Source organism: Argiope bruennichi, chromosome 10, assembly GCF_947563725.1.
Source record: "Argiope bruennichi chromosome 10, qqArgBrue1.1, whole genome shotgun sequence".
Lineage (NCBI taxonomy): Eukaryota > Metazoa > Arthropoda > Arachnida > Araneae > Araneidae > Argiope > Argiope bruennichi.
Genome location: NC_079160.1, coordinates 73,906,658 through 74,035,211, shown reverse-complemented (window position 1 = coordinate 74,035,211; position 128,554 = coordinate 73,906,658). Strand labels below are relative to the sequence as shown.

Sequence of the window (128,554 nt, the reverse complement as noted above, 5' to 3'; positions counted from 1 at the left end):
CTAAAGAATTCAATCAAATCATTAGAAGCCAATCAATATAAGATCCAAATATTTAATAAAAATATAAATATGTTAATGCTCAAAACAAAAAGCGGAAAGAGCTAATAAACACACAATCAAGAAAATGTATTAAATGTTTATAAATATTATAAAATAAACATTTTTATGTATTGTAAATAATCAGCTTTTTTCATATCTACATTTTAGTGAATGAATATCATATGGAAAGAGTTCTTTAAACTGTGTGGATTTATCTTTAACTTTAGAATTCATAAAAAGTCAGACGATAATTTTCAACAGCATATTAAAATTACTTACTAATTTTATTCGTTTAAATAATTTAACTGCCTTCTTTCATGAAAACTTAAATTAACGATCTTACAAATAAAATAGCAAAATTTATTTTATAAGATGTGTCTAAAATTAAAAATGATTGAATTCTTAAAATTCTTAATTATTTCCTGAATTTCGAATACCTTCAACTATTTTATTATGTACAAGGAATTGCTACATGAATAGAAAATTCATGCCAAGTTTACACTCGGCCAGTAGGCAACGCATGCGTAGAAAGGACTAATTTATGTTTGCAACAGTTTTTTTAAGATAGTATTCTATGCTTGGCTATAAATTGCCTTTTTGGAGTCGTTGAATTTTTCTTTTTCACTGCGTATCATATTAAAATGATGGTTATTTACATAAAGAAACATGGTAAAATAAAATAAAGTTAACGTATCTATATTTGTAAAATTATTGAAAATAAGAGGTCAACTAAAATGGAAAAAAACACAAACTCGGATCAGAGGAGAACTAAGAGCAAAAAATGTCGAAATTAATCTCTGATAACTGATCAATTTTTTCACGCCAAAAAATCTTCAAATTCCACAAACGCATGTGGAGGTAAGAAAAAAATGTTGTAGTCCCGTCAGGACAATTACTTGCCATCGACTGAATAGCAATTTTCAGCCTTTCTACGTGTGCGCTGCCTACTGGCCGAGTGTAAACCCGGCATAAATCTCAATTGTTTGTAAATATTCGAATAATTTTATACTTTAATTAATTTCTAAGAATAATCCTATCTGTTTCACCTCTAAAAAGTTAGACCAATTAATTTTAAATTTAAAATAATAGGTTAGGAACAAATGTGCAAAATTAATTTTTGTTATAGATTTAGAATGTTGCTCCTTAGTTATTTTCTAATATTTGAATAGTTTCATCTGCTTCATTTACAAATTAGCATATGATTTTCGATCAGCACTTTCCTGTCATAACATGACCCCAACTCCAAATATGTGAACAATGTTTTTTACATATTTGGAAGATTTCAGTACCACTTACATGTTTGAATGTTCAAATTGTCATATTAATACTATCTAGAATATTATTTCTTGATTATTTTATAATATTTGAATATTTTCATCTGCTACATTTACACATTAGCATATGATTTTCAATCAGCACTTTCCCGTGATTATATGAAACCAGCTCTAAATATGTGAACAATGTTTCTTTTTTACATATTTTGGTGATTTCAGTACCACTTATGTGTTTCAATGTTCAAATTGTCATGTTAATAACTTCCAGAAACGTGATATGTAATTATGTACATTTATTTTTATTGCATAACTCATATCTATTTAGATGATATATCTGTCGTAGCAGTATATTGTCGTCTGTATTGCTTATGCCACATAAGTGGACATTTTTAGATATTTTTCAGATGTGATATTTAGTCTGTTGTGTCTAAGACGTAGATATAATATTTACTGTTATGGGTTAAAATAGGATAATTATATATTTTTTCTCATTTTCGATTATTGCATATCTTTGGAATGATTCTATATATTTTCTCAGTAGACGGATTCTGTGATATTTAAATTTTTAAAAGTGAAAATTTAATTATTGAATTATTTGATATGTATGAAAATTTAATGATTCTGTGGTATATTTTCATTGCTATATCGGGAAATATTTGTTTCTTAATGAATTATATCTTTATGTATGCTATGTATTATTTTTAAAAAAATAAATGTACAAAAAAATTAAGAAAATAAACACTTAAAAAAGAGTTGAATTTTCTCCATATTATCAATCACACAAAGAAAAAAATTGCAATCTTAATCATTTTTTTTAATATAAGTATTTTGCATAATTTTGACTAATAAATCGAATATTTTAGTCACCTTTGGTGATCAGTTGGCTCTCCGCGTAATTTGATTCCATTTTAGATATTGTTGTTGTTGCTTGTAATGGCACTTGCCATGGACAAGCTCGTTGACGAAATCAGGGATTTTAAGCCAAGGGAGCGCCTCTTGTTTTAGAAACGCCAACTAGGGCCAGGAGTACGTCTTAGCTACTCACGCGTCATATTTGCTTGCACAAGCCCTTTTTACAAGGGGGGCACATTCACACATATCACAAATAGAACATATGAAGAACAACCATGCCCGAACCGGGACTCGAACCCAGGACGCCCAGATCACGGGGAAGACGCGCTACCCCTAGGCCAGGACTCCACCACATTTTAGATATATATTTATAGACTCATAGATGTAATAGATGATTTCGTCAAATTATTAGAAATTGAAGCCCTATTAATTAAATTGTTGTAGATATCTTCTGTTGATTGTATACATGAACCTTTCTAATGCTGATCAATCCATGAAATCATAGAACTACTGAAAATGTAAATGCTCGATTCATCTGTCTTCTAAATTTTACGGTATAGCATTTTCAGTTTTTGCTTCCTAGTATACGTATTATACAGAATAGTAAGTACAGAGTAGTATACGTATTATACAGAATAGTAAGTACAGAGTAGTATACGTATTATACAGAATAGTAAGTACAGAGTAGTATACGTATTATACAGAATAGTAAGTACAGAGTAGTATACGTATTATACAGAATAGTTAAGTACAGAGTAGTATACGTATTATACAGAATAGTAAGTACAGAGTAGTATACGTATTATACAGAATAGTAAGTACAGAGTAGTATACGTATTATACAGAATAGTAAGTACAGAGTAGTATACGTATTATTACAGTATAGTAATCGTTAAAAATTCGAACTCGAGATTTTTGTGAATTTCCACGTTTTAGACCTCCAAGAGTCCGAAAAACACATTTTTGAAAATGTCCGTTTATCTGTGATAAAGATAATTTAGAAATATTTTGAACTCGATGGATGAAATTTCGCATGTGGCATTTACACCAAATTTGTACATTTCTATCAAGTTTGGAGCAAAATATATTCAGAGGAAATATATCTGTCAGTCTGTTAGAATATAAACTAACACGATAACTAAACAACAAAAAAAGCTAGATAGATAAGATTCGGTAAGCAAATTTAATATCTATAGTGTTAAATTTTGAACCAAAACCAACAAAGCTTTGATTGTTTGCCGGTCTGTACTTTCAGAAACTTGTAAACGCGATAGTTCAAAGTTCAAAACCTCAATGATTTAAATATATCATATTAGGTAAGTCATTTTGTGGCTATAAATGCATTCAAATCTGTGTTTCAATCGATTGAGAGAAGCGTGTCTAAAATAAAAATTCGAGTTTTGGATGCTATTAACCCATGCCAGGGATTAACCATAAAAAAGCACTCTCTAAGGATGATACTATAAATTCATTAAAAACGCTAGATTCCTGCCAAAAGTAAATATTTTATATGCATGTCTGTACCCTGCAAAGCTTTCTTTGGATTAGAATTTTATTTTAAAGTATACTAGAAAAATTTGGAGCTAAACTTTAAGATTTACGAAAGTTTATTTTATCCGTCTCGTAAACTACTCAGTATTTAAGAAATTCTTCTTTAATTTTTAGCAATGGAAGAAACATAGGCTATCAGAGAGTTCATGAAACAATAAAAATGGTTCGAATTTTAGGACAATAATGTAATCTATTGTTGAAAATTAGGCAAAAAATCTTTTAATATCAAAATTCTGGAAAAATGTGTATAATTATCAAATTGATATCATTAAAAAGACAATATTTGAAATTATTAAATGGTTTAAAACTTATTTTTGCGCGATAACATTTTCTGAAGCTGTCACTTAAAAAAAATGACAAAATTCTTCATTTTTAATTGTTTAAAAATCCAGTTAAAAGGTTAAAATATCCCTATAAGGTGTACATTCCCACACTCCAAGGTATGCATGTGCGAAATTTGCTGCTTATTGGCTAAACAGTCGGTCCTGCACAGCGCTAACACTCTGTTTCTCTCTCTCTCTCGCGCTTTCTTTCTCACAAGCGCACATATTCATCTTTATGATTAGCAGAGATTAATAGCTTACATGTAAAACTACGTCTGTGTAAGGGTCCTTCAAAGCAGTTTCACTGATTATAAATGGCCATTAAATGATGACAGGGATAAAAATTTCATCATAATACAGGAGAAAATTTAAAGTTTTGTTTGCCTTCGTAATAATTGCTTAATACGACTGCCTCATGTTACACAGATAACATCCGTGGGATGGTCCATTTTATTAAAATGTGAAGTTTTCTCTATGTGTTCCTTCATTTCATTCCCTACTGCATACAAAGGACACTTTAATGTGGAGTCTGTGACATATCTGGATGAAATGAAGGAACAAGAAGTAGTTTTAAAGGATTTAAACATTCATATACAAAACATACATATAGTTGTTTCTCTCTCATTAATGGTGATGAACATGTTTCAAAGCGTCGGTTGTGAAATAGATTACCGCATATTTATTGGGCATGTGACCAAAGAAAGGCACATGGTGAAATTATTGCATAATGAAACAAAAAACATCGTGCCCTTCTGCATTCAGCCTAAAATTTTCACTCCTTCGTTGTTTGTAAGGACTCAACATATTTTTACGAATCTATGATTTTGTTTCCCTGCGAGTTAGTTTCATAATAAAGAAAGAAGATTTACAGATATTCTTAATGGATGCTGACTAGATACCCGATTGATGGCCTCGAAAAACAACAAAAACAAACTTATGATTAGGGATTGCAATATCGGACCGAAAGTTCAATACCGGTATTCGGCATTTTTTAGATCTTAATACCGGGATATCGGTTTTAATACCGGTAGTAGAAATTGCAGAAAAAGAAAGAAAACACAGGTGTTTCTTCGCTTTATTTGCCAGTTTTATTAGAGAGTGTAAATATCACAAAAAATAATTTGCAACTTATAAATTGCAACAGTATATAAAGAATCACAAAAAAGTAAAGGAACATCTTATTTATTTAAATCACAAAAAAAAGTGTAAATATCACTATTTAGTCTGTGGTACTATTACAAATTTTTGAAATGTAATCTTAAAAAACATAATGCATCCATTGTACTATCATTAAGCCTGGAACGTAATTTTGTGCAAAAATTACCAGCTGTCGAAAACGTTCTTTCGGCATCTACGCTAATTGGTTCTCCTCCTTTCATCTTTCCTCTCACCCCTATTTTGTCGAATTAAACCCACCCTAACGCTTGCGCAAAAGCGCGGAAGATTTTACAATCCGTTGTGAAACAGTATTTTATCACTTCTCTTGATTGTACGATGCAACTTTGTATTCACAGTCTAATTCATTTCGCCCGTTAGGGAGACATAAAAACAAAAACGTATACTATTTTGCTATGTTGGCGATCCCTGAACAAAGTGGAGACAATTTTAAAAATTTCTAATAAATACCGAAAAAAAGATATTTAAACTTGAGAATACCGGTATTACAAAATTGTACAAATGGCTCAAAATACAGGTATTTGGTATCCGGTATACCGGTATTGCAATCCCTACTTATGATAAATTGAATGCCTGCGATACTTGACGAGGATTGATGCTGTGATAATTGATTATTTGGAGTTAAAAACGAAGGTTCCTGAGAAGGCAAGAATTAAGTCAATGTCTTTGTTAGTAGCAAAAAACAAAAGATCTTTCTGGGAAGTTTTATAGAGACTATATAAGCAGAAACGCCCCCATGAGCTCACTTCTCTATTTGGAGTGTTGATTTCAAAGTGATCTCTCTAGTTGTTTGCCCTGAGCTCTTCTTTATCAATTAAATATCTGAAATTGCTGCTTTTAATGCACGCCATGACTGTGTTCTGCATTTTTCAGAAAATAACCAGACTTGTGGACTTCTTGCAACGTACTTCCAGCAGACGATTTTCTTAACAATATATAAGTGAATGCTTGTAAATTTTCCATGACATCATTTCCGAAGGTTCAAGCAATTTTGATGAAAGTTAGTACCCGTGCTCTTCACAGGCTGTTAAAAATTACAGAAATGTTAAATCAACTTGTTTAAAAATTGTAGCGAAACAAGTTAATCCATTTCGCGGCATCCAATTTAAAACACATTGCAATTAAATCTTCTCTCTTATGATGATAAGTACTACTAATATATGTAGAAATGTTTGTTTAGAATCACTAGTTTTTTTATATATAAAACATAGTAATAAGCATATTTTTCTTACGTTCGATTGAAAATACTGTATTGGTTTATAAACACTCACTTTGTTACCTGGATAGAATGAGTGTTAGGTAATGGAAAAAAGCTAATCAAACAAACTACTTATCTATATTTTTAAATCTAATATCTTAAAGTAAAAAAAAATGTCCCCCAAAAGATTTGACAATGTAATAGAGGTGTGTAATCTTGCAAAAATCCATCAATAAAAGAAATGCATTATTTTATTAGAATTTGGGTAATATTTTAATAATAAAATTATATTAATAATCAAATGCTATTTACATAACAAAGTTTTAAATCCTGTCATTCACAAAGTTATCATAAAAAACTGATAAGGAATCCTGGTATTTTACAAATGTTAAATAGAAAAAAAAAAGAAAAAGATTTCATTACAATATTATTTGTTTTTTGTAATAATATTCATGAAATAAATTCTAATTAAAGATTCACTTTTTGGCAGCTTAAAAGAGTGAGTAATTAAACAAATATAAATACAGCTCCAAGAAAAAGAATCATTCATTTGGTAAAAATACAGTTTCATTAAATGCAAAATATATCTTTAACACATCATACCATTAGTTTTTTTACAAATGTTTTAAATTAATAAATAACATTTTAACCTAAAAATACAGATTTCTATATACTGTTACGGATTTTCGGGTTCGTTTGGATAATGGTATTAATATGGTGTGGAGAACGCTCAATCAGCAGGCCTCAATAGAAAACAACGATGTTTATTTACACGTGAAGACAGGACTGTACACAGATGACAAATATTTACAGCAGAGACGAACTCAGTAGACAACAGGATTTGACACACATCAGTTCAGTACTCACTCCACACAACGCTGGCAATCCGCCGTCGCTTCGCTATCCTCTCGAAGACTTGTTACTTGTTGGCGACTCCGACTACTCAACACACGACTTCTCCGTAGCTTGAGAGTGCCGGTCTTTTATAGTTCCGGCAGGCGAGGCTAGAATCTTCCAGACCAATCAGGGCATATATGGGTGTATCTCGGTTCCTACTGGATGGATCGGGAAAATTCTCGAACTTTCCAGTATTATCCATTTTGTCGCCAAGCTCTGAGGTCATTGATGCGGCACCCGGTCAGCACGCACAGAAAAGATCTTGCAACGGTTTTTTTCCACGATGACACTATTCGTGCCGGGAAGCAAAATTACAGGTTTGTAACAATACATTGCTATGCATTCATATAAGAACGTGCATATTATCCATACAATCTCGCAAATCATATACGCACGCTCCTGCTGAACATTCCGCTGAATCCATATGAACGTCATAAATTCTCATCAGGCTATAATTTTGCAAATTATTCTTATTTCTATGTACCTAACTGATCAAAATTACAACATTTTTTCGTGAATATTGAACTATAGGTGAATCATACAATATATAGCAGACTTACTGAGGGAGAATCGCTGAAATGTGCAAAGTAAAAAATATCTAAATCTATAAATATAAAATCGAATAACTTCCGAATCTATAAAATTGAAAAAAAAACTGACACGTATTTTCTTTAACCTTTCGAAGAATAAATGCGCCATTGGAAAATGTTATGCCGTCTTAAAGGAACTAGAATGTTAGCAGAATGATTATACATTTCTTCGTCATAACTTCCGAACATTCCATAGCGCATCATCTTAACATTTAAAACAATTAACTTTTCAGTGACATAAACGACATTCCGATACTAATCTTAATATATATAAATTACGTGTCACGTTGTTTGTCCGCGATGGACTCCTAAACTACTTACCCGATTTTAATCAAATTTGCACACCGTGTGCAGTTTGATCTAACTTAAAAGATAGGATAGCCCTTTTTTGAATTTTTAATTAGAATTTTAATTATTAATTAAAAACTAACTTTCGTGCCAAAAAAAATTTTCATTTTCCCACCGCCAAATGAGTACGACTTCAGTTTTTTTTCCCAACAGTCATGAGGCTAGGTTTAAGATTTTTCGGCTGATTATTTGAAACGATTCTATTTATTTTTTTAATGTTTGATGCATTTGAAATTAAACATTGTTAATGAATCGATCTTTCAGATTCATTCTTAAGTACTTTTGAATTAAAATAAAACAGAATAAAGGAAATAAAAAATTTCTTATCTGCATAGCGTTACCCCAACTGGCGTAGAAAAACTCACGCATTTGCGTTACGTTTCGAATCCGAATGTTCGAATTATTTATGATTCTATCCGAAAACGTTTCTCAGGAATAAGATATCATTTTCCACAATTATTTTTTAATGCATGCAATAAATTTGATATATGCAACGGATAATATGACAAATTATCCGTTGCAACGGATAAAGTATCACGATCTTATGTTTGAATTTTGTATTACTGTGCACGGTGGCAATTCTCAGAAATAAGATATTTTATTTGAAAATGATTAATTACAAAAGTTACGGATCACTGATTAATATAACATACTAAAATTCTACTTTTTTTAATTATAAAGAAGTTTGGAAAAATACTTGGAGGTGCACATGGATAATTATTACTTTTCGTTTTGAATGAATTCCGATTCTTTATCTGACTGTTTACTAAGAAAAATGTTGTACGGCAATAACATTTGTTACCTTCATTGAATTTTCAATTAAATGATTTTATTTCTTTTGTTAAGGATATCGTAAAAAAGGTAAGAGAACGAGCCAATAATAAGTTCCTCTAATCGGATAATAAAAAAATATTAACTCATTTGTATGCTAAATGAAATCTAATCCTTTTTTATATAAATTATTGAAGATATGATAATAAAAAATGGTTACAATAATTGTTTCAATTTTTCATTTCTTTACTAATAAACTGCATGTACGTATCAAGTTATGTCAGCTATCATCAACTTAGCTATCTACTCACTTCAGCTACAATGCTTATCATTATTTAATAAATGTTTCTGAAACTGATTTCATTTTGTAAATGAATTTTGAATTATTGCAACAGACAAATGTATCAATGGCGGAATAAATCTCATGGCAACTTCATGTGTGAAATATAGAACTTTTTTTTTTTTTAATCTATCCTTTAAGTTGAGGAAGCCAGAATCTGTAACACTGAAGTTAGAGGATTTATTATACATCATAAAGGGTTTATACTAAGAAGGAACAAATTATTTGTTCATTATTTGACAGTCACAATTATCTGTTAGCTCCAAGCAATTCTAACAGATGGCGGTATCTGTTGACTGGATTGAGTAAGTATTCTAACAGATGGCGCTGTGTTAAAAGTACCAACGTTTCACATAAGCTACATTTTAATGGCATAACCACCACGTGTTGTTGAGGCTAAAGTATAAGTTAAATTTATTTCGTAGTAAACGCAATACAATGAAATTCAATTGTTCTTACTTTTTCAATTTTTGGTATTAGCATAGCCGGGAACGGTAAAATAGAACTGCAACCAAATACGCAATGCATTAAACTGCCAGACAATTTCTGCACTGTTCTTCAGGGAAAAAATGAATTGATTCAGAGTATTTTTCCGGATATTCAGAGTATTTTCTTGAATCATAACTGGCTCAGTGATCGGGCTATTTTGGCTGCCAAAAATGTTGATGTTGACGAAATTAACTTCCAAATAACAGTTGTTACCAGGCGATCTGATGTCTTTTAAATCAATCGATACTGTTGTTGATGAAAATGATAGTGTAAATTTTCCAATTGAATTTTTAAATTCACTAGATATACCTGGAATGCCACCACATAACCTTTGATTAAAGATTGGTTCTCCTATTATTCTCCTGTGTAATTTGAATACACCTCGATTATGCAACGGTACGCATTTGGTCATCAAAAAGATCACCGGAAAACCGTCAAATCTATTTGCGTTAGCTAAGGACAGGTTAACCAAAAATATTGTGCACCGATTAGTGCTAAATTAAATTGAAATTAAAAGTATTTATAATTCAAAATAATAAACATTATTGTCAAAGATTTTAAACTATCTGCCCTACCTACCTCATTTATAAGTTTAAGTGTTACGTGTTTTTTACTAACAACTTTGTAATGTTCTCATTTGTTACAAACGTGAATACAAAAAATAAAGAAATTAAAATTTTTTTTTGCATTGATTTTTGCTCAATATCAACGGTAGTAGAAAATCAATCATGGAGGTCCCCATGTTTTTTAACAAATGGCATCTGTGTAAAAAAGCATGGTGGTCCCCATGACTGGTGTTCTCCTACCGTTTCCCTTGAATAGTTTACTACTATGTAATATAAGAAAAACCTTAGCCACAGAAACGCGTGGCCGGGTCTGCTAGTATTCTTTAATTTTAATCGGATTTTATCAGCACTATTTTAAGCAAAATTTATAACAATGCATTTTTCTATTATACCTATCTTTAATATAAATTAATTATTTACCATTAGATTTAGTGTTGAGGATCTTAATACATCTACATTCTTTTAATTTATACATTGATTCTACAGCACTTAGATTAACCGCATCTCGGCAGCTGAAATCACATTTCATCACTACACTAATCCAGTATTATTCCAAATATTTCGCAATCAATTACTGGAGAACCAGTAAATTTTTAACTAATTATAGGGGTTGAACAAATTCCAAGGCAACCAATCATTCGTAAGCAATATAATAACTCAATGACTCGTAAACCACCCCGATATCAAGAAAGCCTAATAATTCTCAAGCCTGATTTAGGACAAAATCATATGCATAATTTTCCTCAATACATACTATCTTCCCCAATTGTATATGGAATGTCATATGTAATGATTCTACGACACTGTGCATCAACATATCTCGGCAATTGAAACTACGTTTCATCAGTGTACTATTATTCTAATAATTTGCAACCGGTTATAATGACATCAATATATTTGTAACTAATTATATTAGCTGAATTATTTTCAAGATAATAAACCATTCGCAAGAAATAAACCCAATGATTCGTAAAAAGAGCCAAATTCCAGGAAAATAATGATTCGTAAATCCATTAGAGAACAAAATCACAGATATAATTTTTACCAATACATCTTTGATTCTGAAATTGTATACGAGAGATCATATATAATGATTCAAGACTGAACATTAACATACGATAATTCCCTGAACGATATTTCAATGCTGCGCCATGTGATATCTAAATTCACAAAATTATTGTACAATATTGGATCCCATATTAGGTCATCTGCATTGCATATAATCTGTAAAAATCGCTGGATATGAAAATAGTGATAATAATGGCAATCACAGCGAAATAGTAATATTCAGCGTCTGGTAATCGTAGTTATCAAATCAGTATATTAAACAACACAGCAGGCCAAAACTAAAACAAAACTGGTACAAAGTTGATTTGCGAGTAATTGAAATAAATTTCTGAGATAAATAATAATTGATCTCATTTCGCGGTTTATGATCTCAAAGACATAATGAACACATGAGAGTACTAAATAAATAACTCATTTTTGCAAAATTTAATTTAATATGAAATATAATATTTAAATTTTATATTAAATAATACTTATATTTTATAAATAACTTAAATGCAAATTTAATAAATTTATTTAATTTAGTTTTTTAATTTATTTATTTACACAATTTATTAATTTAATTATTTTAAATTAAACTTATATAATAAATTATATTACATAATAATTTTATTTAATTTATAAAATATATACTTCTATTTAATTTAACTTAACAAGAATAATATTAAATATGCTAATAAAATGATTCAGTCATAAAATATTAAAATATGACTTGATTCACAAATAAGAAAGATATGATTTCTGTTTCATTTATTTACATGTTTTATAGCAAATTCGTTAATAATTTGGAACTCTAAAATAAAATGTCTAGAAAGATAAATAATTCTTATTAATACTGGATCTCGATTAATTTGTAATTTTTTATTGAAACATCTAGCTTACTTTGTATTAATGGATATGAACTATCGAAAACGTCTGTGATAGTATTCAAATATTTCTATGTTAAAATAAAAATAAAAATAAATAAAAAAAATGTATCCTTTTTCTTTTCCAAAATTCCATTCGAAATTGCGAAGCTTTGTTCGCTTGCCCTATTTGCAGTTGGCAAACAAATAGTGCTGCTCAAAAACAGTTTTAAAAAACTGTTTTATAGATTGAGGAGAATTGTTGCTGTGTCTTTAAACTGAGAAATGAAAAAACTTTTTGGGGATTTCCAAATACCATTTTTAGTTTGCAATGTATTTATATGTCCGAAGCAAACATTCTCGGATTTTTAATTAATATGCAATGTTAAATAATTCTTTTCGTATTTGGGTGGAATATTCCTTTTTTGATTAAAAAGTCTCAACATTCAAAACTTCTGAGAAGTCAAACTGAAAAACTGATCACTACTGTACTAACAAAAATTGTCTAATAAAAAATTTTTTCCACTCACCACTTAAATCAATTTGTTTTATAGATCTAGTTTGACACAAAAAAGACACAAAATTCAAAAAAATTCAAAGAAATTCTAATTAAAAATGGAACTAAATATTGAAGACTTGCTAGAAGATTGACCCATAATATAAATATGTCGGTGTACATGAATTTAAAGTTCACTGAAACATCGACGTTATAAATAATTAATTACATATTCCTTCGATATTCATTAATTTAGAAAATATCTTAAGAAATCATCTTAAATTCCATTATTTAACCCTTTCTAAGGCCGTGGAAAGTATGCTTCCCACCAAATTTATCAATCTTTGTATGAAATTATGTAGGGTGGCATAAGTTCTGAAATTTTTTTTTAGAAAGACAGAAGCTTAGATGCTTCAGTTCTTTATCTCACACAAAATGATGTGTCTTGGTTTGTCTCTTAATTATTAATTAACCAAATTAATTAATCAATCAAATTAAATTTATCTAAAAGCTAAATGAATCCCTTTTCTTAGTCTAATTTCAAGTCTAAAAATATTTTAACATAATGTGACTAGAAAAAAAATCCCTATAAAGGGTTAAGAGAGACTTATTATGTCCCAGTTTAAAATCCTCGATTCCCTGAAAACTTTCTTCATAAGTCATGATCTGTGGATAATAAACATAAGAAAAAAATCCTTTTTTGCTAAGTTATTCATGCGATAAAAAAGAATCAGCGGGAGTTATTAACCGTAACTTTTTCGTATACTCCTTAATAAATGTACTATCCCTCTCCCACCTGCATGAAAATTATGGACGTTGGGTTAGACCATGGACTCTATGAGTACGTAGATTTTTATTACCCATGAAATTGGAATTCGAAGCAAGGTGGAATGTGAGAACACAACCAGAATATCGTTCCTTTCTCCAGTTTTTTGACCTCTTAGAATTGGATTCCCGCACTTGAAGATATTTCTCTTCGTGGAATATATAAGATATACGAGTATATATTTTGAAAGTCCCGTTTTCGAGAAGAGATTTATTTGAGAACTACAATTTTTGTAACAATATCATATGCTGAATTTCATTTATATAAATCCTTAAAGATCGCGTTTACACGAATAAATGGACTAACAAATAGCCAACTTTTACCAGATTTGATTCAAACTTTGATACATATAAACTGTGTATTCTATTGATTTGTATTCGAACAGGCAGAAAAATAATCTTTTTTCAAATCGATTTCGTCCGAAATTCGATGGAAATTTATAAAATTGATCCAAAGGTAACACAGCACATTTCTTTGGTCTATCAGAAAACTATCGTGGCCATAGCTAACAGAGAGACAAATAGAAACAATTCCAAAAATGTATTCCGATATCTGAAAATGTATCTCCGATATGGAGATTCATTAAAGTCACGATTGCGAATTTTTTGACATCGTATATCTTAAAGCAATAATGATAATGATATTAATGAACTAGAAATCAAAACAAAATTTCAAAAATGTGATACGCAGAAATAAATACTAAGTTAAGAGGAACTGTATTCGAATTTATAATTTTGTGTTCACTTTGATTTTCATTTAATGAATATTTTATAATTTTTTGTTTCTTATTATATTCATTGTGTCCTTATAGATTTCAAATAGTGTGGTTTTATGATCTGACTTTTGTATTTTAAATGTAATATGTCACGGTTTTGGACAGAGGATTTTTGCTGAATGTCCTTGACGCGAGGTAGATCAAGTCTTCCCCAATCATATTCTTAAATGTTTAAATTTTACGATTTTTGAGATTTTAAGGAACCCGCTATATGGACTTTTTAGAGATCTTTGGTTTCATGGACTATACCACCTAGGATTATAAACAACAACAACGATTTGGGGTCTATTTAGTCTGGGAATAGGTTTGGATTTTATGTCTGTTATTATTTCAGACTTCAAGGATTATCTTCCTTGCACAGTTTTCACACACACACACACACACACACACACACACACACACACACACATACACACACACACACACACACATACACACACACACACACACACACGCAAGCACGCACGCACACGCACACACGCAAGCACGCAAACGCACGCACACACACACACACATATATATATATATATATATATATATATATATATATATATATATATATATATATATATATATATATATATATATATATATATATATATATATCTGAAAAATTGTGATAAAAAAATTTCGCAACTAATAGTTAATTTTTTTTTCTATGTAAAAGATTAGTCGTTTGAAGTAAATAGGTATTATCAATCATTGTAATCATTAATCCTTACTTGGTTTATAATATTACAAGATATCCAAGGTTAAAATTAGAAATTTTGTGCGGTTCCTACAAGAGAACGAGGAATTGATTTCTCCAGACCCAAGCCCAGTATAAATTTTCGTTTCATTTCTCAACCAAGCTCTTCTCCAGAATATATTAACTTCAATAGATTTCATCTGCTCATACTCCCCACCGAACACCTTCATCATTGTAATATTGTATATAGTTACTTTTTATGTGTATTGATGATATTTTATGTCTTTTTATGTGTATTTCTTTTATCTCAATAAATACTCCCACGTATATCCTTTCAACCGACAGGGAATCCTAGAGATTCCAAGTTCGGGGATATTCTGTGGCGAAAGAAAGAAAGTCGAAGATCCCGTAGCACGGATCGTCATCACTGCTGGAGAAATCGCAAGCACACCTGGCATGTTTGAGAGCGTTCGGCGGTTCTTTAGACGTCTCTTTTCTTATGTTAAAATGTCTGTGCTGTAACAACATCTGTAATATATGTTTTGCAACTTTATATTTCTTTGGAAATTCTTATCGCCTTGATGCCTACTACCAGTCCTCAGAATTTTTCGGTAGAATTTTGCAATACCTTCTGTAAGCATCGGTGCCGCTGTTTCAGTGATGTTTCCAGGCAAACATTTTAGTTTTTCTTGAATATCTTAAAACCTCCTTAGTTTTAACACTACAGACTTATATCAAATTAAAGAGAATAAAATTCCTTATGTTTTCAAGCTTTAATTTTTCTTAAAGTTTTAATATTTTTGCAGATAAGGGTTCTAAACTAATTTTTCGTTTTCAATAATTTACGACCCCCTGGTTCATCAAAGCGGCATGTTACTTACATGAAAAATAGCCTTTAAGAATGTGCTTTCATTAAAAAAAATCATAGTTGAAACACCATTTGTTATTTTTTAATTAATTTTGTGCAGTTTCCAACACTTCTCCAACTCCCTATATTTTTGTGATCTTCACCCCCTAAACGTCGTTTGGGACTCCCATGTTGTATGATGATTCCTTATTCTCTTGATGCCTACTATCACCTCTCTGAATTTATCGATCGAATTCGGCAACACCCTATATATATATATATATATATATATATATATATATATATATATATATATATATATATATATATAAAATTTAATAAATTTTCTGAATTGAAAACGCTATTACCATAATATTATTAGAGTTACAATAATACTTACAAATTTAATAGATGAATTTAATTGTTGCTTTGAGCAATAATGTTTAAATGCTGTGTGTTGCTTATTTCAATAAAACTCAACAATAGCTGAATAATATTCTATTAATGTAACAATACTGCAAAGATACAACAACGCAAATGACGATATGTTGAATTAATTATTTGTTTGCGTTTCTTGAGATACGGTGAGCTTTATTTCAATTATAAATCGACGTTTGAATTTTCAAAGTATTTGTGTTTAAAAAACTGTAATTCAAAATGACGAAGGAGATAGTAATTACTGTTTGTGTTTTGCTATCCTGGTTGTGGAGCATGTTTGAAATATTCTGCATTTTTAACTTTTGGTACTGTCTCCACCTTTTTCCATATGTGGCTTTTCTCATGATTTTGAGCAACTTAGACTCTGAACGCAAAAAGAGTCAAGATGTAGCTTTGCAAACAGGAACTGAATTTATTGAGATTATTGAGGTGAAGGATGTGTCGACTACAACGACTGATGAAACGAAACCTGTATCTGAACTTGTATTGCTTCTTGCCAAACATTTTGCAAAAAAATATTTATTCAATCTGAACATTGATAATGAAATGATTATGATGATTTTCCGGCAAATACATGTGCCATACTTGCGCTATATCTACCAAATGAACTGAAACAAAACAGCTTTCTGGACAAATAGCACAGACACCTCTGCATTTTCTTCCTCCTTTCAGTTGAACGGCAAGAACAAGATAAACTTTTTAGAACATTTTATATTTGAAACTCCATTATAAAGAGACAATTACAATTAATACCACCGAAAAATATCAGGGAACAAACTGTAACAATTTCTGCTCACTTCGTGCAATAGTTATGTCCAGAATTATCCGAATATTGAGATCTCTTCAGTACTGAAAAAAAAAAAAGAAGCCAATGGAAAATCATCTTCAAGACAATCTACTCTGGTATCGCCTCGTCGTTTTTTGAGTGTTTTGTAAATACTCCTGTAAATATTGTATATAGTGTTTATTTTTATTATTTTGCCTGTATATATATTATTACTGCGGACACTATTTTTATTATTTTGCTTATATGATCACCGCGGACTTTATTTTTATATGAAGATAATTAATTTCTTCTGATACTGTGAAGATACTTTTCCAACTATGACTGTATAAAGCCTTATGAAGGCACCTCGGACTATGACATTTAAGCCTGCACTTGAAGGCCTAACCGATTTTGACTTCTGCCTCTGTGTGGTATCCCGGACATTGACTATTTAGTAGGACTTCTGGTGGACATCGAATTTGAAGATGGAATGGATGTCCAAGACCAGCATCTGACATCTGTATTTTTCAATGAACTGACATCGTGGATTGTGGCGACATAGTTCTGAAACTTGCTTCTGGTTAAATATATAGTGGTCTGTAAGAACATATCACACTGAATCTTACTTCTCTGCATCTTCTGACATTGCGACGGCATCTCTGGTACGTGCTTCTTAGAACATCAAAGAAAAGACTCTGCATAATTACTCTTTGTTTTAAAAAAATATATAATTTGTTCTTATAATAGTCAAAATTTGCAATAGCCGGTTCACTCAAAAAATAAAATTTCGGCTTCACCCACATACATGCGCATTTGTTTTCTTTATTTTATAAGTTTCTCACATTATCTCTATTTACCGCCTCCAGAATACACATGATCAATCTATACAATTAGTAGCATTAACTAAATATTGTTAACCAACTTTAAAACTTACAAATTATTCTGTTTTTGATAGCAAATAAATAAATAATTTTTTAAAATTAAAAATAAAGGGAGCATTAAATATGTATTTTAATATTTTATCTGAATTTCTTTATAGTAACAGTGTGAAAAGGTGCCAAATGTTATGCATTTAACGATTTATATCATTTACACTCCTTTTATATTAAAGCTGCTAAAATATTCTGCAGAATGAATCGATTCAGCATGTAAAATTTAATGAATTATCTATTGAAAATATTATACACTAGCCGCCTTTGGCGACCAGCCGGTTCGCCAGTCTTAATGTTCGTTTAAATTTTAATAATTAAATAAGTTGAACCGGAGTTTAACCCCCTTCTTCACCAAGTTGCGATAACGCGCCAAAGCTGGCAATCTTTATTATGCACTATAATTGAAGATCTGCTCTTTTGCTTTTGAACATTTCGCAAGGCCGCTGTTGGCGATTTTTAAAAATTGCAAAAAGCAGGGGGTTAAACTCCGGTCGTACCATTAATTATTTTACGCAATTCCAACTTATTTTAAAACTTCAAATTTTGATAGTCATATAATTCACTCATAATATTATAAAGGCCCCCATAACGTGATATGTATCTCTCTAATTTTCTGTTACCCCTCGTAGAATTTATGCATTAAATTTAAGTGTAAATGATTAATCTGCAATTAATATAATAATATTTTTTTACTGAAACAAAGCATTTTTTTAATAATATGATTACTGATAATAGAGTCACTGAGCGTTTAAACTTTATGTGCACTAAAGAATATCCTTCTTAATTTATGTAATATCTCAAGAATTTGTCAACAAAATTTTCTCAGATTCATCATGAACAGACCGATTCATTAACAATGTTTAATTTTAAATGCATCAAACACAAAGAAAATAAAATGAATCGTTTAAAATAATCGGTCGAAAACAGGTTTAAAAAAACTACTTAAAAAACGATGTAATTAAAACTATAAGCATATACAAAAAATATATATAACTAACATAAATACAATTTAATTACAAAAGCATGCAACTAACCTAAAAATAATTTAAATCATTGAAAACAGGTTAAAAAAAACTACTTAAAAAACGATGGTCTTAAAACTATAAGCATATACAAAAAATATACAACTAACATAAATACAATTTACTTACAAAAGCATGCAACTAACCTAAAAATAATTTAAATCATCCGTTGATAATGGTTGTCATGCCAACAATAAGAACACAATGCGCATGAGTGAATTTTCTTCGCCAGTTACGGTAACGCAAATGCGTGAATTTTTCTACGCCAGTTGGGGTAACGCTATGCAGATTAGACATTTTTAATTTCCTTTATTCTGTGTTATTTTAATTCAAAAGTACTTCAGAATGAATCTGAAACATGGATTAATTAACAATGTTTAATTTTAAATGCATAAAACATTAAGAAAATAAACAGAATAGTTTGAAATAATCCGCCGAAAAATGTTAACCCTAGCCTCATTACTGTTGGGAGAAAAAAAAAGCTGAAGCCTTACTCATTTGGCGGTGGGGAAAATGGAAGATTTTTTTGGCGGGAAAGTTAGTTTTTAATTAATAATTAAAATTCTAGTTAAAATGTCAAAAAAAGGGACCCCAGGTGCACATTCCCGACCTCTAAGGTATACATGTACCAAATTTGGTAGCTGTATGTCAAATGACCTGGCCTGTAGAGCGCCAACACACACACACACATTGAGCTTTATTTATAAGTATAGATAAAGTATTTCATATCTCACTAGCCCCTTTGGTGACCAGCTAGTTCGTCAGAAATATCGGCTGAGTTTAATTTGAATCAAATATCCATAATATTGTCGACAAACAATTTTAAATGTCACTGGCATTAATACCAGGTTAATTTAATGATCTTATATACTCCGTCCATTGCATTGTATATTAATCAAGTCTCGTGATATTAAAACGCTATTAAAATAGCAACAATCCATTTCGTTTATCATCAAACCTTCGCTGTACTTGAACTTCTTTGTGTGTTTATTCCCAATGTAACCAATTCAGATACTGAACAAAATCTTTCTTTTTTATCTTGAGCAATTAACAATTTCAACGAAATATTTCATAAAGCAATGAAAACCGTTTGAATTTCTATGCAACAGCCAAATGTATTGTTGAAAACTATGCCAAAAATTCATTTTTAAAAATTGCCAAAATTCAGAAAAATGGATATTTTAAACAAAAAAAATTTAAATGGCTAAAAATTAGCTATATCGTATAATATTTTAGAAAGTTACAGAGGGAAAAGGCTAAATTTCTGTTTAATTTTTAATTAATTTCCAAATTAATTAAAAATTAATTTCCAATTTTCCGAAATATATTTGTGGCACGTGTGAGGTTTCTAGGTGTAATAATCTTTCTTACATAGCACACAACACATCTACATATTCGTTTATATTATTGTTCGTTAAAAGCAAATAATTTTAGCAGATTAAACATTATTTTCTTCTATATGCAATGAAACTTTCATGTCGCTTTAATGAGGAAAGGCATATTTAATTAAGAAATTTTATATCTTAAATAATTCTTTTCTTTCAAATAAATATAAGATGCTGTTTTTTAATGCCAATTTAAAATGTTACCAACGACCCTGAAACGTATTTTTAAAACTCATTAATTTTTTTCTACAATACTGCAGTGATTTGAGAATTAAAACTTTTATTTTAGATGGCCTTTTAAATGAATAATTAATAACCAGGTTATTGAAGTATATAGATATATTTTATTTCCAATTCTAACCAATAGATGGCAGCAGGATAATAAAACTTTTTCCCCTGCTAAACGCAAAACCTAACTTAATGCTTATTTCGAGTCTATTTTGGAATTAGAAAGTGAAGTATACTTGTGTTATTCATATTTAAGATTCCAATTATTCCTTTCATATAACTTTTTATCTAATTAAATAATTTATTCATAGCATTATGGACTTGAAATAAGGATGTGCTTGCATAGAAATTTAAATACGCACTAATATTCTGAAAAAGCTTATTTCCTTAAAAATTTAAGTTCTAAATAATGTTTGTTAAAGATTAATCTGTAAAAAATTAAACCCTCATTTATTGTTAAGAAATACCAGTATGGCCACACGCAAAATATGTGGGTATTCGGGAAATGAGATGGCATCTAGAGATCGTTTTTTATAGAACTGAGAAGATATTTACTAATAAGGTTTTTGCTCGTTTAAAACCTTACAATTTGTTTTGCAATTTTTAATCAGAACTGTTTTTTAAATTTGTTCAAATTAGGTTTCTGGCAGACAATTTAAGTAATTCAAGTAGCCCATTTAAGTAAACGTAGAAAAATTATTTCTTTTACGAAAATAAGTTCATAATTTCGTTCTAGAATTACTTTGGATTTAAATTTTTGTTACTTTTCAGTTCAATATTACAACTTGGAGAAGTTGCACCAGAAATCTGGATAAAAATAAGATAAATTTACATAGAAGAATTTCATCTTCTTCTCAAAATTTTTATATATTTTTTTCAATTCATGCGTTTTCCATTTTGTTTCTATAATTATTTCAGGTATCAAGAAACACTTAGGACCAAATGGGAAAACCACAGTATCAAAATTAAGACGATATACTAGGTTACAATTCGCCGTCTCACTTGCGTTTAATAAGGAAATGACCAGTCGAAAAATATTTCAAAATTATAATAATCCTCACTGAATCATTGTGAATAAAAGTCAAACAGCTTCATTCGAAAAAACCAAGATGTCAGATTTTATTGAACATAGATGAGGAAGATGAGACTTTTCAACGACTCATTTGTTCTTGAACATCAAGGAATACTTCTTGATGGTCGTCATGAAATATTCCTTAAATTTATAGAGAATGCAGTCTCCATAAGTCTTTTATAGTTGATTACAAAAGACCGATCCTTCTAATTAAATCAAATCTAGGGTAGGGGAGCTAGTAAATGAAAGATCAATCAAAGGAATAGCCATAACATCGAGATGAATTTGATTGCACATGTTCTTTGCATAACATATCTGAAGAAGATGATAAAATGTTAATATTTCAGAACCCAAAAAATTAAAGGTATTCAAGGTAGGGAAACCCAACCAATCCAAAGGCGATATAAGGGCAAATTACAATATTCGGGCGAAAGCCAGAATAGATAGGACAAATCAAATAGGTTCAGCAAGAATTTCATGCTAGTTAGAAAAGTATTCAGTATTTTGCTGATAAATTCACTCAGTTGTATGGAGATGCTTATTTTGAGGAATCCTATCTTCCTAAGAATGACAGAGGGAAAATCTTTTATTTCCAAAATACACATGGTAATTCTTTACTTAAAGTGCAAAATATCATGTACATAATTGATTCTCCTGATTTTGAAAGTCTGAAAAAATTTGCCTCCTCTAATGGTATTCTGAAATTCTTTTCAAATTTTGAGGTTTGCTGTTTTTAAACATTCTCCAATTTTTGCTTTCCAATTTTTTTTCTTTATGTTTCTTCACAATAAAGAGTAAATACTTATATGTAAAGTCTTTTCATAGTAAAAAATTTCGACTGACTTTAACGCAATTGACAAATGTTCCTTTTTCCTAAGACAACTTTGTCAAAACTATTTATTACTTATTTTTAATACACAAATAATATAAATTATCATGTTTCGACATAATGTAAAACTATGTTTACGATGATTTTGAAATATATATATATATATATTGTGCATTTCTATTTTACAAAGCAGTTGCAAGAAAAGAAAAAAGTAACCAAATTGTCTCACTTTACTGCATTTATTTATTCAAATATAAAATATACTTTAAATATTTAAAGAATAATTTTATTGATTTTAACTTCTTGTGAATTTGAGTTCACATTAAAATTTCAGATGCATCAGTTAAAAATTTTAATCAAACTTAAAATAATAAGATAATATTAAATGGTTCAGAAGTAATTCACATTTAAATTTAAGATTTAGGATATAGGCGAAAATCAATGGACAAAAGTAAATTATATATACATATGAATCCAATAAATGAAAATGACACAAGTTCACACATCAGTTCTTGTTGCGCACTGCTAAAAAATTCAATAATCTTGCATTATCTCCATTTTTATAATAAAATTTGTTTCATGTTGCCACTTTGCTGCCGAGAAAAATTTCATTTTTTTTTCAAAATTTTAGAGAAATTTTAGGCTCTATTTCTCTAAAAAAAATAGATGCCGAAGCATTTTTTATGGAGAAGTTGAAATTCACAGTGAGATAAAAGAAAAATTTCTTAACGCACGAGCAATTCATTAAATTTTGCAAATTCGTCAACAATTCAGATAGAAACATTACAAGAATAAATTTATTATTATAAACACAATACATAACACACTTAAAATAAACACAATGTATGAAATATTTCAAAGAAAAACAACTGGAAATTTTATTACATTATAAAGTAAAATATCGTTCGATAATTGTATTTTGTACAATAAAATAAATTCTTTCTCATTTTTTTACATTCTTTAATTGAGAAAACTGCATCAAAACTGACTTCTCACTTTCAATATGGATAGCAAAAATAAATGATTCATTTGTAATTATAAATAATTTATATTTTTATGTCAGATTTTTTATAATTTTAGATAAGGATCGAACATTTTTTAGTCCCGTAATTTAGTCTAGAATATTTAATATCGATTTTTTTTTCTTTAGAATCAATCAAATTATTTATTATTAATAATAATATTTTCATTTAAATTTTATAGACTTTTTGAAATTCATAAAATATTTAGTTAGTTTTGATTAATTTAAATAATATTTTACTTTATTATTTTTGTAAGTTGTTTGTTATATATTCGTCAATGAGGTGAAAGGCTTAAAAACAGCATAATTTTGATGTACGCATAAATACTTTTCATAGAATTTTCACTTAATATTTCCAATAACAAAATTTTTAAAAGTGTTTTTCTGCAGAAATCATCTTTCATGTTTGTATCTTTACAACCAAAAACTAAGAAGTCATTTTTTTTATTTAAAAATTTACCGCAAAATATCAAAACACAGTCATTGGATGTTAGGGTCTTGCTTACAGTACCATATAGTGCAGTATGTAGTTACGTATGTAAAGGACATGCACAATTATATTCATAAAGTTTGCAATATGATATGAATTTATTCCGTAGTTGTATAATGGCTTAACTTATACCATTTTTATTATATGCCAAATAATAAAATATGATATAAGTTAGTTTGTAAGTTCAAGGAATCTTATAATGTTCTATTGCCGACAAATTTTGGATATTAAAACAAATTAAGAATCCATTTTGTCATGACAAATTTTATAGTGATCTCAAATATGTACTTATAGAGAAAGAAGAATCGATAAACAAAGGATTTCTGATTGTTATGTCAAGAATCAGTTATTGATATAAAGACAAAAATTAACAAATTGCCCTTAATAGATAAATTTTAACAAAATAATATAATTTCGAAATCTTTCTTTTAACTTGTTCTATAATGTTAAAGAGTCTAATGAATGAATATTTATAAAAAAAATTCTATACAGCTCCTAATATAAGATTCCAGATTTTTAATGCAAAAATATATATCACTCTTCAATTTTTTTCATTGTCATAATACGAAACATGAATCATGAAGAAAATATATGTAGTGATAATGTCTTAACATGATGCTCGTTATGATGCTATGCTTTTTATTCGATCCTATTGAGCACGTATGGGAAGCTTCGTCAGGCAACTTCTATCCGACTTCCACAGCAACGACATATATTGACATTATCTGGCTGTGGTGCAGGAGTGTCTCTGACAACCACAGGAGAAGGATTGTAACCATCGAGAACTGGATTGGCATATTCGATGTCATCGTAATCCAAAGGAAGTCGTTTTCCACAGATCTTTTCTACGAAAGCAGCGACATAACTATCAGCTACAACATTCATAATTGTACGAAACCGCTCCCTGTTGAAAAAGAAAGGAGAAATTGATTACTAAAAAAAATACAATAATTGACGAAAAACTGAACACAATGACAGTTCTTATGGCAAATTTTTTGGGAAGTTCTTTATTTTTATTCTTTATTATTTTTTTCTCTGGTATATCTACTATTTAATACAAATTTTTGGAATAGAGCTTAGGACTTTCCATAAGTTTTAGAACCCATGAAATTTATCGTCAATACTTCTTATATGCCTCAGCAGGTTTGCCACTTATTATGGATCTTTGGATCATTGAGGATATTCGATGACGGATGTTATAATTTTCAACGTAGTCCCTCGACGGGAATGGCATATGATAATATATAAATTTATTTCTAAACAATAAAATATTCTATGCAAAATAGAAAACAATGAAAGTTTTTAACAGCTTTTATTTAATATTTCATTTTTATTATTTATTATTTCTTCTCCAGTAAATCTACCAGTTAATGTAAATCTTTGGAATAGAGCTTAGGATTTTTCATAAGATTATAAATCCATGAAAGCTATCATCATTACTTCTTACATCCTTTAGCGAGATTGCCATTCATAATGGATCTGTGGATCACTAGATCTATTTGAAGACCGATTTCGTAATTTACAACGCAGTCGTACTACAGAAATGGCATATAATAATGCAGTAATTTTTAAAACAAGGTCAGCGACCATACTTTACAACAATACTTTTCGTTGTTTTAGTCACTGCATTTATAAATTAGTGCAATTCCCAATATTAGATTAACAATTTAATTCGCAAATGGGGAAAAAATCTAACAAAAAATTTTCTTGGCTGCACATACTAAGTGAGTTGGATATGAATAATATATTTACAGGTTTTCAGATTTTTAAAAAATAATTCTTAAAAATTCATTTTTATTGATTTATTTTAATTATTACTCAGAAATCTCTGTATGAAGGTATGCTTACAATACTCACACTTTGGAATTTTAGATTTCCCATAAAAGTCAACGAAAACTCATTGCTTCTGAGCAACAGTAAGAAAAATAAAAAAAGTAATAAGAAAAGTAAAAGTAAAACTATATAAAAAGTTAGATATTAATTGAAATAATTAGAAACATTTTCAAAAACAACATAAAAATAGACGAATGAAGCCTAAAATATTATCATGCTAGAAGTTCTCACCTTCTTAATTTGTTTTATATTAAATCAGTAATACTCACATCTTCTTAATTTGTTTTATATTAAGTCTGTAATATATCTTCTTAATTTTTTATATTAATTCAGCAACACTCATATCTTATTAATATGTTTATATTAAGACACTAATACTGACATCTTCTTAATTAATTTGTTTTATATTAAGTCAGTAATACTCATAACTTCTTAATTTTTTTTATATTAAGTCAGTAATACTCATAACTTCTTAATTTTTTTTATATTAAGTCAGTAATACTCACATTTTATACTGTCAATAATACATAAATCTTCTTAATTTGTTTGGTATAAAGTCAGTGATACTCATATCGTCTTAATTTTTTTATATTAAGCCAGCTCTATACATGGGAACTAGTCACTTACATCAGCCATTCCATAGATAAAAAGAGAGAGATGAACTGTGGCTTGTTGATGCCTGCAGCTGCGAGCACGGTCAGCAAATAGACGGGATTTCCAGCGCTTGATGTAGCTGGACATGCGATGAATAGCAGAACAGCTGTCACACTGTGTGGCAAAAAATGTGTTAAACCATAGAATATGAAATTTTGTAGAATAATAGAATAAGAATTTTTAGAGAATAAGAATATGAACTAATATAAGAAAATAAAATAAAGAGTGATCATAAAACATTTCTCTGATTATAAAGATATTACAATGGAAGAATTAGGGAGTACTGTTTTAATAGGGAGTAGATATGTTCTTAATTTTCTTTTAGTCCTACAGATAATCAATTCATGTGGAATTAATGTTACATACAGAGTGTCCCTGAATTCATGAATCAAAAGTGTAGGTTATATATATATATATATATATATATATATATATTGTAAAACACATATTTTCAAGCAGTTTTGTGGCTGAACAGAGCGAGGACACTTAATTTTTAAACTTCGCTTTTATTCCATACCGGGAGGCATAATTTATATACAAGCAGAAGCGACGAGGCACATCAACATTGCAATACAAGAGCGAAAAGAAAAAAGAGCTAATGAAATATTTATCCCCATGATTATATACTGTGAGATTCTGTGGATTTCTTTACGCGTGTCGATTTAGGCAAGGGAATTATAGGGGCCTTTTAAAAGAATTTATTTAGATCGACAAATTTTAATCCCTTCACTCGGAGTATGGGAATTTGTCGATTTCAACAAATTGACAGAGCTTCTGTTGCATTAATTAAATAAAAAAGGTGAAATTGGGTTAGGAAATAAGAGAACATTTTAGAATGAAGTTAATATGGCCTAAATTAAGATAAAAATTAGGAAATTAATTAGAATTTAATTTAGAATTAGAGATATCATTACATATATTTATATATTAAGGAGCTTTTTTTGTATGACAATATGGGGTCGGAGATTGATAGTATAGTCGGAAAAATGAAGAAATGTAGATGAGATGAAAGAAAAAGCTTTTTATTTACAAAATATTTGTAAAGCAGACGATATACAAGTTTAGTGACGTAGATTAAATGAAGATGAATTTTCGGGAAGAAAAATATTGGTTTATTTAGTTTGTATTATCAAATCGTCTGCAAAACAATTTATTGAGTTTGAATGGCATCAAGCAAACTTTAAAAGACTCTTTGCTGTTAGAAAATATTTTTGAATGATGGAGCAATTTAAACCTTCTTAGAAAGTAAACATATATTTTATGTAAGGTCGTCAGAATTTCTTTTAATTTCTGTCTACACTTTTCATTTCTGAATCCATATTGCTATACAACAAAAATGCTTCTTTTTATATATATTTACGTATCTTTAAAGTTTAGCCCATTAATTCAGAGACACCTTGTATATTTAAGATATCTTAAAGATACGAATCAATGAAGGAAAAAGTTTAATATATTCTTTAGCTTCATTAACTGATTTTGAGCATTACTGTTCATCATCAGTTTTGGGTTTAGATAAAGGACAGAGTGTTTGCAGTTAAAATTATTGATATAACCAAGTTAAGATCACTGATGCTGTATAAATGGCATTCGAAAAAATGCACAATACATGGCAAAAATTCGAATATTACCTTGACATTCTTCGGGATAACAATGAAGCTTGTAATGAAACTTACAGACATATTATAAACTTTAAAAGCGTCTTTAGAATATTTGAAATAATCATATGCCATATTATAATAGTGTTTTAACAATAATTTCATGTATTCACTTTGTGACAACACTATACAGTTTTATATAAGGGAAACAAGAAATGAAGTGTTGGGAACATCATAATTAAAAATCGCAATTAAGAAATAAAGTGAACGCGTAAATGAAATCACGTAGACTAAACAAAAAGAAGAAAAACATTTCGTGGAGAGTTACTTCCGAGATCATATTCGAGTAGTAATTTGTTTGAGCTTTAGCAGTGAACTTAGAAGATAGTTTAATATTCTGAAAAAAATTACTTTAGACTTTGAAGATATTGGCAAAACTTTACATATCATTTTAAGTTCTATTAATCTATAGTCAGTGCTCAATTAACAAAACTTGGATACTTTAAAGCTTTTTATATTTTATGAACTGTATATACGTAAAATTTTCCCATTCAGAATTATCTGCAGAAATAACTATTTATCAGAAAATTGAAATAACCAGAAAACATTTTAATGAAAGCTCAAAAAAAGATTTAACCACACTTTAATAAGTTACGAACTTTTCTAACATAATGAGTATAAGTTTGGACTAAAAATGACCACCATTATCAACGATACTTTCAAATCGAAAAATGGTATTTTTAACAAACATTTGAAGCGAATTTCTTAAATTATTTAGGACACGGAACGAAATTATGTTCTTGAAAATCATTGTCACTAGGATTCAGCCCTGGGGATCGAGTAAGTCATATTTAAGCAGATATTGATGACCAATTATTTAAAAAAATATCTTGTGGACCCTTTCACTCAGTTGTCAATATGTGCAGAAGCAATGATACTGTTTCGACACTAAGGATACTTATTTTCAGATATAGTTATTGGAGGAAATATAATGATGCACTATAAGCCAGAATATATTTGATGTAAATGTTTGATTGTCACATAGTTACGTTATTAATGTCACTCTAACTGTTTTGTGAAACGAAGTAGAAAATAATTTTATGGATGAGAACTGCATGATTATTAGTATTCTAGTCCCCCTGTTCGTTATATTTCGAAATATTATCAGTAGGTTCAAATTACAACATTTGATATTTCATATATGCAGTGGGATGTTGAATTCCCATCAAAAATTCAGGAGAATTTATATATTTATTTTTTAACATATTTTTATTGACCACTAACTTTATACGGCATACTATTGTTAAATTTTTATGCTCCATCTTCCTTTAAATATCCTACGGTTGCCGTGTCTAATATTTCGGTGGTACAGAATTAAGCGTTTATCTCAATCTTTTAGTTCTATAATAATACATTTATATTACACGAATAGCAACGATTACAACAATGAAAAAGTGAATTTTAATTATGTAGACTTGGCATTTTCTAGCCTTTTGCAAAGATTTAATACTTAGGAATACTCAAAACTGCTTACTGAATGTAGGAATACCCAAATTAAAGAAACAAAGAAAGGACATGAATGTATTTGTTTAGACCCAGGTCCAGATGAAATAAATAAGTTTTCTTGATCGAATTACAAGTCCTAGGATGACATTTAGCCAGTTATATTTCACCTCTTCCTCAAACGTTTCATATATCTACCATCAGATTATTTCCTTGCCTCCCAATTTTTTAATAATTTTTGTTTAAAATTCGTGAATTTAAATTTTTTATTTCAGGTATTGCTGCAATATAAATTAATACACTTAATATTATAACAAAAAGAAGTTTAAAAAGTAATTTTGAAAGACAAAATGAAAAACGAAAATCACCATATGACGAGTGTCTCCGCTAATCCAAGGTTGATTCCTTCAAGCTGCGTGAGGAAGATGGCGGAGAGAGGAATGTAGAATGTGCCGCCATTCATGTGCACTACCATACCCAGGGGAAGGACGAACCGAGTAACGCATTTGTTCAAGTGATTAGATTCCTCGGCGCACCGCACTGTTGCTGGCAAAGTGGCAGCGCTGAAATAAACCACATATTGGGCATATAATTTAAATTATTTTATTACCAATTAATGCAAGTCATCATGACAAAAACGATAGCATTGAAATAATGAACCTATCTCACTTATCGTGTATAAATTGGTATTGCCATTACCAATTACTTAAAAAAAAAGAAAGAAAAAAAAGCCTTTCATCAAACATTGAAGTTCAACATACAAAAAGAGAAATTACATTATCAACAAATTATTCATATGTAACTCATCATATATTAACAAAAAAAAAGAATAGTATTATATCCTGCACTATATTGATAATATAGTACACAATATTATCAATTTATAAAGCGAAAACAGTTAGGTGGTTTTAAAAATAAATTTTATATACACACATTACTTGTCTGCAGATGCATATTTTCTGAAAAATTTGTCATGTCATTTCATGAAAAGCATCTCGTCAGTGCTAGAGCCCTTCATTTGACATTCGCTATTCTTCAAGAGTGCTTCCACAACATTCAATCAATCCTTATGAATCATTTTAACATTAACTTACTAGCACTTTGCTCAAAGTTTCTCCAAATTTGTCGCTGTTATCATGTTGGGCAACTTTATGGTCCATTTTTTTACAGTATTCTTCAACATATATCTATTTATGAACAAGGTCAACTAAACCATCCCAAGCGGCTTGGAACACTAACTGTATTATTAACGGAGTGTTCTCATGTATTCACCTGATCTTGGCATCATACAAATAAAGAAACAAGCGAAAGACAAATAATCAACCAACGTAACAACAGTTACCTTTAAAGAATTTTTTTTAATGCATTCGAACTTTTCGCTTATATGGGACGACAAAATAGAATAGCCCCATAGGGTGTTGGAAGTTGTTGTAGATGCTACATTCCAATAACGTAGACTCAATATTTGATGTTATAATAGAGTATCAATAACAGATATGCTGCTATTATCAAAAAGCGTCATTTCTTGCCTTACATAATGTCACTACCTAATTTCGAGCTTATAAGCATTACAATTATCAAACAAATCAATGGATCCTGTATGAAAGGCGAAACATCGAACAATTTTAAGATATGTCTTTCAGAATCTTATAATAAAATATCGTTCTACCAAACATACAGTTATTTGTTAGCAAAAAGTTTATCCTTAATGAACTCAATTTTAGTGATGAGAAATTTTAAGTTGGCAGGTTTCTGAATGGCTGTATATTTTCTATCTAATTGGGTAAAATATCGAAATTATTAATTTTGGAATATATTAGGAGATTCTTCCCTTTCCCCTTACAATCATTACCTATCTGCATTTTCAACCACTTCTTCCCTAATAAGGATATTTCTCTTGAAATCTTCCAAGAATGGTTCTCTCGAAATTACATCTATCCTCTGTCTACTTGCACAAACTGCAGAATGCTAAATCAATTATTACAACTTTCAAATGTGGAATTACTAGAGGACTCTTATTAATAGACACAAAGAGTTTTTACACAAATGAATTTAAGAAATTATTTCTCCCCCTGTTGACTTACCTCGAGGCTGTTCCGAATGCTGTGAGTATGGCTGGTAATAGGTTGACGTGGTATGGTATTGGGTTCTTCCTCACGATCACGACGTAGAGCAGCGGCAAAAGGATGAACTGGTGGAAAGCGATGCACCCGAAGGCAGTGGCCAAGAAGACCCCCATGTACTCCAAGAGTTGGTAGGGAGCCTCGCTCTTCAGTCCTTCGGCGAACATCCAGAAAAACATGCCCAAGGGAAGCATACTGTAAAAAATTTTGGTTCGAAACAGGTATATTTTAAATGGGGTATAAAGCACAGATTCTTTAGCTAACAGATCTATGATTTTATATCATTGGATGACACATATTATTTGGAAACTTATGATTACTTCTACCCATGTAAGAAAATTAATGTCCCAAAAGCGACTTAACCATTGACATATTTCTTTCTGTGTTAATTGTGTTTTGTTTAAATCTTCTTCGCAGACTCAAAAGCTAAGGGTGAGATCTGGTCTTCCTTAGAATTCCACCCCATGCCATTTTGTTTTTGGTTAAGGTCTTTCAATTGGTACCAATAGTTTTCAAGTCTTTTGCCGGGCAGTCAATCCACCTAAGTTTTGGCCTTTGCCTTTTTCTGGAACCAAATGATTTAGTCAAAAAGATCTTTCCAGTGACTCAATAGCCATCTGTTCTTATTAAATGTTCTCCCCATTCAATCCTTTCTGTTGCTGTGTATGACTTTAATTAGTTCTTTAAACAGTTTGTAAATTTCTGAGCTTCTTCAGAAATTATTATATTTAATTCTAAATCTTGATTCCTAAAGTCCTGATGAGTCTCTAAATCTTTGATTCCTTTTCGCTGTTCTGCATTTTCCAATTCCAATTATCGGAAGATGCGGAGCAAGAATATTCCCAATAACAAGAGTGTTTTAAGAAACATATATGTGGTATCTATCACCTGATGATATGTTATGTAATAAACTTAGTCCTGATAGTAGTTATTCGTTAATAGCAGGAATTATAACATTGTTAATGATTCTTGGAAATCTGTAAAGATCAAGCATGCATTAATCTGTCAACTTCACTGCTGATATGAATATATATATATATATATATATATATATATATATATATATATATATATATATATATATATATATATATATATATATATATATATATATATATATAGAGAGAGAGAGAGAGAGAGAGAGAGAGAGAGAGAGATGCACACAAAGTAATAAGTTATAAATGTTAACTTTAGGCTTTTCATTCGCATTGGACCACTAGAAACACTAAACCAGCATCTTGACCTAGAGGTAGCGCGTCTTCCCCGTGATCTGGGCGTCCCGGGTTCGAGTCCTGGTACGTGCTTGGTTGTTCTTTACCCCGTGTTCTATCTGTGAGGTGTGTGAAAAAGCACCCTCCCCCCGTAAAATGGAGTTGTGCAAGCAAGCGAGTGTGTGAGTGTCATCTTCATATGAGCTAGAAGTCAGACTTCTGCCCTCGGGTGCTCGGTGGTCTTTACCCTCAGAAGCTACTGCGCAGACAAGTGCATAAGTAACAACAACAAAAATACTGAATTTTTTTCTATAACAATCCATACTTTTATTTTCTAAGCTAAGTTGAGGGAATCTCTTTATATTATAAGTTAACAAAAATGTTCTTGACAATAGTGAGAATTAAATTTAAATTTCTAAAAAAATTTGTATCTAATAAACAATTAGAAAGTTTATCATTCCAATATTTTCATTTGAATGTTGCATAAACTTATATTTAAGGATATATTTATCGTGAAAGACGATATTAATCTTTACGAAACTTTATATAATTATTTATAAATCATATCACTGACTCTCCAACCCACACGAAGGCCCACGGATAATAATTAATGAATGATCATTCCGCCACAACAGCAACACTGGCGAGAACTGTGGTTAAATCCTAAGGGCCATCACCGGCCATGGTACAATCCTTCCCTAAGGAAGTACATCCCGTCGTGGATGGGAGGAGCCAGACCCCCTACCTTTTCATGAACCCTCCAGAGTAGCGAGATTCAACTACCATGTCGGAAGCCTCTCATCCTCATTTTGAGGTGCCCCCCGGGGTATATAATTATTTATAAGGTTGGCGCGCTGGCATTATTAGAGAGTGCTATATAAGTAATTTTTTAAGCATTTAACATTCGCACGCATATGTATTTTATTCACCCTCTATTAAGAATATTTTTTTTAAATAACAATAATACTAACACTTTAACAATATTATTAGAATCTTACTTCCTCAAATGTAAGATTGTAATATTGTTAAAATGTTAATATATCTATATAGAAGTATCCCATAGTACAACATCCCAGAAGCTTATATTTTTGCTTCCTACAACTTGAAATTCAGCTGCAAGAAAGCTTAAGTTGAAAGCTTCGAATTTAACAAGGAAATTTGGTGACGGATCAAATACTGAAGGAAACTTTTCGTATTTATATTTTTTGACTGAAATCATGCAGAGATGATTGGCAACAACTCACTTGAGAAAATAGTTCATGATTTTCATAACGACACAGTTCAGCTGCTCGATGACTTGATGCAGCGCTTCTCCCTTTTCGCCTAGGGTTGCTGAAGCGCATCCGAAAAGAATGCTGAAGCACAGAAGACCTAAGCAGGGATAATCAATTATTCGTTAGTACATAAAATAGCAATGCATGTATTGAAATAGCAATGCATGTATTAAAATAGCAATGCATGTATTGAAATAGCAATGCATGTATTGAAATAGCAATGCATGTATTGAAATAGCAATGCATGTATTGAAATAGCAATGCATGTATTAAAATAGCAATGCATGTATTGAAATAGCAATGCATGTATTGAAATAGCAATGCATGTATTGAAATAGCAATGCATGTATTAAAATAGCAATGCATGTATTAAAATAGCAATGCATGTATTGAAATAGCAATGCATGTATTGAAATAGCAATGCATGTATTGAAATAGCAATGCATGTATTGAAATAGCAATGCATGTATTGAAATAGCAATGCATGTATTGAAATAGCAATGCATGTATTAAAATAGCAATGCATGTATTAAAATAGCAATGCATGTATTAAAATAGCAATGCATGTATTAAAATAGCAATGCATGTATTAAAATAGCAATGCATGTATTAAAATAGCAATGCATGTATTAAAATAGCAATGCATGTATTAAAATAGCAATGCATGTATTAAAATAGCAATGCATGTATTAAAATAGCAATGCATGTATTAAAATAGCAATGCATGTATTAAAATAGCAATGCATGTATTAAAATAGCAATGCATGTATTAAAATAGCAATGCATGTATTAAAATAGCAATGCATGTATTAAAATAGCAATGCATGTATTAAAATAGCAATGCATGTATTAAAATAGCAATGCATGTATTAAAATAGCAATGCATGTATTAAAATAGCAATGCATGTATTAAAATAGCAATGCATGTATTAAAATAGCAATGCATGTATTGAAATAGCAATGCATGTATTGAAATAGCAATGCATGTATTGAAATAGCAATGCATGTATTGAAATAGCAATGCATGTATTGAAATAGCAATGCATGTATTAAAATAGCAATGCATGTATTAAAATAGCAATGCATGTATTAAAATAGCAATGCATGTATTGAAATAGCAATGCATGTATTAAAATAGCAATGCATGTATTAAAATAGCAATGCATGTATTGAAATAGCAATGCATGTATTGAAATAGCAATGCATGTATTGAAATAGCAATGCATGTATTGAAATAGCAATGCATGTATTGAAATAGCAATGCATGTATTGAAATAGCAATGCATGTATTAAAATAGCAATGCATGTATTAAAATAGCAATGCATGTATTAAAATAGCAATGCATGTATTAAAATAGCAATGCATGTATTAAAATAGCAATGCATGTATTAAAATAGCAATGCATGTATTAAAATAGCAATGCATGTATTAAAATAGCAATGCATGTATTAAAATAGCAATGCATGTATTAAAATAGCAATGCATGTATTAAAATAGCAATGCATGTATTAAAATAGCAATGCATGTATTAAAATAGCAATGCATGTATTAAAATAGCAATGCATGTATTAAAATAGCAATGCATGTATTAAAATAGCAATGCATGTATTGAAATAGCAATGCATGTATTGAAATAGCAATGCATGTATTAAAATAGCAATGCATGTATTGAAATAGCAGTGCATGTATTAAAATAGCAATGCATGTATTAAAATAGCAATGCATGTATTGAAATAGCAATGCATGTATTAAAATAGCAATGCATGTATTAAAATAGCAATGCATGTATTGAAATAGCAATGCATGTATTAAAATAGCAATGCATGTATTAAAATAGCAATGCATGTATTGAAATAGCAATGCATGTATTGAAATAGCAATGCATGTATTGAAATAGCAATGCATGTATTGAAATAGCAATGCATGTATTGAAATAGCAATGCATGTATTAAAATAGCAATGCATGTATTGAAATAGCAATGCATGTATTGAAATAGCAATGCATGTATTAAAATAGCAATGCATGTATTAAAATAGCAATGCATGTATTAAAATAGCAATGCATGTATTAAAATAGCAATGCATGTATTAAAATAGCAATGCATGTATTAAAATAGCAATGCATGTATTAAAATAGCAATGCATGTATTAAAATAGCAATGCATGTATTAAAATAGCAATGCATGTATTAAAATAGCAATGCATGTATTAAAATAGCAATGCATGTATTAAAATAGCAATGCATGTATTAAAATAGCAATGCATGTATTAAAATAGCAATGCATGTATTAAAATAGCAATGCATGTATTAAAATAGCAATGCATGTATTAAAATAGCAATGCATGTATTAAAATAGCAATGCATGTATTAAAATAGCAATGCATGTATTAAAATAGCAATGCATGTATTAAAATAGCAATGCATGTATTAAAATAGCAATGCATGTATTAAAATAGCAATGCATGTATTCAAGTTTCCAGTGGAGCATAATAAAGGGTGTCCTAAAATGAACGCAAAATTTGTATTTTTCACCATTCGTGCTGTAAAGTGTTGGCAAACCTATTCAAAAATCATTTCATGGCTAATAGTTTCGGGTTAATAAAAATGGAGCATTACGTTAACGCTCGATTTTTTTCCAGTGTTCAACAATGAAAACATGTTGTTCTACCGTGTTTTCATTGTTGAATATTTCAAAAATAATGAATGTATGACGGTCATAGTTAAAAAGTGTGAGAATTTGCCTCCTAGATCCTATGTTTTAACACCATTGGGCTTCTTTTTAGGAGGTTATTTGAAGTCAAAGGTCTATGCCAACAAGCCCACAAGCAAGCGTGCTGCATCAACGAAATTTAGCCACATTTATACAAAATAGTTATGGAAAATTTCGGCAAAAGAGTGCGTATGTGCCAGCAAAGCTGTGGAGGTCATTTGCCCTATGTGGTATTCCATACATAACCCTATCCTGTGTTTAATAAAAATATAACATCTTAACGAAAAAAGACTGCTTTTTTTATTAATTCAAATCTTGCGTTACCATGTTGCTCTGTCGTGCAACGCTTCATTTTTAGTAACCCTAAACTATCAGCTGTGAAATGGTTTTTAATAGGGTTGCCAACACTTTACTTCATGAATGGTAAGAAATTCAAATCTTCCGTTAAGTCTGGGATACCCTTTAAAAGACAACAGTAGAGAACAAAAACTTATTACAAAAAAGTATGCTCAATCAGAGTTTTTTCTCAATGCATTCGCCATGAAGATTTAGGCTTTTCTTTTATCGGTAGACTAGATTTATATTATCCTCTTCGCAAAACACAGCCACCAGTTATGAGTGATGAACTCTTGAAACTGATCATTTGTCTGGAAGCTTGGCCAAATTTTCAATAAAGGGAAGAGATGAACAGCACGGTTCATCTCTTGGATCATCATCAATTCTCGTCATTTTGGTCCTCTTCTTGCCTCTGTCTCTTCTCATGGAAACTGCTTTTTTATTCCGCATTTTCCATCAGAAGGGTCTGGGTCACAAAATTACCGCAGAAAGACTTGTAAGTAAGTTGATCAAGTCTTTCGAAAGAAACGGAGAATATTGGAATGATATATAATGATCTGGTTAATTAGAATACAAAAATTAAGAATTTGGAGGGTGAATGTTTAGGCATTGCTGTTTCATACTCTTTCCTGAAAAGCAAATTCAAAAAAATAAAAAAAAATAAAGAAAGACTGATGAGAAGATTCAAAAACACTAATTCCACCAAGGAATGAACAACCTATCAACATTTTAAAAACGTTTCTGTTAACCGAATTGAGGGTTATTTTTATCGCAATCAAATATACACTGGACATGCTGTATTTGTTGTACATCAAAGTCGTTTCTTTGACAAAAGTTCGACTTGTCAGTGCAGCACCGAAGAAGGATCTACAAATCACGTGATCAAAGTCTGTGTACTATGGCAAGAACACGGACTCAGATGGCCAAGAAATTGGATATTCTCTTGACATCGAAGAACTCATAAAAAATATCAGCCATTGAATCTTCTATTCGGGACATTTTATCATAGTTCTTGACTCTAGTTCTCACCTAAAGTAAAATGGTAACGTACATTTAATGTATTTTATGCATTTTTAATGTTTCAGAATTTAATATGTAATGTAAAATGAAATAATTTTCTTTCTATTCTTTTTTCGTACCAATATGCGTTTTCTCTAGAGAGATCTTTGTTGTTTGTAAATGTCCAATGTCATCAAATGTCGTTTGTTCCTTCATGCTAGGTGAGGATGTTCTTTGATGGCCCCATCAAGTTTCCAGCATGACCTCTGGTTAGGACGAAGTATTGCTTTCATCCCTAGTGACTACGTTCTTCGAAAAGGTGATCCGAAAACTGATTCAATGATATGACAAAGGCATACATTCTATAACGATTATATTGAAAAGAGAACATTTTGTTTGTTTCTTGTTAATGAACTCCTTTTTCTATCCATACTTTAATATTCTTCTGACCATCAGAACTTGAAAAGAAAAATGGTGCTCGCAATTTCTAAATGGTAGAGGTGGGCATATACTTTTATTGGAAAAAAGGCTTTAAAGTAAGTAAAGAAATAGATCTTTATGTGATTCGGGAAAATAAATGTAATGATGAAAAAATAAAGTCTACATTTTCCCTAATAAATCTAATAGTCAAAAATTTTCATAAAATGACCCTATCCTATTAGTCATACCTAGAAAAATTATCTGTACACACTAAAATTTTAAACAAATTCCTTATTTCTGAGATCAAAACTGTCCGAGTTTCGAAGCTATGAATATTACTATTTAAAACGATTTTACATTAGTCAAACTCCAGCATGAACTGAAGATTTGACAATCAATTCACGGCATTTTTCCTATCAGTAAGTGATTGGCCTGTAATGATTAAATTCAAAGTTTTGCAGCTAAAGTAATTTTGCGAGTAGAACTTTTTTTTTGTCTGAGATTGATTTCTCTAAAACATGGTTTAAGAAAAATTTTGATAAGTGTTCCCTTGATGTCTGGTAAGACAGCTGGAATTTTCTGGAAACGGGACGCTGAACTTTTTCTAATTTTTCCCATGTTAATATTTACCGAACTTCTTTTAATTCAAAAGTTAATGAATTCATCATGGGACATGTGTTCCTTGTGACATCATTGTAGGCTCGACTCCTTTTCAATGCTCGTTGAACTTTTGGAAAAATAGATTTTCCAAACGCTATGTAATTGACCTACAGTAAGAAAAACTTTGTATGCGCATCAAGTTATGCAAATAGTTGGTTGGTTGTTTTGTATGTTTTGGCACAAGTGCCATTTTTGACTAAACTGCGCCATCCATGTGGTAAGACAGAGATTAATAGTTAAAATACGGTGAAAACAGTAGCAAATGATTATATATTTAAAAATGAAAAAAAAATTAAAGGTTTAAATACTTGAAGAATTTAAATGCATAGTAAAAATTTAATAGCGTATAAAAATTTAAAAATGTATGGATTGTAGTTCTCTTCCAATAAATAATGAGAATTAAAGGTGATGAGTGAAAAAACTGGTAGCGATAAACATTAAAAGCAGGACACTCGATTAAAATGCGATGATCTGTGTGACATGTGTGTGAAAATCAGTGTGACATGTGGAGCACATAGGTGCTCTGTCACCGAATAGTAGGTGACAAATACGTAGGTTTTATTAAGTAAGGATGGCTTTAATTACATATGTTAGCCCTTAAGACATTCATTGTGGATTTTTTCAACAAAACGTTGTGAACTAACTTTTGGCACTTAAGATTCTCCTTTACGCCTACAGGATGTTGTTTAACCGCAAATATTGTCAAATCGGTTAAGTACCAGTGATTTGAAATATTATTGAAATATTGTTATATTTGATAACATTTTATAAAATATTTTAGTAAATAGGAAATATAAGACCAGAGACCTTAGAGATTTTGAAATTTTTCAACATTTTCTATTGATTAAATTTGGAAGTAACTAACTAAATGTTGTACTAAAATTATACTCCCAATTATCACCTGAAATATTTTTCTGTGCACAAAATTAAGTTGGAACTTATTTCAGTAATTAAACTAAGAGGGAAATAAATTCTTAGTCGGGACAGTATAACGATCACACAATCTATTTCCAAATACATAAAACTTCTTTATTTCAGTAGGCTTTGTATTATCAAAACAGAGAGGTGATGAAAAATGGAGCAGATGTTTATATTTTACTTTGCAATATATAGGAACTTCACATAGTTTCAGCTCGCAACTGAATTGTATGATTCAAAGAGAAAATGATTATCAACATCGAAATACAGGCGGTTCTCAAAATAACGGAAATACCTGTGAATAAAAGTGACATTTTTGAATGCTCTTCGTAAGCATTAAAATATAATAATATCCACCGGTTTTTTTATAAATAGCAATATATATACTCTGCTAGTATATATATACGTTGTTAGCTTTATTCGTGGATTTTTTTTCAAAAGCGTAAGATGTCGGACCTCACAGATTTTCAAAGACGCCAAATTGTAGGAACCCGTCTAGCTGGATCAAGTGTTATCGAAATATCCCAACTTTTAGGCGTTTCTAGAGGTACAGTGCATAAAGTCATGACAACATACACACAACGTAAAAAGGCAAGCTCGGCAAAATAAAATAGTGGGCAGAAAGAGAAGATCAGTGAAATGGACCGACGGGTATTAAAACGGATTGTAATGTCTGAAATGCGAACAACTGTAGCAAAAGTGACAGCAGAGCTCGTGTTCTCCAGTGTCAGTGATTGCAGTTAGAAGGCACTTCATAAATAGAACATTTATGACAGAGCAGCAATTCCCAAGCCACTTGTCACAGGTTTTAATGGGAAACGTCTTCTACAATGGTGTCACACTTACAAAACCTGGTTGATTGATAAGTGTAAGAAAGTAATATGGTCTGACGAATAGTGTTGCACACTTTTCTCAACAACATGACGGGTCCACGTTTGGAGGACAACCGCACAAGCGCATGATCGTGATTGTCTTCTTCCAACTGTCAAGCATGGAGGTGGATCTGTCATGATATGAGCAGCTATGTTGTGGTTTTCTGCTGAACCAATCGTAACCCTGAAAGGAACATCACTGTGGAGAAGTATAGTGAAATTTTAGCTAAGCAGGTTCATCCTATAATGCAAACTTTGTTTCCTGAAGAAGGTGGAATTTTCCAGGATGATAATGCACCTATCCATGCAGCGAGATTTGTTCAATCATGGTTTGATGAACACACAAGGATGAAGTTAAATATCTGCCTTGGCCCGAACATTCATCGGACCTCAATACAATTGAACTATTATGGTCTATTTTAGAGCGTTCAATACAGAATCGATATCCTCCACCAGAATCTCTCCGAGAACTTTCACAATATATCCAAGAAGAATGGTACAGTATTCCTGTAAGCACTATTTTTAATACTTGTATGAATCTATTCCTAGGCGAATCCAAGCTGTATTACATGCCAAAGGCTGTCCTACGCCATACTAATAAAGGATTCTTTATAAATCTAAGGTGTTTCCATTATTTTGATAACCACCTGTAGAATAACTGAATGAATAACGTATCATGTAAAGCACTACAGAAAAGTGTTCCTCTTATTTCGTATCACCCCTCAGATGATATGATAAAACCCCAAATCAAAACATATTGCCCTTTTTTATCTTGCTGAGTATTGTTTTCATGGCGAATGCAGAAAGCAAGAATCATTTTGTCATGGATGACGCGCGTACATTAATAGAATAATTTTACTCGATACAAAAAAAAAAACAGAATTTAAACTATTTTTCGCCATTATTCCTAACGTTATTAAAGCCATAATTCTATATGTTTACCACTTAGCCATTCTCGAAGGAAAGGAATGAAAAAAGAAATAATTATGAGAAATGAAAATAGTCTTTAAAAAAAGTGGAAATTGTGTGAAAAGTAGTTCACTATATACGTTTAAACACTTTCAACGCTACTGACGAGATATCTCGTCTTTCAGATACTTCCAATTACAGGTTTCGGTTTGTCTAAAATTTGAACTTTCTTACTTTGAACTTTAATGGTTGAACTTTATAATACATATCTGAAAAATACCTTTACTTTTATCTAAACTGGCATAAGAGACAAAATTTAGAAAGTTCAAAGTAAGAAAGTTCAAATTTTAGCCCATAGAAACCTGTAATTGGAAGTATCTGAAAGACGAGATATCTCGTTGGTAACGTTGAAAGTGTTAATGCATCTATAGAATATTCATTAGAATCTGTGAACAGTTTTTAATATCAAAGAGGGCTTACTTTCTGGGCGTATCTTGTATAATGAATTAAGAGGACCATTCAGTAGTATTAAAATGGTAGATAATTTCCTACATTAAAATATTTTAATAAAAGAAAGATTATTAAGTTTCAATTGTATATTTTAGTTTACAAATTTTCGTATTGCGTATTAATTGGATTATTAGGATTATTAGGATGCGTATTAATTGAATCAGCAGTGACTCTATTGTTTTGTGTCTGCTTCATAGTATAATAAAGAGAATTAATGACATATTGGGGCATCTTTCTTTTCATTGACTGCAACCCATGTTTGAAAAAAACGAAATAATTGTTGCTGCATTTTATGTGTGTGTGTTTAGGAAAAGAAAGGGAAAGATTCATCAAAATCTCCGATTCTATTTCATTGATTATATACTTTCTTTGTATGTATCGTTTTAGAGAAAGTAAAAAGGGAGCAACTCACCCATGAAATTAACTCCTGCTTTCTTCTGAATGCTTTTTTTATAAATGACTTGATTGAGAGTCTGTGATAAGTTGATATTTTGAGAGTCTGTGACATTGAGAATTTCTACGTGAGTATACTCCTGAAAAACACACGCACATATTAAATTATTTAGTAATAGATGTTAATTACATGCCATCTGCTTTGATGCTTTCTTTTTAATAAATTACAAAAAATTATTTCACATCAAAAAATGAATAAATTGTACTAAATTTCAATCACTCGACAATATTTTACATATTTTCTGAAACATTCTGTAGTAGTTCTCTATGGCTTAATAAGCTTTTATGTGAATTTTATTTATCATTTAAAATAGATAAATATTAGTCAAATATTCAGTCAAAGAACGTCTCAAAAGAAAAATAGTTGCAAGAGCTAACCGATATAAGGCATTGCTTTGCTCCAATGTTTGGGCTAAAATCTCGAATAAGAGTTATGTTTTTTCATGATACTGAAAAATAATTCTCATCAATTGTAATAAAAAATCTCAAAAACTTCTACAAATATGTAATTGAAATTATTATTTTGAACAACATTTGACTATGCACTCATAAAGGGAAATTTCGTTAATTTCAGAGTGCTGAATAACAAACAGGATTGTAGTGTGGGGAAGCGATTTCTCATTCGCAATAAGATAATTTTGTTGAAATTTTAATCTAATATATGCAACAAACTTCAATATAATAGTGCTGTACAAATAGTTAATAGTGCTATACAAATTTTTCAAAAAGACATAATGGACTTTCATGGTAGCATAAAAGCTATAAAATAAAAATAAAGGTATGCTACGTGATCATAAATAAATGCCAATAAACTGACATAAATATATTTCAAAAAGAGTTAAAAAAATTAATAGTATCAAACATGTTATGCAGCAAAATAAAAATTCATTAATATATCAAACATCATGAACCATAATATATTAGATAACAAAAAAAAGGTGAAATATTAATTGTCATATATTTCGAAGTTTTACAAGGGGTGTTCAAATGAAAAGGTACGAAACGTCGTAACAAATTAACCTTTAACATATTTGCCTATGCCGCTATGGGAGAACGTAGCGAGATATCTAGGGATGTGATTGGAATCTCCGGCGTAGATCAGAACATGCGCGGGCGTCCGCATGCGCAGGAGAGCAAAGACTCTCATAAAGAGCGCCATCCAATTGACGTGTCAGGTCCGCTAATTGTTGAATTCCTCGAGCACAGAAGAAACATTCACTCCGATGTGTACTGTGAGACATTCCGAAGACTACGTAGGTCCATCAAGAACAAAAGACCGGGGCTACTCATGGAGGGTGTGATTCTGCTCCATGATAACGCGCGTCCACACGTCTTCAAAGTCACACACGTGGAACTGGCCAAGTTCAAGTGGGAGCAGCTCGACCATCCACCTCACAGCCCGGACATGTCACCCTGTGATTTTCGTGTGTTTGGTCTTCTGAAAAAACATCTTGAAGGGAAGCGTTTCAACTCGGATGACGAACTCAAGGACGCTGTGCAGCACAGAGTCTCGTCACGGCCACAAGAATTCTGGGAACAAGGAATTCTTCGGCTCGTTAATCAATGGGATCGTCGTGCTCAGGCCTGTGGTGTATACTTTGAATAAAGTCTTCATTTATACCTACAGTGTCGTTTCGTACCTTTTCATTTGAACGCCCCTTGTGTATATATATATATATATATATATATATATATATATATATATATATATATAATTTAGCTTTTTCTCAATCAGTATATCAAATTAATGTTAATAATAAATTGTATTTATTTCTCAACTTTTAGTCTTTGAAAAAGCTTATATTTACAAAACGAATTCATATTCCTGTGAATTATTTTGCATTTCTATAGCGCAGAATCAAAATACTAAAAGGAATGCAAATGTCAAATCAAAATTGATGCAGGTATGAATAATAAAATATCAAGCGATTACCTTTTGAAAAGTTGCTTCAATGATGTTACCTGGAATGGCATTCCTGTAACACACAATTTTTGTCTTTTATATCATTTCACCAATAAAGAGTGATCATAAAATAAATTTTAATTGCACTATATCTTTTAAAAAAGAGTAAAATCCAAGCAATATAAATGTCTATCATAGGAAGAATATAGAGATCTAATCGAAAAGTATTGTCTATAAGTATCTTCTATATTTCAAGCTTGCCACCTGATTCTATCGAAATGCTATCATAGGCACAAATTCTGAGCCTGTTTTCTTCTGTTGATGTGTCCAGAGATGGTGGAGGAAATTTCGTTCTTATCGTCTGACCATATTGTAGGATTTCAAAGTTCGTCCCAATATACCAGCATATAAATGTTAAGCGCAGCATTTATATAACTAAATAAATCCATTTATCTAAATTAATATAAAAAGTTGAATTATATTTTTATTTTATTTTTTAAAAACTAAAAGATATTTTTAACATAGTGTTCGATAACCTGATTGCTTTACAATATAATAAGGATATTTTATCTATAATATGAAGCATCTTCTGTTTCAGGTATTTAATAAAAATTATCTATTTTACTTATTATAAGATATTTACTTATCTGAAAAATAGAATCGTCAGAAAATGCTGAATTATTCTTAATCTCAGCTACAAAATACTTAAAAGCATTTTCTAATTTGTATTATAATACAATTATCAGGAAAACACCATTTTATGTGATGTAGAAAGATTTTTTAAATCGTTAAATCCTACGCTGTTTTCTAGATGAGAAAGCAAAATCGAACTAATATACCAGGCGCAATATCAAATAATATATTAATGCCGTAAATTTAAGCATTTGCATGAAATTAGGTAATAGTGCAATATTTCTAAAATATCTGAAATATACAGTTCATAAATAAACATAAAATTTCAGATGGTCTCGCAATAAGTCCTTAAAAATTCGAATCTAATTTCTGAATTGTAATTTCAGAAATTTTTTATCTTTGTATCTTCATATACTTTATGGTATACTTAGATGATGTTTTTACTCAGAGGAAAAGAAATCTGATAATATTGCCGCATTGAAAAGAGACAGTCGACTGTCCATGGCCGAATGGTCATAGCACTGGTCTCTTAATCAAAAGATCGTAAGTTCGAATCCTGCTAGAGAAAATGCGATTCACAGTTTAAGTAAATATTTAATTCCTTGATTTTATGTTTTCCTTTATTTCATGTTCCAGAAGATTCTGGACATTTCTTTAGTTTAATAGACAAGAGTTCTGGACTTTTCTTACTGTCTCCAGAAAAGTATTCTGGAACTTTCTCTGCTAGTATAAAAACAGAAGATCTGTCATTCACTGTGTTCCCAGTTCAGAGTAAATAAATTGGTTTAGTTCTACTTCTTGTGTGTGCCAAGGAGTTCCACACTAAAGAACCTACGTGACAATATCGTCAAATAATGTGTGTAAACTGTATTTCTTATGGGCATACTTCTTCCATAGCCAGATGTGGAATAAAAATAAAGTAAAATATGATAATTTACTTAGAGCCTTCAATCAGCAAAAACGTGACACCAAAATATGTCAAGAAAAATCTATGGCCTGTGTTTTTTTCGGGACACACACATGCATTGCAAACAGTAAAATATGATAACCACCTTAGGTTAAGCGGTCACCACAAGCAGAAAAGGTTGTATTTCATTCAATTGAATAAATGCAACTTTTTTTCTCAACCAAGTTTTTTATTGGACACTGAATTTTTAGAACTCATTATACAAAACTTATTGATAAAGGAGTCAAATGCCAGGGTGGGAAGATAATGGAAATGGTCATCTCATTATAAAATGTGAGCTTGGTCAAAGCAAAAGAAGTAAATGTCCAATTAATTTGGAAATCAATCACTGAAGCCGTTACTGAAGCATATAAGGGTCATTTATCTTGGTAAAAGAAATCATTTCTGCAGTTATCTCCTTAAAGCTCTATTAGTATCTTTTCATTAGCTCAATCTGAAAAAGGCTATTTACCAACTACATATAATAAAACTTTTACTTTTAAAGATATTGTCAATGGAGCTGCTATTGAAAGAATACGTCAAAGTAAATCTTTCTGAAGGGATTGATCTGCTATGGATTGTTCAGGGGCAGGGGCCTTAAAGTGAAGTCTTTGTTGATGGTCTACAAATGTTCTTTCTGATTACCTAAGGGATATTGTTCTGTCCTGGTACTGGATAGGATCTGCTTCATGGCAGCCTGCAATGACATCTGTATGACTTAACCGGCTACTCCAAACCTCCCGAAGGCACACGAAAAAATATAAATGACCGGACTATCGCGACAGTAACACTGGCAGGAACCATGGTCGAAACCTATGAGCCATCACCAGCCACGGTACAATTTTTCCCGTGGGAAACCGTCCCGTCATCGATAGGAGGTAGACAATCCCTAACATTTCTATACCAACCACCATATTTTTTTTCCTGATAAAGTCAGAGGATGGAAAAAGGAAAATTGTGCCTAGATAATAACAAGGAGAACCAAAAGATGTTAGTAAAAATAATAAATAATCGGGGCTAGGCAGCACCCCATATGTTAAAAGATTCAGTCAGTCAACCAACATCCGTCCTGCTCCACTTCACCCCACTTGTGTGGGTGTTCATAAATCCGAACCGTCGGTGACACGCCATAGAGCCGATAATGGCGCGTGTGCCGAGGACGGATAATCTCTCTTGTTAATGAGACCCAATCGCAAAAGATGTGGTGACCAGATGCCCCTCCAGTTTAGCATTATGCAGTTTAGCATATAACTTTTTGGGCGCCTGTCTGCACTTTCACCGCCTGTTCAAGTGGCTTGATATTGTATTTTATACATTTGGCGGTGTGGGCGGAGTCCAGCTCCACCCCTTCCCCTACTATTTGGGCATTGAGGACTAGTGCAGTATTGTTCTTATTTGCCACCAAGTCGGGCTTAAGGGTACCAGTGGGGAGAGGATAGATGGGCTCCTCTGCGACCTGGAACCCCTTCTGTTGAAGGGAGCGGCTTATATAATTTGATATCGCATTATGCCGCTTTATTCTCAGGCCATGTGTTCTAAAACACTGCTGGACCACATGATTGGGTGTATCTAGGGAAGCGCACCCGGCCCGACAGTTCCTTGGTTTATTGGGGCGTCCCCTAGCTGTCCTTGTCCCAGTGGGGAGAGCATTTATGCGGGCCTTAATCATGTTAATATAATCTCTCCCGCTGACAAGGAATGTCCCATTAGATATCCAGGTGTGCTGTCCAGCGGTCTTACCTGATGCTCTCAGTGCACTGCCATCTACTGAGGCATAGAGCCGCTCAGCCCACATCTGCCACTGTTTAATTTTTGTATCATAGATTTTTCCGTCCTGGAGCAGACTTTGTTCTACCTTTGACCGCTGTCGTTGTATATAATCTGAGGACACCTGTCCTGCAGGGTCCGTCGAAGAATTAAAAAGGTTAAAATGGGAACAGACAACTTCCCTAAAAGATAAAATCAGTTTAAAATAGTTCAAGTGGTCAAGGCGTATTCTAACTCCGGACCAGCGGAGACAAGGCACACCCAGGCCCCCGTCCTCAACATCAGCATAATAAAACGGGACGGGGGTGTCGACCGGGAGGTCCAACCATTATCTAATGAATCCCCTAACCACAGTGTCGGCCTTTTTCAGCGAGGAGGGACCAGCCCTTCCTAAGGCCAGTAGATGATAGATAGGGTAGGAGATGGCACCTCAGAAAGAAAAGTCTTTGTTGCGGTTTAAGAGGTGCCTTGGTCAGAACCTCCAATTTGGGTCGAAGGTGCTCTAAGATCTTAACTTTAGCTTTCCCAGTAGGCGTGAAGGGAACCCCCAGGTAGGTCCACTCGCATCCACACCGAGGTGCGGAATTGGGGTGTTCCCAACCCGGAAGGAACCAGAAGTGATCTTGGTCTTCTTGTCACACTCACTGGGGACTAAGGAGAAAGTAAACGATTTCAAAAAGTTGATCCTTAGCCCAAGAGCACCTAGGGACATATTCGAACAGTTTAGCAGTTCCTGCAATCCCCTAGCTGTGGAGGCAAATAAAATAACGCCGTCGGCAAATGCAACTGCATTTAGCCGATTGCCATCCACCTGAGCTCCTATGTTGTCTGGGAGGCTCCGAAGAAAAACGTCCAAGGCAATATTGAATAGCAGGGGGGAAAGTGGATCCCCCTGTCTGACCCCCACTGTTGGATGAATAGTGGTGTGCCGTCCGTCATTGAACTATAGAGTCGTGTACGAATTTTTGTACACGTCCTCCACATAATTGATAAAAACTTTAGGGAGGTGGAGGTCCTCTAGAGCCCTCAGGAGGGCCTCTTGGGATATTGAATCGAACGCCTTCTGGAGGTCGATGGAGGCAATATGTAATTCTCTCCTCTCCGTGTAAAATTTGGAGAGGAGGAAGTCTAATACAGTCGTATTCTCCATCATACCATCCAGAGGCGCAAATCCCTTTTGGCGAGGGTCAAGTTTGATGGATGCCCTGAGACTATTAGCCAATATTTTATGAAAGAGCCTCACCAAGACATTACCAATCGAAACTGGTCTGAGCTGGCCCGGACTTGTGGGTGAAACACATTTTGGAATAAAAACAGTCCGGGCTGCCAATAGGGAGGCAGGAACCCTCCGGCACCAAAGGAACAGATTTAATATTTTACATAGAAATTCCCATGGCAGTTTACGTAATTGGGACAGAGTCATCCGATCGGATCCTGCAGCCGAATTCAGAGTGGGAATATTTCTCTGAATTTCTTCATAAAGAATCGGCCCCCATAACGTTGCTACCTTGACGTCAGGGGAGGGAGATGCTCGCCTGTTAATGATGGCGTTATAACAACGGCCTCTATTTTTACGATAGAGGTTCTGGGTTAGAGCATATTTGCGTTAAGCTTTTCAAACTTAGTTCTGAGATGCCTCCCCCCCCCCGTATGATCCAAGGAATGAAAAAGGAATATGGGGGATTTATAATTAGTTGAGTCTTCCAAATAAATTCATAAACAATAGTGAAATGTAATAACCCCCTTCAGGCCTGCAATCACCAGATAGCATGACAAATAAACTGTATAAAGTATCATATATGAAATGCATTTTTTATTGACATGTGTTTGTTCCAAGAAAATGTATTAGTTACAAAATAGGAAACATGCAATAACTCATTTACTTTTATTTACAACAAAAGTGAATATGACAGATAAAGAGGTAACCTATATGATTCAATTAATTACATTTCGGGAGTAAAAATATACTTTGCATATATGCAAGTATCCATTTATGCAAACGTTTTTATAATGGATCCTATAATATAAAAATATTAATGCAAAATTCATTATCATGAATAATTTTGTATATACGTAAATAAAAGTCAATTTTTGCAGACGTTTTTATAATAGATCCTATAATATAAAAATATTAATGCAAAATTCATTATCATAAATAATTTTGTATATACGTAAATAAAAGTCAATTTTTGCAGACGTTTTTATAATAGATCCTATAATATAAAAATATTAATGCAAAATTCATTATCATAAATAATTTTGTATATACGTAAATAAAAGTCAATTTTTGCAGACGTTTTTATAATATATCCTATAATATAAAAATATTAATGTAAAATTCATTACCATAAATAATTTTGTATATACGTAAATAAAAATCAATTTTTGCAGACGTTTTTATAATAGATCCTATAATATAAAAATATTAATGCAAAATTCATTATCATAAATAATTTTGTATATACGTAAATAAAAGTCAATTTTTGCAGACGTTTTTATAATAGATCCTATAATATAAAAATATTAATGCAAAATTCATTATCATAAATAATTTTGTATATACGTAAATAAAAGTCAATTTTTGCAGACGTTTTTATAATATATCCTATAATATAAAAATATGAATGCAAAATTCATTATCATAAATAATTTTGTATATACGTAAATAAAAGTCAATTTTTGCAGACGTTTTTATAATAGATCCTATAATATAAAAATATTAATGTAAAATTCATTACCATAAATAATTTTGTATATACGTAAATAAAAATCAATTTTTGCAGACGTTTTTATAATAGATCCTATAATATAAAAATATTAATGCAAAATTCATTATCATAAATAATTTTGTATATACGTAAATAAAAGTCAATTTTTGCAGACGTTTTTATAATAGATCCTATAATATAAAAATATTAATGCAAAATTCATTATCATAAATAATTTTGTATATACGTAAATAAAAGTCAATTTTTGCAGACGTTTTTATAATAGATCCTATAATATAAAAATATGAATGCAAAATTCATTATCATAAATAATTTTGTATATACGTAAATAAAAGTCAATTTTTGCAGACGTTTTTATAATAGATCCTATAATATAAAAATATTAATGCAAAATTCATTATCATAAATAATTTTGTATATACGTAAATAAAAGTCAATTTTTGCAGACGTTTTTATAATAGATCCTATAATATAAAAATATTAATGTAAAATTCATTACCATAAATAATTTTGTATATACGTAAATAAAAATCAATTTTTGCAGACGTTTTTATAATAGATCCTATAATATAAAAATATTAATGCAAAATTCATTATCATAAATAATTTTGTATATACGTAAATAAAAGTCAATTTTTGCAGACGTTTTTATAATAGATCCTATAATATAAAAATATTAATGCAAAATTCATTATCATAAATAATTTTGTATATACGTAAATAAAAGTCAATTTTTGCAGACGTTTTTATAATAGATCCTATAATATAAAAATATTAATGTAAAATTCATTACCATAAATAATTTTGTATATACGTAAATAAAAGTCAATTTTTGCAGACGTTTTTATAATAGATCCTATAATATAAAAATATTAATGCAAAATTCATTATCATAAATAATTTTGTATATACGTAAATAAAAGTCAATTTTTGCAGACGTTTTTATAATAGATCCTATAATATAAAAATATTAATGCAAAATTCATTATCATAAATAATTTTGTATATACGTAAATAAAAGTCAATTTTTGCAGACGTTTTTATAATAGATCCTATAATATAAAAATATTAATGCAAAATTCATTACCATAAATAATTTTGTATATACGTAAATAAAAGTCAATTTTTGCAGACGTTTTTATAATAGATCCTATAATATAAAAATATTAATGCAAAATTCATTATCATAAATAATTTTGTATATACGTAAATAAAAGTCAATTTTTGCAGACGTTTTTATAATAGATCCTATAATATAAAAATATTAATGCAAAATTCATTATCATAAATAATTTTGTATATAGGTAAATAAAAGTCAATTTTTGCAGACGTTTTTATAATAGATCCTATAATATAAAAATATTAATGCAAAATTCATTATCATAAATAATTTTGTATATACGTAAATAAAAGTCAATTTTTGCAGACGTTTTTATAATAGATCCTATAATATAAAAATATTAATGCAAAATTCATTATCATAAATAATTTTGTATATAGGTAAATAAAAGTCAATTTTTGCAGACGTTTTTATAATAGATCCTATAATATAAAAATATTAATGCAAAATTCATTATCATAAATAATTTTGTATATACGTAAATAAAAGTCAATTTTTGCAGACGTTTTTATAATAGATCCTATAATATAAAAATATTAATGTAAAATTCATTACCATAAAATTTTTTGTATATACGTAAGTAAAAGTCCGTTTTTGCAAACTTTTTTTTTATAATAGATCCTGTAATATAAAAATATTAATTTAAAATTCATTACCATAAAAAATTTTGTATATAAATAAGTAAAAGTTCGTTTTTCCAAACGTTTTTATTATGGATCCTACAATAAAAAAAATATTAATGCAAAAATCATTACCATAAAAGGTCCAGCATAGAATCCAGAATCACACCTTTTCTACCAGACAATGTGGATTGCGCTGGTATGCTACCGGATGTTATCTTTTTTCCGGGGTGGACCAAATGCCCAGCGGATGCTCCCATTATGGCGGACATGGTGGATAAGCCCAAGAAGAAAGCAATGGTGACGGCCACCATTCGAGCGTCGCCGCCTTTTCGAAGACTTGAAACACCTACAGAAGAAAAGAAATCAAGATTTAAGAGACAGTTTCTAAATTAATTCCGCTGTTCTTGATCCTTGCTCTTTATTATATAATAATCGCCAATGGCAACCAGCTGGTACGCCAGAAATAATGCTCACCAAGATTTTCAATTAAATGTGTATGTGTCTTGGTCTCTAAAGAGCTGCTTTACCAAAATAATTTTGAACTTCAAATATAGATAGTCATATTACTTATATTATTATAAAAGCCTTACAATCTTTTGTTTATTATATTATATTATATTATATTATATATATATATATATATATATATATATATATATATATATATATATATATATATATATATATATATATATATATATATATATATATATATATATATATATATATATATATAATTTATGCAATATTTCCAAGAATTATTCAATAAAAATTTTCTGATTCTGCATAAAATGCAGTTTTACCTTAAAAAAAATTTAAATACGTAAATAATATTTTATTTTATTTCAATTAATAAATGTACTTCTGAAAACAATTATTAACTATAAATTATATATAGCCTTCAATCTTATAAATCATATTCAGTAAAATTATTTTGACACTAAAGTTTCAATCTCCTGAGATCAAGTCTGACGAGGTTATAAAGCTTTGTATGCCATTATTTTAGGACAATCAGTAATTACATTATTTCAGGTTACTTGACTCTTTCGGCTATTGGTTTGTCTGGATATTGATTGTAGAGGAGCCAGGAGACAGTTGTAACAAGCCTGTAAGCAGTAGGTAGCTTTTAAATTTTTTTATCAGAAATTTCGCCAAACATAATCTTTATCTCAAATCCTGTTTTATATCAGCATTGTCTGAAGATGCCGAGATGAATAGGGAGAAGTTATTAATAAATGCTCCGTTTTAACTAACAAATGGAGAAAAAATATTTCGTAAATTTTCATTTTAGATAAAGAAATTGATGTTCCTAAAACTAAATCTGCTTTTAATTATTCACTTTCTTTATAATAAAGTTTTGAAAAGTTGCCTTTGTTTTTAGAGAATGTGAGAAAATCGGTGGGTATTTTTGTAACGAGAAAATAAAAATACAGAATTTAGATACTTTTGCTGAAAACAAAATTAGTTACTGTTTATATGTTTGATATTCCAATATATGTGTTCGTTTTAAACGTTCATATTCGACGTATGCAAACTTTTATATTCTTTAATATTTAACATCATTCTCTTGGTAAATCCTCAATAACATTTGACGAGCTTCTTTAAAACAACTGATAACTTGATTCAAATATCGAAACTGATTTTTGATAATAAAGAATCTAACTTCATCTGCTTACCCCGTTATCATTAAGATAGCAAAGGTTAAAGTACCAGATAAGCAGGAAATGATTGAATTGTATTAAGATATCATATGTTCTTTCGAATTCCACATGAACATTTCAAAATGTCGCTGCTTAGAGTGTCTAAGAAAGAATTTATTTTTACATGGAACATTGAGAATTCCCTTCTTAATGCTGATGCTTGCTTAGATAGTCCAACATTTCTGGCAAATAACATATTGGAAACAAAATGGTCATTGCAGTTGTTTGCTGATGTTGAAAATGGTTTTCGGAAACTTTCTTGTATTCTTAAAAGAGCTGCTGAAGATGAAGGACCAAGCATTGTGTGCATACATTTTGCAATTCAAATGGGCATGGCGAATAATTCATGCACTTGTATTTTTTCTCGAGGAACGAAAAAAAGCGTAGTTCTGTTCCATAATATGGAATTGATGGAAAAGGATTTTCTAATAAAAGGACCTTGGATTATTCGATGCAGAATGTCGATATGGGTCGATGAACCTTATTTTTCAGCAATGCGAAGCACTTCTAGAACGAGAGTCCTGATGACAAATTTGTCACGAGTTAGAAAATTTCCCTGGACAGCTAAGAAACTGACAGAAGACTTGGTAGTCAATTTGATATTGAATTCTGTTGAAGAAAGCATGTTCAGAGTTGCTCTGAGGTTGAATATTTTGATAAGAAACGAAATAACTATCAAAATAAAGAATATGAGGCGCGAAAGAGTGTTTTTATTTGGCAAGATCTCTGTTAGAAATAATAAAAGAGATATTGTTTACTCAGTTCATGACAGTGTTATTTTTGGAAATAACGTTCATGAATTAGATTTCCCATTTGTTTTCAGTAAGGAAACGGCCGAAAGAAAATTAGGCAATGAAATTCAGGTAAATGACTTATCTTTGTTGTTTGAATTTTTTATTCCCGAAGGAACTGAAAGCTCTGGCATTGAATATTCTTCTAATGAGACAGTGACAAGACAACTGAAAGCCTATGTTCACCGACACAATGAATCAAAAAATGCGGAATCTCAAACTACAGATATTACCTATGCTTCAAATCTTGTAAATAACAATAATACTTCTGTATACACTGCAAATGCTGATTTCAAAAACTTGTTAGTAGGACATATTTCATTCCCCATGTCTGATTATAAAACAAATATAGGAACTCAGACATCAGATATTTCTTATGAAAATGGAATTTCTCAATCATCATCCTCCGAATGTGATAAAAATAATGGTATTCTAGTTTCAGCAGTTTCTGATCTGAAAGATGCTTGTGTGCAGACTTCTGCAACAGAAAGGAACATTCCTATTTCGGTAAATGATAATACGTGCAACATAAATAATTATTCTGTGCATCCAACTTCTGTGAAATGCTTGAAAAAAGCATTAAAAAAGAAAAGAGATGATGTATTCAATAAACGATACATATTTAAACCTTTTATTAAACGTTTGGGATTCAAGCATCCAAAATCAATGCTAACGAAATTTCTTATTACTGCACCAATTTATTCCGCGAATTTTAACATCGAGAATTTAGCTGACACACAATATCAAACTGAAGAATACAGATTAAAAGACTGTATCTTTCAGCAGAACGAAGCTAGTAATGAAAATTATAAAGAAATATTGACAAGAAATAATATAATAAAAAAATATTTCATCCAGAATGTGCATAATAAGGATGAAAGCAAAGAAGAATCGATTGAAAAAGATTCTTCCGATTTTCAAATATCTCACCATCAACTAAATTCAATTGTGAGGCCAAATGATGTCGATGTTTCCAAATATGCTTCAATTTTTCTTCTACACAAAAGATACCTTTTTATCCTATCGATTATTGTATTATGTCTATCAATTGCTTTTGGATACTATTTCTCAAGAAACTATTCATCTTCTGCGGAAAAACAGCTTTAGGCATTTAATTAGAGCATCTAAGTAACATCACATGCATTCGAGACAACATTGCAGATTAATATCACTGAAACAGAATGTAAAAGCCAGTTATTGTATTACACCTATCAATTGTTTATGATACTATTTCTCAACAACCTATTCATCTTCTGTGGAAAAACAGCTTTCGGCATTTAATTAGAGCATCTAAATAACATCACATGCATTCGAGACAACATTGCAGATTAATATCACTGAAATGGAATGTAACAACCAGTTACTGAATTATGCCTATCATCTCCTTTTGGATAGTATTCCTCTATTCATCTGCTGTAGAAAATCAGTCTTTGGCATTTAATTAGAGCATCTAAATAACATCACATGCATTCGAGACAACATTGCAGATTAATATCACTGAAATGGAATGTAACAACCAGTTACTGTATTATGCCTATCATCTCCTTTTGGATAGTATTCCTCTATTCATCTGCTGTAGAAAATCAGTCTTTGGCATTTAATTAGAGCATCTCAATTGCAACGCGCTCAATTGCAAAAAATTACAGATATGGATATCGAAATGCTGGATTATTTTTTCTGAAGAAAGAAAAAGTTTCATGGAAAAAAGCCATCAATCTATTGCAAGTGCTTACAATCATCATATTAAATCTTTGCATACAAAATGTACTTATTTTCTTTTATTTCAGTCGTCCATTTGAGAAATTCTGTTGATTGTGAATGTGTATGAAGGTAGTTGAAAAAAGCTGCTCAAGATTTCATTTGTATTTATGCAATCGAAGAGTCCTCTTATAATGATGGAAAAATTCTCTGTTGTATAACATCCGATTGGCAGTAGAAATAATAATTATTTTTTATGAGTGAAGAGAAAAAAATAATTATTGTGTTTCTTAAATGTAATAGTATTTATCAACATCTCTATTAACTGTCATATTTACTTAATAATAACTGAAATATCCAACTAATAAGTCCTTGTATAGTGATTTCTGAAGAAGTAAAAGTTTTTATTTGTTGTATCATTATTTGATCATTTTGTATTTCGATTATAAATTAATATTTTTATATATAAATTATTATTATTATTTAAGTGGATGATTTCCTAAAATTGACATTTTGATTCTTAACATAGTTTTTAAAGGAGTCTTATAAATGGTGCTATTTAAATATAAGGAGAAATAATTATTAATTATGTCAATATGACAAAAATTAGCGAAGGCTATCCCACTGCTTATTCTGAAAAGATTATAAAAATTACTTTTCCAATTTTGTTACTTTATATAAATCTCTGCACTACAGCTTTTTAAGCAGTTAAAAATAATAGTTTAAAAATATTTTAAAGTATTTCAATTTATAGACAGCGAAAAAATCATTTATATTTTGAAAAACTATGAAAAGTATTTTGCAACTACATCTGTAAATGATTTCTTACAAATGTTAATTTCATAGTATAAAATCGCATTTTCTTTGGTTGAAATAAGATGAAATGATGCGATTAAATTTACTTATATTTATAAATATGAGGGATGAACAGCTGGTTGCCTACGGCAGCCAATAAAATTAATCATTCTTTTATTTTAATAAAATTAATCATTCTTTTAGTTTAATAAAATTAATCATTCTTTTAGTTTAATAAAATTAATCATTCTTTTAGTTTAATAAAATTAATCATTCTTTTTATTTATTTTTTTATTTTAAGCCTCTCATATTAAAATATTTTAATTATCGTTTCAACATTCCAGTGAAAATTGCTATTATTCTCTTTAATATAAATAAAAAAAATTTAAAACTCTGCGTCTTGATTACATTATCATATATTATATTATACATTATCATAGATATGATACATTATTATATTATCATATAATATAAAGTTTCTACTATGCCAACTTTTAAATCGTTAATGAACAAAATCAGTTTAAAATATCATTAATCGTACTAATAATTAATATTTTAATTATTTTTTATTAATTATTTGAAAAAAAATTTACTTTCTAACCTATTATCTAAATTTAGATTCGGATTCAAATCGTTTTTGATAAAAATTGGATTAGAAATACTTTTAAAAGGATATCGTCTGCTAATAAAAAAATTACTAATGCATATAGTTTTATACATTAAATATGACATTTAAGACGAAAGTAGAATGTCTAGACTGTTTTTTTTTATTCTCGTTACGAGTTTAAAAGTCTAAAAACACAATTCATTGAGGAAGAAGAATTCTTGGAATTAGTAGGAGCATATCATATCTATTGGATTATCTCCAAAAAATTTAGATATTTATTTTCATTTTTTTATCTGATGATTGTGACGACATTTCCCTCGTTTGATAAGAAAGATTATTTGCAGACTATGCATAAAGATAATAAACATCGATAGAAAATCAAAAGCATATAATGGGAGCTTTTGTAAAAACTTTTATGTTGAATTTTTCCTATGAAAGATTTTTAAAAATAATGTTTTAAGTGTAGCAAAGCAAAAAGTTAGGAATGTCTGAAAGCTCTCAAATTACTAATAAAAAAAAGGAATTTTTCTTGAAGGATTTTAGATAAGAACAAATCTAAGTGATAAAAACAAAATTTACATAATATTACTCAGTTTACTGGATATAAAGTTTATACAGCTTATTAGAGGCAGTATTAGCAACATATATTATATAATTTATTTATGTATATAACTTTAAAAAAAGATACTGTGTTTAAAAGTATCTTTCAGTATTTTTTTAAATACTATATATATACTATAATTACATCTTACTTCAGGCCTTATTATCATGACTGCTTAAACTAAAATAACAAAACAAAAAAAAAATGAGATTTAAAATTTCATTTGATTTTCCAAAATCAAGCCACAAAATAAATCGAAGCTCTCAAAAATGTCTACTCTTATTTTAAAGATTTTAAATTTCTTTTTAAACTGATATTTCTAAGAAATTCAGTTTTAGAAGGAAATTTTACAGCTATTAGAGATCAAAATTATGACTTTCATGAACGTGAAATAGATAAATTAAACACTTAGGTTAATTTAATACAAAATATCTGCTAGTGAATATGAAAATGTTATAAAATTCCAATGGTTCAAATTACCCAATTACCGGAGGAAAAATAAGAAAAGTATGAGCAAAATTTTTCCGAGCAAAAATAAGTAATACAAGTGAAGAACCTGATTTCGATTGATATATTCAAAAAGTATTAAATATTTTAAAAAGTTAATTTTTAAATATTTTTCTTGATTTTTTTATTATATTTAATTTAATATGAAAAACAAAAGAATATGAGAAAAAAAAACCTTTCCAGATTTTCCCTATTACCATAAACAAAATCTTTTTGGACAATGTAATGAGTAAAACCAATGAAGCAACTAACTTCGAGTTATATGCTCACTAAATAATATTTTAATATAATATTTAAGGGAACATAATATAAATAATATTAATTCTGCTATGATTAAATTAATATCATTTAAATAAATTCATATCCCCCTAAAAACTGCCTTTTTTGTCAATTATTCAATTTATATCATCGGATCACTGACAACCTCTACTATATGAGTTACATAATTCTGAAATATTTATTATAAGATTCAATCTTTTAATAATTATTAATAAATATTGCATATTTTAAATATTTAGAATAAATTGGAAATTTATTAGTATGTTTCGTTTTCGAAATTTTTGTGATATGGATTTTTGACTCAAAAAATTATTTGGACATTTTAGCTTACTATTAAAAAAAATGGCTTCCTGATTTTTTTTTCTGACTGCATTTCAGATTTCAGATATATTACATACAAAAAATAATCGGAAATTACTAATACTTTTTATCCGCATAAGAAATTTTCAAATCACTAGATTTAATTTTAAATAGTTTTTAAAAATGTATTTTCATTTGTATATTAAACTGATTTTTTTTAAATTTATTTTCTTATTAATCTCAAAATTATTGTTTCTTAAAATTGCCAAGAGATGGCGCCACATAAAACTTGATTAATTTAAAATTAAGTTCTAAAAATACTGAAATAGTAAATCATCAGGGAATGTAAAATTATTTTTAGGCCTCTATTTCATTAGTATGGCAAATAAAAACTGATCCTGAGGGCCTTTTCATAGAAATATGAAATAAATAATGACCAATAAAAGGTTTTTATTTTACTTTATTAACGAGAATTTTATAAACAGTAATAAAGTTTTAAAAGGTTTCTACGACAAAAGAGAAAAATCAAACTGTGCATTTTGTTTTATTTTTATGTTTGTAAAGCAGAGTTTTGAAAAAAATTTGCCATCGAAATTTCATAATAAAACTTTGATGTCAAAGGTATAGTTACATTTTTGTCATATCATTTCAACCTTATGAAGTTAAATTGTGGTACAACAGATAATGCAATAACTAATTTTAACGTGTCAATTTCTAATACAATAAATTATCGATTATCAACGGTTGTTTATCTAAAATCTCTACTAATAATAAAGAAGTGTGTGTGTCCGGAGCTATAAGTACAAATCAAACTGTTGTACTTAGAGCTATGGAATTTGGGTAGATTTATACTATGGAAGGTAATAATGTACAACTAGGATGTTTTAAAATTTTAATTAATTCAAAATTAAGCTGACTGTTGGAATGTTCCAGATACTTCCACAAAACATAATTGAGCAAAAATAAAATAAATATTAAAGTATACACTGTACAAAATATATAATTAATGCAAATACAAATATCACCATTTGAAAAATTGTCTTTTTCACGTTATCAATTTAATAGCAATAAAATTTTTCACCAAATTTCAGCAATCATTAAAAGTAATGTTTTTACCTGATTTCCAATAACAGATTATTACCTTGAAATTCAAATATATTTTTATATTTTTACTAAATATTTAGCATTTCTTTCTTTTCTTCTATTGTTGTTTAGTTTATACATGTGTGTAGTTTACAAAACGAATAATAAACTGGAATTGCAATCTTTCAAAAGCTAAAAGATAGATGAACGACATATTTATGTATTTAATAATGTCACGATGTCAAGAAATTAGTCTTCATTAGAGATATTAAGGCACATATTAAATAGACAAGATAGTAAAATATGTAAGATAGTAAAAATAAATCAACTTTCATGTTTGGCAGCTTGACAGAATCTAGAATATGGAATTATTTTTAAACGATTTAACCAAAATTAAATAGAGCCAATATCCACAATGAATCAGCTTGTCTCAAATGGTGACTGGTCACAAACAAAATAGAGCTTTATTAACACAAGAAACAAAAAAAAAATTATTGTTCGTAAATAAAGAAAGCCATCAACATGCAAATACAAAAATATACAATTTTTAAAGTAAAATTCCATATGGACTTGCCCTACTGTACGTAAAAATTGTTAAAAAGAATTTTCGAAATGATTTATGTTCTTTGATGGCCATTTTTTCAAATAATTATCTGATAATTTATTTATCAAATTCTCTTGCGTCATCTGATTCTGTAGATAATGAAGATTCTGCCATGCATCAATTTTTGACAAACATGTATTATCATTTTCACTTATTTATTGAAGTACATAAATACGTCGGTATCTAAGATTTTTTTTAAATGATAGGTGAAAGACTGACGAGGATATACCAATAAAAAAAGAAGCAAATTTGCTATAAACTAAACGAAATTTGTTTTAAATAAACAATCACTCAGTTCCAAAATATTCTGGTAAACAAACGATAAGATGTCCAGAATGATGCAATAAGCTGCTGGCGAGTGAAAAATAAATAAAATCTATATTCCTTTTTAGCTATAATTTTTGATATTAATTTTACTAATTAAATACTTATTGAAATAAATTTTATTAATTACTAAAATAAATTATGTAATTCAGTAGTAAAGCATTTATGATAGCGGTATATTTTGATGATTTTGATTCTTTGCGAACTACTGAATTTCAGTGAATCCTTATATAGCAATAAAAATACTTAGTACATGCAAATTCTATTTTTATGAAACAAATAAACTATTAGACTAATGCAAAAATATCTTCATTTTGAAAAAAAAATTAATAAATTTACAATTTATTTCAATTACAATTAGTAAATTTGCAATATGAAAATTTTAATATTTTTATGTCAAGAATTTTACATTTTAATAGTAAAAAAAAAATTAAACATTAACTTATTAAACATTATTTCTATTACTTGTTGAAATTTTAATTTCTATAAATATCATACATTTTCACTTGAACAATTAATTTCTCACTTTATTTTTAATGAAATAAATTTCTTTTTTTAAAAAAAAAAAAAAAAAAAAAGAACTATATTTGGATATTATTAAATTATTATTCTCAGTTTTTATTATTTTGCTAAGGTGGTAAAGTACAGGGGGTCCCAAAAAAGTGGAACAAACTTTTTTCCCCTTAAATATTGCATTATTAGACAAATACTTCCATTTAAAAATTTTGATTTCATATTAAGTGGGTATTTGTATGGAAATCCTCATCCATAATTTATGCCTCCTGGATCATCACACAGTAGAACAATTACTCCCCTCCCCCCCCCAAAAAAAATTTTTTTTGATCCATCCATGCGCCTCCATCCATTCCCATCTCCATTGGCTATATTTTAAAAGTAAAATTATAGCCTAAATATATGTTCATCTGTTGTTCTTTCTTGGAATTTCTTTCAGTTATTCTGTTTTCTATGTTGCAAAATGCAAATTCTTCTGATTTGGAGTAAATATGACTGAAATACTTTCTTTACTGGATTTTAGATATTTTATTATAATTACTTACTAAATATAATAAGCAAATCTCTTATAAGAAAGTACAAAACAATCAACATGCAACTATAGTTATTATGAATCTCCTAAATTATATTCAGTAAATAAATTTTTTAAACGTAAGTGACTACGTTGAAATGTCGATTTTTTGGGGCAATTATAAATTTATTTTATTTAATATTCTGAATGTTTGAACTAGTGTCTTTCTAAAACCGTTATGATTTTGTATATAAGTCCATTTTTTTGAGAAGTGACACTGATTTCTATATTTGCATTTACATTCGTTTTATAGTTATTTTACTTCTTTAGATGTTATTTTCTCAAATTCTAATATTTGATTGAATTTTCTTAAGAAAAATCTCATACATTAAAATTTAAGGCACATTTTTAGTTCAAATTTTGTATAATAATTTCTCAATATCTTCTGCAGTTACTGAACTAGAGAATAAAGTAATATATTCGTTTAGAAACATTTTATATTGTTTTAATGATCCACAATATGAAAAAAATGGAAAATTTCGTATTATTTATAAGTCGCATAAAGAATGGATAGAAATGTAGCTTATTTTTATTTCAAGAAGTAAATATGATATTTCTTAATCTATCTGCAAAATTTTAAGCAAATCATTTGATAAACATTTAAACCAGAAGATTTTTGCTTTATACTATTTTTTTAGTCCAAATAAAGGCTGTTTCACACTTTTAAAAAAACTATTGCAACTTAACTGGTATATTTTGGTTTTATAGATGTTTTTGATTGTTATAAACTCATGATAATAATAAAAAATATAACTATTTTCGAACGGTTTTCAAAAAATTCATCCCGAAAACGTAGTCACACGAAAAGCATTTAGTCTCCCCCCTCCAAATTTCGTTTATTACTAAACAAACCTCTAAAATTTTGAAATTTCATGAATCCACTCTTCTTGATAGAGAATCAGAATAAAACCGATGATTTTCACAAAATTATCACACTTATATAAAAAGAATGATTAATAGAACAAAAATATTTAAGAATTCCTTTTTTAAAGAAAGTCTCACCTAGGACAAGACTGCAAAAGAGTAAAGGCACGATGATCATGAGAAAGGCCCTGAGGACAAGTTGTCCCGGAAATCCAATGAGATAAATGGTGTGATTGGAGAGCTTGTAAGATTGCAGACCCAGGCCTAAGATGTAGCCGGACACTGTTGCAACAAGCAACAGGAGCAGAAAGGCATTTCGCTTCATCCATTGTCCACACTGTAAGGAGAAGATCATTTGTTATTCAAATATTTACTTTGGAAGCTTGTTTGTATGCAGAACTAGAGTACTGCAAAATGATGTACATATTTCATGAAAGATTTTATTTTATTACTTGTTTTTATTTAATTTGAAGTTTCTTGTTTATACAGATAGAATTTTATAATCTTTTTTTTTTCACTCGCTTTTAAATGTGCAAGTTCTGAAATTCAGTGAAATTGAATATTCCTGATGACAGTACAATTTTTTAATATCTTTAAATCTTATTTATCAATTCATTGCTTAACTGCATTTTAGTTCAATGCAAGAAATGAAGGAAAAAATCAATCAATTGTAAAATTGATTTTTTTTGGAGAAGTAAAACGCATGCTTTTAATATCGTTATGAAACATAAAGAATGTTTTTATGTCAAGAATATAACTATATTCTATAACAAGAATATTAATACATAATGAGGCGCTAAAAACGCATCGGGAAAAAAAGAAATCATCCTAATGTGAGTGACAAAAAAAATTCTCAAACATTCATCAAAAATTATATTTTGAATGAGACTGAAGTTTCAGCTTTTAAAACGCTTCATATTTATATGATTTTTCGTCTCGTTTAGAGATTTTGAATAAAGGAAAATAAAGTTCTTCTTCGGTTTAAAGCCTAATGGCAAGAAATTTCTCAAAATATATTCCTCAAAAAGGCGTGAAATCTTTTCTTATACAGTCAGAAGATTCTATCAATAATACATAGCGAAAAATTCTTCTATATGTATTGTTGATTTAACTACTAAATTTTGAACAAAACCATTCATTCTTTTCTGATTAAAACTGGGCGAGTTGTGAAAAACTAAAAATCTCTATTTTCGATGTATTTCGCTGCTAATTTACTGTCTCTAGTGAAATATTAAGGAATCGTTTGCAAATTGCTGTATTATTGTGTTTCTTTTTCAAATTCTTTTTTAAAATAAATTTGTATCTAAGCTTAGATCTGTGAAGAGATCAATTTTAGTCTTATAACTGCGGGAATTTTTTTATCAGACATTTTTGAGAGCGCCAGTTTTCTTTTAAATGTGACTGATAGAAAAAGGAGATTAAAAAGATTTTAGAATTTATCATTTTTTCTGAAATACATTTCTGACTCAAATAATCTATACTTATATAAAGCTCAATGTGTGTGTGTGTGTGTGTGTGTGTGTGTGTGTGTGTGTGTGTGTGTGTGTGTGTTGGCGCTCTACAGGCCAGACCGTTTGGCCTACAGCTACCAAATTTGATACATGGAGGTCGGGAATGCGCGCCTGGGGGCCCTTTTTCTGAATTTTTAATTAGAATTTTAATTATTAATTAAAAACTAACTTTCCCGTCAAAAATCCACCTCCAATTGAGTAAGGCTTCAGTTTTTTTCAGGCTAGCAAGGATAGGCTCAACATATTTTCGGCTGATTTTTTAAACGATTCTATTTTTTTTTTTTTTTTTAGTATTTGATGCATTTAAAATTAAACATTGTTAATTAATTGATCTTTCAGATTCATTCTGAAGTACTTTTGAATTAAAATAACACAGAATAAAGGAAATTAAAAATTTCTAATCTGCATAGAGTTACCCCAACTGACGTAGAAAAATTCAAGCATTTGCTTTACTGTAACTGGCGATGAAAATTCACGCATGCACATTGTGTTCTGATTGTTGACAACTATTATCAACGGATGCAGACTGGATTTAAATTATTTGTAGGTTAGTTGTATGCTTTTGTAATTAAATTGTATTTATGTTATATATCTTTTGTATATGTTTATAGTTTTAAGTACATCGTTTTTTAAGTAGTTTTTTTAAACCTGTTTTAACCGATTATTTTAAACGATTCGTTTTTATTTTTTTAGTGTTTAATGTATTTAAAATTAAACATTGTTTATTAATCGATCTGATCAAGATGAATCTGATAAAATTTTGTTGATGAATTCTTGAGATATTACATAAATTAAGAAAGATATTCTTTAGTGCCTATAAAGTTTAAACGCTCAGTGACTCTGTTTTCAGTAATCATATTATAAAAAAAATGTTTTGTTTCAATAAAAAATATTATTATATTAATTGCAGATTAATCCTTTCCACTTAATATTATGAGTAAATTATATGACAATCAAAATTTGAAGTTTTAAAATATTTTGATGAAAAAGCTTTTAAAGCTAGAATTGCATAAAATATTTAATTATTAAAATTTTAACAAAGATTGACGAGCCGGCTGGTCGCCAAAAGCGGCTAGTATAAAATATAATTCTTGATATCATTCTAAGTATTTCTCCAACTTGATTGCTATCGATTTAGAGATTAGATGTTGAGCGGCCACGATAGGAGCAGACACCTTGTATTTTTCTTCGGATCATGACCAGACAAATTTTCAGGAAATCGTGTCATGAAAACCGTTGCCATTGGCAAACTTCTTAAAAGAAAGCTGCCAAACCTTTAAATAAGTCACATATCAGCAAGCGCTGGACATCTTTGTTTTAACTCTGAGAATATGAAGAAAAATATCTTCCCTTTTTCCCTGGTGTGACATCAATGACGTCTCCACAGCTGTGCGAAAATAAAAACAGTAAAACCCGTTTAACTCCATCTAATAAAGATATCCTTCATCCGTTCTCAGTTTTTTTTTTATATATTATTTTTTTTTATTTTGACAGTTTATTATTTCAGATAGATTTATTACAGAATAACTTTCTAGGACCTTAAGGGTGGACACTGTTACAGTTGATAATTTTTTAATCGATTTACAAGTTGTTATTTTGATGCAAAATATTCTCAGAAATCTTTTGTTTGTAAAATATAAGCATGATTAAAAATAAGTGGATGTGGGGCATTTTAAATTCATGGGCTAAAATATACAATTGCTCGAGGGGAAAAAAAGAAGAAATTGTTATTTTTTCACAGCTTTAATTCTAATTTTAAAAGAACATCTCAAGATTTTAGCACAGCTATAATGTAATAGTCAGCATTATTACATGGGATATTTCATCTAATATGTATATTGACATTTTTGTGACATTGTAAGAAACGTATTCTCTTGCAATAAAAAGTTATTCAAAACACATTTTTATCTCTACTGATATTAAAGATGCATTATGTATGTGACTGTGTGCATGTGTTGGCACTCTACAGATCAGTCTGTTTGATCTACAACTACCAAATTTGGAACATATATATATCTGGAATGATGGAAATATACTTTTTGGAGCAATTTGAATTATTACATATTACTTTAAATTTCATTTAATTTAAAACTGAACTCAATTTTGGCGCTTTTCTCGTTAATTTAATAAAATATTATTGAGAAAAATTAATTTTATACCTTTCAAAAATATTTAAAAAATTGACCTTTTAATAATATCAATTTAAAATCATTCAAATTTTTTTTCTGAATTTTAGTATTCTTTTATTTAAATGTTAGTTTAATTTCCAATAATAAATTACGTTGTAGTCTTGAAATTCTAAATATTTTCATTATTCTATCAAGTATTAAATCGGTAGATTTCTTTTCCATGGTTGAAAGCTAAAGAAAGCTTCTATTTAATATCAGTGTCGAATAAAAAAGTGAAATTATAGCCCAATCTCGTATTTAAGAACTAGAGAGTAATTAAAATAGCTATTGATCCTCATAAACTGCACGAAAAAAAAATTAAAGCAAAAAAAAAAAAAAAAAAAAAAGAAAGAAAGAAAGAAAAGTGAAATAAAAAGAACCATTCAAGACGTTAACTGTTGTTGGACAAGAGTGAAAACTAAATGTTTAGATACGGTACGCAGTTTTATATCATATTAGATTAATCGTATTTGCATACCAATTTTGAAGCAATATTAGAAGAATTTTGGAACGGACCTCAAAATTTTAAAAAGTACTCAATTGATTAGTATGGCGCCTGAGTCGTTGCACACTTTTCTAAATTCCCGCGCAAATTCTAGGAATATATTAAACATCTGATGGATTGAGAATATGCTGGAATTACTTCAGCGGCAATTCCTCAGTGAATTCGGGTTTCGAACTTAAGAAAACCTTCTCGTAAGCCGACTACCAGGACACTACAGAATATTATATTAAATGAAATGAAGAAAGAAGAAATGATTCAGTCAACAATTTGCTGCACATTATGTCTGATGCAAACTTAAGAATCAAAAAATACTTCTGTTTTAATTGTGTTTTTAGAAATTGATGATCCAATTTCGAAAACAATTTATTTAATAGAACCTAAGACATAATATTTTCTGCCGACTGAAGTATATTTCTTTACCAATTAATGACATTTTTAAAGATAAATAATCTACAGGAATTTTTTTATTAAAATTAAAATGATTTAGTGTCCCAAATTTGGTAACATTCCTCTATTATTAAATAAATCCGAAATATCAAATTAAATAAAACGGTAATGAGATTGAACAAAATAAGCATCCAAAAAGTATTAAATGATTTTCTCTTCGGAGAAAGTATTAAGATCATATTCAAAATAATCAATAGTCAATGGGGGTTTTTCATAAAAAAGTGTAAGATCCCTTTCACTAAAATGAAAATAAACGTTTTCTTGTGGATAAAAATAATGTTTTTGGGGGATCTCTTTGTGTATTTTCGAAATGGAAACATCACTAAATTGATCAAATATTTTGAAGCGCAATCCATAGACTATCGAAAAACAATTTGTATCGCTGATGAGGAGAAAATTAACCAAATCCAAAGCAATTGAATTTAGAATTTCAGGCATAGCAAAAAGTGAAAGATTAAAATATTTAAAGAGAGATTAGAAAGTGAAAAAGCATCAATAATCTAGTCGGAGAAACTAGTACAGGTGCATTACACTAAAAACTAGTACTAGTTATTAGTGTATGTACTAATAAAAGAGTATGAAAACAATAAGCAAAAAATAACATTAATGCAAGACTATAAGTGACATACAAAGCTGTTAGAGTAGTTCTTACTGCTATAATAGCCTTTTCAAGGTTTAAGTAATTTTGAACGAGGCGTTAAAGTCTCGTTCACACACTAGAGATGGGACAAAACATATTTGAGGCAGTGATAAAATTTGAATTTTTGAGTACGACAATTTCATGAATACACCGAGAATACTGAATATAAAGTAAAATATCAAGTCTCCGATATCAGTGCGGCAGAAATCTTGAAAGAACGGGATCATCTACTACTGACGAGAATCCTTAAACGAGATTGACGTGCAACACTTTATAAAATTGCTTGTGGATTTCAATGTTGGGACATCAATAAATCTGAAAGTGTAAACTGTTGAACGAATCATTTTTAATATAGGCTTTTGAAGCTAAAAGCCTCCTTGTGTATTGTTTTGACTTCACGGCAAAAGTTTTATGCCTTGCCTGAGACTTCAAACACCGATATTAAACTGCTGTCTGATGAATCTCATTTCAAACCCGTATGGAAACAACCTCATGAATCTATGGACTTTACATGTCAAAAAGGGCCCATTCAATCTGATAGGGCTCATGGGATGATACTGGGCATATAGAGTTAGCTCGATTGGTGGCCCCTGCATATATCAAGTGATGAATCTAACAACTGATAGAAATGTGAAGATCCTGTCCGTGCACATACACCCATTCATGTCGATTGTGTATTAAGAAAGATTTCGATAGTTCCATTAAGACAGTGACACACGCTAATCGTCGAAAATTGCTTCCGAGTCACCCCAAGAAAATTCTTTTGTCTTTTGACACTTCCATTGGTCATCTAAATAAGTACACACGAACACTATTGAACATATCTGTGATGTCTTATAACGTGCTATTCAGAAAAAAATCTCTACCACATAGATTTGATTCTCTACCACATGATATAGATTTGTGGAGTCCCCAGCGGTATCATACTGTGAACTGCCTCAAGTCTTTGCCAAGTCAATTCGAGAAACTTCTGTGTGCTCGTGGAGGTTCCAAACGGTACTAAGTGGATGTTCCATCGTCTCAATCTCTTGACTATGGTGTATTAAAATGATGATTTTGTAGAGACTAAATAATGTTTATTCATTAAGTGATGTGTAATGCGTCATGAATGCTGAGAGATGATACAAATCTCTCTACAAATCACATTGCTAGAACCTAAAATCTTCCTAATTTGGCCTATAGTTATATTTTGGTGCACATATTTTCGGCATGATGTGACTTGAATGTTGAAAAATAATTTTAAAATTCCAGAGGAAACATTGATAGACATAGAGGTATTAAATTTGCCACGTAGTTATTTTTACACTAGATACTCACAAAAAATAATTTTCCAAAATTTTAGATTTTCAATAACAATTTATTAAAATGTGAACTTCCTTTTCCGTAATAACTTCAGAACATGAATCACACAAAAACCTTTACATGCGCCAGTTTAAGCCTTTAATTAGCAAATGAGAAAAACTGTAGTAAATGTTGCATATTCTTAAAAAATTCCTTTAATTGAATTATTAGTTTAAAAAATTTTATTTTAATTATTACGAAGAAATATGAATACAAACACAGGCTTACGATACTCCTACTTGAAAAGCATTTGGAGGCGTGGAACTATATTAAAAGTAAATGAAAACACATCGTTTTTGAGAAACCATGATAAGTAAAGAGTTCAAATTCATACAACAAACTTTTCAATGACATTAATTTTATTTCTTTTCAATTTTTCCTTTAATTTCAATAAATGATTTTTAAAAAAATTTCGGTATTTCAGCATACATTTTACAGTTTTATTTACTAGTGTTATTTATTTTGAGATGATATTAAAAACATATGATTAAATAATAAAATTTGATTGAATTTATTATAAAAATAAAAAGTATTGTTACAATTTGATCTTAAATATTTTTCTTTCCAGCAGATTCAATCACTCTGGTCATCTTAGATTGATTATATTCGAGAAGTGTTGCGAAAGAGAATTCTTTTGAATATAGCTTTAAAAAATATTTAGTGATTAGTAAGTAAAACTATGTTTTGTTTGTTTGTTTCTTATGGCACTTGCCACTGACAAGCCCGCTGTTACGAAGACAGCGATTTAAGCCTGAGGGGGAACGTCTCTTATTTTTTATAGCAGCGCCAACTAGGGCCAAGAGTACGACTTTGCCACTCACGCATCATTCATTCGCTTACACAACCCCTTTTTACAGGAGGGCACATTCACACATCTCACAGATAGAACAACAGAAGAACAACCATGCCCAAACCGGGACTCGAACCCGGGACGCCCAGATCACGGGGAAGACGAGCTACCCCTATGCCAGGACGCCGGCAGTAAAACTACGAAATATTTACACAAAAAGGAAATTCCAGAATTATTTTTTTCCAATTTCGACAATTTTCACAACTGATTCAAATTGAAATTAAAATTAGATAATCATGAATGTTCAATCACTTAATTCGTTTGACAAAAGCTGATAAAGAAAATTTAATTTTATTTTACTTTTAATTTAAAATTAATTTCTTTAAAAAATCTAGTTCATCTATTCTTTAACCCTTTAAAGGGCCATTTTTTCTAATAATATTTTGTTAAAATATTTTTAGGCTTGAAATTAGAATGAGAAAAGGGATTCATTTAGCTTATTAGATAAATTTAATTTGAATAATTAATTAATTTGCTTAATTAATAATTAAGTAACAAATCAAGACACATCATTTTGTGTGAGATAAAGAACTGAAGCATTTAAGTTTCTGTCTTTCTAAAAAAATTTGTCACAACTTATGCCAACTTACATAACTTAATACAAAGATTGATAAATTTGGTGGGAAGCATACTTCCCACGGCCCTAGAAAGGATTAACATTAAGTCGTTTCTCTAAAAAGTAGATTTCCTAGTAGATCCCCAAAATTAAATTAAATTCAGGAAAACTCTGATGTTGTCTTTTAACCCTGGATTGTCAAAATTTGGGGCTTTCCCGGTTAATCCGAAACGACTGGTTACCTCCTACAACAATACTGAACTCTAAATGAAATATTAGTTCGTTTTGCAGTAAAAATATATCAATTCTTTTGTAATACCAATAGAATACTTTTGCGTAGGGCCAGACTTAAGTCTTCTTGTTTCCGTTAGGTAATGAAAATCTAGGAACAATTTTTCCTCCAAATTTTTAGTTATTGTTTATTACTGATTAATTTTATCTTTATATAAGAAGTTTTAAATGGCAAATTTTGACAAACTGAAGACTTTAAACACTTAATTGCAGATCAGTTTCTAAAAATCTGGTTTCGGTATATCGTGTATAAAAAAATACACAACTGAAATTAAAAAATACTTTTATAGAAAAAAGTTTTTAAAAACTTTTATTTTTATATAAAAAGTTTTAAATGACAAATGTTGGCAAACTGAAGAAGTTAAACACTTAAATGCAGATCAGTTTCTAAAAACCTGGTTTCGGTATATCGTGTATAAAAAAATATACAACTCAAATTGAAAAATAATTTTATACAAAAAAAGTAAAAACAAAAATGACAAAACTTTTCCTAGCACTTTAAATTTTAAACAATATTAAATAACGGGAGGGGATATTTTTAAAAATTATAAAGCATCATATTTTTAAAAATTATAAAATAAAGTAATATAAAACTTGTAATTGGTAATTAAATAGAACTTTTGTTAGAACAATTATGCAAAATTACTTTAAACAGTAATTTCGATTGAAAAACAATTATAATTAAATGAAAGCAAAAAAAAAAATATCAAGCAATTTTCAAAATATCACAAAAAAAGCCCATCAGCAATTTCCTAATTCACCCGTTTAATAATCCGGAGCTGACTTTGAGATATTCCTAAATAACAACTTATATTAAAGAATAGATAAACTAGATTTTTTAAAGAAATTTATTGCAAATTAAAAGCAAAATAAAACCAAATCTTCTTTATTAGTTTCTGACGAACGAATTAAATGATTGAACGTTCATGATTATCTAATATTATGATTGTGTCGATTTGAGACATTTTTAAATATATTAAACAGTCTATCGGAAGAATATTTATCAACTATAAAGTAAAAATAATATTATACTTTTTTTATAATATTATCAAAAAAACTATATCCAATAAATTTTTTATTCACACCTTTCATCGTTCAATTTTTGAAATCTTGAGCTTTCTAACGAAAAGTAAAGAAACAGCTAGCATCAAGGCATCAAAAAGCTATCAATAATGAGGATAAAAAAATGCATTTCGTAAACTCTTCATTCACAAGTGAAAACAATTACGTCATTCATTTCCAAAATTATCAAAAGAGAATGCCACTTACTCCACAACCCTGATCTTTCCTCTTTTTTTTCTCGCGAGATTTCGCGGTTTTCCGGTCTTCAACTTCTTCCACCGCCATCGGAAAATCCTCACAACTTAGATGTCATACAGCGGTACTGATTTAAGGACCTACGAAGAGAGGACCCAGGGTGGTCATGTGACATCCGTCCGCAATCTGACACCAAACGATTCTGAACGCATTTGTGGCCTCCGCTTACACTTCTTTATTTTTCTTCTCTTGTCGTTCTTGATTTTTTTTCCACCCCTAATTTGAAGAGGACCGATACAGATCGTCTTTACCAGATTCTAATGCTTCGACCAACAGCCCACGCAGTTAGTCGAGTTAATGCCTTGACTTTTTTTTCCACGCGGAGTGGGAATTTGGTGTGATCCAATCGGCGGTGTGACGAAAGCATCCCAAGAGCGATAGTGTCCCGTTTTTGCTTTCATAGAATCTTTTTTTTTTCGTTAAATCGCTGGAGATTGTGTAGCTGAAATTCTTAATAAACATCGCGACTAATTGAAGAAGAGCTAATCTTAAAGAGGAGTGATTATGAAAGAGTTAAAGCCTCTTGAAGAGATGATGATAAGAAAGCGGAGTTGATATGAACAAAGAAAGTCATGTTTTCGCTACATCGTTGGTTTACAAAAGCATATCTAAAAGTTATAAAAAGCAGTGCTTAAGAAAAGGTTTTATTTTGTTGGAGGTTTATTGCACAAAAACTATTTTTGCTTTCATATGTGAGACACAATGTTGTTATCAAAGCAGTGGCAGATTTAAATAATTGGCAGACCCTGACACAAATTTGACCGACGGGGGGAGGGGGGAAGGTGAAGTCTAGAATTTTTTTTCTAGTATTTTCAAATCATTTAACTTTTTAAATTTATTAAATTTTTTGCACTCGAGCATATTCAAATAGAAATTATGTATAGTTTAAGTTTTGGAACTTTATTTTAACAATATTCTTAATCCTACAGTGCATCGTGTAGCCATTTGGCTAACCGTTTTTATTTCCATTTATAAGCTTTATATGACTGTTCCAAAAGACTACGATGAGTGTTTGGAAATCCTTTTTTAAATCCTTTTTGATAATTTGTAGAATAGACCTACATATGACAATAAAAGCTTTAGGATTAGATTTAATTTGTAGAATAGACCTACATATGACAATAAAAGCTTTAGGATTAGATTTAATTTGAAGAATAGACCTACATATGACAATAAAAGCTTTAGGATTAGATTTAATTTGTAGAATAGACCTACATATGACAATAAAAGCTTTAGGATTAGATTTAATTTGTAGAATAGACCTACATATGACAATAAAAGCTTTAGGATTAGATTTAATTTGGAGACTTGGGAAAATACCATAATGTAAGAATAACTCTACTATTAAAAATACTATCAAAATATTTTTTGCACTATAAGAAATATATTGATAAAAAGGGACTTTCATTTTTATTGTAGAATTGTTATAATATATAGAATTGTTATTGTTCCGTCACTGAGATATCGTTTAATTCATAATGTAACCATTTGGCTCATTTTAATATTTTTTTAATTCATGAAAGGAAATAATTATAAATAATTTTCCTAAATTATATACAGCTATTCAAAACACACACGCACGCACGCATGCACGCACACACGCATGCACACACACACACACATGGGAACTAATGTGTGCCTATCCTCTGAAAGAACTCACTAAAAACGGTGTCTAGGGTTAAATATAGGTTCCATTGTATATCTTTACAGTTTTGATACATATTACAGTGTGGGCACCTCATCGTGCTACCATGGTTCACAACCATTCAACCCGAACAGTTCAGTACGCGCTCTCTAGTCTCATTCATTCATTCATTATTCACTAAAGTTAGCGTTCTCCCTGGCGCCGCCTGCGCCATCTCGTGGAGACTGTCCTAACCGTTTCTACACACACACACATATATATTATATATATATATATATATGAGCAGATGGTTTTCGTTATATCTCGTAAACTACATATATGTTAGAAAAAATGGGTTTTAGTAATAATCACCATAGTAATCCTACAGGACTATAGAAAATTCCTGTAGGATTACTATGGAGTTCTATCATGGAGTTCTCTACTGCGCATATGCAGATTTTTTTCGTTGTAACTCGTAAATTACATATGTTAGAAACATGGGGTTTTCACTTAGAAGTACTCCCGGGTGTCCTCTAAGTCCCTGCAATTTAGGATCCAGTTCACATGCGCAGTATGGATTTTGCTTAATTTTGGTCAAATCATCTATACCATAGAGTTCGTATGGGTCTCGGGATGTCGATGACGTCAACTTCCGAAAGTTGTTATATCTCGGCTTCTATGCAACATAGATCTAAACACTCGTCTCGATTAATAGAGTCGATTGACATTTTTACCGAAATTCAGGTCTCGATAGGGTCAACGAGCGGGTCTCGAAATTTAATAATTCGAGTTACATTACATTTGCTCATATTGTTGGATAGTACTGGCAGAAATGCACGTAGCGATATGGATTTCATGTTGCTACTCGGAGTGATTCGCGAGTTACGGGTTTTTTTACGGGTTTTTCTCAAAGTTTTAAAAAATTGAATTTTTGACCTCGTTTTTGCAAAAACTCTCTTTACGACTGGCATTGATACATTCTATTCGGTGTCCTCTATCGAACGATACAAAATTTACGTCGCTTACGTTATTAGAAGCCGAGAAACGGAAACAAGAACGAACGGTAAAAGAACATGATGTTATTTTGGTTAGGGGGGGGGGTGAAGCTCGAAATCGCGTAGGCAATGAATAAATCATAAATGGGACGTCCTAAGATTTCTTCCGATGAAGCCTTGCAAAGAAAAAAAGAAAAGGGAAGAAAGAATAAACAGAGGCCGGAACAAAACCTTCAATCAACAAAAACGAATGATGAAAATTTAAAATTAGAAACTGATCGAATTAAACATGAACGTAAAATAGCTTTACAACGGGAAAGAAGGAAGCGTAAACGTATGCAGTGCGTTGCAGATTCTCAATCGCAGCACTCAACTTCAAACACAGAACGTGTCCATTTAGATTTTGAATCACAACCGTCAACGTTCAACGCAGAACGTCTCCGTTTCGATTCTGAGTTTCAAATAGCGCTTTCTAGCTCTAAGCAATTCATTGAAAAAAAATATTCTTACATGATAACTTGACATTTGCGATAGCAGATTTCAATTTTTTTAAATTTATTTATTCATTAATTCCGTGAATGTGCATTTGTTTTTATTTACCTGTTATAACTTCACACTATTAAAAATATATATATAAATCTTATCAGCAGCAAAAATGCAAAATCAAAGTAAAAGAAATGCTTTGCATTGCCTTAATGTTTTATTATTAATCATTACTTTTAAATGTGGAAGATGGTTTCTGTCCTTATGTCAATCTAGAAATTTTACTCCTTGACTCGTATAATATCGCTTATAGAATGTAAGAAATTACTTTAATAACTTTGTTAATATTCAAGATATTGATAATCTGAGCACTGAGCCATCCAAAACTTTCCCTTTCTCGCCAAAAGTTTCCAAAATTGGCAACTTTTCTTGAAATATCGCCAGATTTTTAGACCTTATATCTCGATAATTGGAAGGCAAGGGCAAATGATTTATGCTTCAAAAGCTATTTCACTATGCTCTTTGGATTGCTAATTATTTTAATTTTGTTTCATTATTACACTATTCATGTAGTTGAAAATAGGGTATGCTCAGTTTATGGAACAAAAGCGTAAATAATATACTTTACTTTAGCAGAAAAGCTGAAATTAATTACCATGTATAATAGGATAGTCTTGTCTTAAAAAAATAAACTGCAATAAAACTATTCGATAAAAAATAAAACGTGTTTTCTTTTCTGTTAGACTTTGAAATAGAATCTTGCCAAACAGTAGATCGTAGTTTCCTTACTGTCATATTTCGCCAAGTCATTGAAAAAATCACGTCTGCACTTATACTTCTTCTTAGCGTTTAATAAACCTCAACACAGCATTTAATCTACCCCTATGATTAATTTTAATATCACTAGCTTCAATTCATCAGGTTTCGTTACATGTCTTAATATCTCAGTCATTGCTGAAGAGAGCTGGAGTATTTATTCATTTATTAACTTACACTGTTACTAAAAACTCGTCCTTTCGCTACAATTCAAGGTATGTGCCTACGTTCGGGATGAACTTTTTTAAAACTCTCAAAAATAGTTATATTTTTGAATTTTTGACTTAAAAAATTGGGAAGGCCGGGTGGGGGGGAATATCTATAAAGCGAAAATATACACGTTAAATGACACAAGTTTTTTTGTCTTTTTTTTAATTAGATAAAAGGACTTTTCATATCATATAAAACAAAAATCTTTTAATTTCGAAGTTTATGAAATTATTTGCTTAAAATTTTTGCAGGTAGCATCAGAAATATATAACCTAGATTGAAAACTAAAAAATTGGCTGTATTTCTATCCATTCTTTAACCATTCGATTGATAAATAACGTGAAATTTTCCATTTTTTCACATTATGAAGCATTAAAACAATTATAGAATATTTCTAAATGAATCTATTACTTATTCTCTAATTCAGAAAGTGCAGAAACATATTGCAAAGTTGTCACATAAAATTTCAACGGAAAATATGTATTAGATTTTAATTTATTAGGTTTTATTGTATGAAAACTCTATCAAAGAGTAGAATCTGTGAAAATAGCATCCAAAGATGTAAAACACAATTAAAACGTATGTAAACACAAATATAAAATTCAGTATAACTTCCCAAAATATAGATTTAGAAAAAAATTCTAACAGTTTTATAAAAAAATCGGTTCAAACTTTAAAAATATTAAATTTAAAAAAAAAAATCATAATTTTGCTAAAAATTGACTTTTTAACGTAGTTATATACCACAATCAAGTAATCCTAATGATTAGTAATCATTAGGATTACTAATCATATGACAATTCGTTTGTCGTGTGTCCAGTCTTTGACGATCTTCATCAACATCTGAAGATCGATCTATTTACAAACATAATTTCAGAATTAAATACTTAATAATACATGCATGATAATGAATCAATACACCTTATATCATAACGCAATGTTTTCAGTGATCTTGTAACCTCTGTTGGTACCCACAGAATCCCTCACAAATGTCGTGTACTTTTCGCAATTTTCATAGATCGTCTCCTAGATGGATTTCTAATCGCATTTCGGTATTGTTCGGTCGCTTTTAAAACTCACCTGCTAGTCAAAAGCAACTTGCACAACTCAAGATCATGTCATGAAATGTCTATTTAGCAGAATCGCCAAGTTTCACTTAAAATTTCATTTCACTTTCCATTCATGTCGAATGGCAATCACGAACTGCTTTTGTCGAGCTGCAGAGCTATTCATATAAATTTACTGATTTCCTAATGTTAGAATCCCCAGCTATATTTGTGTATACAGCTTTGAGCTACTATTTGATGTTGTGCTACCGAACTAGTTTCAAATCTTTATGATATCATGATTTGGCGTCATGATTTGGCGTATGATTATGATTTGGCGTCATGAAAAATACATGATATTGTCTTAGAATCATCACTTTCCGCATGTTAAAAGACCCGATCAAAGTGGCTCCCTACAGAGAAATCATTCATATTTGATTCAATTTTGACTTTTAAACGGAATTCAACTTTGTTCATTCGAAATAGCTTTTCAGCCTTTTGCATATCTGAAGACTGTACCGAAGATTTAAGTAAGACTGGCAAAAGGCAAAGGCTGAGGTTCTTCCTGACGATCAAGGTGTAGAGAAATGGCAGTAGGTTGAAAGGGATATATTTGAAAGCAGTGGCAAGAATGTCCTCCAAGTATTCCAGGACTTGATAAGGAGTCTCGTTCTTTAGTCCCTTGACGAACATCCCCAAGGGAAGCATTCTGTAAAAAATTAATGGTCCCAAATGGGTATATTTAAAATTAATTTATTGAAAAATATCTTTACCATAGTGTGTAAGTCATAAATGATCAACACCAGGGCTATACTTCTGGGTGATTTAGCAAACCTCTTTCGCGCAAATTAATAACTGCTCATGACTGTCAAATTTATTGTAAAAAAATCAAAAGCTTTATTTTTCTCGTTTCTATTTAACTCAATGAGTCAGTTGGCTTCAAAACCAATGCACATCTACAACTATGAACAAATAAAATATCATATGATAGGTATCGTTCATTTAGCAGATAAAGTACTCGTATTTGAAATAACCTGTTCATATCCATATGAGCAGATGTTCAAACTCCTTCTTGATGGATTTCATTCAAGATTGATGGATATTTATAATTTTGGTTTTCATGTGAAATACCTAAGTATGACTGATAGCATTTGTTTAATTAAAGCTTTCACTGACTTGAAATAACCTGTTCATATCCATATGAGCAGATGTTCAAACTCCTTCTTGACGAATTTCAATCAAGATTGATAGATATTTATAATTTTGCTTTTCATGTGAAGTACCTAAGTATATGATTGATAGCATTTGTTTAATAAAAGCTTTCACAGACGCACTAAACTTCAAACTTGTTTTATTTCGAATTTAAGTTGGTCTAAACCGAGGAAATTCATGAAACTGCAAAGGTCGAATTTCTTTCTTTCTCTATTTTGTTTAAGAGAGAGAGTAAAAATTGTTGAAATATTAAACAATTTTTTTTAATCATTTAAATAATGCTTCTCTAATAATTTATCTGAAAGAACAAAAGTTTATATATTTTTTTATTATATATTGCTTAACATTACCTCTAAGTGAAATATTTGAAGTGGAAGGTATCAGGATTGATTATAAAATTCTGCACTATTATTTATTTACGATTTATTTTAATATTGTATTCAATATTTGCTGACATTCAATATTTGCTTTATACAATTACAGAAGAAAATAGTTTATTTTTCATTACTTTTCAAAAAATATTATATCTTATTCCAGGAGTATCCTTAAGAAAGATTTTTCGCTTTTTTCTAAAAATAACCTATTTAATATAAATAATATATAAAATACAAATAAGGTATTAAAAATCTAATATTGAACAAGATTATAAAATAAAATTTCGTATACAACAATATGAATAATTATGACTTCCATGAAAATAAAATAACACAATACAGAGGGAATCTTACTATTTTGTGTACATATTATTTGTTATATCTAGTAAATAATTCATTCCACTAGCATGTAAGTATTCTTTATGCATACTTTCAGCTCATTATCCGAATGACATGGAGATACAGAAAACAATGTCGCAAGATATAGATAGCAACGTGGAGAATGCATATTAATAACTGCTATATGCTTCAGAGAATATCTGATATAAAAAGAATTATTGCATGATTGTAGTATGCAAAACAAGGAGAAATCATAGAAATTAATTACTACGTGAGTAAACAAACTGTAGACTTCTTTCTGAATTGTGTTCAAAGATTTTTTTGGCCATCGTTGCTTACAAATAATTTATAGCCAACAGTAATCAGCGCAATTGATCGAAATATCCGTGCATATAAAGTATGATATATGTAATTATAAATATTAATAATCTTTGTCAATTTATTTGAGTAGTAGTGAATGATTTTCATGACGACACAGTTCAATTGCCAATTACTTGATATATTGCATTATTGCACGTGACTTGGATATATGGTGCTCGTATGGAAGGCCATTTCGTTATACCTAATTAATAACAGCAAGCTCTTGGAACTAAATTCTCCAAGAGCTAATGGAACATGGAGATGAATGTTCCAAGGGAGGTGTTGATATTATCCTTGGTTTCTCCAAGTTTCTAGACTCTCAAAATCTGTCTTTATTACTAATTACTTTTTGTATAGAAGGCCATTTCGTTATACCTAATTAATAACAGCAAGCTCTTGGAACTAAATTCTCCAAGAGCTAATGGAACATGGAGATGAATATTCCAAGGGGGATGTTGATATTATCCTTGGTTTCTCCAGGTTTCTAGACTCTCAAAATCTGTCTTTATTACTAATTACTTTTTGTATAGAAGGCCATTTCGTTATACCTTATTAATAACAGCAAGCTCTTGGAACTAAATTCTCCAAAAGCTAATGGAACATGGAGATGAATATTCCAAGGGGGGTGTTGATATTATCCTTGGTTTCTCCAAGTTTCTAGACTCTCAAAATCTGTCTTTATTACTAATTACTTTTTGTATAGAAGGCCATTTCGTTATACCTAATTAATAACAGCAAGCTCTTGGAACTAAATTCTCCAAAAGCTAATGGAACATGGAGATGAATATTCCAAGGGGGGTGTTGATATTATCCTTGGTTTCTCCAAGTTTCTAGACTCTCAAAATCTGTCTTTATTACTAATTACTTTTTGTATATAAGGCCATTTCGTTATACATAATTAATAACAGCAAGCTCTTGGAACTAAATTCTCCAAGAGCTAATGGAACATGGAGATGAATATTCCAAGGGGGATGTTGATATTATCCTTGGTTTCTCCAGGTTTCTAGACTCTCAAAATCTGTCTTTATTACTAATTACTTTTTGTATAGAAGGCCATTTCGTTATACATAATTAATAACAGCAAGCTCTTGGAACTAAATTCTCCAAGAGCTAATGGAACATGGAGATGAATATTCCAAGGGGGATGTTGATATTATCCTTGGTTTCTCCAGGTTTCTAGACTCTCAAAATCTGTCTTTATTACTAATTACTTTTTGTATAGAAGGCTATTTCGTTATACATAATTAATAACAGCAAGCTCTTGGAACTAAATTCTCCAAAAGCTAATGGAACATGGAGATGAATGTTCCAAGGGGGGTGTTGATATTATCCTTGGTTTCTCCAAGTTTCTATACACTCAAAATCTGTCTTAATTACTACTTTTATACATTCTTCAATACACTTTTATCTTCCTTATAACTACCCAAACATAAAAAAATTTAAGTTAGCATATTTGGAATCCCTCTAGCGCACAAATGATATAACATTATCATTATCACATTGATAATGCTGATACATGAGAAGAAAAAGAATTCTCCTTGAGGCTGACTCGATGAATATATTGTACAAGTATATAGCCATTTCCAGATTTGTGAATAAACACTTGGTCCATACTTTTGATTAGAGGTGGAAATTTTATTCTTAAATACTTTAAATATAATTCTGCACAGATTTTTAATGGACATCCTTTAAATTGCAATAACTTATGAAGGACAATACTCTTTTTCATGTCCATGATTTTATTAAAATATTTCTCATCATGATCAAGTTAAAGGTTACACCAAGTGGAATATAGGACACAAATTGTAACTCCATGCCATTAAGAGATATTGCACACATGAAAAATAAGCTGTTATCCTTTACATATAATTTCCGGCTGACAGAACATGAATCTGGAACAAACCCAGAAATGTGGTGTAAAAATAAAACACTGCTTTTTGTTAGTTTAATTTTTTGAACAATACTTACTAAGCTGCAAATCAGCAAAATGAATTATGGAAAGTAGACTTAGGCACAGTCATAATAAATAAAAGTATGTTACAAAGTTACTTCATAAAAATTAACTTCAAATAAATCATGAACAGTTTCATTAAGCTAAAATGAGTTGAAATGTGTAACTAAACACATTTTCGCGCCACATTTCTGTGACTGAGATTGATTGTTCATTTGAGATTTGGAGAATCAATTGATAAATTTCTTTAAAAGAGATAACTTATAGGTATTCGAATAGTGATATGATTTAGAGCTAATTAAAATAATTTTTATGAAATGCTGGTAATTTTTTCGTTTGATTTTTAAAAATTTTATTCAAAAATTGTTATTATTTCTTTTATTTTATTTATAAATTTTTCCTTTACTAAAAAATTTTATTTAGAAATTTATGCTTTTGTCAACATTTTCATCTCTTTTATCTATACGTATGTTATTTTTCTATGCAAAAAAAATCAGGAATTATATATTAAAAGAGTCGTATATAGTTCTAGATTTGCATATGGTCGATCCTTACTGTGATTAATTCCACTTTTGAATTATCGACAGACAGAAAATTACTTCATAGACACATAAATCCTAAAATTGTTTTTTTTTACTCAGTGTTTTTAAATTAGGAAAATTCTTCAAAACCTTAAAGTTATTTTTTTTTCTTTTTATAATTGCAATATTTTATCTTTCTAAGCTTCGAGAAAGGAAAAAAATGTGCATTCATCCGTGAAATTGACTCCTCTCATTTTCTGAATGGCGTTCTTCTAGATGACTTGATTGCTATCATTTTGAGAGAATGTTGAATTTAAAATTTCCACTTGAGTGTACTCCTGAAAGCATATAGATTCATAAAATCACTTTTTTTTATAAAAGTGGTTATCATTTATACAAAGTTTTCGTTAATTTCTACCTGCGATTAATGAACACGATGGAGAATTATTTAAATCAAAATTGCTGAACTAAAAATAAGAATGAAATGAATTTCAATTACTAAAGAATTGAATGACAGTAGTTGGCATAAATATCAATATGGGGCAATATTGCAATATTTTGGAAAACTTCTTGATTGCTTTAACCCTTTAAAGGGACATTTTTTTCTAGTCATATTATGTTTAAATATTTTTAGGCTTGAAATTAGAATAAGAAAAGGGATTCATTTAGCTTATTAGATAAATTTAATTTGATTAATTCATTAATTTAGTTCATTATTAATTAAGTAACAAATCAAGACACATCATTTTGTCTGAGATAAAGAACCGAAGCATCTAAGTTTCTGACTTACTAAAAAAAATTGTCAGAACTTATGCCAACCTACATAATTTCATACAAAGATTGATACATTTGGTGGGAAGTATACTTCCCACGGCCTTAGAAAGGGTTAAAGAATTGAATCACGGTAGTTGGCATGAATATCAATATGGGGCAATTTTGTACATGAAATTTCTTGATTGCTTTTATTTACCCTAGAGTTGAACACATAGAGTAAAAATTCTATAAAGAAGAAATAGAATTTTCGACTATACGATTTTGTCTGAAATTATGAAGTTGCTCTACACTACCATATATTTAAGAAGCGCTATTTCTACAGAATCAGAAAAATTCCTATTTCTTCCGGATAGAATGCCATAAATTCTAATCATGTTTCCTAAATCCAATATGTGACTTCAGATAACTTTTGGATGTGGGCCAGTTAAGAATTTTTAGTATGATGTTACAATGTTTAGAGTGAAATAAAAGCTTCTTCTAATGGATATGTCTGCCTGTTGTAAATTAACATTACATAAAAGATGAATTGAAATGTGAAGATAGATACAAAATACTCATAACACATAAGTAACTTTTTACGATGTTTCTTTCGATAACCGAACTTAAACATGATGATGTGTGTTTCTTTCGGGATTTGTGGAAATTTCAAAAAATAACAAAGAAAAATGTAATAATTTTATCCAGATATAAAATATTGTGAATTCGAAAAATAAAAGGGATCATAAGTTATAGTAGTTGGCTATCTATCATGATGAAATTTGGTGAACTTAGACGTCATACTTAGGAGTACATCTTATGTTTATCGCGAAATTAATAAATGAGAATTTAAAAATCATTATATGACAAAATACATAGACAAAAAATCACTTTAATAAGAAAATATAAATATGTGTATCTTATTTTAATATTTATAATTTTATGTTAAGTAGGTTGTTGTTTGAATTAGGCATTCTTACTTTTAACCTCAATCAAAATGTAAAATAAACTGATTTTAGAAGAAAATATAATTAGAAAATTTTTATAAAAATTTGATTAAAATCAAATGAATTTATCTTGTTCAGGCCTTTTTTTTCACTACATAAAATTTGTAGTACAAAGATATTATCAAAAATTTTAACGATGTCTCTCAATCCATTCAATACAACTTAATAAATATATCACAGCAATATAATATTTTGTACAGAAAATTTTGTAATTGTAACAGAGACTGTTTACACAATTTTTCTACAATTCTTACTTAATAAATACGATATAAAACAGTTTACATAAAGTCCGGAGGTAAAATATTCTCATCGATTGAATTTACTCTTTTTCATCATAATCTTTATGATAATTTAGAATTAAAAAAATAATTTTACTCATTCTTTATACACATGTTTTTATTGCTTTATTGATATTTTTAGATATATTATTGTTTGGTACTCCAGTTTACTTTCCAGTAATTTCCTGTTCATCACGTAAAAAGCCACGTGAAGAAAAGGATTAAAATTTAAATGTATGTGGCATTATTTTCTTACCTTTGCTTTTCTCAAAAATTAGATAATGGAATTCGATTGTGGTTGTTAACTTTCTATTAATAATGTTTTTCTGTTTTAAAGTTGTGTGAGTCAAAGTATACGTTCTCAAATTTCAGCAATGAGTGTATTTGTCATAATGTAAAAAATCAATTTTATAATTCTTCCGATTTTCTTAATTTTAATCTTCAATCATACACAATAATCAATATAGCTTTCTAAAGCCGTGGGAAGTATGCTTCCCACAAAATTTATCAATCTTTGTATAAAATTATGTTGTTTGGCATAAGTTCTGACAATTTTTTTTAAAAAGACAGAAACTTAGATTCTTCAGTTCTTTATCTTACACAAAATGATGTGTTTTGATTTGTTACTTAATTATTAATTAACCAAATTAATTAATTAATCAAATTAAATTTATCTAATAAGTTAAATGAATCCCTTTTCTCATTCTAATTTCAAGCCTAAAAATATTTTAACATAATATGACTAGAAAAAAATAGCCCTTTAAAGGGTTAAATATCTTACAAAAAGATATTTTAGTTCTGTAGACCATAGTTATAACCTAGACCATAAGTTTTTTTCTTATCTTTCAAGGCAGTAAATAGAGTTTATGACTACGCAATATCAACAATATACGCCATTATGTTCAAACCTAAACGCCTTTTTTAAAAAGGTGTATTATATTCTCTGAACCATGATTAAAATTTCTCCTCCTCCTTCAAGACAATAAATAGATTTTACATATATAATAGAAGTCCTTATAATCAACATATACCATTACAATCAATGATGGCATTATTCCTTAAAATGGTAGCAGTATACGCAAGCAATAATGCAATGTAATGTAGTAATATACGCAATTATAAGCATTATCAGCAGCAACTTAAATCTCTAACAAAAAGATATTTTGAATCATGTTTTAGAAAGAAAATATTTTTGGTTTTGCTTTGTTTTGTTTAATAAAGGTTTGACACATAGAATAGTGTATCGAACTCCGTATTCGGCAACATGCCTAAGATAAAGAAACGCGGGAAAATATATTTTCTGTTTTTTCTTCGATCCAGCTCAATTCTTTACTATTAAAATATTGAATTTAATGACTTTGCAGCTATCTGTGAGTTGACAGCTTTTAATGCAGCCTTAAATATTTTCTTTTAGATATATTCGAAGATGTTTGCTTTTTTATAAATAAGCTTCTGGAATTCTTTTTGATTAGATTATAGATTCCAAAATATTTTTTTTTATCACGAACAGCAATACTTATTTTCCTTTAAACATACTAAGGTCTCCAGGAGCGTTCTTAAACAAGGTATTCAAAGTATTCCTGAATGGGAAAAAAAAACAAATATAACATTCTATCAATTGATTATTTCCTATTATCAATTTACAGTTAAAAATGTTTTTACAAATAGACAATAATTGAAAGTTTGAAATGAACAGTTTGAAAAAAAATCAATGCCAATTCACAGCAAAAAATTGTATCTACTGTCTATCTAGAAATCAGAAATAACACTTAAGCATTCAATATTTCACTTGAAATATGCTTTTCACTTTTGTTAAACAGTTTTAAAAAACAAACATAATTCACAGAAGAAATTTTAAACAAAAAAGGCTTTTTTAGACCTTAAATATACAATTCGTATCCTTTGAATTATCTCAAAATCATTACTCTTTTTTATCTGATATTTCTGACGACATTTCACTTGATAAGTTAAGTTCCTTCCAAACTATGCATAATGATAATAAACAATGATTAGAAAATGGAAGTCTGAGAAGAAGAAGCTTCAAACAAAACAATTCATGTGTTGCATTTTAAGTGTGAAATCTTTTAGCTATAAGATTTTGAAAACGGTGGTTGAAACCAGTTACCAGCCAAAAAGGTAGAAATGCCTAAAATATACAAGTAATGAAATAAAATGTTATAAGAAATATGGGATAATAAATAATAGAATAGAATCTTTATAATATCGTTCATGGTTAATAAGGTATAAAAATAAAACAAGTAATCTGAAAATTTTTCAAAATCATGAGGAAATCTTATACCAGTTTTGTAAAAATAAAACAAAAAAAAAATACATAAAAAAAAATTTTCGAATAAATTTTGTTATTATTTATTTTTTATTTACTTCTTATACTGATTAAATTAATGAAAATGATAATAAAAATTGAGAATCATATGTTTTATAGTATTTTATTATATATTTTTTCATATTTTTCTAACTTAAACAAAAATTTTAATGAGCAACGAAACCAAAAAGAATTTAATTAATTTAGTTCAATTCAGTTACTTTCTTATTTTCATGACACACGAGGACACTAATAAAAGAAACTAAAATTAGATAAATGTCAACATTTTAATTTGTCTTTAAAATATTTCCATTTTGTATAGACACTTCATTCCCATTCTTATTTTTTATTTATAATACTTGGATTAAAAATAATACTTGGATTAATAATACTTTATAATGCTTGGATTTTTTCATTACATTCATTATTTTCAAAAATCACCCCCTCCCCCCCGAATATCCCACACCCACTTTCTATTGAGAAATAATGAGAATTTAATGGTAATTTCTAATGCTTTAGGCGATATCTTTCTACATTTCTACAAAAAGCAAACAATCAAGCATAGCAATGAACGATTTAATTTTATTAAACTTTGATAATTTTGGTTTTATTATTAACTCTTATCGAAAAGAATTAAATTTATGCAACAAATTATTACTGCCAAAAAAAAGAAAATTAATTGAAATGTATTAGAAATCTATTTATCTATTAGCAACTTTGCTAAGAATTTATGATAAAAGAGAAGAATTTGATTTTAAGTCAATGAATAATGTAATTTTCATTCAAATTTAAATGTCTAAAATTTTCTTTTTCCTAATATTGTAGAACTGAAAAAATTTGAGATAACAGGATTCTTATATTGACAAAAGAAATAATATTCCCTAGAATATGTATAACATCAATTCTCCGAAAAACTAATGCAACATTGAAAGCTAGTTTTGTAAAATTTTAATAATCCATTACTTTTTTGAGAGTATGGTCGTAGTGTTTTCAGTGACTTTTGCAAGAATATTCAATTCTTCTACACTTGTTGTTTCTCTTTGAATTAATATATCGTACTTAAACTTGCGTAAAATTTGTGCAACAGGAAAAATTTTGTTGTGGCCATTGGATGCCATTCTTCAGTGTTAAGTTAAAAAACACACTTTCATTCAGTACTGGTATTACTTCTTTTGGCCTGTCACTTCTCCAGTCTAGTGTAGATTCTTGTCTCTCTTGGTTTATTGCATATGCTTTTTTTCGTGAAATTTGGAAATGTTTTTTTTATAACGTGTTTATTGATTTCATTTTGTGTATGATTACAAATTTTTCTGAGACCTTCAACTTTACGGTATTTATGGCTGAGTAGACATGACTTAAAGACTTATTTAACCCTTATTTAAAAAAAATCACCATTTTGTATACCACCTGTAGATAACTCTTGTCTAAGTATCCATGCCATATTCTTGATAACTTTGGTCATTATCATTTTTTCTTTTACACTGATTATACAATTTTGCTTTCATTGTTTAAAAAAATACATTCTCTTCATGACTAAATACTCTTAATAACTACATAATGGTCATGGTATTAGAAATGAATTATTTGCTGAGGAATTTGAGGTCCATAAGTACTAATTTCGATTCTATAAAAAAATTCTTCATAAATTTGAGCTTGATGTACATTTTATCTGTTATCTTCAGTAAAAATAATTTCAGTAAAAAATTCCGTATTCAAGTTTAGCATTTAAAATATAGTTACTTATCAAATTTGAAATCAAATTGGTTAAACGGTTAAGCGTCTGCGGCTCTGCACTTTTCCTTGCATGTAAGAGCTATAAATCATAAATGCAATAATTTCAATCAATGAAATTCAGTATGTTTGCTTTTGATTACAGCGATAGTTTTGTGAAAAAAAGCGGTGTCAATCGGTCTGTAACATTCCCCGTTTCCCAGTACTGATAAGACATTTACAGCCAGCTATGTCGTCGCTGTTAATTACTAAACTCCTCGAGATAGCCAGATGGTGGATCTTTTCACCTGGGTGGTTTCGCATCTGTTCATTAGCGACTAAAGTGAAAGACCACATGTGGGAATTCCTCGTCCAAGAGATATTGAGAGTACCTTCAAAGAGAAAGGGGTGTCCAAACATATGGATGCCAAATGTTTCTCATTGTGAAAGGACTATGATAACTTCGTGTTCCAGAATAGTCAGTTATGAAAGGTGCATCAATAAAAAGACCTTCCTACGACCGACTGGCGCCGCTGAGGGAGCATATTGCTGAACCCCGATTGGCTTAAAGAGAGCTAAAATGACCAATGTCAATTAAGAGGCGGAGATTGTCACCGAAATAAAGTGCGGAGATTATTTTTTTAGGGAGAGGAGAAGAAACGAATTTCAGACAGACTGTTGGACTACGCCCACGAGTTCGGAGTCCGAGAACTATCCCTGGAGTGGTCGTGTTGACTAACCTGTTAGTTCCCTGTGGTGTTGTTTCTCCATATTGATGGAGAACTGAGTTTCAAGATAAACCTTTGAATTCGACTGTTGTGTCACCTACTACAGGTGTAAATAACTATCTATTTAACCAAGATTAGAACAAGTTGTTCTTTTGTATATATAGGGCTGTAAAATAAAGAATTGTCTGGAAATTCTGCTTCGTTATTTGATCAGTCTAGATCAAGACATTGTAGGCCTTTAAAAAGGCATCTAAAATACATATTCTCGCGATAGATTTAGTAAAAACTCCAGGTTCACCTCAAAGATCTACCGTTAACTAATGCCATGTAAATTATTCATGGCATTATGGAAAGTTCCCAATTTTATGCAGAGAAGAGGGGGGGAGGATAAGGCATTAATCGAAGATTATCCGAGAAAGTTTTGAGGAGACAGCTCCCGCTGATTATAAAATCTGATTAAATGACGAGTGAAGGTCGATAAAAACGAAATCCATCAGCAACAAACTTCCTTTCAAATAAACAATCATTTAGCTACAAAATGTTCTTATAAACAATTGATAAGATGATCAAAATCATCGAACAGTGTGATTACAAATACCGAGCAAATAAATACATCTTTCCTAAGAAAAGATTAAATTTATTTTTTAAGATTCATTATAGTATTTGTGAGAAAAAAAATTATCCAAAGAAAAAAATCTGTATAATGGTAATGCATTTCAAAAATGTTTTTGTGCAATATCCGATTCGTCACTCTTTATTTAACAATGTATAAAGCGTAGGCCTATCACAAAAAATATTTGGAAAATCCCCGCTATTTTCAAATTATACTCAATAGATTGAGCATTTGAGATTTATAAATTTAAATTCTGAAATCATAATCTTATAGAAACAATTACGATCAAGACAAATATGACGCTTTTTTTAAAAAAAAAACTTTCTTCTATTTTCCAGGTTAGATAAATCTTACTTCTAAAAATATAAAACAGAGGGCGTGATTTCCCCAAAACGTTCATGCAACGCATGCAATCCAGTAAAAGTGATATTCCAGAAGATGCCTTCAGTGGAATTGGCGTAAAATAGCTACAAAATATTAACCTTTAATTTGAATTTAGAATTTTTACTGGATCTATCGCATCATCCTTGGCGAGTTCTTTTGGCGATTAATCTTTGGCATGCGGTTAACAGTATTCGAAAATCGAATTTATGGAATTTAAGTTTTAGACACGCTTTTCCCAACTGATTGAAACAAAACTTTGACTCAAAACTATACTTGTAGTCACAAAAATCCCATACTTAATTTGATCTATTTAAGTCATTGTGTCTTTGAATGATCCCTTTTACGTGTTTCTGAAAATACAGTATCGACAGACAGTCCATTCCTTGTAGGATTTGGCTCAAAATTTAAAAAGCGTATACACTATAGATGTTAAATCTGTGCATCGAATTTTATCCATATAGCTCTCTTCTTCTTCTAGTCATTGTGTCAATATGCGAACAGCCGGACAGAAGGTGAATAGATTTTACACAAAATTTGACAGAAAGCTGCAAATTTAGTCTAAAGACAGTATACTGAATATTATCCCTCTAGTTAAAAGCATTTTTTAATTATCTTTGTCACAAACAGACAGAGGGACATTTTCCAAAAATATGTTTTTCGACCTCAGGAAGGTCTAAAACGTAGAGATTGGTCAGAATCTCGAGTTCGAATTTTTTGACGATTACTTTACTTTGTCTATACTACATATTAAAAAGTAATAATTAGTGCTAATTTACACAATATGAAGGAACTATAATTGATAATTAATTCCAAAAGTAACATTATGGTGAGTTGTCGATTTCTATATTCGGATATTATTCAGTGATCATTTTTCATTATATCATTGTTGTTTCTATAGAAGATTCAATATGTCACAAGGCCCTATAGCTGATAATAATTTAAAATATACATATACTTATTTTGATTCCTAAACCAATGGTAAAATCATTTGTAAAATCTATGAATGAAATCTATGTCAGAGTTAGCCAGTCTATAGAAATGGTTAAAACTCATTTTATGGCAATAAATACTATATAATAGCCTCTTTTGGCGAACAGTTGGTCATTTTGATTTTCAGTTAGATATCTTTTGCATAACTGAATGTTCACTATTCTCTCAAGAGAAATTTTTTAAGTATTGAATTGTAATAGAAATAAAATCCATTTTGTTTTAATGGACATACACCTGTTCGGTTCATTGTATACATGAACCATCCTATTCGAATCAAGTCCCATCACATCATAGTACTTTATCATAAAGGTAATATTCTAATTTCCACTACACTGTCATTTCACGTTCTCATTTTTCATGTTAACTACATATTTATTTAATAGAATCCTTTTACCTTTGCTTTCAAAACTTAAGAAAAGCGCGCAAATAACTATTTGACAAAGATAATGGTTTTAATTTAGATTCAGCAATGATACTTATTGATGAGAATAATGCAAAAAAAATTAATTGCCCAAATTCAGAAACATTTGCATGAAAATTAAGCAGAATTTCTTTAAAATATGAATTTTTAAATTTCAAAATGGTGTAAAAATCAGTTTTGTGGAAGAATATTATCACGAGAAATATGAAAAAACTCCAAACCCTTGCTTGTTTTTTTAACAAATTCAAATTTGAATTTAAAAAATTTTAATGGATCCTGAGAAGCAGCTTCCAAAGTATCTTAAAGCAAAATTTAGCTGCTTTAAATGAAGCGATATGTCCTGCAAAGTGGCAAAACACATTTTCATTTATTATTAATAGAAATGAACAACATATTAAAAAAACTTTCTTCCTATCTATTATTTATGAAATGTAAGAATGGATATAAGAAATAGGGAAGAATCTCGAGTCGCCTCAAAGAAAGAAAGGAAAATCTCCATTCAGTGTAAGAGATTAATATCCTATATCCCTTTTCCGTGGTGTCTGGTAACAACTGAAGCACTATATTAGGTTACAGATCATTAAAAAAAAATATCTTAAGTAATCATAAGCTGTGCATTGTACTGAATGTGGTGTAACCTTATTTGGGTCAAAATTGGCCGATTTAAAGTTTTGGACACATTTTTTCACTTTCCCATATAACCACATTCAGTATTATTGAAAAAATATAATTATGGTCAAAAAATTCGAACTTGAGATTTTGACGAATCTCCACGGTTTAGTCTTCCCTGAGTTCGAAAAACACATTTTTGGAAAATGTCCGTTTGTCTGTCTGTGATAAAGTTTTGTAGATCAAAGCTTCACCTTCTAGATCAAAGTTTTCTGTCAAAAAAGCTTTGATCTAGATGGATGAAATTTGGTAAACAGTCTTTACAACAAATTTGTAGATTTCTATTAAATTTTGTTCTGCTGTCACTGTGTCACTGCAGAGCTTACATAATTTGAATTCAAACTGATTAAGATTTATCACAGCAAAGGCTGTTACCTCATAATGACACAATTTGAAATTGTAATCAATTGTAAGCTGTTTAATACCAATTTTCGTTACTGAAACATACAGTTGGTGTGGGGGTGGAAGAAATTTACATAACGTTTACGAACTTAATGAAACCAATATTATATATCCGTCCATTATTATATTATTCGTATATATATCCGTATAATGAGTGGGAAAATAATGAGGAGAAGTCTACCTTAAATTCATATTTAGATCCATGATTAGCTGGAAAATCAAAAATACTTAAGTGAATGACAATTTAATGCTAAATCTTATCTGCCGCATTCCTTTTAGTTTGGGAGTTTTTACAAACTACTCAACTATCTAAAAAATATTGCTAGTTTTGATTTAATATTAAGAATATTTATTATTAATATTATTTTTAGTATTAAGATTTAGTATTAATTTATTATAAAGATTTGCAACAACTTTCTTTTCTGAGCTTGAATTCGAATAAGAATAGACAGGACCGACATAAAATCGATTGACCTTGTAGCTCCCAAATGATCCACGCCCCTAAAAGCACTAGTAACAAAATGCTGTCTACTTTCGGGTTGGTTCAATAGCCAGTGGAGATCGTGTCCTGTAGGCTCTATGACCAGTAGGGTGGAACGAAAAAACCAATTTCTGATTTTTAATTTCTAATAGAGCGGAAAAGTTGCCTTTTGGTAAAGATAAGATAAATAAAAATTATAAAAAATATTAGAGTACATCTTGAGGTATCGAAAGGACGTTAAAATCTCATAAATACATACTTTTTGCAACTTTTTAAGGATTTTTGCGTGCCTTGATTATGAAATAAAAAGCTTTCAATAGGCGTTGGCATATGAATAGAAATATTAAAAAGTTTTACTATTGCACTTGCATGGCACTGAGTTGTTGCTCAGTCTAAAAAAAATTTTTTAAGGCCATTTTCGTTCTACCCTAATGACCAGCCTTCATAAAATGAAGTCCAAGAATTGCTGAGAACTATTTTTTTCCCCTTTATCCTTTCTAAGAACATGGGAAGAATACTATCATCAAATCCCTCAATTTTTAAATGCCCGCTGTAGGTTATTATATTACCTCTAAAAGATTATAGTTGAAATTCATGAAATTAATTTTTTAAATAGTAATTAATTAGAAAACCCAAGAAAATAGTTTTAAGTATAAAATTGAGATAAATTTTAATAATCTGACACCTGTCATGTTTAATGTGTATACGGAACCTTTTATTTGAGTCTGATATCAAGACTTCATAATTTTATTAAAAACAAAGAAGTCTATATCTACTTTCTATCTATCGCAATACAGTAATTTCACTTTCTTATTTCTCAAATGAACTATATATATATTAAACAGAAGGCTTCTTTCTTAACTTTTATCTGTGAAAAAAGCACGTGATTAAATATCTGATAAAAACAATGAAATGCATTATTGGAAATTAAACAAAAGAAATGCCTTTTAAAATTGCCAAAATTTAAGAAAAAGTTTAAAATTAATTAAATTGTTACCACTAAAGTTTTTCAAATTTTTAAACAGTGAAAAAATTATTTTTACCTAATGATATCTTTAGAATATATCAATGAAAACCCCAAAAACCAATTTAATTTTTAATAGAGCTGAGGTGTAAAATTTCACTCGCCAAAATAAAGGTGTGCCAAGTTTGGTAACTCTGTGTCTTCTAGAGCGCCAACAAGCATGGAAACACGCATTCATCATACAGATCAAATTCAATTACTTTGAAATATGAAAATAATATGACTAAATTTCGAGCCAAATAGACTTGCTTTCACTTCGGCAAACAAGCAAAATTCGTGACTTTCCCTGCTGTTCAAACTACATATTAACAAATGTTGCACGTGTTTGCTTTAACTACGAGATTATTAACAGGAATATCATCTCTCATTTTTCTCAGCATGGTATCAATGATTTCTCCACAGCTGCGCGAAACTAAAAATAATAAGGAACAATTTAAGTCTATCCAATAAAGACCTCCTTCATCTTGTTTATTTAGTTTTAATTTTCAAAGTCTGCTGCATGTTGTTGATGTTTTTAATTCTCATAGACGTCAGATTTATTATTACAGAATCATTTTCTTTAGATTTTTAAATCGGACAATGTCATGGCTTATAATTTTTTTAAAATAACGCTGGAGTCATCAAATGATGTCGAGTAGTTCTGAGAAATCTTTTATTAAAAATATACATCTGATAAATAATTAAGTTATTTAAGTGTTATTTTCCCATTTGTCTTCTGAAGCAAATAAGCCTTAAATATTTACAAAAATAATCAGAAAAAATATGCTTGATTTTTAGCAGAAACAACTCTTTTCTTGAGATATTCTTGTAAAAAAATATATTTGTATGATACATATTAATATATTGATTTTGATATTTATTAATATTTCAAAACAACAGAAAGGTACTTCAGAAAGTTCGATTTGTATTTAAATTCATAATATAAAGAAAAAATCGAGTAAACATTTTGGAATTCTTTTTCCCACCGAATGAGTCAAAATTCGGAACAAATGTGCAATTTTTTGAGTCAAAATCACAAATCAATAAGACGGGGTTTTTTTTCCTTTTAAAGCTTATTTCTTTTGGGGTTATCGTTTTCATAAAGTCGAATAGACAAAGGTTGTTCTGACCAAATTTCATTCATCAAGCTCGTTTCGTTTTTGAATTATAATGTTTAAAGAGAGATAGACATAATACAAATTATATAATTCCGACTTCCGGGAATTACTATGAGCAGATGAAGGAAAATTTCGATGGAAGTGGGAGAGGACAGAACATTTTTAATAACAGGACATTTTTTTTTCCTTCGTATACCTGATATAAAAATTAGATTATTGTAACAGCAAGAAATTTTCAAAATCTTGAAGAAAATTAAATACGCTGGTAATAAAGTTCATCCTAAAACACTCAAATCAGTACTGTTTTTACCAAACAATAAAATTATATTTAATGATTATTATAAAGCCAATCTGTTACACAATTCAATAAATAGATTGAATTCACATTATTTGTTTGTATTTAATGAATATGGATAAAATATTTCGGCAATAAATCTGAAATTTACTTTCTGAGAAGGGAAAAATTCTCCAGGGTAAATACATGTGAAACTTGAGGAAATGGAAATTGGGTTTCTTATTTCATATCACGAATAAACGAAACCTAAAATAAGGACGTGATTTAAAGCGAATAATTAATCAAAACCTAGTCTCTGGATGCACATTGTATTGCTGATTGACATTCTCCGATCTATAAATATGGTGAAAATATCCCTCTATCTTTATATCACATTTAAAATTTATTTTTAAAGTATGTGATTACGTAAGGAGGGGAAATTTTTTGAAAAACGTTCGAAAATAGTTATATTTTTAAATATCTGCATAAAAAAATTATTAAAAAACATCTGTGAAATCAAAATATACGTTAAAGGGCATGTTTTAAAAAATTGCGGGGAAAAAAGGTATAAAGTTGTTTAGAATTTCATTAAATAATTTTCTTAAAATTTTCCAAATATCCTAAAAAATATATTATTTAGTTTCTGAACTAAAAAAATAAACTGTTATTCTAAGCATTCTTTAAATATTGGGGTTCGATTGTTAAATAACACGAAATTTTTGGGTTTTTTCACATTGTGAAGCCCTAAAACATCTATAAAATCTTTCTAAATAAATAGATTATTGATTCCACCAGTTCAGAAATTGAAAATCATATTGAGAAATTACTATGCCAAATTTGAACAAAAAAATTTGATTTATGAGGTTTTTCCAATCTCAAAGATTAGAATTTGGAAAATAACATTAAAATTTAGTAAATGCAAGTAAAAAAACAACTGTAACTTTCCCAAAGAATAAACTTAAAAATAAAATTATAACAATTTCATAAAGAAACCTGCTCACACATTAATAATTTAAATTTAAAATATTTCATAATTGCGCAAAAAATTGTCTCATTAACATAGTCATTTACCTTAATTATATATGTATATTAGCGATAGCATTCTCACAAAAAGATATATATTCAATATCCCCACAATACACATAAGTATAAATCTACTAACTAAAACATTGAATAATATTGCAAAATAAAAAATAAAATGTTTATTAAAATCGGAGAAAAGAATTGTATGAAAATAAAGTTAAGATAACAGAAAAACTTATATATTTAGAATTTAAAAAACCCACATAAAAATAGCTTGAGGAAAAACGTTATAATTTTTATTAATTTTTAATTAAATATTTTACAAAATAATCCCTTAATTGGGTGTCCCTATGATCCAACAAGCGTCCGTCTGTATGCAAAACTTAATACATCTTCATCTAGTGATCCAAGATTTACAGCACTTAATCCCATGTCAAATCTTTTTGTCAAACTTTTGAATATAGCAAATTCAAAATGCAGCTTTCTCTTCAACAAGAAGGTCGAGCTTCCAGAGTTCTCAAGACAGAGACAATATTTACTCGCCATATGCCGCTTAAAAGAAGTGACTGATGTAGTTAGTAAACACGGCCATTCATAGAGAAGATATTCATAACGGCCATTCATAAGGCTGTGACACTTTTTAAATTCTGCCATTCATAAGTTAGATGGTGTGGATTACACTTTATTGAAGTTATTTATGACATAACATTGCAGAAATTCTTTTTCAGCAAATAAATAGTCTACGTTCTTCCTGTATGAATTCAGCACGGAAGTTACTAACCTAGTGTAAAAACAATTTGTGCAACATGTTGATATGTTAAGAAATGACACTGGATACTTTTTATTATATTTATATACCAATGAAAATGTAAGAAATCATTCCTTTGAAGGTCAACATTTTCTTATGGCATGCATTTAAAAACGAAGAATTACGAGTTAAAAAAAATTTATGTTAATAAGATTAGTTGCTGTGGCTGTGCGTATATTTTTTTTTTATGTTTTTAATGGAATATATATGCCAACGTTTAATTTAAAACCGTTTTGTGTTTGTTTTCTCGTGTACGAAAGTTACATAGAGAAGATACTGCAATCATCAATAAATTCAAACTTCAGATTTTAACAAATTTCCACATTTTAAACTTTCCTCAGTTCAAAAAACACAATTTTGGAAATTAAAAAACGCACATTTAGATTTTTGTAAAATATGCTTAAGTATTCGTTAAAATTAATTCAAATTTAAAAAAAAAATTGTAAATAAAAAAAATGAATAATATTGAAAAAATAATTTTTGAATTATAAGATGATATAAAAATTAATTTATGCTAAAATGCGCTCCGTGGTGTATATTCCCAATCTCCAAAATATGTATATGCCAAGTTTTGAAGCTCTCACTCACTCACTCACTCTCACACACACACACACACACACACACACACACACACACACACACACACACACACACACACACACACACACACACACACAGGGAGAGAGAGAAAGAAGCGCATACATTCATCTTTATTAATAGTAAAGTTTGAGATAATTAGATAATCAATTAATAATAAATATCACGATAAATTTAGTACTCCTAAAACCTTAGTATTTACCAAAAATTTCATTGTTTATCACAGAAATAAGGCAATCTTTGCCTTAATTTCTTTGCCATTTTCATTCCCATTAGTTGACGTTCTATTGCGCAGATTTGATTTTTTAAAAAATAGTATGAATCATTCACTTTCTTTTTCGTTTTCACTACTTCCAGAAATTGGAAAAATATTAGTAAGTATGGTGTTCCAGAAATTTCATACTCCTTAATAAAAATATTATCACTCCATTCCAGTAAAAATGTGACTTTTACACAATGTGCTTGGATATTGAGCACTTAGATTTTTATTTTCAGAATCCGGGAAGTGAGAAAAAACGAATAAGCATTTTAGATTATTTTTAATCGACTGATTGAAACCAAAATTTGGCCACAAACTGCAATTTTAATAACAAGATCACTTACCAAATTTCGCTTCACTAAAGTTTACGTTTTTATAGTTATGTTTGAGTTATATCTTTACATGCCTAAAAATATGGACGCCGATACTGTCAACTTGGAGATGAATTTGATTTAAAATTTGATACAAATTCATAATTTAGATACAAGATTATATGTCAAATTTTATTAATTTTCTTTTGAGCTTGGTAGAAATCTTTTTTATTTACACTCAAAAACACAGACAGACAAACATCGCCAAAATGGATTTAGTTCAAAATTTTATAAAAGTCGACAAATTTGATGTAAAATTTACATTCCACATTCCATCTGTTTTCAGTTATCATATTCATAGACAGACGGACAAAACAACATACATACACACAGAAAGACATCGTTCCAAAGATATATTTTTTCTGAACACATAGAAATCTGAAACACAGAGATTCATCGACTTCTCGATTCGCAGTTTTTGATGATTATAATATTCTCTTTCATCATGCACGAAGAGTAAAAATAAATAAAATTCGTCATTTTAAAACATTGTAGTGAAATAATGGGATCGATTAAAATCTTTCATATAATAATATTTTATAATATTATTTTATTTGTTTCATATATGAAATAACTTAATCTACTTTTCGATTATTTCGTAGACGCAGATCAATAATTTTACACGAAATTTATTAATCTGAATTCTGATTGGCTTGTTTCCAGCTGATTAGAATTCCAAAATGCGCGGAAGTTCGACAACGGACTTCATAATTTGGCAACAGCTGATAGAGTACACAGAGCCTGCTTTTAGCTAATTGGGGCAATTATTCTCAATCGGTTGCCAAGTTTAATGGACCCCAAGTCAGAGTTTACATGGAATGTATTTAATTATTATCATTAATTGGGCTTTATTATTATTATTAATGAGCCTTATTAATGTCTATCCTAAAGATCTTTATTTTTACTATTATTATTTAATATTATATTCCTAAATGGATCAGTTTCGTTTCTAACAGAACAGTATTCAAAGTATCTAATACTGTTTTTCTAGAAACACCAAATTTAATAGAAGAGTACACTAAAATTAATAGAATATTGAAATTTGCACAATTTAAAGTAATGCAGTACTACTATTAATTAATATAATAAAGTGAATAATATAAGCAGACAGAAACTTCCTGCTTATATTTCATAATCTAGTGATTATTTGAATTTTTTTCAAATTAATATTCAGGAAAACACAAACAAAATTTAAAATTATTCAAAATTCAAATTACTCAGTCAAGGTCAATTAGACAGATCAATCAAGGTTATTGTAAACTTCGAATATATATAAAAATAAATGTATATATTTTATACTCTGGTTAAACATTCTAGACGATTTAGTATCTTCGCTTTAAGTCCAAATTTTTTTCGTATTTTTGATGTTGCATAAGTTATCGAAACAGATTTTTCTTTCACCACAATATTGTAAGATATTCTGAATGATTTACAATATCTTGATAGTAATTTTGTTACAATATTACTGTAAGTTTTGTGCTCGTTGTATTACAATAAAAAATAATGAGACAAAAAAATCAAAGATACTTATAATTGTAAACAATTACGTCAAAATGTCACGGACCCTACAAACCTAATCTTTCCCGTTTTCCCTGTGAGATTTCTGTGTTTTAGGGTCCTTAACTTTTTTTACTATTCCAACCGCATTCCAATACGAGACAATTTTAAACACATTTTTGGCTTCTATTACGTTACTTTATTTTTCTTCTCTGGATATTATTTTTATATATTTTCAAATCCCGAATTTGAAGTCCATATCTTCTTTGCCAGTTATTAAAACATCGACAAGAAGTCAATGAAATTTCAAGTAGATAGAACATCTCTTTCCATACCCCCCCCACCAGTCCTCACACTGAATGAGGGTTTCATGTGATCGATTTGATATGTGACGAAACCTACTTAGAACAATAGCGCCTTGTTTTATTTTTATTTTTTTTAATCAAGTACCGGCGTAACGAAAATTGTTAATATATATCATAATTAACTGAAAAAAATTATTCTTAAAATGGAATAATTATCTGAGTCAAAAGTTATCAAAAAGTTAAGTGACGATAATTTGAACAAAGAAAGAAAATTTTTGCTATATCGCAGTTTTTGCATTGCATATCAAAAAATTTCTTTTAGAAAAAAAATCAATAAAGAGCTTAATTTTGGCTTGCTGAAGCTCAAAAAAACCTTATCACTTTAAGGAATTGGTTTTAAATAGAACTTCATTTACTTTTGAAATATTTTTGAATCAGTGTTTGTCACTCATTTTTTGCATAATATTATGTAACTTGTTTATGTTATTTTAACTTCCTTTTATGTTAAAAAATATATGAAAAAAGTCTAGCTATATTATAGTGCTTGGAATTTATTAATAGATTTTTCCCCGAACTTCCTGAAATGACAGTTTTAAAATTTTAAACCCGTGTGCATTCTATTGGATAGTGTTACAATTAAATTTTTCCAAACTCACACTTATCAGCATATCGAATATTCAATTAAATTTTGATATCTTACTTAGAGAGCCATCTACCGGTGAAAAAATATTTTCAATATTCCTTAAAATTCATAATACATAGTTATAAATTAAAGATTAAAAATAAAAAAGTTGTTAAAATAAATATTTTAATCTTTAATAAACCAATAAAAACGCATCATTAAAACTGTTTTTTATTAAATTTAATGCTTATTTAATAGCCAATTTTGGCAACCAGCTAGTTTATCCTAATTTTTGATTGAAAAAATGTGTAACTTTATATTTATTGTTCATCCACCAAAGTATTTTCAAATATTGAATTTTGATAGACATGTAATTCGTATTATTTTATAAATCTGGTACTTGTCCTGCTCATTGTATAAAAAAAACTTTCCTATCTTTATATAACTTCATCTCATTTTTGAATTTAAGTTTGAAATGAAAAGTCATTGTCTTTCAAATAATCCAGTAGCCTTCTTACTGAATTGAGAATATTTTCATAAAAATATTTTATACATCCAATAGTATTACAATAAAGAGCAATAGTATCTAAGAACAAGTAATATATTTAAAAAAATTTAAGTCAATTCCTACTTAGGTCAACAATTTTTTTTTATTTTAGTTACTTTTTATTAAATAATTACAATTAATATAAATATGTATATACATATGAAAGAATTACAATATTAAGTGGCAAAATAGAGTTTGGCGGCAAACTTGGCGACCATTTGGTGGTATGGCGACGTATTTAGTGGCCAAATAGAAATTAATGGACAAATTTAATTAATTAATTAATATTTTTTTTAAAAAACTGCATTAACATCAAGTGTCATCCTCTACAAGTTTTAAAAATTGTATTTGAACTTGAGTGGATGAATAAAAAGTATTTTATTAATGATTGAAAATTTGAACAAGATATATATAGAGAGAGTGTGAGCTAATAGTAGGAATTGAATAAAAGATATTTGCATTCTTTTTTATCATTGCTGGCTTCTGAAGTTAAAGTCATTTGTAAGTTCAACAATTTCAATTTTTTTAAATCTTTAAACAAAAATATTTTCACTGAAAAAGCAAGCTAACTTTTCATATTGTTACGAATTGATGATCCCCGGTATATAAAACTGGTAAATATTCGGCAATTTGGTGAAGAATGTAGTGACTTAAAATAAAGGATAAAATTTATAAAGGTTACAAAAATGACGGATACAGAATATTTAAGAAGCATGACGATAGCTCTATTAGCATTTGAATTCCAGCGTTTGTTCTAAAACATTTGACGCTCCGTCATGGGAGCTATAAAAGCAAGATATGGATCAGAAAAGTCAGTCCATATTAAGTAGTTGTCAACTGAGTAGCATTCAAGCGAGTAGTTGATTTTAATCTCTCCAGCGAGTTCTCTGTGAACACTTTGATTATTTGCGATAGTTTAATAGTGATTTGCTGCCCTGTGTCTTATTGAATTCTGTAAATGCTTCCTAGTACAAGCTTCATCTGTGTTTCATTACCTGCGCTTTTTTTTCCTGTAAAATAAAGTTCTAACATGCTTTACTGAGCTTATTGGACTTTTCCTTGCATATCTACGAGATGGATTTTTGATTGTTCCATAAAAATGTCTTCACTATCGAAAATGGAAGAAAATTCCAAGAGTAACAATAAAAATGATTCAGTTTCATTACAAAGGTGATATCTATTGTTGTAGAAAATAATTTTTAAAACTATTTTTAAGTAATTCAAATTACAAAAGAAAAAATATACTGCAAATTAGTTGGTATCTTTGAAATGATTTTTTAAAACTTTTTTTAAGATGGCATAAAAATTATTTTTGTACTATAATATTGTTACGGATACTTCTTCTGTCGGGATTCTTTGGACAATATGTTGGTCAATGAAATAAACAGTCCTTTAATAATGAATGACGTTTATAAGGCACGAATACATAGACGACAACTATACAGCCGAAACGAACACAGGTAACACACAGCAGCACACTACAACAAACATTAGCTCACAGGTAGTAATCGGTAGTAATAACAACCACAGCACACAAAGCGGCCAGACAGAATTCAGCAGGGGGAGGGAATACATAACTTCACTCTACGATCTCTCCAAACGTCTACAATTCTCCACTATTTCCTCGCTTTAGCTGTATCGAACTGCTGACTCTATACTACAAGCACGATTCGATGCTGCTTCCACAATAGATACCAGGACTCGGCATAGAGCTCAATTCAACAATCGCTTTAGCTTCACACGATCCTTGCTCTTCGCTGGACTATTCCGCCGTTGTTTCGTTATCCTCTCGAAGACTGGATACACGACTACGCCTCACTACAGCTTGAAGCTGCCGGTCTTTTATAGTTCCCGGTAAACGGGCAGAGAAGGTTCTGGATCAATCAGGAGTATCTCGGTTCCTATTGGCTGAATCACTAAAATTCTCGAAGTTTCCAGTAATATCTATTTTGTTACCAAATACGTCGCCAAGTCGTCAAATGGTTCCCAAGCTCTGAGATCACGGTAAAACGGTCTTTCTAGTGATTGAACTAACCGTGCTGCGAAGCAACATTACAGGTTTGAAACAATGTTTTTAGTATTATAATATTAGAAAACTATAATATTATTGTATTATAGTATCATACTATAATACTGCCATAATATATTTGTGCTATAATATTAGAAAAGTTGAACGCATCGTTTACATTTTAACTCATTAAAATTCTAATTAAAGATACATAGAGATCATCCAGAGGGGAAAATTCACATCATCTAACATACACACGTATCATGTTTTAAGTCTGACAGTCTATCCTATAAAGACCACCGAAATACGTACAGACAGGAACAAATTCTTCTTTGTTATTTTTTTTGAGATTTATTCACTAATATACATTCATTTATAGGATTATGATACTTTACGACATATTACCTAAAAGCAAGATCAATTTCAAAGTAACATCTCTTTCGCCACTTTTTTATCTGCAACATGGAATCGCATTAAATAAGTAATCTCAACATATTCACGTTCCAGTTTTATTGATTTTTCCTCCCATAAATTACCAAACCCTGCGGCGCTCTTGCACCATTTGGAGCTTTCCATAACGTATTTCCACGAAAAAACTTTTTCATTACGTCGTATTTTGTGCGAGTCTTACGTCTTACTTCCAGAATCTAAAAATATTACTTTTTTGTTAAAAAAAAAGAAAGAAAAATAGGAAGAAAGTGAATACTTGTTAGTCGAACGACACCTTCTAGAGTAAAATAATGAAAGAATTTTATGATGCTTGCTCTTGAAAATCATTTGATTTCTCTCTGAAATTTACCCATAACTTGAAATCATTTCAAAACTTGTTCAGCTTACTATAAAAAATAAATACAATTTAGTGTCTTCAAACTTTCTCCGTAAAAATTTTTACTGTCCTTTCTGATATTACTTCCTAGAGCCTTCATAAGCGCTCATATAAAATTTCATTGCCTCTTGAGCTATAAATGCCAAAGTAGTTAATTAAAGATTTAACCAATGAACCGGAAATCCGAAACAAGCTCAAGCGTACGAACTAAAAAATCCTCTTTCGAGATTAGCTGGTTCATCGGGGATGCTGGTTATATTTATTAATAGTTGGATCGTTTAGATATAATTGCATGTCCATGATTCCGTCAGTTGTAAAACATTAAAAACGTGTTCTTTTATTTATTTTACATATGTTCTGTCCATTATTTACATCATACTTTCACATGGAGACCAATCTTATGACATCATAGTGCCATCATAAACGTCAATATGCAGTTCATCTATCTTTCAAATTTCGTGGTATTTAACCACTTGTTTACTTTATCATATATGTTGTATAGAGAAAGTATTATAATCGTCAAAAAATTCGAACCCGAGATTTTGACGAATCTCTACGATTTAGACCTCTCTGAGTTCGAAAAGCATATATTTGGAAAGACATATCACTGACTCTCCGACCCCCCCCCCCCGAAGGCACACGAATAAAGAATACTGAATGACCGGACCGCCGCAACTGCAACATTGGCGGGAACTGTGGTTGAGTCCTAAGGACCATCACTGGCCACGGTACAACCCTTCCCGAAGGAAGTACGTCCCGTCATCGATGGGAGGAGTCGGATCCCCCACCTATTTATGTACCCACCAGGGTGGCGAGATCCAACCACCATACCGGAAGCATCTCATTCTCATTTCGAGGTGCCCCCCGGGGGTCTACATATTTGGAAAATCTGTTCGTCCGTCTGACCATCTGTCTAACTGCAAAGATAAATTGAAAACACTTTGAGCCAGACAGTGAAATTTGGCATGCAAAGGTGCAAATTTTGAGCAAAATCCGTTCAGAGAAAGTCCGTCTGTCCGCTGCTTGAATACAAGTTAACGCCATGACTACAAAATAAGGACGGATTGATGGATAATATTCGGTACACATATTTAATATATATAATGTAGGCACTTGTCAAATTTTTGATCCAAATCCAAGAGAGGATTGACCATCTGTCCATCTCAGAAATATGTAAACTCGATTACTCAAAAACGCAGTGATTTAAATATATAAAATTTGGCAAGTGATTTTCTGACAACAAATATAGATCTCTGTTAAAAAATTTTTTCAATCTGTGGGGGAAAAAAACGATTCTAAACCATAAATTCGATTTTCAGATACTATTAATCACATGCTAGGGATTAATCGCTAAAGTTCACAGGATAGATTTAGTAAAATATTAAATCCCAGCCAAAAATTAATATTTCGTAACTATTGTATGCCAATACAATGCAAAGCATTCTCTGAGATAAAACATTTATTAAAGAGTAAGCGAGAAAGTTTTGGAAAGACCATTTCTTCTAATTATACGTCTTGTCAACTACACAGATATTAAACCGAATCTTACTTCTTTAACTTTCAACAAGGGATGAAAATTACGCAATTAAATATTTAACGAAACGATGAAACGATTTGTACTTCGAAACAAAAAGACAATGTATTGCTAGAAATTAGACAAAAAAAAAATTTAATTGCCAACATTTAGTAAAAAAATTTGCTGAACTATTTAATTGCTATCATTAAGAAGATGAAAGAGCGTAAAATTCATTTTGCGAAATAATATTTCCGTAAGTTAGTGCAGAAAAGCGCCACGCTTCAGCTTGGTTTTTTTTATTTAAATTCTAATAAAAATTTCAAAAAAAAAATTGCTCACAAACATATTTCTACCCTGCTAAAATTTATTTATCAAATGTGTAGCTCCAAGTAAAACAGTCAGGGTTTTTGAACGTCAATGCACACTTACATATTCATTGTTATTGTTAGTAAATATTTTAAATGTATGTAATATGCGTTTAAAAAACAGAATGCCTTGAAGTTGCAACAAGATGAAACTGATTTGTAAAATGGTTTCATGTAAATGTGTAAAAATATTAAATTCAATTTAAAATCATTTATAAAAAAATATAACAAAGAATAATAATCAAAAGTAAATAATTTTAAGCCCTTTATAAAAATATAATCCTAAATAATTATAATTCTAATAATATAGAAATTACAGCTATTTTATAAAAAGTTGAATAAAAATTAATTTTCCAGTTATTACTTTAAACAAAATATGAATCTCGAGCTTTAATCTTCTGAGTTGCCATTATCTAAAAATATTATTTTAGAAAAAAGCAAAAACAAGAGTACAAGTATGCACTTAATGTAGTCATTGGTTAAAAACATATAGAAACTAAAGTGACAAAAAAATAGTTATAAAATATACTTAAATATTTGGAAATTTTTATTAAAATTAGCGAAAACATTACTCGGAAATAAAATTGATATCACTAAAAAGCTGACTTTTCAAGGTCTCGCAAACGAAGTGTGCAAAAAGAAAGTAATGAAATTTTCAGTACGACCAAACTAAAGATTTCGAAGAATTTCCACACTTCAGGTCGTCACGAGACAAAAAAAAACATATTTGGAACCATGCCCGCCTGTCTGTAAATATGATAAATCAAAAAAAAAAATTATTTAGATCAATAAATTGTGGTATAAAGGCTTTGCACCAAAATTGTAGACTTTTGCCAAATTTTGAAGGGAATCTATCAGAGGAAGAATGCCTGACCGGCTATCCGAGTACAAACGAACATAACTAAAAATAATAGAAAAGACTGAACAGATAAAAATTTTCTCACAGGTTAACCATTTATAATTAAGGGCCGGGATAACCTGCTTGGTAGGGCGTTGGATTCGCATCCCTTGGGTTGTCATTTCGAACCTGTCAGCCGAAGACTCTCCGTGTGTGGTGGTGGCTGGCCCACGTATAAATCTATCGTGGTTACCAAGTCCTCCATGTCGAGAGTAATACCACTGAGGATACTGGATCAGAGGGAATCGTTCTCTGGTTCAGGTCTAAATTACGATCTATGGTTGAATGTATGAATTGCATGAATTAAGTCCGCCCCGTAAAAAGGGTTGTGACGCATGAGTAGCTAAATCGTACTCTTGGCCCTAGATGGCGCTACTGTAAAATAAGAGACGTAAAAATTTCGGCTTAATTGGCTAAATCTTAGTAAAAGCGGACTTGTCTATAACAAATGCCATCAGAAATAACACATTCATAATAAAGATCCATATAAAATTGTTTCCGAATTTAGAACTAAATGTGTCAAGAATTTTCCCATTTGTTAATCTGTACTTTTGTATGCATCGAAAAAGGATAATCTGAAAATACTGATTTAAATAAACGAGATTTAGTACACGATTTTGACTAAAACTGTATTTCTATGTCAAAATTTAGTTCCAACTGGTTGAACAATACCCAAAAAACATTCAATTTTTTTTAGTACTTATGTATTAATCATATGCTACAGTGATTAATATCCAAAAAAATTGTCGAAGATAGTTCACTAGATTCAGTGAAAATGCCGATACACGCCGAAGTTCGATACTTCTTAACAGATGTTTACCAATGCCGCGCAATAAATATGCAAGTATTAGTTTTAATTTCTATACTCTAAGTCATGTGCGAGACTTTAAAAATAAAAACCTGAACTCTTATGTCATTCACTTGGCTTACACGAAATCCACAGTTTTAAGAAAGGGGGTTGGGATAAAATCTTTTTTGTAGAGTATGTAAAAAAATATGGGGGACACCAATCCAGCTTTTTGAATTTTACAATGATATGAAAATAATTTTCATTTGCTAATATAATTATAAAAAAAAAATTTGAAATATTAGTTATATTTTTCATTAAATATGTAATTAAAATTTTTACAAATTCCTTTTAACTGGAATTAATTAAACATCAAATTAATTTTAAATTCAAAGTTTGTCCTATGAAGCGTTTTGAATTATCTTTTCGTAATGTATGTCTCAATACATTTTTACGAATACTGTGTAGCCTATAAGCATTATCTTGTCAATATCCAGGCATAGTTGCCGAATTGGGGAAGTTCCATGGAGTGCATGAATTCAAAATTCTTAATCTCCGGACATAACATAACTGCATGGCAATGATAGTAAGTGATTGTGCAAGATAAATGGAAGATTAACTTATTAGGTAACAACTAATTGATCGGAAAAAGAAGAAAAACGAAAATATTTACATAAATGAATCCAAATTCAAGGAAATAACGATTTCTTAGCATTTTTTTTTATAAGCAAACTGAAACAAAAAATAGCAATAGAGTTTTAATACTTTTTAAATTCACTTTTAGCACAATAATTTCCAAACGCACGTATATTTGTATGTTACAGTAGCAATGTACCTTTATTGAGTATTGTAAATGTTTTAATGCAATGGATTCAGTTATTTGTATTTTGCAAAAACAAATATCTATTTTTATATAAAAATTCAAAAGTGTTAAACTTTCTCAAATAAGAAAAAAATAATAAAGACAATCGCATAACATTTACGCTTCAGCCCACTTCTGACAAATTTTGAAATAGGTATTTATGTTTATGATGAAAGTAAAGGATAAAAAATATTAATGCACAAAATGTAATTCAACATAATTCATACGGAAGAGCTTTTAAGGGTTGATTACTATGGTATTGAAAGATTTTACTGGAACCTTGCCCAATGTTAAAAAGATCTTTCCCTGATATTTCTCTTGAAAAAAAAAAATTAATATTTTATGTTTTCCTAAGCATAAACAAACAAAACAAATGAGCAAAACTACATAGATATGGGAAAAATTCTATTCTGTTAATTGAAGCTGAAACTATAGGAAAAAAACATTATCTACATGAAAAAATAAAATGTCATCTTAAAAAAAATAATTTATAGAATTCATATACTTATAAGAATTAGGGAATTATTTTTTTTAATTTCATAAATTAAAATTTTACAGAAAAGAAGGCTCAATTAATATAGTCAAAAATTTTATTTGCCAAATATTTCAGTACTTACTGACACTGAATTACGAAAATATAAAACATCTTTAAAAAATATATAACACATTTACTTCTTTCAAAATTAATCCCGTGATATTATGTTTACAGTCTTTTCGCTAGGGCGAATCAAAAAGTAAATTGAGTTTTACAATTTTTTATTCCAGGGTTTCGTAACATTACTAGTATCTAGAGCTGAATTAGTGTAGTCGTCAACATTTCTATGTAATGAGTCACTTAGGCGTTGGAGTATAGCATATGGTTAAATTTGGTTGTCCATTGCACCAAGAAGGGATCGAGGCCAGAGATTCGCTTTTTGTTTCGGGAAGTATTAAACCTGCAATCAGATCCAAACGTCGTGGCAAACTGCGGAAAGGTTACATACTGCAGCAAAATAACGCTCAGCCATATTCTGCCAAATGGCTGGATGAATCAATGAAGGAGTTAGGATTCTAAGTGCTGGAACAACAGCCATACAATCCAGATACGGCTCAAAGCGATTTTCATATGTTTGGATCATTGAAGAAATCGTTATGGGAAAGAAGATTTGCAACCGATGAAGTCAGTGATGCAGTACAAAATTGGTTACAGATACAACAGAAAGACTTCCTCGTAGGAATAAAAAAAACTTGTGAAATGTTGAAGAAAAGTATACTGAACTCCAGGTAGGTTATGTAGAAAAATAATGTCCGAGTTTTCTATCATTAGAAAGAATGTGCCGTTTCTCAAATATCCCTTTACTTTTTTTACTCACTCTCATAAGTAACTTTAAAGTAACAATTTGCTTCTTGTAATATTTTAGTGGGTGTAGTTTTTCTGTGCTTAAATAATCTTAGTCGTATATATTAAATTTTATAAAAAATATCCGAAAAAGTTTGTTTTTAACTGTTCCTTTTAGCGAAAATAAATTTCAAAAATAGCCTTCATTTTTTTTATATATATATAAAAGGAAATGTATAACTATTCAAAATTTCAAAACTATGGAGAGGGTGAAAATTACAAAATTTTCATCTTTTTTAACATCACTTTATTATGATTTCAAGGAAAGCACGTGAAAATAAGGGAGCCAAAAACATGCATAATTTATCACAAAAGAAGCATTATATTCCATTATGAACAAAAGTAATATAGTAGACGCCCCTTACAGTAACTACGTTTAGGGCAAGTTAATATTTCAAAAAACATTGTTTTGCTTTCAAAGAAAGTTTAAATCGGATTTCTACTTCAATTGCAATAATGAAAGCGGAACAATTTTTGTTGCTAAAATGCTTTGTATCTAATTTTGATAGGAATCCTATAATATAACATTGTTTCATTGAAAAAATATTTTAAATGCCGAATTAAGACACTATAGATACAATCGACTAGTTCTTTTGTTAAATTACTAACAAGCTTGCACTCGATTAAAAACTACAAATTATTTAACATTGCACGTCATCCTTCAAGATTTTTATTGTATCTGCTAGCCGTACATCTATATATTGTTAACACCTCCATTACCGATTCGACCTAATCGGTCGAGCAAATTCTATCCTAGCAGGCCGGTGGTTTAAAACCCCGTTTCTTTACTGATATGGTCGCAAATCTGTTATCTAACCCATTGTAAGACCATCGCCGCCTGTGGACATTGATCGGAAACTTCCCGCAACTTGTCAGTGAAATGAACAGACAAAGAACCCCTAAAAAACCACAAGAGGAAAGAGGGCAAAGTGTGCCTGTTTCAAGACGCGCACTGGCCGTCGGAAGGGGGATTAAAACGAGTTATCAAGGGCTCGCTTTACAGCTTTCACGCCTTTTTTGAAACAAAGTGGCCAGGAAGTACAGAATTTGTATTGTTAGTCTGGCTGGTCAGTAGCGAAAGGGTTCAATTAGCAAACAGCTGCATAAAATGGAAACTAATTTATAATACATAATAAGCTTGTCAATACTTTAATATTAGTTAAGGATGATGTGCAGAAATTGAGAACTGTATTCCTAACCTGCTTTCATCGCTTTTGCTGAAAAGCAAGGGACATAATTTACAAGCCAAGCCTTGAGGACATGTAACTTGCGTTCACTATTTGCGACATTTACCAATTAAACTTCCTTCGAGCCTTTCAGCGATTTCAAATCAATGGCATTGGCGAGTTTTAAACCAGTTTCTTTACTTCTAAAATCAAATCCAACTTAACAAAATAGCTTGGGATCTATGTTGCTTCAAAAATGGGCGGCAATTTGGCTACATTTTAGGTTGTTAATTATACAATAATAGTTCAATCTTAATTATAGAATAATTGTAATTACGGTTTCTTGCGATTGATAGGTGCTAAAAGTTACTGAAAGTGAAAAAGTTACTGATTATTCAGCTTTCTTATTGCTTTATATACATTTTTATATAATTCCCTATCAAAACCGTATTGTATCTAACAAAGAGTTTTTACCAAAAAATAAATTGTACAGACACGTGTAAATAATTTTATCAGGAAGGGGATCAAATTCATGCTATTCAAAATGATTTGAAAGATACACCAGATATAGTAAGGATGTTTAGTAACTTAAACGAAAAATATTAGAGAAAAGAAGAAAAATCCATTAATGACTTCAGTTAAAAGAAATTCAAGTATGGTAATTTCGATTGGATATATAACTGACTGCAATCAAGAGGCAAACAAGATGTACGGTCGGTTCGCAATTAAATACTTGAGAATTCTTTGAAAATTTAAGCTCGAATAGAAAGCAAAAGAAAGTAGAACTCCGAGAATGTTGACTTTGTCCCAATTAAATCAAGATAAACTGGAAACGTTCTCTAGTTCATCAGTATTCTCAACAAAGATGGCTCACGAGTTGGGAGTAAGCCGAAATCCTATCTATTGTCTGAATCTCGCATTTCGTAATGTTTCCTGAGCACAACAGCTTCAAGAGAGATTTTCCCAATCAGACACGAACTGGGGCTTTTTCTACAACATCGCTGTTGCCTACTTGGCATTCTAGTTAGAATATTCTTACAATTAAATTAAAAATTTAAGCTGCTCTTTAACTTTTGCTACGAATTATAGGCCGTTATTCATACGATTACTGTAATTAACATTTTTTCCTTTAACATAACTTATAGTAATAATAAAAATAAATTATTTGCTTCACACAACCTTTATAGTCCTAACCTAACTTTCGAAACTGAGAATTTTAGAAAATCCATCCTCTGAATTCTCATTAAATATTTGCATAAAAAATTTGACGTGTCAATAAATATCCAATACAATAAGAATGCGAAATATTTTTAAAAACCTTTATTTGTAATGCTATTATACAAGAACATTTGTTTGCACGATCATTTCAATATTTAGAGTAATAAATATATTTGGAACAGGAATTCTGCATAGATAATCAAGTACAGAATAAAACAATCTTGCCATTTTACTCAATAAAAATTGGGTTAAAATAACTGCAAAGAAAACATTCATCAAAAATGTACCAATACGAAGAACGTTGAAAATTAATCAAATCCGCAGCATTTAAAATCAACTCAATTACTACAATCGCTCGCAGTACAATAATTTTTTTTTCTTCTAGAATTTACAAGGATGATTTCTCCAGAGAAAATATTGTTTACTAAACTGCAAAAACTTTTACAGAAATTTACAAAAAAAAATATATTTTAGAAAGCATTAATGCTCCCAATTTTGATTTCAAATCACATAAAAAAGATAAAGGAAGTACTTAGCACCCAAAATTATCGCCATTCAGAGGAAGCATTCATTTTTTTTTTATTTGAAAAAAAAGTTTCAATTTATTTTTTATATAAAGAGAGGGAGGGGGGAGAGAAAGCCCTTATCGGCATTTATACTTGAAGCACATTGATCACCATGCTGATCAGACATAGCGATCAAATAAAGCTATTTTTTCTTTAATTCAAAGGACTTCTGATTGGCTGGCCGGCCGAGCCAATCAGTTACCCTTAATTGGGAAACTAAAAAAGCAAAATATTTTTCTCCTTTAAAAAAATACATTAAAATAATTTACGATTCAATACATTCGGATAATTTTGAGCTCATGAAAGAAATTTGTCGATCCTTTCGTTAGTAATGGGTGCAATAAATGGGCGATACATTTATTTAAATATTTATAACAGAAAAGTCATTTCTGTGATTAAGTTTTTAAAAGTAATTGAAGATGTTAATAAGCATATTAGAAATGGGAAATATTAAGAGCTGAAAAACATCCATATAATAAAATTTAGAAAAAGCAATACACAGTATACATATAATTCAAAATGGGTAAATAATATATTAATGAAAATATCAGATTCACAAAATTCAAAATATTTGAAAATACATTAAAAATAAAATTTAAAAATTAGACTATAAACAATTCAATTTTATGCGATTAAAATCTCAAAACTTAGTTATTAGCATAAAATATAGTGATAACTTGATAAAATATGTTCAAAAATATGCTAATTACATCAATATTTATGCAAAAGAAATATAATACCAATAGACTGTATTTTGACCAGAAGTATGCAGTTCATATTTCTCCATGTTTTCATTTACACAAGCGCAGATAAAATCTCACTGCAGACTTTAATTTAGCGAATACTAATGACACATTTATGATATGAAAGTTGGATATCATACGAGTCGAACAAGTTTTAATTGCAATGTTTCTAACTAAACAATTTCTATATATTTAACAAAAACAGTTTTTAGAATTATACTAAATTATAATGGCCTTTTTTTGTATATCATTTTTGAAAATAATTTTGAAAAGCACAAAAAAATTTTCAAAATGGCATGAAAAAAAAATGTTTATTGGACTTGGATGCAAACAAAACGAAATTCGAGGGCTTCAGGAATTCCCATATTCTTAAATCTACATTCGGAATGAAAATTGTGCACATTTGCCGATAGTTTCTGCTTTGCATCAAACGAGTGTTTCAGAAAAAAATAAAAAGGTTCACAAAATATGGATTGTATGATAAAGCGAAAAGTTGCAAATAAAATTAAATGCAAATATAACGTTTCAGTATTTTTGAAAAACTAAGAATTTAATATCAATTGACAGTTTAAATTAGAGTTAATACCTTAAAAGGGTATATTCTCAAGATTGCTATTTTCATTTTTTTCCCCCTTGCCTAAGTCTTTTGATAATGACAAGCAATAAAATGAGATAAGAGACGGGGAAAAAAATAAACTTTCGTATTCTATAAAAACTACAATTTTCACTTTCGCAATTTCATTCCATTATGTTTTACAAGAAATATTTATATCCAATGATAAATCTGATAAAATTCATCATCAGATGAGAAAGTTTATTTTATAAAGGATTAACTTTGAAAGGAAATCTATTCAGCTGATATAGCCATATAGTTAAAATATATGCAACAAGTTGAAGTTGGGAAGATTAATCCATTATTATAGGTGGAAACTAACATTTTTAAGATGAGAAATATGCTCCAGAAGCAATATTTCATCTTCAAACCAGAATTTTCCCACAAAAATTGTCTAAAAACTCTAAAAACAAATTTCCATATTTAATTTTTTTCAGCAAATTTAATATTGCTGTTTCAGCTACAAACACTGAATTTCAGTCGCTCTTAAATCAGGCACTGATTGGAATGTCAAACATTTTGAATTTCAGCCAAATACAAAAATTTGTACATTGGTCTACAAATTACACAAAACTTCTCCAATTACCATGTTTCTACCATCATAATTTTGTAATGCATTGAACAATCTTGTAAGGAAATGTGCATACATTTTATAGGATAATTTACAAACAAGTGGTTTTAAATTATTAGCGGCTTTTCAAATGATGCAACAAACATTTGAAAATGCAGCAATTTTTAAAGAAAAGATATTACATAAACTTACATTTTGCATGCTTCTGAAACGTCAACAATTATTCATTTTAGTTTGAACATCCAGTTTTGAAGCCGTTTTCAGATGAACTTCAACATTTCAAACTGTATCCAGAAAATGAGTAGAATCGTTGAATGTTCTTCCAGGTTTTAACAGAAAAGTTATAGGTGAATTCCAGAAACAGTTTCGTGAAGATAAACAATGATCACGATTCGAGAGAAAATGCGAGATTGTCCAATAGAAGCTGAAAATGTTCATTTCCAACTAAAAGATGCATCATCGAGTGATCTGAAAAATAAATTTGATAATCAGATATTCTATTTGTTATAACTTAACATAAAAATTGAAAACTCTTGAATATTATATTACGCAGTATTCTTATCAGCTAACTGATGAGTTTACAAATAAATTTTGCCTTAGGATTCCGTTACCTTAGAAATACGTATTTCGGTTAAAAATTCTAATTCTTTAACTTCTGAAGCAGAAATTAGATGTATGAAGTTTCTAACCTTGACAATATAATTCGAATTTAGGATTAAATATCATCTGCTAATTTTCAAAGTTATTATCATTTGTTCCATATGAAGGCAATGCTTGCTTGAATTCAATTTCAAAAATTATAGTCAGTACCGTGCTTTTTCTGTTCAGTGGAAATTCATGAAAGAATAAGTTACTTGGAATGTGTTTACCCCAATTACATTCTCATAGTACATTTTTTTGTGTTTAGTTTCATATAATAAAGTAAAAAATTATTTTGCATTTCTTTCCTGCAACTACTTAGATTTTTATAGAATTTTCCCTTCTAAAAACTCATGCCAAAATCGGATATCAAATTTGTCCACCTAGGTTGTTACATGTATCCCTTTCATATTTAGTCCAAAATTGGATAAGATCAGAATATTTTATAGGAATAAGATTGCGAGTAAGTAGTTTTGTTTCATAGTAATCTACATTATTTTCGGATCTACCTTCTACAAATCAAATAACAAATATCTGTATAGACCAAAATACCTAATCTCATACTTACCTGTACTTGAAAACTCTTTATTGGCTGAAGAATTCTGCATCTTTATGCTTCAAGAAGGCTTCGATAATTCAGAGAAAATATTGCCGAAAAATGGCCATTCTGCTTGTGTCGTTCATTAAAGTTCAACAAAGAAACTGAAAAAAATCGAAGCTATCATTCTTCATAAAAATTCACAGCACAACAGTCGGCATCCACAGTCTGCATAATAGTACTTGGTGGGATCATGCATAAGAAAATCTTACTCTAGAAGCAAGCCATTGAAGGTTAGTTTCAAGTGTTCACTCAGTATAAAGTATTAACTAAATGGTAATCAAATCCGACTTCGTTGTTCTTTTAATCATAAAAATATGGCTGAATTTCAGTGGAATACAGCTCTAAAAACAAGCTGGTAATCCAGTGTCTTTATAATACTAAGCAGAAAGATGCAACTGGATGTTTTTCTTGCCCAGTAGCAACTAAAGAAATACTTGCATCGTAGAAACTGGACATTGACATAACGCTTGGAACAGAATAATTCTCAACGCCTGATTGCACTGAAGAACTGATGGAAACAAGAATGGTACAGTCGATGAATGCCTGACAAAGTGATAAAAAAAAGAAATTAGAAATCAAATCATTACATAAAAAGTATCAAAAATAATTTAACAATTATTCACTAACTTACCAATTCCTTGAATTTCATTCAATTAGGTGCCATCATCCAGAAGACATTTCCAATTCATCCAGGAGGATTATTGTTCATTGAATTTGGATCAAGAGCTATGATGGCAATCTTTGCCCAAGTGAAGATGTCAGTTCTTTATTCAAGAAAGTTTCACCAATGAGAGAACTAATTTCCATTCTCCAGAAATCGTTATTATCAAGCGAGATACAACCTTGATTATTTCTTAAGTCAGAAAAAGTTGGGAGCATATACAGTCTATTTGTCCAGAAGTCTAACCATAATATTTTTAAAGAATGTTTTAGAAGCTGAATGACTTGGCAAGTATGACACAGTAGGAGAAAATTTATAGTCCATGAGTCAATTCTATCGAAAGTAATCAAAAACACACAGAAGGTTCCAGTAAATTAAGAATCAACGAACATGAAGCTTCAAAGCTATAGTGAAATCAGGAAGTATTGGTTCCAACAACGTGTTCATTTTTTTTTTTTTTGGTAATTTCTAAACTGCAACAATTCCTTCAAAATAATTTCAGATTCTTAACTTTAAGTGCCATAATTCTTAGTCATTCGTCAAGGTTTTATAATCCATATGCTTGCTTAACATTAGACGAGAAAGAATTCCTATGCAACCATCTTGTGTTTTCATATTTTTTTCCCTTAAAAGAAGCTGTAATCATTTCTAAATGCAGTTTTGAGAAAACATTGTACATCTAAATATTATTAAACGACGTTCCAATTCATCAGTTTTTAGATAATAGTAAAAGGTTTTCTACTTTTTTCCCACATATTCACAATCTTTTCATTTCTCGTTCAGTGATGGCTCGAGAAATATTCGAAGTGGTCTACTGCGTTTCGTAGATTTATTAAAATATGCCGCCTTTTTTTAGATTTTTTTCCGATAAGAAAACTAAAAATTCCTTTTTTAAAAATAAATGCTGAAAAGATATAAAAAAAAATTGCATTAATCTTTTACATCAAAGAAGAAATTTGTTCAAAAATGGAATTTTATTTCCATTTTTTCCCCACAGGGTTTGTAAGTTAATCGATATTCGACACATTATCAAAAATGAAATTCTAATTTAATGAAATAGTATCAAATCATTTAACGATTTTAGTTTTAGTATTTATACGAGTCCATGTTATTTTAATATTAATATATCCATTTCATTCGTCCTGTAAATATCAATGTGGTTTTTTTTCAAAAAGAGTTTTGGTAAATCTCTGTAGGTTTTCCCAAAAATTCCATCCAATTCTATCCATTATTAAAAAGTTAATTTTAGATTTTTCTGCTGGATTCAATTCAATTGATGCAGATATAAGCGAAACTTATTACATTTTTTCAGTTCGCATCGACATTCAAACTTTAATGTATGAGAATTAGAAATGTCGATTCCGAAAACAGGGTTCAATATGCTACACACAAAGTTTCGTTAAAACTTCAGGATATTTCTATTTTTAATAACAGCTATTTGTGAACTGATATGCAACTTGAATATATTCATTTTATGGTGAAATGCATCCTTTAGTCATGCATTAAGATGGATAAACTGAAAAGGAAAAAGATCTAGATCTACAGGAATAATTTCTCTTCATTTTAAATATTAAATTCGTGAATATATTTCTACAGTTATGAAAATAGAAATGGTCAATAAATTTAAGATATTTTAGAAACGTTCTGAAGAAATTAGTTAAGGTAAAATTCTTTTCATGAGAAGAAACTTGAAATTCAAGAAAAGAATGATTTAGTCTCAACGAATAATAAAACGAAGACGACATTCGTTTGCTGTACAGCATTAATAAGATGTTCCAAAATCTCTCTTCGAAACAATGGAGTTCATTTATAATAAAAATTCAAGAGTTAAAGAATTCTAATGGTAATTCCATTGGATATTTTCAACCATAACTTATAAACTATGACAAAACTGAATTTTATATTCTATATGCTAATCCATTCTTGAAATTATGTTAAAAATTTCTCACATTTCCATATTATTGAAGACATTAAGCCAGTTCATATTAAAACCTTTATTGATTTCAGAAAGATAAATATATCGGTGCAGTTATGAAATTTGAATTAGTAAACTGACGAATTCATTTACCAAGTAGTTTAAATTATTTGTAAGATTTAGCATAATTTATAATTATCCAAACTTGCATTCATTTAATATTCAATGACGTCCAAAATTGCGTAATTCAAGGATGTTGCAATACCAATTTTAAAAACTAGAACATAATTACAATGATAAATAAATCTAATTCATACTTTCGAAGTTAAAGTCATTTTTATCGATAATTAAAATTCTTTGTCATCTCATTAACACAGTATTGTTAAGGAGTTGATAAATTATACTATTCATTAACAGAAAATGCTTCTTATAAACCCAAGTGGAAAATATTCTTGAAGCCTATTTCTATAATTTAGATTTTAAATAACATCTCTTGGCAGGAGAACTCCATTCTGACTTAAGAGCATATTGCAAATTCAAAATACAGTATGCAAATACTGAAATAAAAGAAAAAAGTTATATGCGTTAAACCCATGATTTAAGACAGAACAAACATAATTTCTTGAACATGCTATCCCCTAATTAATAAACATTTTACCCATTTATCAAGTATTTCCTTGTCAATTTTTCCCACTTTTCACTTTATACACAAAATATAGGCATCTACACTTTTACAGCCACTTTATCACAATTCCGATTTCTGAACCCAATTCTCGCCACTCAGCCCATTTCTGTTGCCTATACACAGACTTTTCTACAACCATCCATTACCCACACCACCACCAACAACAACCCTCCCACAGTCATCCATTACCCACACCACCACCAACAACAACCCTCCCACAGTCATCCATTACCCACACCACCAACAACAACAACCCTCCCACAGTCATCCATTACCCACACCACCAACAACAACAACCCTCCCACAGTCATCCATTACCCACACCACCAACAACAACAACCCTCCCACAGTCATCCATTACCCACACCACCACCACCAACAACCCTCCCACAGTCATCCATTACCCACACCACCACCACCAACAACAACAACAACAACCCTCCCACAGTCATCCATTACCCACACCACCAACAACAACAACAACAACAACCCTCCCACAGTCATCCATTACCCACACCACCAACACCAACAACCCTCCCACAGTCATCCATTACCCACACCACCACCACCAACAACCCTCCCACAGTCATCCATTACCCACACCACCACCACCAACAACAACAACAACCCTCCCACAGTCATCCATTACCCACACCACCACCAACAACAACAACCCTCCCACAGTCGTCCATTACCCACACCACCACCAACAACAACAACCCTCACACAGTCGTCCATTACCCACACCACCACCAACAACAACCCTCACACAGTCGTCCATTACCCACACCACCACCAACAACAACCCTCACACAGTCGTCCATTACCCACACCACCACCAACAACAACCCTCACACAGTCGTCCATTACCCACACCACCACCAACAACAACAACCCTCACACAGTCGTCCATTACCCACACCACCACCAACAACAACAACCCTCACACAGTCGTCCATTACCCACACCACCACCAACAACAACAACCCTCACACAGTCGTCCATTACCCACACCACCACCAACAACAACAACCCTCACACAGTCGTCCATTACCCACACCACCAATCATCTATTGCCTATACTAAATCACAGCAAAACCATGCAATTCCTCTATTCTACCAACAATTTTCACACTACTTTTCATTTCCCACACCTACCCAACATTCAAGCAATACATTTATAAATTACCACTACTGACATTATAATAATTAAGCAATATATTTATACATTACTAATAGCTAAAATTCCGTATTCATGCTTGAAAATTCTTATCTACAATTATCAATCTCTAAGCACTGACCACTGTTGCTACTCTCGGCTCTCAAACTATTTATTCCCCAATGCTTCCATATATCACACGGTCCTTTCATATTTCTCATTCCCCTTAATACTGATTCTATATTTATTCAATGCCGAAGCCCAATCTTCACGCTTCTGCCCATATCCATTGCTACAAAATTATATTCCTCGCAGCCAATACCCATTACTCAGTTTCCAATTAGCACTTGCTGAGAAAAAATCTGACGCAATATCGGAAATTTATACTGAGTAGCCATGTAGTAAAGATTGGACAAAGATTATGAAGCACATTTTTGAATAACAGTGTGGATATAAAGTATTTTGTATTTAAGTACACAACTATGATAATGGTTAATGAAATGCAGTACTTTAACGCCATTCTAAGGTGCCAATTAGTTTACGACTACATTTATAATGGTATGCAGATTTACTTTTCAAATGAGGCTTCTATATATATTCTTCTATCTGAAGTTACAATTTCCTCTAACTTAATTTCCCTTAATTTTCCATTCAAATCCAAGATTTAATTAAAACAGTGATTAATCTCATGAATGGAAAGCTAAATTAACTATGCTGGGCGCATTGAGTTTAAAATTGAAAATAGTGAGAATGTAAAATAACCTTAGCGTGATTTAATAATTACGCAAAATCAAATCCTATTCTATGCATTTCCGGAAACTTGCATTTACATATCAAGCTTATCTTTAGGCAAAATCAGTTATCAATCTCACAGATAATGACTTATTGATAATTCTTTACATTAATACATTATGATTAACAAATCCTTTAATTTCATAATTTAGAACGTCATTAATATTAAGGGAATGCATAATCAGGTAAACGCAATTTTGGATAAAATTTGCGGTCAAAATTTGAAGTTTCCAATTGAAAGAATATTCATGCTATAAAGTAATTTAATTTTTGTGGCATTGTTTATTATGATGTTTTTGCGTTATTTTTAATGTTTATTAAGATTGCGCCAGTCGAGAGGTCTCAACTAGTTACTGATTTCAATAGTTTTTGAAATTATTTGAGTTTATATTACTAAAAAATTATAGCTATGAACAACGCTGTCGCAAAATATGACGTTTAGTTCATAAAACAATCGAGTGAGAAATTTAGATTACGGTATTTTTTTGATCTGATGATGGTTTACAATTTTGCATTTCCAAAGTCGTTATAAAGTTCAATACAAAAATAACTTTTACTACACTGAATTAACAGAATCGGTAATTTAATCAATTTATATATGATTTAATAAGAATAAATATTAGAAAGCTAAATTTCAACCGTTGTTTTTCCCTCAAGTTACAACAAGGATTGTTGAAACTCAATTTTTCTAAATATTACGTTCAACTCCTCTGAAGAAAACACTGGAAAACTTATTTCTTATCACAAACTAACATTTTAAAATTGCTGAAATTTAAAAAAAATGCCCAACGTTGTTTTAGAAATAAGAAATTAATATTTGGAATTGCATTATTTTTTATTCCTATTATGATCTTTTCAGAATGTCCCGAGATCGTAAATTTACAGACCATTCCTTTTTCATAACCATTAAGGCAATTAGCAGGAAATTTGTCTTGCAACAGATTGCGCAATAAATCCTTCCTAAAGCGTTATCAGGCATGTTATATACTTCAGAAAATTTGGCTTAATAACATGCGTTCCGATCAACTACTTATTGTAGTTTATTAATAGTAAGAAACCAGCGCATCCAATAACTACATTTAAAATAGTATAGAATTGCCTTTAATTACTTACAGTAACCAAATCTTGCGCTCAGCTCCGATATTTATCGCATAACTATGTTTGAAGTTAACCACACATTCCCTTCTTACATTGTTTTGAATTAGGAATTGAAGAAATTCAATAAATTTCAATTACATCTTAATCAACCGAGTTGAAAAGGTAAATTGAAACATAGCCAATATAAAATTTCTTTCGAGTTAATTCCTCGAAAAGAAAATCTGAGGCGAATTGAAGATTTTTCAGCCGAAATTTGAATAATCAGAACTCTTTGGAACAAGCGAAAATCAATATTTACAGGACGAATAAAATGAGAATATCAGTAAGTTTTTAACAAATTAGAGCGATTTTACTAAATACTGGAAATATAATCTTTAAACTGGTTATTAAATTGCAAATTAACTTCAATTGATTTTTTGATAAAACGTCGAATATATTTAGCTATAGGTCGTATGAAAAATATCGAATATTCTATCAATTACAGAAGAATTACGATAATTTAGTCATTTTTTAACTAACCATTTTTACAATCTTAAATATTTTAAACTCTTGTAAAGTTTAGAATATATTGGGATTGAGTCCTTTGAAACCTGAATGTTAATTAACTTTCCAAACACCTATCTAAGATTATTAGTTAAAGATTTTAAAATTATTTCGGCTTACTTTAGACTGTCTTTCAGTTTACCATGAGGAACGTTTCTGAGCCAACACCATTAAGTAGGCGCATAAAGTTCACAAGAAACTGACTCACAAGAACACTGAATTTCCTTTTCAACAATCAACTTGCTTCCAGAACTTGATTCTTAACAGAGACCTAGTAAGAAGTGACGTTCATTCGAAGATAACAGAATGGGCTTGAAATAAACATCGCCACCACTATTCTAGAAAGAAATTTGTAGACATACACTTCTATTTCGTGTTGCTGCATCTTTTTTGCAAGATGTCGGAGCTGAAAAAAAGATTTATAAATTGTTACGAAAAATACAGCATCACAACACAATACTTTCCCTGCCACGATTTGTGCTTGATTTTTGGACAATAGACGTATATTATCTACGTGTACTGGTAAAGGCATTACCTAACTATATAGATGGTTTGGTACAGTTAGGTGTGAATCATACGAGTCACGCGGCAGTCAACGCGTTAAGAGTAAACTTATTAAAAATTATGAAGGTCAAACCAAAACTAAGGTCAGGACAAAAAAGCCTTTTTATTGGAATTTAACCAAATTTATAATTTTTTTAGAATTTAACATTTTTTCATGCTATATCATTGTTTAACTTCTCTATGCACGACCTTACGTCTCATTACTGGTAAAAGGGTTAATGGGGGTACGGATTAACGCCAGTTGAAAATCCAACAAAACAAACTTTCAAGTCAATATTTAGTTTGGAGTAATTAAGTATTTATCTAAATGCAAATTATTAACTCACAGTTTATGGTTTAGATTTTATCATGGGATACAATAATAACCGAATCTTTTCACTATAATGTAATATTACTTTAATAATATTGAGATGTATATACAAGTGATTTCTAAATAATAAAAAAAATCTCTTAATTTCCTTCATACACCATTTCAATATATCAAAAGATTTCAGAAATGAAAATTCTTAAATTTAAGCGGTGGGATCAATTAATTAACGTTTAATTCAAATTTTGCTTAATTATTTGTTATTACTATGCTTTCATTAATAACATATAATTGAATACGGATTGTTGAAATTCGAATCCAGGATTATTAAAGGACAAAAATCTCAATTTTTAAAAGTTACAACCGAATTTAATTACTTTGAATTTGTTAAATAGCGTCAAATTTGTTTGAAAAAGCGAATATACTTACATCACTCATTCCAGGTATAAGTAAGAACAGGTCTCTGTATCTTCTTTCTTTATAAAATAGCAGGGACTAAACATGTCACCAAAGCTCCAAAGTTGATAAAATGTTTCCAATTAACCAAGTTTTCTTTGATCAACTATCAAACAAAGCAGAAAAAGTCAAGTAATTCTTTACGTACTAAAACCTCCTCAAAAATCTCTAAAAGAAAAATCCTCTTCAGACAAAAGCTTCAATTTGCCCGCGCAGTAATATCATTTAATGTTTTCTTATTCCAACAATTTGATCCATGTATTCACTCTGAAGGTACATGTAATTAAAACTCTTAAACAAATGCTGTTATATTATCTTCTTGGATTCGAACAGAAATAATATTTCGTCTGAATCGAGAATATTCTAGAAAATAATCAATCTATAATTCGCTTCTACCAGAGATTTAACCAAGACAGTCTCTCAGAAGGCATGAGAATTAAATAAAATTTCTAATTTGGAAGAAACACATACCAAAGACGAGAACATTCTAGAAAATAATCTTAATATTCCAACGTTCTCTTCTTCTTGAGATTTCTGCAAATTGATCGCTCTGTAGGCATAAGGGTTGAATGAGAACGGTTAGGTTAGTCCTTTGAATTCGAACCCGGAAGAAACATGTTTGAAACAGTTAACATTCAGAAAAATAATTCTAATCAAAACATTGTTATTTGATTCGTAGATTGTGGAAGACATTCTATCTGAACATATGGGATATTTAACCATGCTAGTTAAATATTAAAATTCTGGAAGTTCCATGTCCTGTGCTGAAATCTTCATCATCTGAGAACAGTTCAATTTAATAAAAATATTTCTAAATTAGTAATCCTCATATGTCTTCAAAATAGATCTGTAATCTAACTAAGCAAAAAGGGAATATCCTTGATTAATTAGCCTCTCCGTTTCTCTCTAAATTATTTAAATATTTTTCTTATTTTTTTTCATATTTGATTAATTTATTTGAAATCTCAATAAATTTTAAATCTTCCAGAATTTCTTTAATTCGGCTTCGAACTCGTAACTCAATTCGTAATACGGATTCTATTAATTTATCGAATAACTTTTATTTTATTATCATGTCTTCTAAGTGATTACTTAAAACAAGTCTTTGGAAAAAGAAAATAATATAATGCTAAAATTTTCTTGTAGAAAGTTTCTGATTCAGACATGTTTCTTTCTGGGTACACACAAGGAAAACTATTGGGCGCAATAGAAGATCAAGCCTCTTCAGGAAAATCAAGTGACCACAATGGAACAATAGCAAATCCATGTATCGATGACACAGCCATTTGCCAAAGTCCCGTTGGAGTCACGTGATATTCCTGAGGTAGGCGTGACTTCCCATTGAGCGCAATAATTGGCTTCGTGTGAACACTGCTCTATTAATTCGAATCCGAATATACATCTGTGTGGGGGTTTTTTACCGCCGTGCACTTGGAGTGACTTCTATGAATAAATCTTTAGAAGAAGTGAACAATTGATGACGTAAGGATATCCTTCAATATTCTGATTGTACCATGAAAATTTTTAGTTTGAAGTCTTTACGCGAATTAGTTGATTTACTGCATCATTTCAGTAGAATTGTAAATATCTTAAAAATCGCTTCATTTGGTTTTCTTCATTAGTTTCTTTAAGATGATATCGTTTTATTTTTAACTACTTTTCGGGTCTAAGGTAATATGAAATTTTTAGTACTTTACTAAGATAAGTAGATGCTGAAGCCCTATGAATATTCACAAAAAGCAAGGTAAATTTAGCTCTTCGTTTTATTCATTAATTCTAATATAACTATTTTTGTATGTTATTTGAATGTTATCTTTCGAAGAATATAAATTTACTATACTGTTATTAAATACTTATAATGTTATTTTACATGTTATAACCTTTTGTTATAGTATTACTTTTATATGTTATAATATTTTACATGTTATATGTTATAATTTTTGTTATAATATTACTTTTATTTTATAATATTTTACATGTGAAACTGAAAGACTCATTCGGAAAAAAATATACAATTCTTTGATATTTATACTTCATTTACTGCTAAATATTATATTTATATAGATGACATATCTTTAGTGAGAAAATTTAAAAGATATTTTTCATCGAAATTTCCCAAACTGTAATTTTCTTCATGAAACGTGTCTTTTAAAGATTTAACATTAATATTGCCTATTTAAGTAAAACCTTAAGCACTTTTATCTATCAACTTTTATTTGCTTTGAATATTCGTTTGAATATCAATGTACTTTACATCCACCGAATGCTACAAACTTGTGAAAGCATGAGAACTTCAGCTAAAAGAGCATTTAATGTTTAATTATGGAAGCCGTTTAGAATCCGGTTTCGGTGTAAATTGTCAAAAGTTTTGAATAATTTTGATTTTGCAGTAAAACATCTCTGATAAAGACTTTTAACTTCGATGTTCTAAGATTTTTCAGCTTAGAAAACTTGAGGATTTTTAAAGGAGATAGTTTCAACTCGAAACTTGTAAGTTAAAATCAAGTGAAATTAAAATTTAATTTCGGAATTCAATTTACAATTTATTTTAAGCAACAGTCAAAATTTGGCGTCATTTGATTAGTAACAGAGTATAAAATAGCACTTTAAAAGATTCCATGCATCTGATATGTCTGTTATATTATAATCGCATAATTAATCCATTAACTGATTTTTAATTTTTTAAAAATTGTTTTCTTCATTGTAATAGCTTATTTTGAGATTTTTGAAGTTTTGGATCGAATTTCATAGTTATTCAAATGACAAAATATAGCTGAGAAAATTCTATTTCATGAAAT

General features: G+C 29.9%; 2 protein-coding genes across 2 annotated transcripts; one reads left to right on the top strand and one right to left on the bottom strand.

The window, feature by feature from the left end:
• Nucleotides 1-23,730: 23,730 nt before the first annotated feature.
• On the bottom strand, nt 23,731-74,003 carry LOC129989027 (excitatory amino acid transporter 3-like). Its single transcript, XM_056097336.1, has 10 exons — nt 73,661-74,003; nt 64,221-64,419; nt 52,978-53,191; nt 45,058-45,100; nt 43,084-43,204; nt 34,306-34,432; nt 31,812-32,045; nt 30,096-30,290; nt 26,603-26,743; nt 23,731-25,046 (listed from the first exon to the last, which is right to left on the bottom strand). The coding sequence occupies exons 1-10, from the start codon at nt 73,736-73,738 to the stop codon at nt 24,818-24,820; spliced, it is 1,581 nt and encodes a 526-aa protein (XP_055953311.1). The 5' UTR covers nt 73,739-74,003; the 3' UTR covers nt 23,731-24,817.
• A 44,304-nt stretch (nt 74,004-118,307) lies between these two features.
• On the top strand, nt 118,308-121,923 carry LOC129987601 (uncharacterized). Its single transcript, XM_056095561.1, has 2 exons — nt 118,308-118,325; nt 120,937-121,923. The coding sequence occupies exons 1-2, from the start codon at nt 118,308-118,310 to the stop codon at nt 121,921-121,923; spliced, it is 1,005 nt and encodes a 334-aa protein (XP_055951536.1).
• Nucleotides 121,924-128,554: the final 6,631 nt, after the last annotated feature.

What these genes read in the sequence shown, in the direction of transcription:
- LOC129989027 (XM_056097336.1), bottom strand. Translation starts at nt 73,738, where the DNA reads ATGGCGGTGGAAGAAGTTGAAGACCGGAAAACCGCGAAATCTCGCGAG. An exon ending in ATCATGAACTATTTTCTCAA is followed by an intron (nt 32,046 to 34,305) that starts GTGAGTTGTTGC and finishes AATTTTTTACAG; the next exon opens with TATGCTTCCCTTGGGCATGT. An exon ending in GCATTCGGAACAGCCTCGAG is followed by an intron (nt 30,291 to 31,811) that starts GTAAGTCAACAG and finishes GGTTTATTTCAG; the next exon opens with CGCTGCCACTTTGCCAGCAA.